Source organism: Staurois parvus, unplaced genomic scaffold, assembly GCF_062004578.1.
Source record: "Staurois parvus isolate SC_StPar_1 unplaced genomic scaffold, SC_StPar_1.0 ptg000017l, whole genome shotgun sequence".
Classification (NCBI taxonomy): domain Eukaryota; kingdom Metazoa; phylum Chordata; class Amphibia; order Anura; family Ranidae; genus Staurois; species Staurois parvus.
The window spans coordinates 10,600,718-10,744,896 of NW_028317813.1; the positions used below are offsets into that span (position 1 = coordinate 10,600,718).

The following is a 144,179-nucleotide window of genomic DNA, read 5'->3' on the forward strand; positions in this document are numbered from 1 at the left end:
AATTGTTACTGAGGGCCACAGAACTGTTACTTAGGGCCACAGAAACGTTACTCAGGGACACAGAATTGTTACTCAGGGACAGACACAGAATTGTTACTCAGGGACACAGAATCGTTGAATTAAAGAGTATGTCAGACAACATGCAGAGGAGTGGCAGAGGAGGCAATGTTTTAGGAGCGAGCAGACGTGGCAGCAGAGGAAGGGGTCGAGGCAGCACTATTCGCAGCCAGAGGCCAGTGCTCCCGGTGTCATCCAGTACAGTGAGGAAGAGCTAACAGAGGGCGGTCAGGAACGGGGGGAGACATCCGCCTCTTCAGCAGCCAGGCGAAGAAGTAGTGACGAGGAGAGTGGCTCGGTAGCCGGTCTAGAGACAGGTCTGTCTCCTGACCCACACGCAGCCGAGGGGGCTAGTAGTGAGGCGGAGACCCTAATTGATGATGATGAGGCTGATCGCACTTGGCAGCCTCGTCGTCATCAGGCTATTGCTTCCGCATCATCAGGAGAAGAGGGTGGCAGCTTGGCAGCGAGCAAAACAGTCCGTGGGTTGTCTCCATCGCCACACTCTGCCATGTGCCACTTTCAGGTCTCCTCACACACTGCTGGTGTGTTCCATTTTTTGTCATAGGGTGCTGGCAGATTACGGGCCTCCCATAGCTGCTGCCAGGCCCCTAATCTGCCATGTGCCCCTGTACCACCTCCTCATGCTGCTGCCAGGTCCACAGTGTCTCATGCCATGTGCCACTTTCAGGTCTCCTCACACTGCTGGTGTGTTCAATTTTTTGTCATAGGGTGCTGGCAGATTACAGGCCTCCCATAGCTGCTGCCAGGCCCTTAATCTGCCATGGGCCCCTATACCGCCTCCTCATGCTGCTGCGAAGTCCAGAGTCTCTCATGGGTCCCTGTACGGCCTCCCATTGCTGCTGTCTCCATCGCCACACTCTGCCATGTGCCACTTTCAGGTCTCCTTACACACTGCTGGTGTGTTCCATTTTTGACATAGGGTGCTGGCAGATTACGGGCCTCCCATAGCTGCTGCCAGGCCCCAAATCTGCCATGGGCCCCTATAGCGCCTCCTCATGCTGCTGCCAGGTCCAGAGTGTCTAATGGGTCCCTGTACGGCCTCCCATTGCTGCTGTCTCCATCGCCACACTCTGCCATGTGCCACTTTCAGGTCTCCTCACACACTGCTGGTGTGTTCAATTTTTTTGACATAGGGTGCTGGCAGATTACGGGCCTCCCATAGCTGCTGCCAGGCCCCTAATCTGCCATGGGCCCCTATACCACCTCCTCATGCTGCTGCCAGGTCCAGAGTCTCTCATGGGTCCCTGTACGGCCTCCCATTGCTGCTGTCTCCATCGCCACACTCTGCCATGTGCCACTTTCAGGTCTCCTCACACTGCTGGTGTGTTACATTTTTTGTCATAGGGTGCTGGCAGATTACAGGCCTCCCATAGCTGCTGCCAGGCCCCTAATCTGCCATGGGCCCCTGTACCGCCTCCTCATGCTGCTGCCAGGTCCACAGTGTCTCATGCCATGTGCCACTTTCAGGTCTCCTCACACTGCTGGTGTGTTCCATTTTTTGTCATAGGGTGCTGGCAGATTACGGGCCTCCCATTGCTGCTGCCAGGCCCCTAATCTGCCATGGGCCCCTGTACCGCCTCCTCATGCTGCTGCCAGGTCCACAGTGTCTCATGCCATGTGCCACTTTCAGGTCTCCTCACACTGCTGGTGTGTTCCATTTTTTGTCATAGGGTGCTGGCAGATTACGGGCCTCCCATTGCTGCTGCCAGGCCCGTAATCTGCCATGGGCCCCTGTACCGCCTCCTCATGCTGCTGCCAGGTCCAGAGTCTCTCATGGGTCGCTGTACAGCCTCCCATTGCTGCTGTCTCCATCGCCACACTCTGCCATGTGCCACTTTCATGTCTCCTCACACTGCTGGTGTGTTCCATTTTTTGTCATAGGGTGCTGGCAGATTACGGGCCTCCCATTGCTGCTGCCAGGCCCGTAATCTGCCATGGGCCCCTGTACCGCCTCTTCATGCTGCTGCCAGGTCCAGAGTGTGTCATGGGTCCCTGTACGGCCTCCCATTGCTGCTGCCAGGAGGCAGCAGGGTCGCAGCAGTGTCAGTGGAGGCAAACGGCCACGGAGTAGAGCACCAGCTCCACTGCAGCCTACCACCACGGTCAGTAGTGGTGCCGGTGTGCACGGAGGAAGAAGCAGTCAGCCAGTGAGGAGTAGCGGGGGCAAAGTTTCCTACTCGGCGGTGTGGCAATTTTTCGTCAAGCCGCCCGAGGAAGTAAACGTAGCAGTATGTCGACTATGTGGCCAGAAAGTCAAGCGTGGCCAGGGGGCCCATGTTGGGACTACAGCGTTGCGTCAGCATATGCAGCGTCGCCATTCGGTGGCCTGGGAAAACCGTGATAAAGATACGGCGGTTCTGCCTGCCCCAGCCCAGGGTTCCATTTTGTCATAGGGTGCTGGCAGATTACGGGCCTCCCATTGCTGCTGCCAGGCCTTAATCTGCCATGGGCCCCTGTACCGCCTCCTCATGCTGCTGCCAGGTCCACAGTGTCTCATGGGTCCCTGAACCGCCTCCCATTGCTGCTGTCTCCATCGCTACACTCTGCCATGTGCCACTTTCAGGTCTCCTCACACAATGCTGGTGTGTTCCATTTTTTGTCATAGGGTGCTGGCAGATTACGGGCCTTTCATTGCTGCTGCCAGGCCCGTAATCTGCCATGGGCCCCAGTACCGCCTCCTCATGCTGCTGCCAGGTCCACAGTCTCTCATGGGTCCCTGTACGGCCTCCCATTGCTGCTGTCTCCATCGCCACACTCTGCCATGTGCCACTTTCAGGTCTCCTCACACTGCTGGTGTGTTCCATTTTTTGTCATAGGGTGCTGGCAGATTACGGGCCTCCCATAGCTGCTGCCAGGCCCCTAATCTGCCATGGGCCCCTGTACCGCCTCCTCATGCTGCTGCCAGGTCCACAGTGTCTCATGGGTCCCTGTACGGCCTCCCATTGCTGCTGTCTCCATCGCCACACTCTGCCATGTGCCACTTTCAGGTCTCCTCACACACTGCTGGTGTGTTCCATTTATTGTCATAGGGTGCTGGCAGATTACGGGCCTCCCATAGCTGCTGCCAGGCCCCTAATCTGCCATGGGCCCCCGTACCGACTCCTCATGCTGCTGCCAGGCCCCTAATCTGTCATGGGCCCCTGTACCGCCTCCTCATGCTGCTGCCAGGTCCAGAGTGTGTCATGGGTCCCTGTACGGCCTCCCATTGCTGCTGTCTCCATCGCCACACTCTGCCATGTGCCACTTTCAGGTCTCCTCACACTGCTGGTGGTTTCCATTTTTGTCATAGGGTGCTGTATGGCTTCCCATTGCTGCTGCCTCCACCGCCACACTGTGGCTCCACACTCTGGTTTTGGCCCCGTGACTGCCCAAATGAGTGAAGTGTGCGGTGATTCTAAGATCGACGGCACTCATCTGCATGTCATACTGACTGTCAGTATTATTTCTCTTCCCCAGCAGACTCCAAGGGCATTTAAATTAAAGGTACAGTGTTCTGCACTAATATAAAGGCTCTCTGAAGCCTAGAAACACCCTTTTATAAGTTAAATTCGCAGCGAATATATTCGACTCGAATCGAAATTTTTCCACGAATTCGCCGAATCAGTCGAATCGAATTTTTGAATACTTCGCTCATCTCTACTAATAATTACAGAACCTGATCTAAGCGTATTACTTATTATCTTAAAGCATTACATGATTTTTTTCCCCCCAGCCTTTATAAAAATGAATAAAAATAAACAATTGATTTATTAACATAATGACCCTAAACACAAAAGCAGCAGAATAGAATAATTATTTCATAAAATAAGCTTTATGTACACATGCTGCCGTATTTTGATGCTAAAACATTTAAAGAGACTGTAAAGGAACTGGGTCCAATAAACTATGTATGCCTTTGTTACTACAATTGTTTCTCTAGACTGTGTTAGGGTTGTCTATTTACAGGTTTTTTTATTTTAAATACCTTGAAAATCCCAATAAATTCTTTGTGAAACAATTATATTGCGCACCAGTTGCAACATTCATGAGACTTGTCGCAAATAGAGATTTTTCAAATTATATCACAGATGTTGCATTCCACAAGAACATGGATAGGGAACTTGTTTATTTGTTGCAGTTGAATAGTTGATAGTTTATTGGACCCAGTTCCTTCACAATCTCTTCTGCACTGAAATGTATTGTAATTGTACTGTCTCCCTTATATTGTAAAGCGCTGCGCAAACTGTTGGCGCTATATAAATCCTGTATAATAATAATTACAGAACCTGATCTAAGCATACTACTTATTATCTTATAGTATTACATGATTTTTTTTCCAGCTTTTATAAAAATGAATAAAAATAAACAATTGATTTATTAACATAATGACCCTAAAAACAAAAGCAGCAGAATAGAATCATTAATTTCATAAAATAAGCTTTATGCACACATCCTGCCGTATTTTGATGCTAAAACATTCACTTGGCAGCACATATATCCATATTTACATGTGTAGTGACATGGACGCATATTTACAGCATTAAGGGCCCCTGGGTAGAATGGAGCGCTCTCCAGGCTGTGTCATCTTCAGTGCATCCTCTGTGCTGTCTGACTCACGCACTGTATCCTCCAGCCACAGTGTGTGCAAACAATATCAATTAAAGCGCTGATCATAATTGGTGATAATCTCTGTGTAACCATACTGGATCATGCTCTAATTACACAAGACATTTCTGCGCTTTCCTGCCAGCCCACAAATGAGGGCAGCTCCCCACTAAAGTAAATGCTGTTATTTTTAGGGAGGTTCCTATTTATTAGAGCTGTCCCTGGGAGCACAGCGGTCTCTGAGCTGTCAGTATGAAGAACTTTACATTCTTATCACGCCACTTAAATTGGGCTCAGCAGAAAGCAATTTAAAGAGTGTCAGGGCAGGGGCTGAGTCCCCCCGCTAAGGGCATCTGAACCGCTACCTGATAAACGAGCCCCAGCCCGCCAAAGCCAGGTCGATAACAAACACAAGAGGCCAGCTAGGCTACTTAACCTTTTCAGCACCAAACACAGGGCTATAATGTATGCTGTAATGTACTGTACAGTAGGCTGGCAACAACTGCCAACTGGCTAGCTATGTGCAAAAGGCTCTCATGCTTCTTTTATAAACTTGCCCCTGGCCCTCCTAGATATCTACATGGTTTGTAATTCTGTACCCCTCAATGATATCCCCTGGTAGTATTTTGCAGTATATAGTCTCTATCTGTACAGAAAACATTTTTTTTTTACAGATTATTCCTTGCATATGATACGTTGTCAAAGAATCATATCAAAGAATGTTCATGGCAGAAAGCATTTAGAGTTAGGCTGGCCATCATTATACAATTTTCTTGAGAATTTTGCTTTAGATTTGCCAAAAAAACATATAATATAATATAAGGTCAAAACTAAACAACACTTTCAATTGTATCCAATTAGGCTGGCCCTTGTGCTACATTGTTGAAGGTAAATCTAAAGGAAATCGGGCAGAAATTGAACAGAAAATTGTATAGTGTATGGCCAGCCTAAGAGGACAGATCTATGTTTATCCCAGATAAACATGGATTCTAGGTTTGCTTTATTCCAAGCATCTTTTACTTTTAAATAAAGTAACACCTTCTAATAATATTGAAGATAGTTAGTAACTATTAGTTACGCCTAAATAACCAACTGTGATCAATCAGTGCAATCACACTCCCCACCTAAATCCAAAATACTATTAAATACCACTTTGTGGCTTGCTGAACACAAAAACAGTGGATCCCACCTTACTATCTAAATATATTCACAAATTAATTAGGTTTGCGCTGCAGTAGTAATTTGTGAAGTTACTCCTAAATTATTTGGACAGTGCATCCTAGCCAGGGGCGGACTGACCATTCAAGCACTCGGGCACTGCCTGAGGGCCCGGGGCCAGTAGGGGGCCCCATGAAATGCCCCTGGTACTTTTTGTATAGGCTTTTTTGAGTGTGGGCAAGGACACAGGGGCCCCATGATAACCTACTGCCCGGGGGCCCTATAAGTTGTCAGTCCACCCCTGATCCTAGCTACATCTAACTATATATGGGACTATATAAAAAATGTAATAGGCTATAGTCATACACTGTTCTTCTCATACTGTAAGATACATGTGTGCCACAGGTTGTTTGAGCCACAGTTGGATGTTTGGACTGCAGACCTGAATCACAAGACTCTCAGTAGCTCCTCCTTCCACATTTCTTTAACAGTCCTATAGAGTCCAATGAAACCTCTGCATATAAAAGAATACTGACTGTAGAATGCTTATAACTTCTTATATACAAAGTCTTCTGCTTGTATCATTACAAAGCATGTGTACAGTAGATAAGCAGGTTAACCCTTACAAGAAGGAGGGTATAAAACTCATGTGTCTAGTCATGTGTCAGCATGACCTCTTATATGTATCTCAGGAGTTCACACTAACTGGCCATTTCTGTTTTATTGGGTTATGCCCAGTGAATTCTATTAATAAGTAAATAACGAGAGGAGTTAAAGTGTATCTAACACCAAAAGTTTTTTTAGATGGATTGGGGAAGGGTTACAATCCCTTTCAAATTTTTATTGCTGTCCTGGTGACCCATTCTTACCAAGATGGAAAATTATGGGAAATTCAACATTTTACAGTTTTTACAATAATGTTCGTCAAGGGTAATTCTGGCCTTAGGCTGACCATACGTGTCATACTCTGACTATACCATTTCTGAAAAATAATCTGTAGATCTACCAAAATTATCAAATACAAGGACCTATCTATATCAAGGCTGCTGTTATATCCTATACAGATTACCCCCCCCCCCCCCCAAAACAAATATTGCAATTATATTTTCATTAAAAATACACTAAAACATAGAACATAAAACTGTATTTAGCTAATAATTAAAGCTCTGTGTGTGGAGGAGGTCTTGATGCTCATTCACATGGGTGATGCATGCGGCCTCTACATAAATGAGGTTTTGATGCTTATTCACATGGATTCTGTGGCATGAATCAGTGTTTTTCTTATGTGGCTGGAGCTGTGTGGAAGCAGCCTATGTTACTCTATAGGGATGCAGTGGCTCTAGGATCACAGCTGCAGGTCCTAATTTGCCAGGCCAAAGACAGTGTGTATTCAGGGCCACTCACCCATACCTGCACACCAGTCAAATTAGAATCTACAGCTATGTTCAAAGAGCCCTGACATCCCTATAAAGTTTCAGGGGGCTCCAGTTGCATAAAAAAACTGCTCATCAGGGGCGTACTGACTATTTCGAAACTCAGGCACTGCCCGAGGGCCCGGAGTCTGTAGGGGTCCCCATGAGATGCCCCTGGTACCTTTTTCATAGGCTTTTTTGAGTTTTGGGCAAGGACACAGGGGCCCCATCATCCCCTATTGCCCGGGGGCCCCATGAGTTGTCAGTCCGCCCCTACTGCTCATTCACACTGTATGAGAACTTGTGTGAAAGAGCCCTTAATTTTATTTAAATTATTTTATTTCAATTTCATATTTTGTTCATCTTTTTACTTTTACAATTTTTTAAATTATTCTTTTATGCTTGTTTTCACAATGCTGTTGGGGGGAGGAGGCTTTGATGAAATATCAGGGGTCTAAATAGACCCCTGATGTCTCACTTTTGAGATAGAGAAAGGGACTGGGGACACAGAGCCCAATCCTTTCTATTCAGCCTCAGCTGTACTGCAAGATGAATAACCAGAAAATGCTCTGTACAGAGGCTCCTGTTCATTTCCAAACTGAAGCATAGTAAACACAGTTTACTATACTTCGGTTTTGAAAGAACACAGAAACAGTGAGTGATACCATACAATACGATTCATTCACAAAAGGAATGGGCCAGTAAATATGACATTTACTGGCCCTTCCCCCACTCTCCATTCTGAAAACATCCCCCACCCTGTGTGCCCAAAGCAGCTGGCAGGCAAGGAGGGAAGCTGACATTGCTGAGGGGGGCACACAAGGGGGCTTGGGCAGTAGGTGGAAGGGGAGAGTGAACAGGGAGGGTGAGCGGTGTGGTGGTGGGGGGTAATTCCCCTGTATGTCTCTTCCTGCAGCAGCTGGAAGCTGGCAGGAGGGAGATAAGGAGAAGCTGGCTGGAAGAAACAGACTGTTGATATACCTTAAATCTCTTAGACAAAGGGTTTTTGTGGAGAGATGTTCATTAACATTGGGTTTCAACACTGTGCTCATGTTTTAGCATTATTCTAATCTCATACAGCAAAGTTGTGGTAGAATTTAGTTGTAAAAAGGCCAGCTAGGGCCATTCAAGATAGGATGATTTCCATGGCCCAGTAACCATGTCCTAATTGACTAAGTTTGCTACGTATAAGAAATAATTCTGTAGTTAAAACCTAAGATAATTCACAAGGTTCTCTTCTGATGGTACCTTAAATGTGCTCAAATTTCAACATTTCAACCCCCATAGTCACCCCTTTGTTTGTGGGTTTGTTAGCTGCCTGTACCCTGACTCAAATATGGTGTCCCTAGACCTGTGCACAACACCGCTGGATCAAAACCTATATTCTTAGCAACTTGGTTCTCCAATGTAACCTATGCAAGGACCTTGTTAATGCATCTCTCCATAAACCAATATTAGATGTCCACCTTTTAGAATTAATAAACCCATCACCTTTATTCCTTTGCAACTAAGCAAACGATTGCCAAGGCCTGAAAACCCCCATCCTTGAACTTAATAGAAGCAAGGACAAAATTAATATTACCTTGATAAATTAGAAACTTACTGCTACAGCGGAGGACACAGCCTGGTGGACCATCTAGAAATGTACCTAAACAATATCTAAATTTACGCTTTGGAATTAATCCCGAAAAATAGCAGTAAGCTTCCTGGTCTGTAAATAAACTAGCCACCCATTTTCCTACAACATTATAGCAGTGTATCTGCAGTGTGAAATCTAAGACACTACTGCCTCTGCTAGTTCAGGAGACTGGAAGTGAGATCTGGGGATGTAACTATTGTGCTGCTCATTATTCTCCCTGCTGCAGGCTCTGACATTAGAAAGCAAAGTCCCTTCCTCCACCAAAATGATCACCTTCATACAGAAAGTGCACAACTTGGAATGGTAAGTCAGTAATGAGGAAACATTTACACAGAGACCACATACTGTACATACTGTGCAATGAGTAGCCCTTTGCCCTCTGCCTGCCTTTTTTGGGGCACAGCATTTCCTCTTTAAGCTGAACTCAAGGAAGGCTTCTTAGGCTAGGTTCACACTTTAGCGACTCTGTGAGTTGCATTTTGTGTGGGAATGGAAGCCCATTTTTTTAAATAAGCTGGCGTGCCTCCTAAAGACTCCAGAAAAAGGTCCCTGCTCCACTTTTGAAATGACAGTCCGTGTGTAAACTGTAAGTTCAGTGCAGTTCCCAGTGCGGGGCAGTGGCTGCTGTAATTTCCAGTGCATACGAGTGCTATTAGAATTAATGGCACCTACAGAAATCTCCTGAGTAGCAGTGCGTTTTTCTGTGCAGGTGGTTGCGATTGCAGAAAATAGTGCGGGTCACACAGCGGCAATCAACCACACAGGTGTGAATCTAGCCCTAAGTATACAGTAACTGAAAGCCATTTTTTAAAAAATATTTGCATAGCATAGAGAAGGATTAGAGCACCTGTCATTGTTTTAATGTTGTCTGTGTTTTTAGGAAGGAATTTTTTTCCCTGCAGGAGCAAATTGGATCATGCTTTACTGTTTTTTTTTTCCTTCCTCTGGATCAACTGTGGGTATAGGATTATAACTTTTTTTTTTTTAATGGTTGAACTGGATGGACTTGTCTTTTTTCAGCCAGACTAACTATGTAACTATGTGTCCCTGTTAGGGACAATCAGCCTTTCTATTTGTCTTGGCGAAAGTGAAAGAAAACCCCAACCTTTGAATGGTCACTAGAACAAGAATAAAAGGAAAATCCTCCAATTGGGACACTATTTCTGGTGACATTTTGCTCACTTTGAAAGGATTTCCTCTCCCTTCCTGCTGTGTCTATGGTACAGGATATGAAGAAAAATCTCCCCAATGCGACACCACAGATGTTACCCCCAAAAAATACAAAAAACGGTTTTGCCTTCAGTTCTACTTTAACAGACAGTTGAAATAAATATATTTGGGAACTTTTACCTGCCAAAGGATATAAAACTTTCATTCGGATTCCCCCTACCTATGGCAGTAACATCACGACTTAAGCCGGCCATACATGAATAGAATTACAAAAGAATTTTCTTTTGGAAATCTTTTCTAAGAATTTTCATTCCAATTTCGCACCATTAGTGCGCTACAGCAACTGCCAATTTTCGAGTGATCATCAAATCTCAGTGATCGGGCATTTTGGAATTTTTTGGAAAAACAAACAAATTTTTAATCAATTATGGGAAAATTGTGCAAGAAATTAAAATTGAAAAAGATGTGAGCATGAGCTGTGACCTGAAAAGAAAAGAGAAAGGAAGGGATATAACACACAAAGTGCCAACATCCCTAACGAATACAAGGGGGGAAAAGTCCTCTGTTTTGGTGGGATTTTAAGAGCACAATTTGCTTATATGATAAATTGCAATAATTGAAAAAAGATTTTTTTTTATAAAAACAATATGAAATATACCAGGTCTATCCAACGAGGCATGCTTGATGGCTGTGGCTCACTCCTTCTTGAGCACTTCTGAGGAAGAGATTTTTGTTGATCTCGAAACGCGTCAAGTACGAACTTTGCATGATCCATGATTAGATTTGCAATACCATCTTTGACATATGTATTGTTGCTTTATGTTTATTTTTGAAGATAAAATAAAAAGTAAAAATAAAATTTCATACTGTTTTTATAAAAAAAAAATCTTTTTTGAATTGTTGAAATTTATCATATAAGTAAATTGTGCCATTACAGTCGCACCAAAAAAGATGACTCCCCCCCCCCCCCTTGAAAAGAAAATTATTTTCTTTAGCTACACAAGGTGAAATTAAAGGCTTGGTTGGTTGAATTTTGAAATCAATTGTGACACCATCGGATTACAAAACACACAAAATTTCTTGTTTTCTAAGGAAAATTAGTTCAGAATTCGACCCATGTATGGCCTGCATTACTCATTGGGCAATGATGGGTCAGGTGCACACTGATGAGGTCATCCCCCTGCTCACTCTGGGTTCTTCCTTCAGTATGCTTAGTGTGGGTACATTTGTACTATAGCAGAGGCTGGCTGAATATTGCTTTTGTTCCTCCTTCTCTCAGAATACATTGCAAATTCAGATATTTGCACCATTAATATTTAAAATAAATGTTGTGAATAGCTGCATTAATTGGAGCTTTTTTTTATATATCTGCAGGGTGTGCAGCTTTCATTTTTGCTCTTAGTTATTTACACATCTTGCAATAACAGTTAATTCCCTGTGTACATTCCTCTACAGTGGAAAGGAGTTCCCAAAGCTAGGCATGTCCCAGGAAAGGGGGGAGGGTGGTGAGACACTTCATCTGACAGGTGCCTCTGCTGGTTTTCATTTCCTGTTGCTGTAATTTCACTTGTCACTCAGCATGGGGACTGGCACTTCTTATTGAGACGATACAAAATGAGCTGTTTATTTCCTTCGGTCCAGGGAGATTTGCTGCTCTGCTCTGCTGTCTCTCTCGCCATCCCTCTCTCCTGACAATCCAGGGATGAAATAGAGGGGTGCTGACAGCCAACGATGCCACTCTATCAAGTGATTGCCTGACTTTCTAAACAGACGACAGTTTAACCATTATGACACCAACGTGTTATGACTGACCACACGGTGAAGTGAGTGTAATCGATCTCCAAACCCATTTCAGATGTGCAATATAATAACTTGCTTCTGTCTATCACAGCATAGACTGTGCACTGATCAATAAGTTCTTCACATTCCCTATGTTATAATACCTCTGCGTTTGCTTTATGTTTTTGCTGTATGTATTAGGGCAAGTGAAGTCTTGTCTGATAGAACATACAAGATATGTATTAGTTAGAAATGTGTAAGAAGAAATAGACTGTCTGCATAGGAAGATGATCTAGTATGGGGGGGTCTCCAAACTTTCTAAGCAAAGGGCCAGTTTACTGTCCTTCAGGCTTTAGGGAGGCCAGACTGTAGCCAGTGGGAGTAGAAATTGCCCCAGCATCAGTACCCAATTATTGGTTTTAATGGGAGGAATAGTGCTCCATTGTTGATATCCATGAGAAGAAGAATGCCTCATTGATGGTGTCAGTAGGGGGAAAGGAGGAATAGTGCCCCATTGTTGATATCAATGAGAGGAAGAGTGCCCCATTGATGGTGTCGGTAGGGGGAATGGAGGAATAGTGCCCCTATCAATGAGAAGAAGAGTGCCCCATTGATGGTGTAGGTAGGGGGAATGGAGGAATAGTGTCCCTATCAATGAGAAGAAGAGTGCCCCATTGATGGTGTAGGTATGGGGAATGGAGGAATAGTGCCCCTATCAATGAGAAGAAGAGTACCCCATTGATGGTGTTGGTAGGGGGAATGGAGGAATAGTGCCCCTATCAATGTTAAGAAGAGTACCCCATTGATGGTGTTGGTAGGGGGAATGGAGAAATAGTGCCCCTATCAATGAGAAGAAGAGTGTCTCATTGATGGTGTCAGTAGGGGGAATGGAGGAATAGTGCCCCATTGTTGATATCAATGAGAAGAAGAGTACCCCATTGATGGTGTTGGTAAGGGGAATAGAGGAATAGTGCCCTTATTGGTGATATCAATGAGAAGAAGAGTGCCCTATTGATGGTGTCGGTAGGGGGAATGGAGGAATAGTGCCCTATTGTTGATATCAATGAGAAGAAGAGTACCCCATTGATGGTGTTGGTAAGGGGAATAGAGGAATAGTGCCCCATTGGTGATATCAATGAGAAGAAGAGTGCCCTATTGATGGTGTCGGTAGGGGGAATGGAGGAATAGTGCCCTATTGTTGATATCAATGAGAAGAAGAGTACCCCATTGATGGTGTTGGTAAGGGGAATAGAGGAATAGTGCCCCATTGGTGATATCAATGAGAAGAAGAGTGCCCTATTGATTGTGTCGGTAGGGGGAATTGTGCTCCATCATTGGTGTCGGTTGGTGGAACAGTGCCCAAGGGCCAGATAAAGGCAAGCAAAGGGCCACATCCAGCCCCTGGGCCGCAGTTTGGATACCGCTGATCTAGTACAAACCAAACCAATTAAAATTTTATACATTGGTTCTGACCCCTTTGTGTAGAGCACATAGATGACCCTCTCCTTTTCCGCCCAGAAGTTGTCATTTCTGCAACACCAATAGTAGTTGAAAACTGATATTGCACCCCAAAGCTGGCCATACACTGTTAGATTTCTGTCCCAACATTCTTATGGAAATGTTGAAAAATTGTTCGTCAGAACATTCTTTCTTGCCATCATTTAGTCAACTAACCTGAAAGTCCTTAAAATTTCATCCAGACCGTCTATTGGAATTGAATCCCAGATGTATTAAATAGGTTCCATTATAATATGAATAATTTTTACTAAATGAACACCACATTCAAACTAAGGGAGTGTTAGGGGCTGGAAGTTGACCTCCTTAACTTAGATTGTTACTTAACCCACAACAGTAAAATCAATCTGTATATGCAGTAAAGCATGCTTGTTGTACTATATAAGAACAATTACAAGTCAGTGCTAGTTCTGAAACTCACTGTACAACCTATATACTGCATGTTAAAATATATATTTTTAAATATATTGTTCAGATTTTTTAACATATAAAAAAGTCATTTTAACATATATTTTTACATATATTTGTAAATGCATTACAAAAATGTAGATTTGTATTTTTAAAGACATGCAGTATATTTTAAATGTATGTTAAAAAATATTTTTCATATATTTTGTAATAAAAACGCATTTCAACATCCAGTATATATATATATTTATTGAAATATATTGAATATGGCCAAAATTGTAGCGTTTCAACTATATGTCAATATGTTTGGGAAGAATATTTTTAAAATATATTACAATTATATTTTTCTTCCATGTGGTTAAATTCATACAACTATCATTTACTCTCCAAACTGTAGCACTCTTCTACAGTAAATGCTATGTTTTTATGTTCAGTGCATATGTCTGCACACATCCTATGTCTCACAATACTCCTTCCATCAAATACCACACTATCCTAATGCAAAAGGCTGTCTCATGGTAGCAGTGAGAAGGAGGTGCACGAAGACACAACAGTCAGTAGAGGAAAAGACAGTGAGACAAACAACCAGTAGCCAGCAGAAAAAAAAAAAGATGACTTAATAGAAAGGATAACACTACAAGCACGATACATAAAGAAAGATAGAATCCAGCTCTGTATCAGTAAGAAGTAATTGAGTAGGGTGGGGTATGGTGTTTCGCCAAAAATCACTCATGGTATAACCAGGGAATCATCCTATGAGTATATATTAACTGTTGAACACCTCAGATATGGGACTTTAAGTTATACTACTGGTTACCAGAAATCAAAGAGACCAATATATAAAACAATCAGATTTTATTACAAATGTACTAAAAAACACATAAATGGTCCACACATATTAATAGATAAGAGAATAAAAAAGAGAGCAAGATACATATATGTCTTTGAAGTAAGTCAACGTTTTTTTCCCACTTTTTCAGAACCGACAAGGAGATTATAACGTATAATGGGTTGTTCAGAATAGTAGAATGACCTCTAAAAAAGAAAGTAAAACATTAACATAGTTTTATTATCCATAAAAATATACCATAGTTATACCATATATGTGTGGTGCAAAAATCTATGATCAAATGCAAACTAATGTATCAGCATAGATGCATGTGAAATATATGCATTTATGTAGATCTAGCATTGTGAATACATAGGTATCACTTAAAAGTTTGTATCTTACCCCTCTTAAAGAATATGTTCAGGGGTGTAAGACAATAAACGTATCAGCATAAATAGATGTGAAATATATGCATTTATGTAGATCTAGCATTGTGAATACACAAGTATCACTTAAAGGTTTGTATCTTACCCCTCTTAAAGAATATGTTCAGGGGTGTAAGACAATAAATTTATCAGCATAATTAGATGTAAAATGCTTGCATTTATGTAAATCTAGCATTGTGAATGCATAAGTATTACTTAAAAGTTTGCATATTACCCCTATAAGAGAATATGTTCAGCGGTGTAATTTATCCAAAAACGTCAAAATCATCATTTGTAGTGTGCCCCCAGGAAAAGCATGATGCAGATATAAAAGCGGGAAAAACCTGTGAAACGTGTTGACCTATTCCAAGGACATACTGTATATGTATTTTGCTCTCTTTTTAAATCTCTTATCTATTAATATGTGTAGACAAGGGGCGGACTGACCATTTGGAAACTTGGGCACTGCTCGAGGGCCCGGGGTCAGTAGGGGGCCCATGAGATGACCCTGGTACCTTTTTCATAGGCTTTTTTGGGTTTGGGCAAGGACACAGGGGCCCCATGATCCCCTATTGCCCGGGGGCCCCATGAGTTGTCAGTCCGCCCCTGGTGTAGACAAATAATTTTGTTTTGTAAATATGTAATAAAATCAGATTGTTTTATATTTATTGGTCTCTTTATGATTTGTTGTAACCAGTAGTATGATATAAAGTCCCACATCAGAAGTGTTCAGTAGTTGCTGTATAATTAAGGAATCTTCGCAAATGACTAAAAGCAGAAATAAATCCAGCTTGGTTTTCCTCCTGACTTCATTAAGCTGGTGAGAAAATGTAGTGTAATCATAAGTGGTCAGTATTTACAATGCATACTCTTAGTTATGAGCAGTTGGATCCACATACAATTAGTCATTGAGTTTTTCTACCTGTTGAAAAATTCAGTGAGATGGTCCCTTACCCCTGCCTCCTATCTGCCATGTTGTATGTTACATAATCGGTACTCTATATGTTGTTTTGTATGTTGCACTCTATAAGCTGTGTAGTACATTATACACTCCTTTACCAAAGTGTGCATTGCCTCAACAGTTGCTGATGGCTAAATAATTGAAAAAAGTTTCATTTAGGGTAATTGTACTGAAGCGGGCAATCATGTTCAAGGAGTCCCTAAAGGGCGGTAAGGGCGTGCCCGACATCGCCACCCAACTGAGGGTGTTCTTTGACTGCAACTGCATCCACAGGACTTTGCTGAACCGGACTAAGGTGGAAACTCCATATCACGTTTTTTCCCTTTGCCCCTCTGGAGGTTCCTTTGGATGGGACAAATGGAACAGTTCTATCCCCTACAACTGGGACACTCCTTGGTATTTCTTGGACACTGAATTGTTTTTGTTCACTTAGTAATGTTCTGCATGCTATGGTTTTTTTTGGCGGTATCATGTAGGATGTGTAGAACAGAGGTCCAACTCAGGCACTGCACATCTGACATTGCGCCGTTAAGTACTCTGGTGGAACCTTATGGGGCCATAAACGGTCTCTGGGTAAACGGCGTCATGCATGCCGTGATGGTACGGGGAACTTTTTTCCCCACACACCAAATTAGGCATCATACCGCTGAGTGAATGTATTTATTGTATGATTGGAACTGTATTGTTATGTGGTGTATTCATGCGCTGCGTCGCAGTACAGGGTGGAATGTACTTAGATCAAGTATCTTTTTTTTTATATACTCGTGTTAAAAATAAAGTATCTTTTTCAACAAAAAAAGTACTGTATATGTCTATATTCTTTATGCATTGAAAGAATTTTATTTATTTATTTTAACAGGGGAATTTTATTTAATTTTTTTTTTTTGGTCTGAAGTTTATGTACAGTATGTCTGTGAGGTGCTTGTTTATGACTCAGCAATTAAAGCCCAACTCTAGCTTGGGCAGAAAAAGCATATATATATACATACGGTATATATTTAAAAAGGTGGGGAGTGCTTTGCTATAAATGCTTTAAATGATGGGAGTTTGCATCCAATACATTAGGGCAGGTACCAACACAATTAATCTATGCAGCACAGTGACTAAATGGTTAGCAGTTCTGCCTGGCAGCACTAGGGTCATCGGTTTGAAACCCAACTACGGCACCACTTACCTGGAGTTTGCATGCTCTGCCTGTGTGGGTTTCCTCTGGATTCTCTAGTTTCCTCCCACACTCCAAAGACATGCTGGTAGGTTAATTGGATCCTGTCTAAATTGGCCCTAGTATGTGTATGTATGAATGTGAGTTAAGGACTTTAGATTGTACGCCCCTTGAGAATTAGGGACTGATGTGAATGTACAATATCTATATGTGAAGAGCTGCATCAAATGATGGTGCTATAAAAGTACCTGTAATAATATATACAGTTGTGTTCAAAATAATAGCAGTCTGACATCACTAACCTGATCAATCACTGTTTTTGGTAGAAATGATATTTCTACATGGCAAATAATTTACTAGCAGGTGTAGTAGAGTAATAGAAATCCAACAGACACAACAGTCATGACATGCATGCTGCTGATTCTGTGTAATTGAATCACTAATTGAAAGGGGCATGTTCAAAATAATAGCAGTGTGGAGTTCTATTAGTGAGCTCATTTATTCTTTAAAAAACAGGTGGCAATTATTGCCCTTATTTAAAGAAGGAAGGCAGCAAATGTTGTACATGTTGGTTACAGTGCATTTCTCTCTGAAATTCTGAGGAAAATGGGTCTTTCCAGACATTGTTCAGAAGAACAGCGTACCTTGATTAAAAAGTTGATTGGAGAGGGGAAAACATATAAAGAAGTGCAGAAAATGATAGGCTGCTCAGCTGAAATGATCGCAAATGTTTTAAAATTAAAACAAAAACCTGAAAGACGTGGAAGAAAGCGAAAAACTACCATTCGAATGGATAGAAGAATAGCCAAAATGGCAAGGACTCAGCCAACAATCAGCTCCAGCAAGATCAAAGAAGGTCTAAAGTTACCTGTGAGTACTGTTACAATTAGAAGACACCTATGTGAAGCCAAGCTATCTGCAAGAAGCCCCCGCAAAGTCCCACTGTTGAAAAAAAGACATGTGCTGAAGAGGTTACAATTTGCCAAAGAGCACATTGACTGGCCTACAGAGAAATGGCGCAACATTTTGAGGACTGATGAAAGTAAGATTGTTCTTTTTGGGTCTAGTGGCCAGAGACAGTTTGTCAGACGACCCCCAAACACTGAATTCAAGCCACAGTACACTGTGAAGACAGTGAAGCATGGTTGCGCAAGCTTCATGATATGGGGATGTTTCTCATACTACGGTGTTGGGCCTATTTATTGCATACCAGGGATCATGGATCAGTTTGAATACATCAGAATACTTGAAGAGGTCATGCTGCCTTATGCTGAAGAGGAAATGCCCTTGAAATAGGTGTTCCAACAAAACAACGTCCCCGAACACACCAGTAAACGTGCAACATCTTGGTTCAAGACCAACAAGAACAATTGACGTTATGGAGTAGCCAGCTCAATCCCCAGATCTTAATCCAATAGAAAACTTGTGGGGTGACATCAAAAATGCAGTTTCTGATGCAAAACCAAGAAATAGAGAACTGTGGAATGTAGTCCAATCATCCTGGGCTGAAATACCTGTTCACAGGTGCCAGAAGTTGGTTGACTCCATGCAACACAGATGTACAGCAGTTCTCAGAAACAGTGCTTATACAACTAAATATTAATTAAGTGATTCAAAGGAAAGCAAAATCTTCAAACATTTTTCAGTTTATATAGTGAATGTTTGAGTTTGTAAAGAAGAATACAAACACTGCTATTTTTTTGAACAGTCTAATATTCACTTTTCTTCAATTTTTTTAGAGGAACAACACAAATTTGATATATTTTTCTTCATGTTTTGATTTTGAATAGAATGTGTAGTGTTCCCAATGCATTTGTGTGTATGGAAATAAAAGCTATTCGAAGGATTTTGAGCTTTATTCACTTTTTTCAACACACTGCTATTATTTTGAACACAACTGTATAATAAAGGAAATTTGCAAACAAGGAAACAACCATCTACTTGTCTCCAGAAATAAGCTTTAGTACAAGAAAATTGCTAATTAGAAAATTAATACACATACAGCCACGCTCATCCCTAAAAAACTGACAGCGTTGCCAAGAAAATCCACATTGATGGGCATGGGGGGGAGGGTTCTGCAGTCCAGCAGGGTAGACTGCCTACACTGCCTGAGTATTTAGTGTTGTAGGAGTAGCCTCTTCTGGTTGAATAGAACATTTTTTTCTGTACTTGTAGTATTTTGAGGTTTTGAGGAGACAAAGCATGGACAAAATGTGAATTTATTATAAAAATGTACTGAGTATGATTTTTTTTTACACTTTGAGCACCTGCTAAAACAAAAACATCCATATGCAATATAAAAAGTGGCTTAGAGACTTTGTTGGGGACCAGTGTTTCTTAGTATAATTAAAACTTTGTAAAGGTATTAAACTAAAATGTAACATTGAATGTTATTTACCATAAGAAATAGGTTACATTTGAGGTTATGGAAAATGCTAAGTCATTCATCATTATCACATTGAACACCTTCACATTCCCAGCAACAATCCATCTTTATTTAGTGTTTCATATAGATATGCGTCATGGAGTGAGATGCGGAATGTGAACTGAAATTCTGTCCCTCCGGAGTGTAAACAAGACAACAATCAAGAAAATTAAATGACCCTGAAATGCTATTTTTTCTTATACCCTCAATTTGTAAAATCATACTCACACAATGTAAACTATGTTTGCATGTTCCACAAAACATCCGTGGCAATATACACTGCATGGCATTTTTGAATGCTGTTAGTTGATTAAGTGAAAAAATGTTTCTGGGTTCAGCTATGGATATCAGATAAACTAAGAAACCACATACAAGGTTTATCATTCTTTATGCAAACTGCACAATGTGTTTGGCGATTGAACCATGATGTCGGTATAACTGCAAATGTGCATCAACTGAAAGCTAAAATGAAACTTAAAGCTTATCTAAACTGAAAAATAAAAATGTAATTTATTGTAGCTTACCAGTCCTAAGATCTGCTGGCTGCATTAGTTTTCTTCTATTTTGTTTGTTTCTTTTTTCTATTACATTTTTTTACTTTGTGATCCTGACATTAGCATAGGCTGTCACTGAAAGCCGTAGGGGGTGTAAACATGACAGCTCCCTGAGATGTAATCCAATATATAAAGGAAGAAATGGGGATAGTAGTAACATCAATAACCAAATATGTCCAGTGACCATTTTTGGTCAGTGACTATATTTAGGTAGTGATGTCACTGTTGTTCCTGCCCCTTTCCTTACATACTGTAGCTGTGGATTCCCAGTGACATCAGAAGTTGCTAGGGATGCAGCGGGTGTTTGTTTAGGAAAGTGGTAGAAACAGCACTTCTATATTTGATTCCCTGCCAAAAAAGAGCCATACAGGCAAGAGTTCAAGCATTCACCTTCATCTGAATGCCCAAAGAGCCAAAGTTCGATCTGATGAAATAGTAATAAGAAGCGCCAGCAATTCAAAAATATAATAAAGCTGCAATCCTAACCAAAAAAAAGGGTACGTATTATAGATAATAAAGGAGTGCGCTAACTAATACCACAAATCAAATTAAATTAATGAATAAACACAAAATGTCCATAATAATAATAAAGTCCAAACACCATCCAAAGTGATAATCAAATCTGCAATCTTGTATAAATCAGAAAAACACCGTGCACAAATCCACCACCAGATGAAATTAATGAACTCACCAGAGCTATATGCTGATCAAATTATAAATCAGCATAATAGCAATTGCTCTGGGAGCGATGGTCTGCAGAGATATCCGGAATATGGGAGCAACAAACTGCAATCAGCCAATCAGCACATATGGAACAGCCTTAGAGCAAGTGGTCATCATATTCTCCATATATATCGGTAGTGCTCGGGGAATCAGAAGAAATATAATAGTGCAGTACATTTAAAACCATAAATACTTTAATACCACATCAAGTATACACTCACAAAAATGGTGTCTATGCCGACACCAGCAGTAAACAGCCTCTGAGATATCCACTATGAAAGGCAGGGATGAACCTCGCACACCGCGATCTCACAGCCGACAGTCCCGAGAAACGTCCTGACGTCACATCAACTAGGCCACTCCCTACGCGTTTCGTCACTCGATGTCTTCAAGGGGCGGATCTGAACCTAGGTTTGGATTGAACTGTGGGAACATCCCTAGTAGTTATAAACTGGACAGACCTATAAAAAATACATTGTCCAAAGGCTTGAAGTGGGGAAGGAAGGATAAAGATGATGGCCCAAGAACATGTGCCTTCAAAAAAGAAGTCAGCAGTGGCAATAGCCATTTTTCATTTTTAACAGGTTTCTTTTTAGATTATTGCTTTAAAGGAGAATTTCTAGATGTTTTTATTTAAATTGATGTAGGAGGAATTATCATAGGATAGAGTCAAAACTTATGCCTTAAAAATTTTGATAGCTCTGCATCTAGTAGTGGATATCTTAGAGGGGAATACAACTTGCACATTATGCTTACCTTATACAACACTTTAAAATGAAAGCTTACTGGTGTTCATTTTTAACTAGTAACGTATTTAAATTGGGGGTAAAAAATTATTTATACAGGTCAACCATAATTAAAAGTGACAAATGAGCAGCAAGACATCTTCCCTTATTTTGTGATTTTATTTCCAACTGCTAACCCTTTTCCTTCCTTCTTTTCTTCCCTTTCAGTTCTACAGGCTAGCAAAACAGGGGGATCTGAAAAATAAAATCTATGAAATGTGAAATCTTCCTCTTTACCAATGAAAGTGCACAGTATGGCACTTTCCCAGGCTCAAACTACTTCATTATTGGCAGCTACCACTGTAACTTGCACAAGTAGGTATTGTTGGAATATGTACAACCCACAAAATATGGTATGAGCTTATCCCAGGAGAAATACAACAGTAACAGGACATTTCAGAAAGATTGACTTTAACTCAGTTGTATTATTAAAGAAAAATATGAAGCTGTCATTAGGTCTGAGGAGTTTAAAGTTCAGGAGTTTAAGTTTCAATGGCACTGAGAACTATATCCCTTGAGAAACCCATCCTACATTTCTACCTTTATCTGACACCTGATGGCAAGATGATATTACCAAACACAAAGGAGAAGATGCTGACAGCTCCTTTTTGTTCTGAAAAAAAGGAACAGCAACTCTTACTAGTGTTAACGGAATAAATCAGTAGTCATTGGATGACATAGTAAAGTGTACGATGGACAGAAAGATGCACATAAAAAAACATTAGATTGACTGAAAAAGGGAATACTGGGCAACCACAAATAAACAAATACAAAAATCAACTACTGTATAGAGACATTCCAAACTTACAGTACATAGTCCACAGATAAAAGGAGAGAGATTTTTTTTCTGATTGAGAATGATTCATACTGAAAACACTATACAACTGTGTTGTAGACAGGTTCACACTGGACAATCACCCTGAATCCTGTACTTATGTACTGCATTCTATCAGGGTAGATCAAGCCCATTGCCATCATCTTCACAGTCGTCTTCAATCCAACACTAAATATGTTGTTTATGTCAACCTATGTATGAAAAAGACCTTGGACACTATTATTTAAAGATCACGAAATATGGTTTCATTCTTTGTTTTCACAGTGTTCTAATGTACACGATAAACCACATCTGGTATTGCCGTACATCAATAACCTCATCAGGGACAAATACATATTTCATCCATCCTCAATAAGTGTACATGTGACAGCAATGGGCATCAATCAAGCTAACCTGCAGTGTGCTGGAGGAATGCAACTCCCGAGCAGACATGACACACATACATACAATACTGGAGTTCCCTCCTAAAGTCATCATAACTAGAGATGAGCGAAGAAATGAAAAATTCGATTCGACTGATTCGGCGAATTCGTGGACAATATTCGATTCGAGTCGAATAAATTCGCTGTGAATTTAACTTAAAAAAGGGTGTTTCTAGGCTTCAGAGAGACTTAATATTAGTGCAGAACACTGTACCTTTAATTTAAATGCCCTTGGAGTCTGCTGGGGAAGAGAAATAATACTGTCAGTCAGTATGACATGCAGATGAGTGCCGTCGATCTTAGAATCACCGCACACTTCACTCATTTGGGCAGTCACGGGGCCAAAACCAGAGTGTGGAGCCACAGTGTGGCGGTGGAGGCAGCAGCAATGGGAGGCCATACAGCACCCTATGACAAAAATGGAAACCACCAGCAGTGTGAGGAGACCTGAAAGTGGCACATGGCAGAGTGTGGCGATAGAGACAGCAGCAATGGGAGGCCGTACAGGGACCCATGACACACTCTGGACCTGGCAGCAGCATGAGGAGGCGGTACAGGGGCCCATGACAGATTACGGGCCTGGCAGCAGCATGAGGAGTCGGTACAGGGGCCCATGGCAGATTACGGGCCTGGCAGCAGCAATGGGAGGCCGTACAGGGACCCATGACACACTCTGGACCTGGCAGCAGCATGGGGAGGCGGTACAGGGGCCCATGACAGATTACGGGCCTGGCAGCAGCATGAGGAGTCGGTACGGGGGCCCATGACACACTCTGGACCTGGCAGCAGCATGAGGAGGCGGTACAGGGGCGCATGACAGATTACGAGCCTGGCAGCAGCAACTTGGACAGGAGGACGTTCAGCTTCTGCACCGTCGGGTGCGTGCTCGCAAACTGTTGTCTCTTGGAAACGGATTCCAAGAAAGACTGCTGACGGAATCCGTGAAGAGGAGTAGCAGGAGAAGGAGCATCTGAACGAGCGGAATATGCCAACAAGCGACAACAGTGGCCCATGACAGATTACGGGCCTGGCAGCAGCATGAGGAGTCGGTACGGGGGCCCATGGCAGATTACGGGCCTGGCAGCAGCTATGGGAGGCCCGTAATCTGCCAGCACCCTATGACAAAAAATGGAACCCACCAGCAGTGTGAGGAGACCTGAAAGTGGCACATGGCAGAGTGTGGCGATGGAGACAGCAGCAATGGGAGGCCGTACAGGGACCCATGAGAGACTCTGGACCTGGCAGCAGCATGAGGAGGCGGTATAGGGGCCCATGGCAGATTAGGGGCCTGGCAGCAGCTATGGGAGGCCCGTAATCTGCCAGCACCCTATGACAAAAAATGGAACACACCAGCAGTGTGAGGAGACCTGAAAGTGGCACATGGCAGAGTGTGGCGATGGAGGCAGCAGCAATGGGAGGCCGTACAGGGACCCATGAGAGACTCTGGACTTGGCAGCAGCATGAGGAGGCGGTATAGGGGCCCATGGCAGATTAGGGGCCTGGCAGCAGCTATGGGAGGCCCGTAATCTGCCAGCACCCTATGACAAAAAATGGAACACACCAGCAGTGTGAGGAGACCTGAAAGTGGCACATGTTTGGGGCATGATTCATGGCGGATTTAGTCAGTTGTGTCAGGAACTGGTGGTTTGAAATCCAGACTAATCCACGCCTGATTCATTTTCACAAACGTGAGTCTCTCCACACTTTGGGTGGACAGTCGTGTCCTCCGCGGAGTTGCAATACCTCCTGCCGCACTAAACACGCGCTCCGATGCCACGCTACTGGCCGGGCATGACAGCCTTTCAAGGGCAAATTCAGCTAGTTGGGGCCAAAGGTCAAGTTTCGTTGCCCAGTAGTCAAGGGGATTGTCTACCTCGGTTGGCAGGGTGCTGTCCAAGTAGGCCTAAGCCTGTTGTTTGAGGTCCTGCTCCAGGTCCACCTGATGCTGCTGCTGCTGCTGCGGCTGGTTAGTAGTTTCCTCACTGCGCTGGTGAAGAAAGCTACTCATCATCGACTGCAGACTGAGGCAGCCGCTGCTGGTGGAGCTGCCACTGCTCCTACCACCCCACCCCTCCCCTGCTGCCATGGCAGCGGAACACGAGCGCACAGGGCCCACAGTGTCTGAGGATGGACGTTGGCGCAGACAGGCAGAGACCAGCTGACTACATAGGTGTTTTTTATAGTACGTTATTTTGGCCTCCCTCTCAGCAGGTGTGAAAAAGGCCACCATTTTTGAACGGTAGCGAGGGTCCAACAAGGTGGACAGCCAAAAGTCATCCCTCTGTCTGATGGTTATTATTCGGCTGTCGCTACGCAAGCAAGCGAGCATGCTATGGGCCATTTGTGCCAAGGAATGCGAGGGACTCCCTGCCTCCATCTCCACAGCATACTGCCACGGTGCGTCTGGGTCCTCTGTCTCCTCTTCCTCCTCCTCTACCAGATGCTCCTGCTCCTCCACTCCTGTCCGCTGAGTGGAAAAACCACCCATTTCACTCAATAATTCCTGAGCACCAATGTCCTCCTCTACCTCCTCCTCTTCTTCCAGTCCTGCCCCCACAGGGGCCATGTGGCGTTGAGATCTGTGCGCCACGTCTACCGCACCCTGACCAGCCATTGTTAACAGCATTTGTTCCAGGACGTGCAACAGAGGAATGACGTCGTTCATCCCATAGTCCTGCCGACTCACGAATAGCGTGGCCTCCTCAAAGGGCCTGAGCAAGCGCAGGTGTCACGCATGAGCTGCCAATGGCTGACATCTAAGTTACACAGGGAGTACCTTTATCTGCTTTTAACATCAGGAAATCTGTGATGGCCTTTTGCTGTTCGTAAAGGCGGTCTAACATATGTAGGGTTGAATTCCACGTTGTTGCAACGTCACAGCATGAGGAGTCGGTATAGGGGCCCATGGCAGATTAGGGGCCTGGCAGCAGTTATGGGAGGCCCATAATCTGCCAGCACCCTATGACAAAAAATGGAACACACCAGCAGTGTGAGGAGACCTGAAAGTGGCACATGGCAGAGTGTGGCGATGGAGACAGCAGCAATGGGAGGCCGTACAGGGACCCATGAGAGACTCTGGACCTGGCAGCAGCATGAGGAGGCGGTATATAGGGGCCTACGGCAGATTAGGGGCCTGGCAGCAGCTATAGGAGGCCCGTAATCTGCCAGCACCCTATGTCAAAAAATTCAACACACCAGCAGTGTGTGAGGAGACCTGAAAGTGGCACATGGCAGAGTGTGGCGATGGAGACAGCAGCAATGGGAGGCCGTACAGGGACCCATGACAGACTCTGGACTTGGCAGCAGCATGAGGAGGCGGTATATAGGGGCTTATGGCAGATTAGGGGCCTGGCAGCAGCTATAGGAGGCCCGTAATCTGCCAGCACCCTATGTCAAAAAATTCAACACACCAGCAGTGTGAGGAGACCTGAAAGTGGCACATGGCAGAGTGTGGCGATGGAGACAGCAGCAATGGGAGGCCGTACAGGGACCCATGACAGACTCTGAACTTGGCAGCAGCATGAGGAGGCGGTATATAGGGGCCCATGGCAGATTAGGGGCCTGGCAGCAGCTATAGGAGGCCCGTAATCTGCCAGCACCCTATGTCAAAAAATTTAACACACCAGCAGTGTGAAGAGACCTGAAAGTGGCACATGGCAGCAGAGTGTGGCGATGGAGACAGCAGCAATGGGAGGCCGTACAGGGACCCATGAGAGACTCTAGACTTGGCAGCAGCATGAGGAGGCGGTATATAGGGGCCCATGGCAGATTAGGGGCCTGGCAGCAGCTATGTGAGGCCCGTAATCTGCCTGCACCCTATGTCAAAAAATTAAACACACCAGCAGTGTGAAGAGACCTGAAAGTGGCACATGGCATGAGAGACTCTGGACCTGGCAGCAGCAGGAGGAGGCGGTATAGGGGCCCATGGCTGATTAGGGGCCTGGCAGCAGCTATGTGAGGCCCGTTATCTTGCAGCACCCTATGTCAAAAAATTTAACACACCAGCAGTGTGAAGAGACCTGAAAGTGGCACATGGCAGCAGAGTGTGGCGATGGAGACAGCAGCAATGGGAGGCCGTACAGGGACCCATGAGAGACTCTAGACTTGGCAGCAGCATGAGGAGGCGGTATATAGGGGCCCATGGCAGATTAGGGGCCTGGCAGCAGCTATGTGAGGCCCGTAATCTGCCTGCACCCTATGTCAAAAAATTTAACACACCAGCAGTGTGAAGAGACCTGAAAGTGGCACATGGCAGCAGAGTGTGGCGATGGAGACAGCAGCAATGGGAGGCCGTACAGGGACCCATGAGAGACTCTAGACTTGGCAGCAGCATGAGGAGGCGGTATATAGGGGCCCATGGCAGATTAGGGGCCTGGCAGCAGCTATGTGAGGCCCGTAATCTGCCTGCACCCTATGTCAAAAAATTTAACACACCAGCAGTGTGAAGAGACCTGAAAGTGGCACATGGCAGCAGAGTGTGGCGATGGAGACAGCAGCAATGGGAGGCCGTACAGGGACCCATGAGAGACTCTAGACTTGGCAGCAGCATGAGGAGGCGGTATATAGGGGCCCATGGCAGATTAGGGGCCTGGCAGCAGCTATGTGAGGCCCGTAATCTGCCTGCACCCTATGTCAAAAAATTTAACACACCAGCAGTGTGAAGAGACCTGAAAGTGGCACATGGCAGCAGAGTGTGGCGATGGAGACAGCAGCAATGGGAGGCCGTACAGGGACCATGACAGACTCTGGACTTGGCAGCAGCATGAGGAGGCGGTATATAGGGGCCCATGGCAGATTAGGGGCCTGGCAGCAGCTATGTGAGGCCCGTAATCTGCCTGCACCCTATGTCAAAAAATTTAACACACCAGCAGTGTGAAGAGACCTGAAAGTGGCACATGGCAGCAGAGTGTGGCGATGGAGACAGCAGCAATGGGAGGCCGTACAGGGACCATGACAGACTCTGGACTTGGCAGCAGCATGAGGAGGCGGTATATAGGGGCCCATGGCAGATTAGGGGCCTGGCAGCAGCTATGTGAGGCCCGTAATCTGCCTGCACCCTATGTCAAAAAATTTAACACACCAGCAGTGTGAAGAGACCTGAAAGTGGCACATGGCAGCAGAGTGTGGCGATGGAGACAGCAGCAATGGGAGGCCGTACAGGGACCCATGAGAGACTCTAGACTTGGCAGCAGCATGAGGAGGCGGTATATAGGGGCCCATGGCAGATTAGGGGCCTGGCAGCAGCTATGTGAGGCCCGTAATCTGCCTGCACCCTATGTCAAAAAATTTAACACACCAGCAGTGTGAAGAGACCTGAAAGTGGCACATGGCAGCAGAGTGTGGCGATGGAGACAGCAGCAATGGGAGGCCGTACAGGGACCCATGAGAGACTCTAGACTTGGCAGCAGCATGAGGAGGCGGTATATAGGGGCCCATGGCAGATTAGGGGCCTGGCAGCAGCTATGTGAGGCCCGTAATCTGCCTGCACCCTATGTCAAAAAATTTAACACACCAGCAGTGTGAAGAGACCTGAAAGTGGCACATGGCAGCAGAGTGTGGCGATGGAGACAGCAGCAATGGGAGGCCGTACAGGGACCATGACAGACTCTGGACTTGGCAGCAGCATGAGGAGGCGGTATATAGGGGCCCATGGCAGATTAGGGGCCTGGCAGCAGCTATGTGAGGCCCGTAATCTGCCTGCACCCTATGTCAAAAAATTCAACACACCAGCAGTGTGAGGAGACCTGAAAGTGGCACATGGCAGAGTGTGGCGATGGAGACAGCAGCAATGGGAGGCCGTACAGGGACCCATGACAGACTCTGAACTTGGCAGCAGCATGAGGAGGCGGTATATAGGGGCCCATGGCAGATTAGGGGCCTGGCAGCAGCTATAGGAGGCCCGTAATCTGCCAGCACCCTATGTCAAAAAATTTAACACACCAGCAGTGTGAAGAGACCTGAAAGTGGCACATGGCAGCAGAGTGTGGCGATGGAGACAGCAGCAATGGGAGGCCGTACAGGGACCCATGAGAGACTCTAGACTTGGCAGCAGCATGAGGAGGCGGTATATAGGGGCCCATGGCAGATTAGGGGCCTGGCAGCAGCTATGTGAGGCCCGTAATCTGCCTGCACCCTATGTCAAAAAATTTAACACACCAGCAGTGTGAAGAGACCTGAAAGTGGCACATGGCATGAGAGACTCTGGACCTGGCAGCAGCAGGAGGAGGCGGTATAGGGGCCCATGGCTGATTAGGGGCCTGGCAGCAGCTATGTGAGGCCCGTTATCTTGCAGCACCCTATGTCAAAAAATTTAACACACCAGCAGTGTGAAGAGACCTGAAAGTGGCACATGGCAGCAGAGTGTGGCGATGGAGACAGCAGCAATGGGAGGCCGTACAGGGACCCATGAGAGACTCTAGACTTGGCAGCAGCATGAGGAGGCGGTATATAGGGGCCCATGGCAGATTAGGGGCCTGGCAGCAGCTATGTGAGGCCCGTAATCTGCCTGCACCCTATGTCAAAAAATTTAACACACCAGCAGTGTGAAGAGACCTGAAAGTGGCACATGGCAGCAGAGTGTGGCGATGGAGACAGCAGCAATGGGAGGCCGTACAGGGACCATGACAGACTCTGGACTTGGCAGCAGCATGAGGAGGCGGTATATAGGGGCCCATGGCAGATTAGGGGCCTGGCAGCAGCTATGTGAGGCCCGTAATCTGCCTGCACCCTATGTCAAAAAATTTAACACACCAGCAGTGTGAAGAGACCTGAAAGTGGCACATGGCAGCAGAGTGTGGCGATGGAGACAGCAGCAATGGGAGGCCGTACAGGGACCATGACAGACTCTGGACTTGGCAGCAGCATGAGGAGGCGGTATATAGGGGCCCATGGCAGATTAGGGGCCTGGCAGCAGCTATGTGAGGCCCGTAATCTGCCTGCACCCTATGTCAAAAAATTCAACACACCAGCAGTGTGAGGAGACCTGAAAGTGGCACATGGCAGAGTGTGGCGATGGAGACAGCAGCAATGGGAGGCCGTACAGGGACCCATGACAGACTCTGAACTTGGCAGCAGCATGAGGAGGCGGTATATAGGGGCCCATGGCAGATTAGGGGCCTGGCAGCAGCTATAGGAGGCCCGTAATCTGCCAGCACCCTATGTCAAAAAATTTAACACACCAGCAGTGTGAAGAGACCTGAAAGTGGCACATGGCAGCAGAGTGTGGCGATGGAGACAGCAGCAATGGGAGGCCGTACAGGGACCCATGAGAGACTCTAGACTTGGCAGCAGCATGAGGAGGCGGTATATAGGGGCCCATGGCAGATTAGGGGCCTGGCAGCAGCTATGTGAGGCCCGTAATCTGCCTGCACCCTATGTCAAAAAATTAAACACACCAGCAGTGTGAAGAGACCTGAAAGTGGCACATGGCATGAGAGACTCTGGACCTGGCAGCAGCAGGAGGAGGCGGTATAGGGGCCCATGGCTGATTAGGGGCCTGGCAGCAGCTATGTGAGGCCCGTTATCTTGCAGCACCCTATGTCAAAAAATTTAACACACCAGCAGTGTGAAGAGACCTGAAAGTGGCACATGGCAGCAGAGTGTGGCGATGGAGACAGCAGCAATGGGAGGCCGTACAGGGACCCATGAGAGACTCTAGACTTGGCAGCAGCATGAGGAGGCGGTATATAGGGGCCCATGGCAGATTAGGGGCCTGGCAGCAGCTATGTGAGGCCCGTAATCTGCCTGCACCCTATGTCAAAAAATTTAACACACCAGCAGTGTGAAGAGACCTGAAAGTGGCACATGGCAGCAGAGTGTGGCGATGGAGACAGCAGCAATGGGAGGCCGTACAGGGACCATGACAGACTCTGGACTTGGCAGCAGCATGAGGAGGCGGTATATAGGGGCCCATGGCAGATTAGGGGCCTGGCAGCAGCTATGTGAGGCCCGTAATCTGCCTGCACCCTATGTCAAAAAATTTAACACACCAGCAGTGTGAAGAGACCTGAAAGTGGCACATGGCAGCAGAGTGTGGCGATGGAGACAGCAGCAATGGGAGGCCGTACAGGGACCCATGAGAGACTCTAGACTTGGCAGCAGCATGAGGAGGCGGTATATAGGGGCCCATGGCAGATTAGGGGCCTGGCAGCAGCTATGTGAGGCCCGTAATCTGCCTGCACCCTATGTCAAAAAATTTAACACACCAGCAGTGTGAAGAGACCTGAAAGTGGCACATGGCAGCAGAGTGTGGCGATGGAGACAGCAGCAATGGGAGGCCGTACAGGGACCCATGAGAGACTCTAGACTTGGCAGCAGCATGAGGAGGCGGTATATAGGGGCCCATGGCAGATTAGGGGCCTGGCAGCAGCTATGTGAGGCCCGTAATCTGCCTGCACCCTATGTCAAAAAATTTAACACACCAGCAGTGTGAAGAGACCTGAAAGTGGCACATGGCAGCAGAGTGTGGCGATGGAGACAGCAGCAATGGGAGGCCGTACAGGGACCATGACAGACTCTGGACTTGGCAGCAGCATGAGGAGGCGGTATATAGGGGCCCATGGCAGATTAGGGGCCTGGCAGCAGCTATGTGAGGCCCGTAATCTGCCTGCACCCTATGTCAAAAAATTTAACACACCAGCAGTGTGAAGAGACCTGAAAGTGGCACATGGCAGCAGAGTGTGGCGATGGAGACAGCAGCAATGGGAGGCCGTACAGGGACCCATGAGAGACTCTAGACTTGGCAGCAGCATGAGGAGGCGGTATATAGGGGCCCATGGCAGATTAGGGGCCTGGCAGCAGCTATGTGAGGCCCGTAATCTGCCTGCACCCTATGTCAAAAAATTTAACACACCAGCAGTGTGAAGAGACCTGAAAGTGGCACATGGCAGCAGAGTGTGGCGATGGAGACAGCAGCAATGGGAGGCCGTACAGGGACCCATGAGAGACTCTAGACTTGGCAGCAGCATGAGGAGGCGGTATATAGGGGCCCATGGCAGATTAGGGGCCTGGCAGCAGCTATGTGAGGCCCGTAATCTGCCTGCACCCTATGTCAAAAAATTTAACACACCAGCAGTGTGAAGAGACCTGAAAGTGGCACATGGCAGCAGAGTGTGGCGATGGAGACAGCAGCAATGGGAGGCCGTACAGGGACCATGACAGACTCTGGACTTGGCAGCAGCATGAGGAGGCGGTATATAGGGGCCCATGGCAGATTAGGGGCCTGGCAGCAGCTATGTGAGGCCCGTAATCTGCCTGCACCCTATGTCAAAAAATTTAACACACCAGCAGTGTGAAGAGACCTGAAAGTGGCACATGGCAGCAGAGTGTGGCGATGGAGACAGCAGCAATGGGAGGCCGTACAGGGACCATGACAGACTCTGGACTTGGCAGCAGCATGAGGAGGCGGTATATAGGGGCCCATGGCAGATTAGGGGCCTGGCAGCAGCTATGTGAGGCCCGTAATCTGCCTGCACCCTATGTCAAAAAATTTAACACACCAGCAGTGTGAAGAGACCTGAAAGTGGCACATGGCAGCAGAGTGTGGCGATGGAGACAGCAGCAATGGGAGGCCGTACAGGGACCCATGAGAGACTCTAGACTTGGCAGCAGCATGAGGAGGCGGTATATAGGGGCCCATGGCAGATTAGGGGCCTGGCAGCAGCTATGTGAGGCCCGTAATCTGCCTGCACCCTATGTCAAAAAATTTAACACACCAGCAGTGTGAAGAGACCTGAAAGTGGCACATGGCAGCAGAGTGTGGCGATGGAGACAGCAGCAATGGGAGGCCGTACAGGGACCATGACAGACTCTGGACTTGGCAGCAGCATGAGGAGGCGGTATATAGGGGCCCATGGCAGATTAGGGGCCTGGCAGCAGCTATGTGAGGCCCGTAATCTGCCTGCACCCTATGTCAAAAAATTTAACACACCAGCAGTGTGAAGAGACCTGAAAGTGGCACATGGCAGCAGAGTGTGGCGATGGAGACAGCAGCAATGGGAGGCCGTACAGGGACCCATGAGAGACTCTGGACCTGGCAGCAGCAGGAGGAGGTGGTATATAGGGGCCCATGGCAGATTAGGGGCCTGGCAGCAGCTATGTGAGGCCCGTAATCTGCCTGCACCCTATGTCAAAAAATTTAACACACCAGCAGTGTGAAGAGACCTGAAAGTGGCACATGGCAGCAGAGTGTGGCGATGGAGACAGCAGCAATGGGAGGCCGTACAGGGACCCATGAGAGACTCTGGACTTGGCAGCAGCATGAGGAGGCGGTATATAGGGGCCCATGGCAGATTAGGGGCCTGGCAGCAGCTATGTGAGGCCCGTTATCTTGCAGCACCCTATGTCAAAAAATTAAACACACCAGCAGTGTGAAGAGACCTGAAAGTGGCACATGGCAGCAGAGTGTGGCGATGGAGACAGCAGCAATGGGAGGCCGTACAGGGACCCATGAGAGACTCTAGACTTGGCAGCAGCATGAGGAGGCGGTATATAGGGGCCCATGGCAGATTAGGGGCCTGGCAGCAGCTATGTGAGGCCCGTAATCTGCCTGCACCCTATGTCAAAAAATTTAACACACCAGCAGTGTGAAGAGACCTGAAAGTGGCACATGGCAGCAGAGTGTGGCGATGGAGACAGCAGCAATGGGAGGCCGTACAGGGACCATGACAGACTCTGGACTTGGCAGCAGCATGAGGAGGCGGTATATAGGGGCCCATGGCAGATTAGGGGCCTGGCAGCAGCTATGTGAGGCCCGTAATCTGCCTGCACCCTATGTCAAAAAATTTAACACACCAGCAGTGTGAAGAGACCTGAAAGTGGCACATGGCAGCAGAGTGTGGCGATGGAGACAGCAGCAATGGGAGGCCGTACAGGGACCATGACAGACTCTGGACTTGGCAGCAGCATGAGGAGGCGGTATATAGGGGCCCATGGCAGATTAGGGGCCTGGCAGCAGCTATGTGAGGCCCGTAATCTGCCTGCACCCTATGTCAAAAAATTTAACACACCAGCAGTGTGAAGAGACCTGAAAGTGGCACATGGCAGCAGAGTGTGGCGATGGAGACAGCAGCAATGGGAGGCCGTACAGGGACCCATGAGAGACTCTAGACTTGGCAGCAGCATGAGGAGGCGGTATATAGGGGCCCATGGCAGATTAGGGGCCTGGCAGCAGCTATGTGAGGCCCGTAATCTGCCTGCACCCTATGTCAAAAAATTTAACACACCAGCAGTGTGAAGAGACCTGAAAGTGGCACATGGCAGCAGAGTGTGGCGATGGAGACAGCAGCAATGGGAGGCCGTACAGGGACCATGACAGACTCTGGACTTGGCAGCAGCATGAGGAGGCGGTATATAGGGGCCCATGGCAGATTAGGGGCCTGGCAGCAGCTATGTGAGGCCCGTAATCTGCCTGCACCCTATGTCAAAAAATTTAACACACCAGCAGTGTGAAGAGACCTGAAAGTGGCACATGGCAGCAGAGTGTGGCGATGGAGACAGCAGCAATGGGAGGCCGTACAGGGACCCATGAGAGACTCTGGACCTGGCAGCAGCAGGAGGAGGTGGTATATAGGGGCCCATGGCAGATTAGGGGCCTGGCAGCAGCTATGTGAGGCCCGTAATCTGCCTGCACCCTATGTCAAAAAATTTAACACACCAGCAGTGTGAAGAGACCTGAAAGTGGCACATGGCAGCAGAGTGTGGCGATGGAGACAGCAGCAATGGGAGGCCGTACAGGGACCCATGAGAGACTCTGGACTTGGCAGCAGCATGAGGAGGCGGTATATAGGGGCCCATGGCAGATTAGGGGCCTGGCAGCAGCTATGTGAGGCCCGTTATCTTGCAGCACCCTATGTCAAAAAATTAAACACACCAGCAGTGTGAAGAGACCTGAAAGTGGCACATGGCAGCAGAGTGTGGCGATGGAGACAGCAGCAATGGGAGGCCGTACAGGGACCCATGAGAGACTCTGGACTTGGCAGCAGCATGAGGAGGCGGTATATAGGGGCCCATGGCAGATTAGGGGCCTGGCAGCAGCTATGTGAGGCCCGTTATCTGGCAGCACCCTATGTCAAAAAATTAAACACACCAGCAGTGTGAAGAGACCTGAAAGTGGCACATGGCAGCAGAGTGTGGTGATGGAGACAGCAGCAATGGGAGGCCGTACAGGGACCCATGAGAGACTCTGGACCTGGCAGCAGCAGGAGGAGGTGGTATATAGGGGCCCATGGCAGATTAGGGGCCTGGCAGCAGCTATGTGAGGCCCGTAATCTGCCTGCACCCTATGTCAAAAAATTTAACACACCAGCAGTGTGAAGAGACCTGAAAGTGGCACATGGCAGCAGAGTGTGGCGATGGAGACAGCAGCAATGGGAGGCCGTACAGGGACCCATGAGAGACTCTGGACTTGGCAGCAGCATGAGGAGGCGGTATATAGGGGCCCATGGCAGATTAGGGGCCTGGCAGCAGCTATGTGAGGCCCGTTATCTTGCAGCACCCTATGTCAAAAAATTTAACACACCAGCAGTGTGAAGAGACCTGAAAGTGGCACATGGCAGCAGAGTGTGGCGATGGAGACAGCAGCAATGGGAGGCCGTACAGGGACCCATGAGAGACTCTGGACCTGGCAGCAGCAGGAGGAGGTGGTATATAGGGGCCTATGGCAGATTAGGGGCCTGGCAGCAGCTATAGGAGGCCCGTAATCTGCCAGCACCCTATGTCAAAAAATTCAACACACCAGCAGTGTGTGAGGAGACCTGAAAGTGGCACATGTTTGAGGCATGATTCATGGCGGATTTAGTCAGTTGTGTCAGGAACTGGTGGTTTGAAATCCAGACTAATCCACGCCTGATTCATTTTCACAAACGTGAGTCTCTCCACACTTTGGGTGGACAGTCGTGTCCTCCGCGGAGTTACAATACCTCCTGCCGCACTAAACACGCGCTCCGATGCCACGCTACTGGCCGGGCATGACAGCCTTTCAAGGGCAAATTCAGCTAGTTGGGGCCAAAGGTCAAGTTTCGTTGCCCAGTAGTCAAGGGGATTGTCTACCTCGGTTGGCAGGGTGCTGTCCAAGTAGGCCCAAGCCTGTTGTTTGAGCTCCTGCTCCAGGTCCACCTGATGCTGCTGCTGCTGCTGCGGCTGGTTAGTAGTTTCCTCACTGCGCTGGTGAAGAAAGCTACTCATCATCGACTGCAGACTGAGGCAGCCGCTGCTGGTGGAGCTGCCACTGCTCCTACCACCCCACCCCTCCCCTGCTGCCATGCCAGCGGAACGCGAGCGCACAGGGCCCACAGTGTCTGAGGATGGACGATGGCGCACAAAGGCAGAGACCAACTGACTACATAGGTGGTTTTTATAGTACGTAATTTTGGCCTCCCTCTCAGCAGGTGTGAAAAAGGCCACCATTTTGGACCGGTAGCGAGGGTCCAACAAGGTGGACAGCCAAAAGTCATCCCTCTGTCTGATGGTTATTATTCGGCTGTCGCTACGCAAGCAACCGAGCATGCTATGGGCCATTTGTGCCAAGGAATGCGAGGGACTCCCTGCCTCCATCTCCACAGCATACTGCCACGGTGCGTCTGGGTCCTCTGTCTCCTCCTCCTCCTCCTCTACCAGATGCTCCTGCTCCTCCACTCCTGTCCGCTGAGTGGAAAAACCACCCATTTCACTCAATAATTCCTGAGCACAAATGTCCTCCTCTACCTCCTCCTCTTCTTCCTGTCCTGCCCCCACAGGGGTCATGTGGCGTTGAGATCTGTGCGCCACGTCTACCGCACCCTGACCAGCCATTGTTAACAGCATTTGTTCCAGGACGTGCAACAGAGGAATGACGTCGTTCATCCCATAGTCCTGCCGACTCACGAATAGCGTGGCCTCCTCAAAGGGCCTGAGCAAGCGGCAGGTGTCACGCATGAGCTGCCAATGGCTGACATCTAAGTTACACAGGGGAGTACCTTTATCCGCTTGTAACATCAGGAAATCGGTGATGGCCTTTCGCTGCTCGTAAAGGCGGTCTAACATGTGTAGGGTTGAATTCCACCTTGTTGCAACGTCGCAGATCAGGCGATGCTGTGGAATTCCGTTCTGCCGCTGCAGCTCAATGAGGGTGTTCTTTGCGGTGTAGGAATGGCTGAAATGCATGCACAGTTTACGTGACATTTTAAGGATGTCTTGCAGTGGGATGGTGGATTTTAGGAACCGCTTGACAACCAGATTGAACACGTGAGCCATGCATGGCGCATGGCACAACCTTCCTTGACGCAGAGCAGACACCATGTTCTTTCCGTTGTCAGTCAACATGGTTCCGATTTTTAGTTTGCGCGGAGACAGCCATCTGTCGATTTCTCTGTTCATTACACTCAGCAGTTCCTCCCCTGTGTGACTACGTTCGCCAAGGCATACCAGGTGCAGCACAGCGTGACACCGTTGCGCCCTGCACATGTGATATGCCGGTCGGGTAATGGGACTTGGCACGGGGGTGGCGGCTGAGGACACGGCGGAAAAAGAGGTGGTAGAGGCGGACATGCTTGCTGGACCAAGGACGTGCAAACGTGGAGGCAAAAGCGTCGTGACCTGTCCAAGTTGCTGGTGCGGCTGTGCCGGCACCACGTTCACCCAGTGGGCCGTAAATGACATGTACTGTCCCTGACCGTAGTTACAGCTCCACACGTCGGCGCTGCCGTGCACTTTGGCAGAGACCGACATGCTCAAAGACTGGCCCACCATCTCTTCTACATGTGAATGCAGGGCTGGCACTGCCTTTTGGGCAAAGAAATGACGGCTTGGCACTCTCCACCGCGGCGCGGCACAAGCCATCATTTCTCGGAAAGGTGCTGAGTCCACCAGTTGGAAAGGGAGGGACTGCAGCACCAGCAACTTGGACAGGAGGACGTTCAGCTTTTGCACCGTCGGGTGCGTGCTCGCAAACTGTTGTCTCTTGGATACGGATTCCAAGAAAGACTGTTGACGGAATCCGAGAAGAGGAGTAGCAGGAGAAGGAGCATCTGAACGAGCGGAAGATGCCAATGAGCGACAACTCCCCTCAGCAGAGGTGTTGGAGCCTTGACTGGCTGATAGAGGGCGATTGACGACGTCGGGTGACGGAGCAAGTAACGGAGCGGGTGATGGAGCGGGGGCTGGGGCAGGCAGAACCGCCGTATGTTTATCACGGTTTTCCCAGGCTACCGAATGGTGACGCTGCATATGCTGACGCAACGCTGTAGTCCCAACATGGGCCCCCTGGCCACGCTTGCATTTCTGGCCACATAGTCGACATACGGCTACGTTTACTTCCTCGGGCGGCTTGAGGAAAAATTGCCACACCACCGAGTAGGAAACTTTGCCCCCGCTACTCTTCACTGGCTGACTGCTACTTCCTCCGTGCGCACCGGCACCACTACTGGCCGTGGTGGTAGGCTGCAGTGGAGCTGGTGCTCTACTCCGTGGACGTTTGGCTCCACTGACACTGATGCGACCCTGCTGCTGTCTCCTGGGCAACCCACCGACTGTTTTGCTCGCTGCCAAGCTGCCACCCTCTTCTCCTGATGATGCGGAAGAAATTGCCTGATGACGACGAGGCTGCCAAGTGCGATCAACCTCCTCATCATCAAGTAGGGTCTCCGCCTCACTACTAGCCCCCTCGGCTGCGTCTGGGTCAGGAGACAGACCTGTCTCTAGACCGGCTACCGAGCCACTCTCCTCGCCAGTACTTGTTCGCTTGGCTGCTGAAAAGGCCGATGTCTCCCCCCGTTCCTGACCGCCCTCTGTTAGCTCTTCCTCACTGTACAGTGGGGCTGAGCCCACAGCATGCGATACTTCGCTTGGTGAGGGAACAGCAAAGGACAGGGGCAGGTAGAGGACACGTGATTTCAGTGGGCTTGGTCCCGGGCCATGCCAACTAACGGTTGTGTCTGACGTACCCACCGACCGTTGGCTGTAGGTGTCAGAGGTGACCTGGGAAGAGGAAGACGACCGAGCCAACCAATCAATGACGGCAGGGTTGTCGGTGGAGACACGACCGCTGGATGACACCGGGAGCACTGGCCTCTGGCTGCGAATACTGCTGCCTCGACCCCTTCCTCTGCTGCCACGTCTGCTCGCTCCTAAAACATTGCCTCCTCTGCCACTCCTCTGCATGTTGTCTGACATACTATTTAATTCAACGATTAGGTGTCCCTGAGTAACAATTCTCTGGCACTCAGTAACAATTCTGTCTGTCCCTGAGTATGAATTCTGTGGCCCTGAGTAACAATTGTGTGTCTGTGCAAGTAACAATTCTGTGTCTGTGCAAGTAACAATTTTGTGTCTGTGAGAGTAACAATTCTCTGGCACTCAGTAACAATTCTGTCTGTCCCTGAGTAACAATTCTCTGGCACTCAGTAACAATTCTGTCTGTCCCTGAGTATGAATTCTGTGGCCCTGAGTAACAATTCTGTCTCTGTGCGAGTAACAATTCTGTGTCTGTGCAAGTAACAATTTTGTGTCTGTGAGAGTAACAATTCTCTGGCACTCAGTAACAATTCTGTCTGTCCCTGAGTAACAATTCTCTGGCACTCAGTAACAATTCTGTCTGTCCCTGAGTAACAATTCTCTGGCACTCAGTAACAATTCTGTCTGTCCCTGAGTAACAATTCTCTGGCACTCAGTAACAATTGTGTGTCTGTGCAAGTAACAATTCTGTGTCTGTGCAAGTAACAATTTTGTGTCTGTGAGAGTAACAATTCTCTGGCACTCAGTAACAATTCTGTCTGTCCCTGAGTAACAATTCTCTGGCACTCAGTAACAATTCTGTCTGTCCCTGAGTATGAATTCTGTGGCCCTGAGTAACAATTCTGTCTCTGTGCGAGTAACAATTCTGTGTCTGTGCAAGTAACAATTTTGTGTCTGTGAGAGTAACAATTCTCTGGCACTCAGTAACAATTCTGTCTGTCCCTGAGTAACAATTCTATGGCACTCAGTAACAATTCTGTCTTCCCTGAGTAACAATTCTCTGGCACTCAGTAACAATTCTGTCTGTCCCTGAGTATGAATTCTGTGGCCCTGAGTAACAATTCTGTCTCTGTGCGAGTAACAATTCTGTGTCTGTGCAAGTAACAATTTTGTGTCTGTGAGAGTAACAATTCTCTGGCACTCAGTAACAATTCTGTCTGTCCCTGAGTAACAATTCTCTGGCACTCAGTAACAATTCTGTCTGTCCCTGAGTATGAATTCTGTGGCCCTGAGTAACAATTGTGTGTCTGTGCAAGTAACAATTCTGTGTCTGTGCAAGTAACAATTTTGTGTCTGTGAGAGTAACAATTCTCTGGCACTCAGTAACAATTCTGTCTGTCCCTGAGTAACAATTCTATGGCACTCAGTAACAATTCTGTCTTCCCTGAGTAACAATTCTCTGGCACTCAGTAACAATTCTGTCTGTCCCTGAGTATGAATTCTGTGGCCCTGAGTAACAATTCTGTCTCTGTGCGAGTAACAATTCTGTGTCTGTGCAAGTAACAATTTTGTGTCTGTGAGAGTAACAATTCTCTGGCACTCAGTAACAATTCTGTCTGTCCCTGAGTAACAATTCTCTGGCACTCAGTAACAATTCTGTCTGTCCCTGAGTATGAATTCTGTGGCCCTGAGTAACAATTGTGTGTCTGTGCAAGTAACAATTCTGTGTCTGTGCAAGTAACAATTTTGTGTCTGTGAGAGTAACAATTCTCTGGCACTCAGTAACAATTCTGTCTGTCCCTGAGTAACAATTCTCTGGCACTCAGTAACAATTCTGTCTGTCCCTGAGTATGAATTCTGTGGCCCTGAGTAACAATTCTGTCTCTGTGCGAGTAACAATTCTGTGTCTGTGCAAGTAACAATTTTGTGTCTGTGAGAGTAACAATTCTCTGGCACTCAGTAACAATTCTGTCTGTCCCTGAGTAACAATTCTCTGGCACTCAGTAACAATTCTGTCTGTCCCTGAGTAACAATTCTCTGGCACTCAGTAACAATTCTGTCTGTCCCTGAGTAACAATTCTCTGGCACTCAGTAACAATTGTGTGTCTGTGCAAGTAACAATTCTGTGTCTGTGCAAGTAACAATTTTGTGTCTGTGAGAGTAACAATTCTCTGGCACTCAGTAACAATTCTGTCTGTCCCTGAGTAACAATTCTCTGGCACTCAGTAACAATTCTGTCTGTCCCTGAGTATGAATTCTGTGGCCCTGAGTAACAATTCTGTCTCTGTGCGAGTAACAATTCTGTGTCTGTGCAAGTAACAATTTTGTGTCTGTGAGAGTAACAATTCTCTGGCACTCAGTAACAATTCTGTCTGTCCCTGAGTAACAATTCTCTGGCACTCAGTAACAATTCTGTCTGTCCCTGAGTAACAATTCTCTGGCACTCAGTAACAATTCTGTCTGTCCCTGAGTAACAATTCTCTGGCACTCAGTAACAATTGTGTGTCTGTGCAAGTAACAATTCTGTGTCTGTGCAAGTAACAATTTTGTGTCTGTGAGAGTAACAATTCTCTGGCACTCAGTAACAATTCTGTCTGTCCCTGAGTAACAATTCTCTGGCACTCAGTAACAATTCTGTCTGTCCCTGAGTATGAATTCTGTGGCCCTGAGTAACAATTCTGTCTCTGTGCGAGTAACAATTCTGTGTCTGTGCAAGTAACAATTTTGTGTCTGTGAGAGTAACAATTCTCTGGCACTCAGTAACAATTCTGTCTGTCCCTGAGTAACAATTCTATGGCACTCAGTAACAATTCTGTCTTCCCTGAGTAACAATTCTCTGGCACTCAGTAACAATTCTGTCTGTCCCTGAGTATGAATTCTGTGGCCCTGAGTAACAATTCTGTCTCTGTGCGAGTAACAATTCTGTGTCTGTGCAAGTAACAATTTTGTGTCTGTGAGAGTAACAATTCTCTGGCACTCAGTAACAATTCTGTCTGTCCCTGAGTAACAATTCTCTGGCACTCAGTAACAATTCTGTCTGTCCCTGAGTATGAATTCTGTGGCCCTGAGTAACAATTGTGTGTCTGTGCAAGTAACAATTCTGTGTCTGTGCAAGTAACAATTTTGTGTCTGTGAGAGTAACAATTCTCTGGCACTCAGTAACAATTCTGTCTGTCCCTGAGTAACAATTCTCTGGCACTCAGTAACAATTCTGTCTGTCCCTGAGTAACAATTCTGTCTGTCCCTGAGTATGAATTCTGTGGCCCTGAGTAAGAATTCTCTGGCACTCAGTAACAATTCTGTCTGTCCCTGAGTATGAATTCTGTGGCCCTGAGTAACAATTGTGTGTCTGTGCAAGTAACAATTCTGTGTCTGTGCAAGTAACAATTTTGTGTCTGTGAGAGTAACAATTCTCTGGCACTCAGTAACAATTCTGTCTGTCCCTGAGTAACAATTCTCTGGCACTCAGTAACAATTCTGTCTGTCCCTGAGTATGAATTCTGTGGCCCTGAGTAAGAATTCTCTGGCACTCAGTAACAATTCTGTCTGTCCCTGAGTATGAATTCTGTGGCCCTGAGTAACAATTGTGTGTCTGTGCAAGTAACAATTCTGTGTCTGTGCAAGTAACAATTTTGTGTCTGTGAGAGTAACAATTCTCTGGCACTCAGTAACAATTCTGTCTGTCCCTGAGTAACAATTCTCTGGCACTCAGTAACAATTCTGTCTGTCCCTGAGTAACAATTCTCTGGCACTCAGTAACAATTCTGTCTGTCCCTGAGTAACAATTCTCTGGCACTCAGTAACAATTCTGTCTGTCCCTGAGTAACAATTCTGTCTGTCCCTGAGAATGAATTCTGTGGCCCTGAGTAAGAATTCTCTGGCACTCAGTAACAATTCTGTCTGTCCCTGAGTAACAATTCTCTGGCACTCAGTAACAATTCTGTCTGTCCCTGAGTAAAAATTCTGTGGCCCTAATAACGTTTCTGTGGCCCTAAGTAACAATTCTCTGGCACTGAGTAACAATTCTGTCTGTCCCTGAGTATGAATTCTGTGGCCCTAACTAGCGTTTCTTTGTCCCTAAATAACGATTCTGTGGCCCTCATTAACAAGTCTGTGTCCCTGAGTAATGGTTCTCTGTCCCTAAGTAACTTCTCTCTGTCCCCAATTCTCGTTTCTGTGGCCCTAACTCTGTCCCTGTCCCTAGTACAGAGCGGTCTGCCTCTGTTCAATGACTGCAGGCAAATGAAGATTTCCAAAATGGCCGCTATATATACCTCGACCATTACACAGTGCTGGCTGGCTGGCTGCTGATTGGCTGATGCGATCACATGTCGTTGAGGAATGCATTATGGGGCAGCGCGCCTTGTCTGCGCGCCTTCCCCGACATCCCCGCTCCGTCGCCGCACATGTCAGCCGCCATTTTCGGAAAAATTTCGATTCGCGCGTCCGAATTAGGCTGTTTTTCGGATTCGGCACGAATCGAAATTTTTCCGAAATTCGACTCGAATTCCACTTCGGATACTTCGATTCGCTCATCTCTAATCATAACCCCCGGAGGAGGCTCAGTGACATTCAACGGTGCCACAGCATCGAACAATTTAGAATCTTCTAGTTATTCACTGTCTTCAAGTCAAAACTATCCATGTGTAACCCTTTAATCCCCATCAATGTAAGTATACTGACCTACAAATAGAAATGCATAAGTCTTTAGTGAAAATAATTGTTTATTCACATTGTGTTATATTTACTAAAGGTAAGATGACCTTGTTATTTATGGATTCACTCTGAGGGTTGGACATGGTCAAGAGGAATGTTTGGCTTAATACGAGTCCTTGCTCAGTCCAAATTCAGACAGTCCTCTATCTGCGTTCTTGGTGCTGATTTCCACTGGTATGCTTCCAAGTTCTCTCCCTGAGTCTTATTGCTCTTGGCTACTTCTGCTTTGTTCTCCTGAATTCTAGATTCCCCTCTTTTGACTACTCACTGTATGTGTACAGCCAGGGGCGGACTGACAACTCATGGGGCCCCCGGGCAATAGGGGATCAGGGGGGCCCTGTGTCCTTGCCCAAACTCAAAAAGCCTATGAAAAAGGTACCAGGGGCATCTCATGGGGCCCCCTACTGACCCCGGGCCCTCGGGCAGTGCCTGAGTTTCCAAATGGTCAGTCCGCCCCTGTGTACAGCATTCCCTGTATGCCTTCATGTGTGTTGTCTACCTGTAGAGGCCTGTTGTCTTTTCACTTTCATTGTACAATTCTTTGTTCAAATAGCTCCCAGACCGCCCTTATTGCTAAACTTTCTTATTCTTAACTTGCCCTGACATTTAATTATTGACTACGTGTTTGGAGTCAGACTCCAAACCTGAGCTCTGGTTACCACTGAATAATGCCTTTGGCTTTATATTCATGTGTCATCCTTGTATCTCAGTGTCATTATTTGCCACCATGTATGCCTAGCTGGTTATGACACCTGATAGCTTACCAACTACTGCCAATCATCTCGATCCGTACTACTGTCCCATACACTCTTTGTATTATTGTACAACTCACTAGCCATAGCTTTCCCCTGTGGAGGTATGGTTATACTGCCCAGGCTCTACAATCTATGATAGAAGCTTCTGGGGGCAGCCAAGCACCATTGCACACACATAAATCATCCTCACCATTGTACAGTACACACATAAATCATCCTCAAAAGATAGCTGCTTAAAGTGTATTTCCACTTTCATAGTCAAATTTGAATAAAGGCCAATATATGCTTGTTATGAGTTTACATTCACACTGCATACAAAAAACAAGTATACAAAAATGGTATACCTTTTTCGATGTTTCTCAGGAGAAGGCGTCATAACCGCCATAAAGGATGGTGACAATTTTTAATGTCAGAGTGCGTCTATCCTAATGACAGGCTGATTCTCCTACCATTAACATACAGTGCAAGAAACCAAGCTACTATGCCTTTAACCTGAGCCAGGAAAGACAGTGTTCATATCTATTTTACAACTGATAATTATTGCCTCCACAATGCAAACATAGCTGCCCAGCACCCAAATAAAGAGAGCTAAGTAGGATTTTACAGTACTGGGATTTCCAGAACAGAAAATCTAAAAAGGTAAGCTGCAATTTTTACATTTTTTTTAAGTCATGTTAAAGTGTTACAAACCCACAACAGTAAAATCAGTCTGTATATGCAGTAAAGCATGCTTTTTATGCTCACTGTGGAACCTAAGGGGTTCATTCTCTGCATTGTGTAAAAACACTGTTTGATCCTGACTTCTCTGATCCTCCCCTTCTTTCAGTGCCCCCCTCTTATCTCCTGATAAGACATATCCTGTTGAGTCACTCTGCACATGCTCAGTTTGGTGTGTATTGCTAGAGAGTTTTTTTTTTCTTAGGAGAGTGCATGTGATCAGCACAGGGCCAATCAGCACTGTCCAGACAGAGGTCAGGGGTTGTAAATCCTCCTAGAGCAGAAGGAAAACTCCTCCTACAAGCTTTAACCAGTGCTCTGCTGGAAACTGATAGAAGTCACAAAACTGCTCTAACTGCTGATGAGAAAAGGTATTTAGCAGTTTATTTTTACTAAAATTATTGCATTTCCATGGTGTATGTACTGTGAAAGACCAGATACAGTGAATGCAGGGTCCTGGGTTTAGTAACTCTTCAAGTGAATGTGGACATGTAACAAATGTAAAGTAGGTGTTATCCCAATTTGGCTGTAAACATGGTAATTCACTTTAAGGTAAGGAGAGCTACAGAAATGATTATTGAGTTGGTACGTATCTTTGCCTTAGAGCAGTCCTGTAGACGGTCCTTCCAAGTCACTGGAAGAAGCTCTTTGTAGTTTGTAAACTTCCTGAACATTTCCACACATGCTTTCTTCCTTAGACTGGCCATACACTATACAATTTTCTGTTCAATTTCTGCCAAATTTCCTTTAGATTTACCTTCAACTATGTAGTGTAAGAGCCTGCCTGATTGGATACAATTGAAAGTGTTTTTAGGTTTGACCTCCTATTATATGGTTTTTGGTAAATCTAAACCAAAAATCTCAAGAAAATTGTATAATGTGTGGCCAGCCTTATTATTTTCTCCCTCACCTAAATTATTATACCTGAAAGGAGCTATTTTTCTTAACATGTAAGCCCCCAATAAGGAATAGATCAACTATCACTTCTGAGCAGGAATGTAATACAGAGTTATGAGATATCAAAATTCTTTTTCATCAACATCATGACCTTCTAAACTTTATCCTGATGCCTTATTTTACAGTAGGAAAGTTAGTTGTCTTACACTAGCCTCTTTGAGATACCAAAACCGTGTGCTAAATCATAGCTGTCACCCACCCCTATTTTGCAGTCTAAATATTAACTCTTAAAGTGAAATTAAAGAGGAACTTTACCCATAACAACTTGATTTCAAAAAAGGTTCTTTAGTAAGGATCATACATTATTATTATACAGGATTTATATAGCGCCAACAGTTTGCTCAGCGCTTTACAATATAACGGGAGACAATACAGCAACAATACAGTTCAATACAAGAGGGATAGGAGGGCCCTGCTCCTTGGAGCTTACAATCTAGGAACATTACACATTAATAATTATGCTGCCAAAATGAGTGTATGCTGTAAATTACCTCCACAATTGCTCCTGTTTCTTTTTGCTGGAGGCTGCCATTTTGCTGAAACCCAAAGCCCCTGAACAGCAGTAAGTATTTAGGCTGTCAGCAGATAAAAGAGAGCAACTGAGCACATACAGAGTAGGGTGAGATAGTATAATACTGGATTTAAAATGGTATAGGCACTTATTTTTAATGTTTTACAGAGCTATACCTGCAAAAGGGGTCAGCCTGAAGTAATCTTGCAGGACTTGACTTTCTGACTAAAGTTCCACTTTAACCACTTGCCCTCCAAAGGATTTACCCCCCTTCATGACCAGGCCATTTTTTGAGATACGGCGCTTAACTGACAATTGCACAGTCATGCAACGCTGCACCTAAATTAAATGTATGTCCCTTTTTTCCCACAAATAGATCTTTCTTTTGTTGGTATTTGATCAACTCTGCATTTTTTTTTGTGTTATAAACAAAGAAAGACCGACAATTTTGAAAGAAAAAACAATATTTTTGACATTTTGCTATAAAACATATCCAGTAAAAAAATTTAAAAAATCAAATTTCATCATAAATTTAGGCCAAAATGTTTTCTGCTACATGTCTTTGCTAAAACAAATTCCAGTACATGTAAATTAATTGGTTTACGTGTAAGTTATAGCGTCTACAAATGGCAGCATATATACTGGTATTTTTATTTATTTTCATTTATTTCATACTAGTAATGGCTGCGATCAGGGACTTATAGCGGGACTGCAGCAGGCATTCTGACACTGGGTGGGAACTGTCTAACTGCCACTGACATCCCAATGACACTAAGGCTGGCCATACATGATACAATTTTCTTGTGAATTTTGCTTTAGATTTACCAAAAACCATATAATATATAAAATGTTTAGGTCAAACCTAAACACTTTCAGTTGTATCCAATTAGGCAGGCTCTTGTACTACATAGTTGAAGGTAAATCTAAAGGAAATTGGGCAGAAATTGGTCAGAAAATTGTATAGTGTATGATGAGCCTATACCAGCCTAATAAAAAGCACTGACACTGTACTAATGACACTGGGCAGGAAGGGGTTAACATCTGGTGTGCTGTTTTACTGTGTGTGTTTTACAAGGGAAAAATGCTGCTGTGTATTTCTCTGCTGCGCAGAGAATACACAGCAGCATGTTATTGCTGGCAGTGTTATTCAGCGATCACAGGGTGCCGGCGGAGAATTGACATCTGTAGCCTCCAATGGCTGCGCGGGTAGGGTGCCGTGCACGCCCCCTACCTGGAGATGCAAAGTATATATATATATACATACACACACATGATTTTGCACAGCCCTACCGCCCTGTATCAGTACTTCTGCTGTAGGTATAGGATTGTAACTTTTTTTTTTTCTATGGTTGAACTGGATGGAGTCTTGTCTTTTTTCAGCCAGACTAACTATGTAACTATGTAGGGCAGAAGGGGAAGCGGTTAAAGTCTGTTTTTTCATAAAACAGATAACAACATGAGTTTACTTCTGAAACTGTCCTCTGGCCACACTGGCACACTCCCCATTCAGTTTGTGCTGCTGGGACTTATGGTGTCCCATAGGACTCTGCTTTCCATCTGCTTTGTACTACAACTGTTTTGCAGTGTTCCTAGCGCCGTGCACACAGTCAGTGCCAGAGGGATATACAGGGCAAAAGAAACGCCTCTCTTCCTCCACAACAGCGATGATTGACCGCAGCTCTGCTTGTAAGTATGGCACTCAGAATATTGCAAATACAGTTGTAGTACAAAACAGAAGCGCACAGGTCGAAGAGGCTCCTACAGGATTCCACAGGTCCTGGAGGCACAGGGGGCACAAATATAACAGGAGTGTGTCCGTGTGGCCAGGGGACACTTTCCATGTCTCCATGGTATGTTATTATTATCTGTTTTATAAAAAAAAATAGACTTTGATGTCACTTTAACGTAGAAGGAAAGGCATCACAATAACTCACCAGTTAATTGTTGCTCCCCCTTGGCTCTGATTCACCCTGTATACATTTTGTTATAAACATGTCACAGTATGGTGTATAATGATTAATGTCCCTTTAAGGGTAGTGTTCCTCATAGAGTCTCATGTCTGCATATATTTATTTTTTAAGTATCAGCAGAGGTCTGTGGCAGTATATGTGTGCACTGATATAATTAGCCCTGTTCATTATAGCCAAACACTGTGTGAGTACCACCATTTGGGTGCATTGCTTGCATTGTTCAGGGGGTGCATTTACTACGTGAACTCAGAATCCCACTATTCGAAAGCTCAAAACCTTTAAATTTAGTTTATGGTTTATTTTAATTTTCAAGTCAGGGCCTGGACTGAGCGAAGTATAAGGGAGGGCCAGCATGACTGGGGCGTGCAGACGAGGCAGAGAGTGTAATTTGGGTGGAGTATAGGCAAGGAAATGGGGATGGGGGGTGGTTACTTACTTGATTGGTGTAGGCAGCATTGTGGGTGGTCTTGCAGGTTTTGAATTGGGGGGTTGTGTCTTGTCGGAGTCAGTCGGAGCTTGTGCCATCACGGAGGTGGTTTCTTCTTTTGCTGGTACCTGCGGCGGGAAAAAATACTAGGCCATGAGTGACTTGGACGGGATGCTATCCCAATTGCGGGCGGCAGCTGAAGCCAATGGCTCTGGGTGGTTACGGGAGAGGCTGTCTGACATGCTGCAAGGCCCCAGGCCCGCGTCACCAGGCCCTTCTACTGGGCGCACACGTGCTCGGCGGTCTGTGCCTCCGGTGCGCTTTAGCCCAGAGGTGACAGCTAGGGTTCTGCGCCGTTCTGGGAGCCCCTTAGGGGACCCTCCAGCTCCGCCGGTGAAGCGTCGGCCTGCTTCTCCGGGGAGGGCTGGGAGGAATCCTCGTCGCTGGCGGACCCCTGGCAGGAGCACATCTACCACCACCCGCTCCCCAGCCAACTCACCTCTTATTCTGGACCATGCGGCTGGCCCTGCAGGCTCCGGGCCTACAGCGGTGGCAGCCCGGCGTGGGAGGAGTGGCGGGCGGCCTTCGGCGGGGACTGGGTCAGCGTCCCCTAGGAGCAGTGGATCGGGCTCTCCGGTTTCGCGGCGGGCCCAGGAGGGTGCCGCCTCGTCACAGGCCGGGACCACGAGGTCGGAGCCATCTTTACGTGCGGATCGAGCACGTAGTGGGCGGGGCTTAGCGGCTCGGAGCTCTGGGCCGACAGCCGGTGATGACATGGCCCCTGTTTGCGGCCCGGGCTTTGGAGCCGGGGATCCACGTCTCCCTCACCGGCCTGCGGCTGCTGGGCTCCCCTCTGCCGCCCAGCGGGCCTCCCTGAAGTCAGCGGTGCGGAGCGAAAGGTGGGCGGGGCCTGTTGACGTCACTCCCGGGCGCCATCTGGGCTCGGGAGCTGGGAGGAGACCTTCTGCCAGAAATCAGCCTGCGGCTGCTGGGCGTGTCTCGGTGACCCAGCGAGCCTCTCGAAGGGGGGCGGGGGGTGCTGAGGTCACCCCTCTGCGCCGCAATGCTTCAGGAGCAGGAGAAGGCACCCTGTCGGTTGGGGCTTCGGCTGCTTCCCAGCGAGCCCAGCGTGGGAGGAATGATCCGGCGGCTCTGGGCTCTGGTGCGGTGGATGCTGCCAGCCGTTCAGTGTGCCGACCGGACCCAGGAGCCGGTGAAGAGCCCGGAGCGAGGCCTGGTGCGGCCTGGGATCCGGTGGATGCGGAGAGAAGATCCGAAGGGGAGCTCAGCGGTTCTGAGGAAGGTGCGGTCCATTCATCTCTGCCTGGATCTGGATTGGCGGCTGTGGGTCCCGGCGAACGACTGCAGCCTGGTGAGTTAAATTCAGGGGCTGTTTCTTTGTCTTCTTTAGTCTCTCTGTTTGAGGGGTTTCGGGACCAGGGGAGTGGCGTTTCTGTTTTGGCAGAGAGGGGGTTTGGGGCTGCAGGGCTTAACGTGGGGTCTTTGGGGGGTTCCCCGGGGGCTGATGGTGTTGTCGGTTTGATGTTGTCCGGTTTCAGGGAAGTGTTGGCTCGTTGTGAGGCGGGGTTGGTCGCTAGGACTTTGGCGCCACCTTTGGCTGCTTGGTCGGGAATGCAAGGTGCGGCATCAGGGAGCGGTGTCGGCCCAGGGGGTGTTAGATACGAAGCTGCTGGGGTCCCCCCGCAGGTGTTTACGGTGGCTGGGCCGCAGGTCTCTGGAGTCGCGGCCGCAGTGCGATCGGCGGTGGTGGGTTCTGTTAGCTCTGGTTCTGAGGCTCTGAGGGGGGAAGCGGCGGCGGATCACGCTGGGGTTGACGGCGGAGATAAAGGGGTTACGGGGTGTGATGGTGTGCGTTTGGCAGACGCTGCAAAATGCGAGGTTTATGTGTGCTTCGAGGGGCCCTTGGGGGCTCATCTGAAGCTGGAGGTGAAGGAGCGCATTTGGGGGGGCGAGTATGTGGAAATATTTTCTTTATTACCGTTGGAGAAATTCAACTTAGATAAAGTTCGGCCAGATGAGAGTAAGAGGGAGGAGGAAGAAAAGCGGCGATATCGTTTGATTCCCCGCTCGTTCTCTAATTGGCTTCAGGCATTTGCCATTTTGGCAAGCGTTATTGGTGAGAGGACGCCGGAGCATTGTTCCTCACTTTTTTGTTACTTGGATGCCATAGGGGAAGCTCAGAGGGTTTATGGGGGCATCGCGTGGTTACGTTATGACGAGCAGTTTCGTCAGCGTATGGTGGTTAGGCCATCTTTGCGGTGGGACCATAAAGATATCGGGCTGTGGATGAAACTCATGACTCCCGTGAGGACCACGGCTCATCCCTTTCAGGGGGGGGCCGGAAGTGCAGCTACGGTTGCGCAGCCGGCCGTGCTTAGAAAGGGCTATTGCTGGCAGTTTAATGAGGGATCGTGCAGGTTTGGATCCGGCTGCCGATTCCGTCATGAGTGCTCGGGTTGTGGGGGGGCCCATACATTGTCCCGGTGTTTCAAGCAAGGGCGGGGGAGAGGTGGTGAAACTGGAAAAAGGGAAGTCGCCGGTGAGGGTAGGAAGGATGTTGCCGTTTTTAAAGCGGTACCCTGATCAGGCGGCGGCGACCCTGTTGCGGCGGGGTTTTTCGGAAGGTTTTTTGATCCCCTGTCTATTGGCGGTAGTTCCTCCTGCGGCGGATAATTTGAAGTCGGCGCGGTTGCATCCGGAGGTTATCAGGGCAAAAATTGACAAGGAAGTGTCCTTGGGCCGCATGGCTGGCCCGTTTGTGGACCCCCCTATGCCTAATTTGGTAATTTCGCCGCTGGGTGTTGTTCCCAAAAAAGAGCCTAATAAATATAGACTCATTCATCACCTGTCTCATCCGCGGGGGGGTTCGGTCAATGATGCTATTGACCCAGGTTTGTGTTCTGTTTCCTACACTTCTTTTGACGCGGCGATTTCCTGGGTGAGGCGGTTTGGTCGGGGTGCCCTGTTGGCAAAAACTGATATTGAGGCGGCGTTTCGCCTTTTGCCGGTGCATCCTAGTTGTCTCCGATTGCTGGGTTGCAAATGGGAAGGGTGCATTTTTGTTGATCGTTGCTTGCCTATGGGCTGCGCCATTTCTTGTTCTCTATTTGAGACTTTTAGTTCTTTTCTTGAATGGGCGGTTAGGGATGTTTCTGGGCTCGCATCTGTCATCCATTATTTGGATGATTTTTTGTGTATTGGCCCTCCGGGTAGTTCCATTTGTGCGTCACTACTGAGTACGGTGGAACATGTGTTTGAGCATTTTGGCGTTCCTTTGGCTTCGGATAAGACGGTGGGTCCGACAACGGAATTGTGTTTTTTGGGAATTATTGTTGATACTGAGGCCATGGAATGTCGTTTGCCGCAGGATAAACTGGAGGAGCTCCGGGGGTTGGTGAGTTCGGTGGGTCAGTGCAGGAAGATTCGGCTTCGGGAATTGCAGTCGTTACTAGGCAAGTTAAATTTCGCTTGTCGCATCATGCCCATGGGGCGTATATTTTCCAGGCGTTTGGCGGCGGCCACGGCTGGTGTGGCGGCCCCGCATCACAGGGTTCGGCTGCGAGGTGAGCTACGGGATGATTTGGGGGTATGGAGGTCGTTTCTCGATTCCTATAATGGAAGATCACTTTGGTTGGATGGGGTCGTGTCCAATTTTGATTTGGAACTCTTTACGGATGCGGCGGGCTCGGCCGGTTTTGGGGCCTATTTTCAGGGTCAGTGGTGTGCGGGTTCGTGGCCTTTGCAATGGCGGGAGGAGGGTCTGTTGCGTAATCTGACTTTACTGGAGCTTTTCCCCATCGTTTTAGCTGTTTCTTTGTGGGGTGCTGTTTTCCGGAATAAACGGATTCGTTTTCATTGTGATAATTTGAGCGTGGTTCATGCCATTAATCGTGTTTCGGCCACGTCTCGGCCGGTGGTTCGTATGTTGCAGCGGTTGGTTTTGGACTGTTTGGGTCTCAATTGTTTTATTTCGGCTGTACATGTTCCGGGCGTGGATAACTCCGTTGCTGATGCTCTATCTCGTTTTCAGTGGGACAGATTCCGTCGGTTGGCACCAGAAGCGGAGCAACGCGGTATCGATTGTCCGGATCACTTGTGGAGCATTGCCTTGCCTCTTCAGCGGCCTTGATTCAGACGTCAGTTTGCGCGTCCACTTGGGTTTTCTATGAGAAGGTGTGGCGGGAATGGCTGGAGCTGGTGAGTGAGGTGGGGGGTGGTTTCGGGGTGGATGATGCCCTATGCCTCCTGCTTTATTTCATCGGCAGGAATTTTGAAAGGGGTGTTTCCGCAACTTTGATGTCTCGTAAGCTGGCGGGGTTGGCTTTTCATTTAAAACTGGCGGGGGGTCGTGACGTGACAAAGGATTTCCTTGTTCGGCAGGCTATGCGGGGGTACAGAAAAGGCCGTTCCATCCCTGATTCTAGACGGCCGGTGTCTTTTGAGGTTCTTCAAGTGGTGGTTGGCCAGTTGGATTGTATTTGTTCCTCGTTGTATGAGGCGATTTTGTTCCGTGCGGCTTTTGTGCTGGCATTTTTTGGGGCCTTTCGGGTTGGGGAGCTGGTGAGTCGGACTAAGTGGGGGGAGGGTGGTTTGGCCGTAGATGAGGTGGTCTTGTTGGGTAGTGGGGTGCGAATTTTTCTGCGCAAGTCAAAAACGGACCGTTTGGGTCGGGGTACCTGGGTGGAATTGGCTGAGATTCCGAGTTCTCGGATTTGTCCGGTACGGGCGGTTAGGGATTTTCTCGAGGTGAGACCTGACCTTCCTGGGGTTTTCTTTTTGCATACGAATGGGATGGCTCTGTCTCGATTCCAATTTGGGGCAGTGTTTAAACGGTGTTTGCAGTCTGCCGGGTTGGGTGTGGAACATTACTCGTCTCATTCGTTTCGCATTGGGGCAGCTACGGAGGCCGCCCGCTGGGGGTTAGGTGATCAAGTGGTTCGTCGGATTGGGCGTTGGGATTCGGATAGGTTCAAGCTGTATGTGCGTCCTCAGTTCTTGTGAGTTAAAAAAAAAAAAAAAAAAAATAAGAGTTTTTGGTGTTGTTGTGTTGGTCTCTGTGGTACTTGTATTTTGTTACCTTTGTGTTTTTGTTTGTTTTGTGGGGGCCTTTGTGGTGAAGGTTCTACCTCCTCCCTTCTTTTGTGTGTTTCTTTGCAGGTTCCGAAGGCTGCTTGGTATGGATCTTGGGCCATTCTTATGTTTTTTTGGGGGGCTAAGAGGGCGGATGTTCGTCCAGAGGGTCGGCAACTGGGATTTGAGAGGGGGGAGGCGAGGCTTCGTTGGCTTGGAGTGCCGGGAATGTTGTGGTCCAGGGTGGTCCCGGAAATTCATCACTATTCCCGTTTGGACCGGCCTCCAGATGTTTTGGTATTACATGTGGGGGGTAATGATCTCGGGTTGCGCTCCATGCGGGAGGTTATCCGGGACATTAAGTTTGATTTTTTGCGGATTCGGTCTTTTTTCCCGGACACAGTGCTGGTATGGTCGGACATAGTGGCCCGTGCTTATTGGCGTATGGCCCGCTCCGTGGAAAAAATTAATAGGGCTCGAGTTAAGGTGAATAAGGAGGTGGCGCGTTTTGTGGTGAGGAATGGTGGCCTAGCAGTCCGTCATAGGGAGTTGGAGGAGGAGTCCTGGCGGTATTTGCGCTCGGATGGGGTGCATCTTAATGCAGTTGGGATTGATCTGTGGTCCTTGGGCCTGCAGGATGGTATCCAACGTGGATTACGTGTGTGGCGGGCTACACGAGTGTAAGGGTTCACACTCGTGTGCTGTGGCAGGGGTCGATGGGTCTTTGAAGGCGGTGGTGGAGTGACAAGTTGAGGAATTATGGGTTGGGCCCATCGTAGGTATGGGTGTCCCTTCCCAATAAAAGGTCATATTGGTAATGTGGGAGTTCATTTGGCTGTATCTGGGTTAAGTAACAGTAGTATTGTCCCCGAGGCGGTGTAGTAGCGGCTGGGGGCCTTTCATGGAGTAATAGATACAGCCGAGTTGGTGATGGGAGTAATGGTGCCTTCAGAGACCTCAGACCCGGGTGGTAATGTACTAAAATATTATGTTGAGTTATGTTAAATAAATGGCTGCTATGGCCGGTTTACACCAAAAGTGAGTTGCGTGTTTATTTGGGGGGAGGGAAGGTTTTGAAGGGGGGTGGTGTTTTAAAGGGGGTAGGTAAGTATTAGCCTCGGGATTCTGCAAGTCCAACAGTCAAGTCAGGGCCTGGACTGAGCGAAGTATAAGGGAGGGCCAGCATGACTGGGGCGTGCAGACGAGGCAGAGAGTGTAATTTGGGTGGAGTATAGGCAAGGAAATGGGGATGGGGGGTGGTTACTTACTTGATTGGTGTAGGCAGCATTGTGGGTGGTCTTGCAGGTTTTGAATTGGGGGGTTGTGTCTTGTCGGAGTCAGTCGGAGCTTGTGCCATCACGGAGGTGGTTTCTCCCGCCCTCCCGCCCTGAAGTTGGTTTGTATTCTGTTTGTTGTGTTGGTTATAGTTCTGTCATTGTGTTTGTTCTGGTGTTGTTTTTTGTTGTTTGGTGGTTGTTCGTGGTGTTTGTTTTATGTGGGTTCATGGCGTTTGTTCAAGGTTCAGGATGACTGTTGTGTCCTGAAGTGTTTGTTCGTTTGTCATGGCAGCTGGCAGGGGTCGATGGGTCTTTGAAGGCGGTGGTGGAGTGACAAGTTGAGGAATTATGGGTTGGGCCCATCGTAGGTATGGGTGTCCCTTCCCAATAAAAGGTCATATTGGTAATGTGGGAGTTCATTTGGCTGTATCTGGGTTAAGTAACAGTAGTATTGTCCCCGAGGCGGTGTAGTAGCGGCTGGGGGCCTTTCATGGAGTAATAGATACAGCCGAGTTGGTGATGGGAGTAATGGTGCCTTCAGAGACCTCAGACCCGGGTGGTAATGTACTAAAATATTATGTTGAGTTATGTTAAATAAATGGCTGCTATGGCCGGTTTACACCAAAAGTGAGTTGCGTGTTTATTTGGGGGGAGGGAAGGTTTTGAAGGGGGGTGGTGTTTTAAAGGGGGTAGGTAAGTATTAGCCTCGGGATTCTGCAAGTCCAACAGTCATGTTCCAATATCAGATTTACCTTTTGCAATACTGAGTATGTGAGTTAAAGGTTTGTAATAGTAATAGGTTTGGGCAGTAAATGAATGGCTGAAGGTCCTCTGTTGACTTTACCTATCCACACACCATGTATGCGCCACATCCGGGGGTCACACCTTGCTTGCTTTCTTTCAGGTACGGATATCCTTTCAAATATGGCAAGATAAACTTCTAGACCCTCACTCCAACACATTACCACCCAATTGTGGCCAACATATTGCATCATAAGAGACCCTCAGGCTAATCTATGAGAACAGATTTCCCTCCCTCCTAAATTGTAAGCTCTAATGAGCAAGCCCTCTGATTCCTACTGTATTAACCACTTGCCTACCGGGCACTTTTGCCCCCTTTGTGCCCAGGCCAGTTTTCAGCTTTCAGCGCTCTCACACTTTGCATAACAATTACACAGTCATGCAACATTTTACCCATATTAAATTTTTATAATTTTTTTCACAAAAATAGAGCTTTCTTTTTGGTGGTGTTTAATTGCCACTGGGGTTTTTAGTTTTTGCACTATAAACAAAAAAAACAAAAAATTGGAAAAAAAAGTTTTCTTTATTTCTATCATAAAATTTTGCAAACAGGTAATTTTTCTCCTTCATTGATGCGCGTTGATGAGGCTGCACTGATACGAAGCACTGATGTGCACTAATAGTCAGCACTGATGGACACTGATGATGTGGCACAGATAGGCAGTACTGATAGGCTGCACTGATGAGGCGGCACTTGTGGGTATTGATGAGGAGGCACTGATGATGCTGCACCGATCTGCAGCAAAGATGGGCACTGATAGGTGGCACTGATGGTCAGCACTGACTGACAGCACTTACTGGTGGCCCTGACTGATGGCACTGACTGGCAGCACTGTTGGGCACTGTTGGGTGGCACTGCTGGGCAGCACTGATGCGTGGCACTGATGGGAGGCACTGCTGGGTACAAGTGGGTGGCACTATTGGGCATTGATCATTAGGATACTGATCATCAGTACCCTAATGATCATTAGGGTATTGATCATCAGTGCTCTGATGATCAGTGCCTATCTACTTTGTGACAACTGCTGGTTATCGGCAGCACTTTCCTCACACTGTGACAGTGTGAGGAAAGTGCTGCCGATAACCAACAACTGTATTTACTTGGTGATCTGCTATGTCATTGGACACAGCTGATCACATGGTAAAAGGCTGCTGTGATTGGCCTTTTACCTCATCACGTGATCAGCTTTGTCTGTAGGATACAGCAATCAGGGAGACCACCAGGTACGCGCCGCTTGGGGCGCATTCTGGGAGGACATCATATGACGCCCTCCCAGAACTGGACAACTATGCTGTAGCCGACATTCAGCTCCAGCGCAGTTGGCAAGTGGTTAAATTGCATTGTAATTATACTGTCTGCCCTTATGTTGTAAAGCTCTGCGTAAACAGTTGGCACTATACAAATCCTGTATAATAATATAATACATCCCATTAGTCTTTTACTGTATATCTATAAGGATGGCCTATTAACTTATTACCTTTACTGGCGGTGGCTTGTTCAATTCTGATACATGGATTATCAGTACATGTCATTTCATGTTTTGGTCAGTTATATTAAATGACTTGTTTCTCTTTATAATTAATGAATCCACCTCTATCAATAGTCAATCAAGTGTCCAATTAAAGTCCAAAAATTCAAAAATTCAAGTCCAAAAATTCACTAAGTCAAAAATATATCCAAAATAAATCCAGTAGAAAGGATTCCAATCCTAAAATAATCCTCGTGATACCTCGAAAAAAACTATATAGTATTTCTTTTTTTCGAGGTATCACGAGGTTTGTTTCTCTTTATGTCATTGCTACCGTAGCAGCCAAATCAGCATAATAGGAGTTGAGTAATGCAACACAAATGATATGACAGATATCACAAAATGACTGAATTATGTATTTGTGGTATAAAACATCCAATGATTCAACAAAGCTAAAAAAGCATTGAAGCTGAACGGTGTATCTTGTTTTATGTGATGTGAAAGGAAATAGTTTGTTAACAATATTGCCAGGTATAGACAAGCAGATAACAATGCATCACAAGCAATATACTATAAAAGCAACCAAATAAACTTTAATTAACAAGATTGACAAAAAACACCACCAGGCTTCTTAATATTGCAAAAATACTACAACTATCCAAGAATAAAAAAAATTGTGAGGAGTTATATGAAGATCCTTGCGCTGCACTGGGACCCACAAGCTAAGATGATACTATAAAATGAATACGGAGAAAAAAGAAAAGTTCTGACCTCTATCTATTATATCAGGATTTATACTAGTGCTTTTAAACCTTTACATATACCCAGTGAAATGTCTGGTCTCAGGTGATATAGAGATATCCAAATAGTCCTACATATGTTGTACCTGTTTATCTGTAGCATTCTCTATATCTGTTTAAAGTGTTGAATTTTTTTGAGAGTGTAGAAAAAAAGGGGGCGGAGAGCTGAAGTTGGGCTCAGTGAGGAGAGCTCTGAAAGCTGATTGGAGGGAAGGGATACACCCCCTTCGCAGCTCACAGGAAAAGAGCTGAGGCTGTCAATCAGCTGGAGCTCCCTCCCCTGTCACCATTTTCCTTTTGGTGTCAGGAAACCTTGTCAAAAGTGATGCTGATAGCAGAGGACCAAAGCAGAAGACACTATACAGCAGTACACACTATACAGGGATATGCTTTCTTCATATTTAATATCTGAGGTTTACAGCCACTTTAAGAATTTTGAGATAAAATATCAGTATTTTAATTTTTAAAAGTTCAATTTATCAGTTGGTCCCGGGATTTTCTATACATGTGGAAGGTGTATTTATTGAAATGAAAAGCAATATCAAGCAACACAAGCTCTGCTCTCAAGAAGCTTAAATTAAACTCTTTGAGCTATGCGGGACATTTAGAAACACATATTAATAATATAAATGTTTCCTCTTTGCTAAAATTTACAATTTATACATGTTCACTTCAAACATCATAAAATAATTTTCAGTATAAAAATATGTTATGTTATTAGGTTTTTATTATTTAAAAAAATTAAAAACAACAAACTACATATGCAGGGAAATATGAAATATGTAGGGAAATGCATTTATTCATATATCGTAATTTATTTATAATTTTTTTTCTTTATTCATGCATGCATTGATTGTTATGTCAGCTTAGGTTTATTTATAAAAGACAGTCATTAATGTCCTCAGTTTACCTACTCATTCTAATGAATGGACTTCAAGTCCATTCATAAAGAAGTCCCATTGTACTACATGAATTAACTTTTTGTGCACATAACAGAGAGACTTAGCTTGTGGAAGCCAACTCAGGAACCTGGACAGAGAAAACATTGCCCCTTGCACAAAGCACTCTATACAGCACACAGTGGTTGGCTGATAAGCAGTGATCATGTATCTTTTCTAAATGTTTCCACTTATCACAAGTAACTTTAAATAGCGCAGTTTAAAAAAAAATTACTTCTGTCTTGCAAAAAAAGAACTAATGTACATTTTCTGATAATTTCATAAAAAAATAAATTTTGCAACAAAATCAAGTTTGCCAAAATTTTCGGCTTACAGTATCTCTAGTGATAAAGCAGGATAACAGATGCTCTTTATGTATAATGAAAAATGTTTGAATTTTCCATACTCAACTTTGACAAATATAACTTTTAAACCCAACCCAACTGCACTGGTGCCCAACATGTGGTCTGCCTTTACTCTGCAGGTGGCTAGTGGCATCTTTGGCTGTGCGGCCCACTTGAAGCACAGCAAGAGTGTCATCTTGATCATAAAAAGAGAGAAAGAAAAACAAACCACAGAGACTGTGGTTTGTTTTTCTGTTCAGGAGGACCAGGCATTTCCTCTTCCTGCACAGCCCATGTCATATCCAGAAGGAATGGCACCACAAAGCACTATCACCACACTACCAGTTGTTCATTACTGTACATTATAGTAATGCACATTACCACAATGTATATTTGCAAATCTGGCCTTAGACTACTTTCTGTTTTAGGTACTATTCAGAGTACTGTGTTCATTTCCATAATGTTTATGTCAGCACCTATGGTAGTGAGCCCTTGTAGATAGTCAACTTGGGGTTCCACAGGGCGCAGAGTCTAAGCCCCAGCCTGTTTCTTCATCAGAGCCCCTGATGGTGGGGATGGACTTGTAGGAAGCTGGGACCAGGTCGCAGCCCCCGGGTACGCCCATCTGAGGATGAGGAGACCTCTCGCAGGAGCAGAGTAGACTGGGAGGAGACAAACGGAAATCCAATAGACTAGCGGAGGTCAGGACGGGCGGAAAATAAGCACAGTCAGATAACGAAGCCAGTACACGAGTAGTCAATGCAGGATACAGGAGCTAGCAACACACAGGTGCTCAGACAACTAGGAAGTTGCTCAGGCAAAGTGGCCTAGACTGAGCATGTCTTATATAGACAGGCAAACAAGGAGGTGGGCCAGGAAGTGATGGAAGGGAAGGAAATAAAACCCAGAGAACAGCAGATGACACCCATAGGTGAGCACAGACAAACACACATGTGAAAGGGATCAGGAACAGCACTGCAGCAAGGAGGTAAGAATGCACAAACAAGAAACTGCAGGCTAACTTGTGACAGTTTAGAACTACTGTAAGTGCAGCGCATTGCAGTGCCATTAATTTCCATTAGCACCAAAATGTGCATAACAGCCCAGGACATCACACCTGCATCTTTTATGTGCACCACGGTGGACATATGTGAGCCATTTGTATGTTTTGGTGCACTGAGTTAAAAAAATGGTGCTGGTCTGTTTTTTTTTCATGCACCGAGGTGCTATCTATCAAAGTAGAGATGTCATTGGACATGTCGGAGGCCACACTTAAGGCCTTCTATTTTTATGAAGTTGGCAACCTTTGACCTAATTGGATTCTCTTCTTTGGTGAAAAGCTGAGTTAAAATGTAAAACATCACCTGTGTATGAAAAAAGTTAGATAAAATACTTATGTTTCTCCTTGCTTTCACAGTGGCACCTAGGCAAGGTGACATGATCCTCCTTCCAGAGAGAGTCCCAAAGGCACTCCCAGTACTGTGCTACATCATATTTTTATGAGACAATTCCCTGGGATCTCTTCGCTCAAAGGATAATGTCACCCCTGCAATACGGAAGCCAAAGGAAAGGTGAAGATAATAAACTTATTTCTACTTACAGGTGATTTTCTTTAAGCTTTTATGCAAAACTACATAAAAAGGGAGAGAGACATATTTAAAAAAATATTATGGTCTTAAAACTACAGTATATCAAATCCAGGCTTTTGTCTGTTCTATAAGATCCTATACAAAACTGGCAAGCTGGGGCTTACAGAGGTGTGGACATTTTTGAAAAAACTACTTGTCCAGGGACTTGTCCTGATAAAATGTTTTTTTTCTTTAACCAAAACCATATTTAAATCTGCTTTAAGTAATTTCTGGGGCGTTTAAAAACAAAAAGGGGCTTTATGGCGACTTAAATTTTTAATATTTTTAACATTGCCCTGTATACCTCCTCTCTCCCTGCCTGTCTCCAGCATTGCACCCGGGGACTAGCAGGGAGGGGAGAGACCTTGCAGTATTATGAGCACTGATTGGGTGCTCCTGAGGAAAGGGGAGTGTCGGGCTTATCCTTTATCCCTTTCACTGCCAGAGCTGTGTTTGCGTTTTTTGCACACACTTAAAAAATCGTTCAAGGCCTGAAGATTACACAAAACTCCAAAACATGCTTGATTTTCTGAAATCAGAGACCATAGAGAATTAAATAGCGGTAGTTCCAATTTTTTATGTCACACGATATTATCACAAAGGTCTAGGAAACGCAAAATTTCAGTACAAAATGCACTTAAGTAAATTTTAGGGCAAAAAAATCAATATATTATCCAATTTTTTTGTAAAGTATAAAAGATGAAGTTGCATCGAGTATATAGATTTTCAACATGTCAAACTTTAAATTTGCACGCGCTTGTGAAAAAATAAAACAAACTTCAGTACCCTATATTTTCTATAGGTGACGCTTTTAAAGCCCCTTATAGGTCATCAGTATAGCATTGTGGAGGAGGTCTGGTGCTAGAATTATTGCTCTGATTCGGGTGTGCGCTGTGATATGTAACATGTGTATCACAATCATCGTTTTTATGCGCATGCTTTTACATTTTTACGTGTGTACATATATGGGGATGGGGGGCCTTGAAAAATTTGTGGGGTTATATGCTTGGGTGTAACTTTCATTTTTAAAAAATAAAAAAAAAATATTTTTTTTTACCTTTTTTTTCCATTACATAGGGGACAAAAAGTCCCCTATGTGATAATTTTTGGTGACAGGTTCTCTTTTTTGAGACATCCAGGGTCTAAAAGACCCTGCATGTCTCCCCTGTGCTCCATTGAATGTAATGCAGTTCACATCACATTGAATTACATTCTTTTATGGCCTCGGTGGCCGGGAATCTTTCAACGGGGACCCGAAAGTCACGTCACATCCAGGGGCGGACTGACAACTCATGGGGCCCCCAGGCAATAGGGGATCATGGGGCCCCTGTGTCCTTGCCCACACCCAAAAAAGCCTATGAAAAAGGTACCAGAAGCATCTCATGGGGCCCCCTACTGACCCTGGGCCCTCGGGCAGTGCCCGAGTGCTCGAATGGTCAGTCCGCCCCTGGTCACATCACATCATCTGGGTCAGGACAAGAAGGGGAGGGGAGCAGATGTATCCGCTCTCCTCCCACCCTATACACGCAGGCACTCGCTGGCTGGTCCTGGGCCCGCAGATAGGCAAACTGAGCCCGAGAGACAAAGCGGGCGGGGAAGTTTCACGAGGGGGTGGGAGGCTGGCAACATAGTGGGCTGTGTGGAAGCAATCGGACGACAGCACTGCCAGCCATATTCTTACACCTAGCAGGGCTAAAGGTTAAAAAAACTACCTGCCTGGCCCTCGGAACTACATGTCAATATGTACTATATGTGCAGCTTGTGAACTTTGAGTGAAAAGACCTTCATTAATATTGTGGCATATTATTTAAAGATGAAGGCTGGCAAAATAAATAGGTTGTTTAGTGGCCCTGATTTAATAGAAGGCACAAAACTAAACAGGTGCAGATAGACATCATGCCATCAAACCGTAAGAAACTCTTCTAATTGAGCCTACAAAAATAAAACTAAAAGGAAAGATTTACATATAAACAATATCTATAGCCATTCCTCCAGAAAATTTCCATGTATGCTCATTCTGTGCAAGTTGGAGAAAAAGGGAATGTTCTTTAGGCTGTTTTCTCTTATGAACAAATGTTCTGTTATTATGGGCAATAATAAAATCCTGCATTATGACCACTAGATGGAGTTCAGGACTATAAACATTACATATCTCTTTGTAACAAAAGACCCAGTATAACATTTATACTAGTATAAAATATACTGGAATATACTATATACTGGATATATTATATACTGCTGCCAGACTCATCCACTTTACTAACCGTTCCATATCTGCCAATCCCTCCACTGGCTTCCCATTGCCCAACGAATAAAATTTAAAACATTAACAATAACATATAAAGCCATTTATAACTCTGCCCCAAATTACATCACCAATCTTGTCTCCAAATATTACCCAAACCGTACTCTCCGCTCCTCACACGACCTCCTACTCTCTCGCTCCTCCTCCCATGCTTGTCTCCAGGACTTCTCCAGAGCCTCCTTCATCCTCTGGAACTCTCTACCCCAATTTATCAGACTATCACCTACTCTGCTCACTTTTAGGCGATCTCTGAAAACCTATCTGTTCAGGGAAGCCTATCCTGCCCTCAGCTAATAATGGAATCTTCTACTCCTTCTACCAGTCCATCCCCAGCAGTTACTACCTTTTGTACCACTAGCCCCTCCCTCCCAGATTGTAAGCTCCAAGGAGCAGGGCCCTTTTATCCCTCTTGTATTGTATTGTTGCTGTATTGTCTCCCTTTATATTGTAAAGCGCTGAGCAAACTATTGGCGCTATATAAATCCTGTATAGTAATAATAATAATAATAATAATATTTTTATCTGTTCAAAACTCTTTATGAAGTGCACTTTAAAGGCATAAATACTGTACAGGGACATTATTAAAAATGAATTAGTAAGTGCACTGAAAACCAATTAATCTGTTCCAGAAGTCAGAAAAAGTAAAAAAAAGTCTTATCTGTTCAGATCTCTTTATAAAGTGCACTTTAAAGGCATAGTTCATGATTAAAAAAAAATTTGTAAATGCATTGAAAACCAGATAATCCGTTCATATTGCGAAAAAATGTGTAAACCGAGACATTATTTTCAATGGATTTTCATTCGTAAACCGAAAATTAAGTTAACCGAGACATTCGTAAACCGAGGTATGCCTGTATATATACGTGATTTTGTATTTCCGGGTAGGGGATTCAATCACCAAGTCACAGACGGTAATTCCCCGCCATCACTTGGTGCTCACAAAGTATCACTAATGGGTGAGAGGTCTGTATGTAAACAATACAGATCTCTCCCCTGTCAGCTCCATCACGCTGCTTTGTATTGCTTTGCATAGCAGAGCAATACAAAGCAGAGTGCTTACACAGTAAAGCACAACACACAATAAATCCTTTGATCACCCCAGATGTTAACCCCTTCCTGCCCAGTGTCATTAGTACAGTGTCAGTGCTATTTATTAGCACTGATCACTGTATTAGTGTCACTGGGGATGTCAGTGACAGTTAATTAGTTCCCCTCCAGTGTCAGAGTGCCAGCCGCAGTCCCGTAGTCTCGCTATAAGTCACTGATCACAGCTATTAGTAGTATAAATAAATAAATAAATACATAAAAATCCCAGTATATATACCACCATTTGTAGACACTATAACTTTCACGTAAACCAATTAATTTACATGTACTGGTATTTTTTTTTTAGCAAAGACATGTAACAGAATACATTTTGGACAAAATTCATTACAAAATTAGATTTTTACATTTTTTTACTGGACAAGTTTTATAGCAAAAGGTCAAAAATATTGTTTTTTATTTCAACATTGTTTGTCTTTCTTTGTTTATAGTGCAAAAAATAAAAACCGCACAGGTGATCAAATACCAGCAAAAGAAAGCTCCATTTGTGGAAAAAAAAAGGACATACATTTATTTAATTTGGGTGCAGCGTTGCATGACTGCGCAATTGTCAGTTAAAGTAACACAGCGCAGTATTGCAAAAAATGGCCTGGTCAGGATGGGGGGTAAATCCTCTGGAGGGTAAGTGGTTAAAAAACGCTCAGAAAGCGTGGTAAAAACGCAGCAAAATCTCATATGTGTTTTTTCTGTGTTTTGCGGCGGATCAGTGTGAAAGTAGCCTACAGCTGAAGAGTGAAAATCAGGATCCCTTCTGCATAGAAACCAATAAACATCCAGGTTTTATTGCCAAAGCTTAAGTGAACAAGCTGAGGTTAGAAGCTGATTGGTTTCTATGCAGAAGTGAGCCTGATTTTGCACTCTCCAGCTTTAGTAAATACACCCCATAATGTATGTAGGGTAACATACACATTTAATCTGTCTATTCATTTAACATTTGTCAGTTAGGTTTGTACTATCATTTACACGTTTATGTTCAACCAAACACCAGTCTGGAAACTCAGCTCATAGCATAACAGCAATGCTTAATCCTCCCCAGCAGTGATTTGGTTCATTATCATACTGACATGTATGAATTGAAACTCCCTTCTATATATCTCTCATTGAACTAACAAGACATCTATCTTGAAGCCCCCTTCACCTGCAACCATCCATCCTCTGGACAGGCAGCATTTATTACACATTCTGAGAGGAGGAGGGATCCGCTTTCTCTTCCAAAGGCAATTAGAGAGGCAGCTGGGTGTTGGGGGTAGTGATAAGGAAAGATCAGAGAGGCAAGTAGATACAACCAATTGCTTCCCTTTCATTTAAAAAAAAATACATCAAATTCTTGTACTATAGTCTTTATATTAGTCAGTGTGCTTAAGAAAGCTAGGTATTACCAACCATTCTAATGATGTTATCCAGTGTGAACACATTCCTAGTCACTGCAGCTGGTGCTATGTACTGCTAGAAGTAATTGCATCTACACCTTAAAGATCCCGCAAAACTGTACTTTGTAGGCAATGTTCCCTATTTTAAAGCCATAAATAATGTCTATGTGATAAATTTGTAATATGTATACACGGAGGTATAGATATTACAGACCCCCATGTAAAATCTGAACAGTACCCTGTTGCTTTTTCATGCAAATACGTTTGACATGAACAATTGAAAATATTAGCACATTAGGGGATAAACAGAGAATTTAAGCACTGGCCAAATTAGTTCAAGGTGCTTTAGACATTTGTTTTTTGGGGCTGCAGCACTTTAGTACTTAAATAGTAGGACTGTCCTTGAATCAAACATTTTTGGAGGAGGGTATACTAGTTAGTTTATATTGTTCTAGGCTCTAGTATTCCAACAATACCTTTTGAGGTTTTACTGAATCTTAAAGGATAAGTTTAACATTTGCCCAAAAATAATAAATGCACATTTTTTTTCAAGTAAAAAAAAATGTCCATTTATTATTTTTGGCTGCAGAAGCCTGTAAAGCATTGCTTGGCTGGTACCATGCAGGTCTCCTGCAGACCTGTCAGTATATCTGCTTGCTCAAACCAACCATTGCAGACAGGGGGAGGACATACAGTGGGGATTGGGGACTAGGTCATGGCTGTGTGATTATCACATGCAAGCGCTTCATCCATTTCAATACAGTCCCAATCTGTCTACAGGTAATTTTCCTGAGGCAAAGCATGGCAGGGAAAGTACACACCAGACAGTGGCTCATACTCAAGTTTTCTCCTTGTGTACAGATGTCTGTGGAGAAGGACTCTGTGAAAAATCCTGTACCAAAATACATGTATTTCATGTATACCCAAGGGTCAACCTTAAAAAGCTGTAAGACCTTCTACTAGTCTGGATGACCAGCAATATCAAAGATTTTTGAACTGCTAAACATAACAGGAAAAGACTTACAATACACCCTGGGTACCTGTACTGGCATTACAGAGTTTTCAGACACGAAATCCACTGGTCTTGTAGTAACTGTACTGTATGGCAGTGCAGAAATACCATTGCCCATTGTCATTGAGTACAACCAGATTCAAACCAGCAGTGAGGAAATCCCCACTCCTGCATCTGCCTCTCACCACTCTCACTTGAGGGGCATAGCTGACCACATACCAGCTCTTGACAGAAATGTCAATATTCTTCTGCTGCTTGGCAAAGACATCCCAAGGATACCCAAGGCTCACCAACAAATCAATGGACCACATGACACATCATATTCCCAACTTCTTGACCTAGACTGGGTCATCATAAGCAACGCCTTTCTGGGTAATATTAGGGGAGGTCTTCCAGTTTCTTTCTTCAAGACATGTGTCCTGCCAAATGGTTGCATTACCCATTTCAAACTGTGCCCACATTACTACCATGTCAAAGAAAGACTTTGTAGTAAAAGCATAGAGTTCTTCACACAAGGTGATAAAAAGGCCCTACATTTCTGGGAAGATAATGTTGGCACCACAGTGTTTAATGTGACAAATAAAGATGATTAGGTGGCAGCCACCATTCAAGACAAAATTCCAACAGCTGGGTGGCACCACTACCAAATAATGTTCAGCATGCAGGAGCATAATTCACTTCTTTCATAGCACCATGAACAGGAAACCTGAGATGAAAAAATACTTTGTTGACTTTATGTAGAAAGGGTTAGTGAGAGATCATGCTGTACGTGCAGGTGGTGCAGCACCTCTTAAAGAAGGAGAGGAATGTTGGTACCTTCATTGCTTAGATGTGTACCATCCTCACAAGCCAGATCAGATCAGAGTGGCCTTTGACTCAAATGCTTGATATTAAAGTGTTTCCCTCAATAATGTCCTTCCTACCAGGCCTAATCAGAACAATGGTCATCCCCACCTGACTTCTTGAATTATGACCCCATTACAATTCACACTGATTATACTTTGAATGGGTACTTCTTTTGCCTAAAGAAGAGTATTCATCTTGTAAACCAACAACTTGATCGGAGGGAGGTAAGAAGGACTGGTGCAAGTTGCAGCCTCTGAAGGTACACTGACAAACTATCTTCTGTGCCATCTTACAGACACCAGCTGTGACTTTTAAGTTTTACAGTATCTTAATGTTTGCATTATTATTTTGGTGCAATCTTCCTTTCTTTTTTCAGGTGTTCCTGAAATAGAGTCTTCAGTTGCAATATTTGGACTTGAATCTTAATTGTTTGCTTGCCTTTAAAGACTGTTGGTACACTTGTATCTACAGGTAAGCTTAAAATAAAGCTTACCTGTAGGTACAAAGAATATCTCCCAAACATGCACCGTTTAGGAGATATTCTTTGTATGTGCAGCAGGCGATGTCACCAGCACATGCGCTGTGAAGGGATGGCATACTCTTGCTGCAGCTATGACTCCCGCACACATACGTGGCAGTTTCATCATTGTGGCTCAGCCGTTCAAACAGCCGCAGCCTGTGAACCTGGAAAGAGGAGCAGGTGAAGGTGGAAACCCTGTTACCGGTGACAGCTCGCTGTTGGAGGACTTTGCTCTAAGGTAAGTATTTCATAATGTGCTAGTTTGCATATACTAGCATATTATGAGATTACCTTGCAGGACAATTTTTATTTATTTTTTTGTGAAAATTTACTACCATTTAAATATTTTGTTATTTTATCAGTCTGTAGCTATTGGATGCTGTATGTAGTTAGTACCACTCTACTTCTTTATACTTAGCCTCTATTCACCACATGTACTTTATTCTTCTGGAGCTAAACACACTAATATTTTTTACCTATCTGATCTTCATCTGTTATGATCTGCATTAGTTTTTGGATTAAAGCTTTATACGATCTGCAGGATGTCATTCGGATTGAGTCACTGTCTGCTAAGCTACTAGACTGTACGTTATGCTATCTCACCACAAATGGATCAGTTATAGAGTTCACACTTTCAGTGCTTAGATTGATGAAACAGAACAACCATTTTTTAAGAGCATTACTATGAGGTTGGCATGATTACCTCGATTAAATTCCTTGACAAAGTCGATGAAACATATCAAAATAAATTTTCTGTTGATTTTTTAATCCAATTTGCTAACAGGGTTTTCAGTGTAGTGTGGTGCCAACTTTTGTTTGAAAGGCTTAGTGCAATGGACGATTTTGTCTTGAAGGTTTGAAATTATGTAGTGTTAGATTACTTTTGATAAAACCTTCATTGTGTGTGGTATCATGTCTAATGTCCCTTGTTCTTCATATTTTGTGATTTTATTTTTCTTCAGGATTTCTACAAAAATAGGCTGCATTTTTATATTTAGCAGTGCATGGTCATTGAAAGGAAAACAGCAGAGACCAAGAAACAGACTCTGACAATGCAGAAGACATATTGTGGCTACAACTACAGCCAGCAGCAGAGAGTGTCAATATAGTAAAGCAACAGGTAACTAATGATGCAAAACAGCTTTCTGTAAACTTCTTGTTGGATGAGAGACCTATTATTCCTCAGACGGATTGTAGAGAAAACTGCAATGTGATTCCTTTCACATTGCTTAATAAATAATGATTCAATCTAACAACCAGCTACTCATGATGTACCTACTGTTTGTTCAGTGGAAATAGTAACACGGTATATTACACACTACCATGTGCATAAGATATCTGAATGTTGAGACCCTGCTCTACATGTTGTGTCTTAAATAAAATTTAGTGGGGGGTGTTTTATGAAAATGGTAGCAAACAGAATCTGGAGAAGCTGTTCATGGCAAGAAATCAGCTTCTATCAAACTGTTCAATTAACGTAATTGTAAAGGTTCCAGTTTTTTTAGAACAATAATTATGTTATACATGCTCTGTGCAATGATTTTGTACAGAGCAGCCCCAAATTTCCTCTTTTGGGGTCCACTATCAGCGCTCCTGGCCCCTCTTCCCTTCTGAGTGCCTTTATAGGAAGCCGCTTGATGGAAACACTCCTGTTGTTGTCTAGAACAGCCAGTGAGGATGGAGCTGGGGGGTAAGACTGAGCTCCATTCTGTGTGTCCCATAGACACACATAGATGGCTTGGGAGTGAGCAAGCACGAGTGCCCCCAGAGCAAGCAGCTTGCTATGGTGGAATTCTGCAAGGTGGAGGGACCAGAAGTGCCAGTGGGGGACCTGAGAAGAGGAGGATCGGGGCTGCTCTGTGCAAAGCCATTGCACAGATCAGGTAAGTATGATGTGTTTATTATTTTAAAGAAAAAAAACAAGCCTTTGGAACCACTTTAGGCTATCTGCTGGAGTGGATATCTGGAAGTAGTTGGGCGTGAAAAAGGGTCTTCTAGTGAAGTGGGTCAAATAGTAGCTGGGTAGAAGTGACCCTCTGGACATTGTAAGAAGGATTCATTGCTCACAGATCAAGATATCATTGAGAGTCAAAATTGTGACTGCTTTTTATGGGGTCATAGATTTGTCTGACTGCTCTCATAATGCTAGTAAATACCTAGAGAATGGTATTAAAGGGCCTTATTACTACTACTACTACTTCAGAATAACTGTCTTATTTTGTGTTCTTTCTGGGTATCCTACACCCCTATACCCCTCTGCTTGAATTGAGTTCAGCAATAAAAAAAGTACTAAAGTGACTGGAGGCCAGCTTATTTTTCTTCCCACAATTCACCAAAAACCAGATCCGGAAATTTAAATGTGAATAAACACTACTTACAAGAGGAGTGCTATATTAAACAATAATCAACTATCAAAATTGATCAGGTAGGTTGTTGCGTGGCATAGCGTATATCTAGAACATAAAGCATAAAGTGTAATGCGTATCTACTGCACTACATATAACATATTACTTAAAATTAAAATGTAAAACTGCTATACTTAAAGGTTGTAATAGCATTTTCTTCTGCCCTGAGTCTGAACACTGACTTTGTTTATCCTGTTTCATCCTCTATTGTCTGTAAAGAGTATCTTACACTTTTACTGGCTGGCATGCCACATACTCCCTTGGTATGTTTTTGGAATTCCAAATACTGTACCCTCACCCTGGCTTCAGCATCTAATTGTTTTTGTGATTGTAACCACCCAATCTGTAGTGTCATTTGTTTTTGAACCCATATTTTGCTTAACTACTATTTTTTAACTATTTTCTGCATACGTTTTGGTCATCTGACCATATACCATATGGGTGGAAAGCTGATGTGTTTCGGAGTACATGCCCCCTTCCTCGGAACTGTCAGCTCTGTCCTCCGAAACATGTCAGGCTTTCATCCATGGGGTATATAGTCAGACAACATTGCTTTACAGGTAGAGTTTTTATCTATTATGGCAGAATTTTTTTTAACCATTTGTGAGTATGTATTTGTGTTTGGGATTTAATAAACATCTAAGGTGGTAATGAGCTAGGCACTGTAGTACTGTATATCTCTGCTTACCGAGTCCTTAGACAAAAGCAAGCATTTAACCCATGCAGTGTAGGCAGAGCCCCACTGTATGGGAAAATAACATTTTTGCCCAGAGTTCTTCTATAAGGATGCAGCTGCCCCACTCCTTAACCACTTCGGCTCTCACACCTGTTCACCCCTTATGGACCAAAGCAATTTCTACATTTCTGCTATGGACCTGTTTATTCGGTGATAACTTTGTCATTACTTAGGATAACAATGTATTACATATATTTTTTTAAGGACAAACAAGGCTTTCTTTCCATGAATATTGTCTTGCAACAAAGATATTTTTTTACAATACTTAGACAATTAAATGTAACAACACTAAAAAAAAACCCACACTTTATATTTTTTGAGCAGTGCTAGTTTAAAAATAAATAGTGTTACTGCACATAAAAAGCATACATTTTATTCTGTAATTTGTCCTGTTTAAAATGACACTAAAATTATGATTCTGATACAAAGAATTGAAAATGTATTTACAAATGAAATACATTTATTTTTTCCAATCTTGCGCTTTTTTCAATGAGAAACATGTAAATATATTTTAAAAGTGTAAAAATATTAGCGAACAAAGCCACCAAAAACAAACAAAAAAGTTTTAATTACCAACAGTTTATAAAATAGAAATGAACAAAATATCAGCAGGAAAATATTAATTTAATAGAGAAGGAGAATGGGGAGTTAATTAGGGCTGATTAGAGTAAATTAAGGGTTAATAAGGGATTAAACACAGGAACATTTAATTAAAAAAACAAAAAGCTTTTTTAACTTGACAGGTTGCTTTTAACTAACTTCATCTGCACTTTGATTTGTAGATGAATAAAGAGAAAGATACAAAATGAAAGAATGTTTCTTTTTTATCTTTCTGATTTAGCAGTTCCAATTGCCACTACTTGTTTACACTTCAGCTGTCAGCAGGGGAACCCTGCTAACAGCTGAGTGAGTCATTGGTTGTTAAGGACACACAGCTGACAGCTGAAAGAACCAAGACTGAAGGTATCGGTTTCAGGTATTGCAGCATTTGCACAAGTGCAATAAACATGCAAATGCTTAGCATCCGCACTGATACCAGTATCAGCACAGCAATAATAATTATAATAATAATACCATTTATTCACCCAAGACAGTCATATATTATATGGCATGAACAGAATATTAACTAGTATAAAGAATTGTTGTGTTTACTCTTGTGGCCTCTGCTGTGCCCATGGCCCTAGCGAGGAATTGGGAAAATGGAGCAGTGTTGTGGCAGTGTCCAATGAGACAAATTATGACCTGAACAAGGTTGTACTTCTACATAGCCAATACAGGCCACCCACACATCATAGGACATAGAATTACAGTCATAATTGACAGGCTGCAATATATTCTCATGTTATATAAAAGGTTCCAGAGTGCTACCCTGCTTACCAATGCAATCCAACTGGCTTTCATGGCTGTTGTGGTTGTATATTCTGTGTGTTTTTGTCAGTGGAATGTTTTGTAAGTGAACTTACTGTTAATGCACTCTGAGCTCTAGAACTGAACTGCTAATAAGAATAGGATGGTAGTTTGTCCATTTCATCCTGATGTCAATTCTAAATGTACTACCTTAGAGTGGGCAATCTGTCTCATTCACCATATGATGTAGGGCTACTTGGATGCAACACGGATGTAACTTTGATAAGGTCTGTATATTCTATAGGGCCAAAATGGCACTGGAATCATACCAAAATAGTACAGGAACCATTTCCAAAATTGCTCTGTGCTGATTCACATTGATGTGAATAGACACAATTGAATACAATGTGATTTCCCTTGACATACGATTCTGTACAGCTCAAGTTGCATACTGTATGTGTGAACTAAGCCTTATAGAGAATGTTTTTTGTTTGAGATTGTGCCAGTGATTGTTAGAATGAAACATGCAAAATGCAGCAATGTTGGGACATATATCTCTTTGCTCATTGGTTTATCAGAGGAAATCCCTTATCAATACTTTATTATATTTTAATTTTTTGTAAAGTACTAAAGCAATTTGCCTGGACAAGTACACTTTATGCGATACTGATCAGATCACAAAACTAATGATGGGAGATGCAAGAAGCACGCTTGCACTCTGGTTCCACCACTTCCCTCTCTCAGCTTTATTAACTATTTCCTGTCCGGCCCATGTATATAAACGGCCAGACGGGAGCAGTGCAGGGGCGGGTGGCCATTTATAAACATCCTCCCCGCTCCCTGCTTGTGCGCGCATCCTCCCCGCTCCCAGGGAGCGCGCATCACCGTGATCTGGTGTCCGCTGTGTCCTGAGGACACAGCGGAACACCAATCATTGTACAGGACCTCTGTATGAGGTCCCGATCATGTGCTCACTGATTGGCCAATCAGTGATCACATGAAGAGTAGTAAGCAAGATGTCACTTCTGACATCATTGCTTTCTACGTGTGAAATCTGTGAATGATCACAGAGGTCACATGGTACAAGGCTATTCACAACAGCCTTGTACCATGTGACAAGCTGCAACCAATCACAGCTCACACAGTATTTCTCAATGGCTTCAAGAATGCAGCCAGAGAGAATGAGAAATGATTGCTTTTACAGCCTTTATGGGTGTAAAAGCAATCAGTGTAGAAAAAAAAAAATAAAAATCTTCATCACCCCCCACAAGTAGTACAGTGTCACTATGGTGACGCTGTACTGCTAGGGTGACGGTATGTAAAAAAAAAAAACCATAAATAATCATATAAAAAAATTAAATAAAAATGTAAAAGAAAATTTTGAAAAATTATAAGTTTTGGTTATAAACTAATTTAAGTTATTTTTTTTTTACTAAAAAGATAATTGAATACATTTTGGCCAATATTTATGAAGAAAGATTATTTATTTGCAAAATGTTATAAGAAAAACACTTTTTTCATATATATAGCAAAAAAAATAAAAATCCCAGTGGTGAATAAATACCACCAAAATAAAGTTTTATCTGTCTCAAAAAAATGCTAAAAAATTCATATGGGTACAGTGCTGCATGACCGCGCAATTGTCATTCAAAATGTCATAGCGCTGAAAGCTGAAAATTGGCCTGGACAGGAAGGGGGTAAAAGTGTCCGGACTTGTGGTTAAGGAAAAGGCAGTAAACAGTGTTATAATGTAGTGTTATACGGAAAGGGGGTGCAGGTTCCCGGGCAAATCTGTAAACTCTATAATAAATCCCTGCTCCCAAGTGTGGCACTAAGTACCACCTGCCCCTCTACCCCCCACTCCCTTAACACCTATTCTGACTAGCTATTTTAAGCTCAATCTGGTCCAGTCCCATGATCTCCTCTGTGTCAGCAATGGCCGGCCACAGGGGAAAGGAGAGATCACTCAACAATGGCTGGTATTGCCAGGATGTCATCCATAAACTCCTATGGCCCATCTGTTGTTGGCGCCCTCTCCTTTCTCCTGCAGCATCTGCTGGCTGACATGGGGGGGAGGATCATGTGACTGGACTGAGCAGGAAGCGTGTTTAAAAGATGTTAGGTTGTGCCTGGAATTCTACTTTAACATTTGTCCACCTATTTGACTAGGCATATGGTGGCAGTACAGCTATGCCTATCAAATTTTATAGAATAAATATGCTTTATTTTAAAATTTTCCACTTTAGAATCCAACAAATCAGGAATTTGGTTGGAACTCCTGAAACTTTCCATTGTGTGACTATAAGTATCAGCATCTATTACCCTCCTTCCACTCCCTTGGGTATAAAGATAAATGTTTTCACGCTCTCCTTCCCCTCCTCTATTTCCTAGCATTTCTTGGGGAAGCTAAATTGTTATGTGCTTCTGTCTCCAGTCACCTGGGCAACCCCTGACAAATAGACATTTAAATCAGACAATTAGAGATCTGATTGTCTGACATTTTTAACGTATTAATGTGCATCAGCTGCTAATACATATAAAATTCCCATAATAACACTCCCCGGTTCAGCACGACGTGCTGGCCTGGCACTGATATATGATTCCAGAGAGGCTGCGACTCTGCGTTTGCATTAATTACCAGAAAACTGACAAGCCGACCTGACATTAAATATTACACAGCAGCGTTCTAACCACAAGCTTCACCTCCCTCCAACTGCTCAGACTGTGTTTGCTCTGCGCACGCGCTTGCATATGGACGTGTGCATGCATATGTTGTATGTCCATATGTTGTATATGGTGGCACACGTGTATGGAATGTACATGTGCTTCTCACAGCTGCTCTGCATCCAAAGTAACCTTTTGTATTTCATAATATACCTTTTGTATTTACTGCTTCTTTTGAGATGCAAACACTATTTTCATCTTAAAATATTATTTATGTGCAGATTTATTTAGTTTATTAACTAGACTGTAATCAGTTTGGGAATACTTTGCTAAAAATGAGTTCCAAATAAATCTTCTCAAAGAGAACATGATCTGTGGAAACTGTGCCCAAAAAGACAAGCAGAGGACAAAGGACTTCTTAGCAGTATTGCCTATAGACTTCATGTGCTTGATCTTTCCCTATTACTCATGTATCGTCCTTTGTTCCGAACTAAGTCTCTGTGTGGCGGTGGCCATCTTGGTAGAGTAGTATGACTTTGCTTCCTCATTTCAGAGTTTAACCCTCTCCCATCACCCTCATTTATAGGTGGTTTAATAATTAGGATGCAAGAAGTGCAGAAAGCACACATCGACAGGTCAACTTTTTTTTAGAAGTTCTCTATGACATAATGAACCATCATTTTTGAATTTATTCATTTTTTGAAATCTGTTTTAATGTCCTAGTGGCTGCTAAGTTAGTGTCCACTGCTCACTTATCAAACAATATAAAGATACTCAGATTTAAGCTCAAACAACAAGTCTCCATCAAACCCAATAACTGTAGTGGCAACCAATAATTGCACTTTCTCTCAATCTATCATTTATTGATGAACTGCGATTAGGGCTGACCATCAGTTTGACCTGAACCTAAGCTGTTTGCAGTTTACCATATAGTTAAACTAAATGGTCAGATTTGGCCAGTTCGCCCTCTTGCCTGAATCTCTAGCTCACAGGTGTCAAACTGGTGGCCCTCCAGTTGTTGCCAAAGTACAAGTCCCATGAGGCATTGCAAGATTGACAGTTAAAAGCATGACTCCTAAAGGCAGAGACATGATGGGACTTGTAGTTTCGCAACAGCTGGAGGGCCGCCAGTTTGACACCCCTGTGCAGCCAGAAGTAATTTATTTAGTGGCAGCATTACTACTGCCTGCTGTCTTGGTTCAAGCTGTAAACAAGCCAAAGGACATCGTAAGTGGCTTCACAGGGCTGTCGAAAAATTTTCTTTCTGGAGGGGAGCTGTGTTGTTATCAACCCCCAACCACTCCCTCTAAAGCTGCAAAGGCAACAGATGGGGGTACCCACATTCAGCAGGCAGTAGGTCCTACCAAACACAATCCATTCTCCAAGTGGTTGCAGTGCAGTGATGCAGATTTTTAGGTGTTAAAATATTAATGTCTCCCCACCATCTGTCAAATGGACTCTGCAGAGTGACTCTGCAGAGCACCACAGATCATTTAATAAAATTATTTATGACACAATTTTTAAAAGGTTAAAAGAATGCTGTGAGCGTAACAAAATGGTTCCATTTGCACCTGCTTAGGTTGCACACTAAGGGTCCTTTTACATGGCACACTCTGCTCTGTTCAGCAGGGTGTCTGTGAGAAGATCCCAGCTGCAGGAATCAGTTAATTCTTACAGCTGGGATTCACAGATTGGTTAAAAGCTCATGCAAATGCAGCCCAAGACTCAATAATAGCCAAACTCACTCTACAATTTGACAGATGCAAAGGACACCATATTGTGGCAGACAGTGCACTCACAACTTGTTTTTTTATGACACATTCAGAGTTAAAAGACTTAAAAATATTAGTGAGGGGTACCCTTTACACCATAAATAGCCAAACTCAATGGGCAGATACAAAAGGCATCATCTTGTGACAGGCATTGCACTTACTGATTTTTTCTAAGCCTGTGCAGATTTAAAAAAACTGCAAATGAACTGCTTACCACAATATGGTTTCCTTTCCACCTGGTCTGGTGGCTAGGGTTGCCACCTCATCCCTTTAAAACTGGACACATTAATTACACAGATTCTATGGCTGACTAAGGTGGTACTTAAACTCACTTAGTGCCGTATCTACATTAAATTAGCCCCAGAACCTGTGTAATTAATATGTATTCGGTTTTAAAGGGATGAGGTGGCAACCCTACTGGTGGCACAGTAAAACTTGTTAATAGCCAGGAAAACTTTACTGTGCAACCTTACCTAAGCATTGCAAAAAAAAACACCATATTGTGGTAGGCAGTGCACTCACAGCTTTTTATAACATATTTTCATTGAAAGATTGAAAAAAATAGTGTACTTCTTGCCACAATATGGTGCTTTTTGCACCTACTTACTGAACAGGTGCAAAGAGCAGCATGATACTGTGGCAGTGTACTGGCTTTTCAATCTTTCATTCAGAATATGTGTTATAAAAAGCCGTGGGTGCTCAATGTACTGCCTACCATATATTGGTGCCTGCACTTGGGATGAGGCTGTATTGGGCCAGGGCACAACATGACATGTGGTGTCAATTCAGAGGGCTGGAGGGCACTAGTAAAAAAGGAAAAGCCAGCTACTGTAACTTACCTATGTATAACTGTGGCAGCGGTGACTGGTCGGTAAATAGTTTTTGACAGATGACTCTGAGGCTGAGGGAATGGCAGGTTGCAGGCAGACTACTGTGCCCTCCAGTCCAGGGTCCTCTCACTACAGAAGGCACCGCCAAGTAGTGGGTGAAAAACACTAGAGTGTGGTGGGCAAGACTGCAGGCACCACACACCACATCAGGAATATTGGCAGAGTGATCTGCACTGTGTTTTACTTAGTGATCCACTGGGCCGAGCAACAGGCAGAATGATCTGTCAGCCAGACCTCCCCCCTTACACTGGGGTCCCCAGATTCACCCCTTCTTAGATCAGGGTCCCCAGATTCTCCTTTTGTTATACCAGGGTCCCCAGAGTAACCTCCTTACATTAGAGTCCCCCAAGTTTCCCCCTTACATCAGGGTCCCCATTTTCATTAGAGTCCCCAATGTTCCCCCCCTTGCATCAGAGTTTACCCCTTTCATTAGGGTTCCCAAAGTTCCCCCGCTTACATCAGGGTCCCTATAGTCATCTTCCCTTATGTCAGGATCCCCAGAGTCCACCGTCCTTAAATCAGGGACCCCAGAGTTCCCCCTTACATCAGAGTCCCCCTTTCATTAGGATCCCCAAAGTAACTCCCTTACATCAGGGTCCCCATAGCCCCTCTTACATCAGGGTCCCCAGAGCTTCCCCTCTTACATCAGGGTCCCCAGAGCCCCTCTTACATCAGGATCCCAGATCCCCCCTTACATCAGGGTCGCCAGAGTCTGCTTTACATTAGGGTTCCAAGAGCCCTCTTACATCAGGGTCCCTAAAGCCCCCCCTTGCATCAGAGTCTCCAGAGCCCCCTTACATCAGGGTCCCCAGAGCCTCCCTTACATTAGGGTCCCCAGAGCCCGCTCTACATTAGGGTTCCAAGAGCCCCCTTACATCAGTGTCCCTAGAGCTCCCCCCTTGCATTAGAGTCCCCAGAGCTCTCTTACATCAGGGTCCCTTTTACATTAGGGTCCCCAGAGCTCCCTACTTACATCAGGGTCCCTAAAACACCCTTACGTCATGGTCCCCAGAGCCCACCTTACATAAGGGTCCCCAGACCCCCTCTTACATCAGGGTCCCTAGAGGCCATTCCCTTTCAATAGGGTCCCAAAAGTTAGAAGGGAAAGGAAGAGTGGGGTAAGGAGAATGGAGATTTCTAAAAGTATGGTTGGGGAAGTGGAAGGGGAGTAGGGAGTATCATGAAGACCTCAGCTTACATCAGGAGCTCCACAGCCCCCCCCTTCCTTACAACAGAGTCCATTCCTTTTCATTGCAGCAGTCGGCTACAGGACAAGTAGAAGCTGGAAGGCTGGTCACTGGCACTGGGTAGGTTTGCCGGAGGAAGTTCAGTCCTCCTCTCCTCCTCTTCCTCTGAATGCAGGGTCTGGGGAAGGGGCAAGCATGTGATTGGTTGCAAGGACTTGGGCGGTCCTAGTGACCAAACTCGGGCACTGACAATAGTGAGCAGCGGCAGTGGATACTGTCAGCCACGGCCGCCATATACTAAGGGACAGCTCTTGTTGCACAACCTGCACTGTTGCTGCCACTGAGCAGTGCAGCTGTGGCAGCAGAGACACTGACTGGGCATTTGGGTAGGATGCTCTGGGGGGGTTTTGAACCCCCCCTGACCCTCCTTTTCTATGCCCCTGGGCTTCATTGTTGACTTCAGCCAACATCCTAGGCCAGCTAGTTAATGTTCTGCATCCATCCACTGAATTTCTCTGTCGGGATTAGCAACTGAAGAGAACCGTCATGGCACAGGTGGACGGGTTTGTGCTGGTGAGTTGGGGATTTGTCAGTGTGGGTGTTGTTATTTCTGATTTACTTTTTTTTAGAGAATGAGCAACAAAGGATGCTATTTGCCCAGTGCGCATTCCTGTAGAGGGAAGGGCCAGATATCTGGTGCCCCCCCTATTTTAAAGCAGACTTTTAGATTATTTTTGGTCAACCCCACAAACCTCCACATCCACTGAGCCAGGGATATGGGGATGAGACACTTGTTCTCATTAACATGGGGACAAGGTGCCTTACCAAGGGGGTTCCCTATGTGAATGAATAAGGGGTACACAGTATTATTCATTCACAAAAAGAACTGAAAAAGTAAAGAAACACAGACATCATTGAATAGTTTTTTTTTAAATAATAAATAAATAACTTACCCCAACATAAATCTATTGTCAATGAGGCTGTCCAGCTATCTAGATCCATCATGAATTACAACGAGCCACGCCAAGCTGACCCACCGACTGATGACCTGTGCCACGATGGTGCTCTCCTATTGCAAATCACAGCTGCTGAACCAGCTACTGAATGTCGACACAAGGATCTGTGTCTGCAAATGGGCCTTAAAAAGGGTAAGAAAAAATTACAAGATTACACTTGTTTGGAGATTTGGCGAACGTCAAGCAAGCTAAACATTTCCTGGTTCTTTCAGCACTAGCTCCCTTTCAATATTAAAGGATAACCACACTATCTAAGCTGGTTATGTATGACTATTGGAGGTTTCTGATCAGATATTCAGGGGAATTTGGATGTTAAGAAAGGAGGAATTATTTCAAAACCATTCTAATTTGCTGTGATGTCTCCAGGTCTAGTCACCCAAAAACAGGAAACAAAGGAGAGAGAGATTTAACTAGCAGGATGGAAAACAAAGCCACGCTTGAAAAGGAAGGCATACAGTAAACATGATAAGTGCTAAGACCAAATGTTCAACATTTTTCACATAAAAGAGTTGTTTAATAACCAGGGGCGGACTGACAACTCATGGGGCCCCTGGGCAATAGGGGATCATGGGGCCCCTGTGTCCTTGCCCAAACTCAAAAAAGCCTATGAAAAAGGTACCAGGGGCATCTCATGGGGCCCCCTACTGACCCCGGGCCCTCGGGCAGTGCCCCATTTCCAAATGGTCAGCCCGCCCCTGTTAATAACACATTACTGCCTTTTTTGTCTTAAAGGGAAAATCTAAGTATGGGTGTCTAGACACATTGTATATGGATGTAATACAAACTATAATGGCTAACTTGCTCTAAATGCACTCATATGCTCAATTAATGATCTATCTGCCTGTGTGTGTTTATAACAAGTTAAAGTATACCTAAAGGCAAAACCTTTTTTTCATTTTATATAGAGAGGAGAGGTATTAGAAAAGTTGTCAGGTTTTTATTGCTACCTGTGCCGCCATTAGGTAGATTGATCCTTTCTATTTGTCCAGTTTACTGTCAACACCCACTGTGAAAGTGAAAGAAAAGTTGGATTGTCACCAGAACAGGAATAGGGGGGAAATCTTTCAATTGGGATATTAGTTCTTGGGACGATTTCCTAACTTTGGAGGGATTTTCTCTCACTTCCTGTTTTGGATATGGGACAAGAAATGAAGGGAAATTTACTCAATGGGAGATAGATGGCAAAAAAAATGACAGGGGTTATAACCTTCCCTTACTCTATCCAAAATGAAAAAACCTTTTGTCTTTAGTTCTACTTTAAGTGGCATTATTTTTTCATCTGCTAAGTAATTGCTAAGAACAACAATTAGCTTCCACTAATAATTACTGCAGTCCAGGACTAAAAATGTTTTGAGCAACAGGGAATGCTAGCCAGCAGGTGGGCCTCCAGTTTTCTTTTCACATGCTTAGCAAAGTATTTCCCAGTCGTGCTTAAAGAAGCCCATTGTTTACAGAACTAAATGACTTATTAAAGTAGTGATTAATCCCTAATCAAATGGCTCTGTCCAAAGTATATATAGACAAACAGAGCCTCAAAATGAGCAGTATCTGATGCACTGTCTATTTAGCTACCCCTTGATACTCAGGGAATTCTTTGTCATGTATTATATTTCTGTACTGGTAAAACAAAGATTTTATACCTTGAGAGAGAAACACTGTAGCATAAATGTAGTTTTTACATTTCTCCCAGGTTTCTGCTCATTCATCTAGACTGGGGGCACTCTAATACAGGAGTTGTGTTACTGGCCAGATCACCAGTTGAAAACAGGGGGAAAAGACCAAAAAGGTGAAAACTAATTCAGCCACCACATAGAATAATTGGTAAGCTGCAATATATTACAGTTCTGGTCTTGGGTTTAATACTGCTTTAAGAATCTGAAGACTCTGATAATGAGGTTTATGACATTGCTGCATTTCTTTCTAGTTGATCTGCTTTTTGTCAATATGTCTTAAGCTGGTTTGTTTTCTTTTGTTCAGTGTGTAACCTCCCATGAATGTTAAGAACAGACATTAAACACAGATTTACTGTAAATCTAAGAATTTCTGTTACTGACTTGCACATTTTGGAGACACAGAGGGTGGCACTGCAATCAATATGACCTTCCCATTCTCTCCACACCGTTTGGTATTGTCAGACCTGACAATTGTCACACACGGCAATTCAGAGTCAGATTCAGACAGCCCTCTGCAAAAATCTCTTCTCAGCATCTCACTCCTTGAAGACTTTAGGCACTCTCCCATCAAATATCCCTGTGGTGAAGTGGGCCCATTGTCTTCTGAGACCTTTCAAGAAGTGACTCTTAGCCCAGTGGGATTGAGTCTTTCTCTATCAGCCCATCAGAGTGTCCTCTGCTATGTAGAAGATTCTCCTGGTCATGGACAATCCCCTAGAACTTCTATTTCTTTCACCTTTTTGGTCCCTTATGGTGGACCATTCTTACAATTAACTACAGCGCCCAGGGATGGGGTGTATATCTGCAAGACAATATGGACAAGTGAGGTAGCATTACAATGTAGCCAGGATAATCTCCAATATCCTGGAATTGAAAGCATCTTGGGAAGTCCTGAGGACTTTTACCCTGAATCTTTGGTGGAAGGCGGTCCATCCTCAGATTAACAATCTGGCAGCAGTGTCTTATGCCATATCAGGATGGAACATCCAATTTAAGAGCAGATTATTTGAGTTTTCGCTTCATTCACAATGAGTGGTGCTTCAGCACAGAAAATTACAACCATATCTTTTTCAGCTGGGATCAAACTTAAATTGGGCTCTTCACATCTCCTCACAACAACAAGGTTTCCCAATTCATTTCCAGGTACAAAAGCCAAGCACTTGCAGTAACGGATGTCCTTATCCAGCCTTGGTTGCTCAGCCTGGGTTATGCATTTTATCCACTGTCCCTAATAAAGAATTTCTTAGTACGTATACTGTCCGACAAGTGGAAATCTTGGTCATTCTTCCATACTAGCCACGCAGACCATGGTTCTACCTCTTATCACAAGGTTTTGGAGAAATGGTTTGCCTTTGTGGCAGTTACTCACTCCATCCACAGACCTTTCAGCTGCAGGTTTTTCTCTAAATAGGCCTGAATTTGGGTCAAAACCAGTGTAGATCTCTGTCATGGTGAACTCTAAATAAGCAGAGGATCCTCTAGTCAAGTGGTTTGTTTTTTCAGCTGTAATGAGGTAGAAACCCCCCAAAAGAACCGATTCAAACAGTGCTGTCTATATCTGCTTCTAAATCCCATGAAAACCCATTTTTTTCTCCAGTGGAATTTTGCTATATTCTGGATATGAACTTGTAGACTTTTTTCTGAAAGCTATTACTTTTCATTCTCCTTATGGGTGTAAATAATTAAGTGTTCTTGCATGGCAAGACCACTTACTGTTATCTCACATATATATTCTTATTATTATAGCCAAATTTACCACCCTAACTCCTCCCACAGTTTTTACACTACATAGACAGTAATATACCGAAACGTGCAGATTGTTCCCGATTGGTGTGCTATTACTTTGTGGAACGTTTCGTCGAATGGTTCACGAAATATCAGCGTTTTTGTGGTGAAATTGGTCCCATAGGAATGAATGGCGGAATGTTCAAAACTAGAGTGGGAGCTGACAAAAGCTAGAGTGTGAGCTGAAAAATTAGGACATGATTTCTAAACTGCCATCACTCCCTAATTTTCAAGCCCACCTACACAAATCTTATATCAAAACGTTCAGCGATCCCTGTTGCCACTAAAAATGTCCGCGGCTAAGCCATAGTCCTGATAGTTTTCACAATATGACCATTTGTTTGCAACTCACGCCGCCCATTGACCTTTTCACAGTTACTCCAGCCACTCCAACCACACAACAGTTACTCAAGCCACTCCACCCAGTTACTCCGCCCACTCCAGTTGTAGACTACTGGTGGAGGCAAGAACACTTCACACAATTTCCCCAGAAATTGTAGCTTTTCTAGTTATTGTTCTTATCATGAAGGAACAGACAAAATAGAAGAAAAAAAACCCAGGGCTAATAAGTGAGGTTCCTGTAGCAGGAATTTGATTGGCTGTGTTTTAGCCCTATCCTCCAAGAAAGAGGAGAGCCGGAGCTACAGTACTGTGATGAGTAAGGGTGGGGGGGGGCTGTTTTTCTGTATTGTGAGGCAGAGGGTCACTTACTACTGGACTTCTGATCTTTTTGTCACTACTGCCCTCGATATCATTTACTCCTGACTCAATTTACTCTGCATCACTTATCTTTTACCACTGAACTTTGAACTAAGTGATGCAGTGTTCAAAGGTCATTAGTGATTCAGAGGTCAGGTCAGTAGTAAGTGACACAGAGTTCAGAGGTCAGTAGTGATGCAGAGGTCTGTAGTAAATGATGCAAAGTTCAGATGTCAGTACTAGCCCAGAGCTTAGTAGTAAGTGACCCGAAGTTTAAAGGTCAGTAATGACACAGTGTTCAAAAGCCAGTAGTAAATGAAGCAAAGTTCAGAGGTCAATGTTAAGTGACGCAGAGTTCAAAGGTCAGTAGGGATGCAGAGATCAGTAGTAAATGATGCAGAGTTCAGAGGTCAGTAGTAAGTTATGCAGAGTTTAAAGGTCAGTAGTGACTTTCTGAGAGAAACTCATAGAAACAGGAGCTCGGGAAGAAACAGATCTACTGTATACCATACCACAAAGGGAAAAGGCCAGGGATTTCCCCCCCCAAAAAAAAAAAAATTCCTGAGAGAGTAGGAGGAAAGAGCCAAAGAGGATGCAGGGGTGGGCAGAACAAAAAGAGGGTTCTAGGAGAAGGGATTTTTAATCTAAGTGATTCATTAGGAAACTTAAAGTGGTATTAAACCTCAAATCAAAAATGTAATATATTGCAGCTTACCAATCTTTAGATGAGGTGGATGCATTAGTTTTCTTTTTTAGGCTTTTTCCCTTCTGTTTTCACCTGGTGATCTGGCCAGTAACTCACTTTGTGTATTAGAGTATGCTCGCTCTGAATGAAGGAGCACAGAGACACTTTGGACAGCAGCATTGTCAGTCTGAGGGAAGGGGAAAGTTAGATAGATTAGCAGATTTTGATACGCTAACAAATTGAAGCTAAACTCCAGCTAACACTTTATCAACAGTTACAACAAACAGTTTTTTCTTTTTGGGGTAAAGGTTTTACATAAATAGAAGCTGATAATTGTAAGCACCCTTGCCAGTAGTAAATGGTTTGTCTTATCCCTGTAACTGGTACATCTGAAGAACAGCTTGTGATAAACAACAAACTTACTGTCCGAATTACCAGGTTAAAATAAAACAAACCACAGCTAAAAATTGCTAAACTGCAATATAATAAATATTTGCTTTTGAGTTTAATACCACTTTAAAGTTTCATTAAACCCACATAATTAAAAACTATCAATAAATTCTGTATTACATGCTGTTCATACTCATACTGATGGTATTCATCCCAGAGTTTTAAGAGAACTTCGAGATATAGTTGTTGGACCATTAATGGATCTTTTTAATCAATCTCTTCCAACAGGAGAAGTTCCCCATTAGCGGTGGACATCTAATATTGTACCTATCCAGAAGAAAGGTAGCAAGGTAGAAGCTGGCAATTGCAGGCCAATGGGTTTAACATCTTTTGTAGTCAAGTTAATGGAATCACTCATAAAAAGAAGGATCACTGATCACTTAAAAACACATAACATGTTGGACCCACAGCAGCATGGCTTTACTTATGGCAGATTATGTCACACTGATCTAACTGAATTTTTTTTTACTGTATTACCAATGTTTTGGACTAGGGTGGTGCTTTGGACATAGCATTATCTTCATTTCAGCAAGGCATTTGATACAGTTCCACATAATGATATAATACAAAAGCCGTACAAGCTAGGACTTAGACCTTGGGTGGTTCACTGTATATGCAGTTGGCTAAAGGATAGATATTAGAGGGTGGTTGCAAATGGGGTTCATTCAGAACAGAGACCAGTCCACAAGTGGTGTACAACAAGGCTCTGTACTAGGTCCCATTCTATTTAATCTATAGATACCAGATTGTAGTTGTAAATGGGGTTCATTAAGAACAGCGATCAGTCCATAAGTGGTGTACCACAAGGCTCTGTACTAGGTTCCATTCCATTTAACCTATATGTAAGTGATATAAAAGGTGTGTTGGGTAAGGTATGTCTTTTTGCTGATGATTCAAAGGTGTGTAATAGGGTTGATATCCCTGGAGGTGTCTGTAACATGCAATATGATTTGGCATTTCTGGAAGATTGGTCAAAGCAGAGGAAACTGCAGTTCAATGTTTCTTAATGTAAAATAATGCACCTAGGGAAAAAGAATCCCGTGAGAGAGTAAAACATTGGGTGGACATTTCAGATGATTGCAAAATGAGCAAATAGTCAGGCCATGCAGTGGGAAAAGTAAATACAATTCTAAGATACATTACTAGAGGGGTCAACAGCAGGAGGAGGGAGGTCCTGATTCCCTTATATAGATCTTTAGTTATCACTATGGGATCACTAGTAGCAGGAAGGAGGTCCTGATTCCCCTATATAGATCTTTAGTTAGACCTCATTTAGAATACTGAATCCAGTTCTGGAGGTCTCACTTACAAAAAAAAGATATTGATAAGACAGAAAAGGATTTACTTACTAAAGTTAGAGAGTGCAAAATTAGGCTCACTTCTGCATAAAAATCAAGCAGCTTTCAGGTTTTATTGCCAAAGCTTAATTGAAAAAACTAAAGTTAGAAGCTGATTGATTTCTGTGGAGTGAGCCTGATTTTGCACTCGCCAGTTTTAGAAAATAAACTCCGAAGAGTCCAGAGATAGCTGACAAAAATGGTGAAAGGTTTGGGATATAAAACATTAAGAGTGACTTCGGGAACTTAATATGTACAGTTTGGATGAAAGAAGGGAAAGGAGAGAAATGATTGAAACCTTTAAATACATCAAGAGGGTGAATAAGGTTCAAGAGGGAAATATTTTCAATATGAAACCAAAATCAAGAACACAGGGATGTGACCTTAAATTAACTGGAGGAAAGTTCCAAAATAATCTTAAACAGTATTATTTTACTGAAAGAGTAGTTGATGCTTGGAATAGACTTCCAGCAGAGATAGTTACTCAGTCAACAGTAAATGGTTCCAAACATGCTTGGGACTAACATAAATCTATATTTTCTATATTTTTATGATTTCTAAGTCATTATGAGATTCCTTTTCTGTATTCTGCAAAAAACAAAAGCTGGCAGATTTTGCTGTTCTCTATCTCCACTTTCTGGCCATGTCCCCATGCAGTTGGGGATTCTGCAGAGCAGTGGTGTGAGCTAGTGCACATGATCAGTTTTCAGTATATTTTCTACACTGAGCATTTCTTCCCAATCACATCTGAGCAGTCTATAGACTCACACATGTGGGAGTATACACAGTGGTAAATTACAGCCTGCTCCCTCCTCTTTCATGCCTACTAACCAGCTAAACACAATGGCGGTGGGATATTACTTCTTAATTGATGGAGCCTACACCTCCCTGTTATTCCAAGACACAGGCTGGAGGGGCATGACACAGCCTTTGACTTGCAAGAAATCCACCCATATCATGGTATTGCCAAAAATAATAAAGATTTAATTTCAAATATATATTTGTATGACAATTTAAAACGGTTTATTGATATTATTTATTTTTACTCTGTATCCCAAAGGCTTTTTTTATTTTGAACATGTGACCAGCAGCAGAAGACTAGAAGCTCCTCCTGCCACTGTTTCCCTGCAGAAAGCCTGGGAAAGAGCAAGGTCAATTGACAGCTGTATATCGTTTAGGAAAAAAAGGTACTTATCACAAACAATAAGATAATTTATAAAAGCGCCAAACCTTCAAACAAACATAAAAAATATAGCAGCAAATCCAAACCCAAAAAATGCCATGAAAATTAAATATAGGAATGCGCTAATAATTTAAATAAAAACAACCAGATAAAGTGTCCATAAATTATTGTGTGAAAGTCCAAACACCATATGCATATCAAAAAGTCATCATGTAAAAATCATAACACCGTGATAAATTCACCACCAGATAAATTGGATAAACTCACCAGAGCTATATGCTGATCAAATTATAAACCAGCATAAGTGCTATTGCTCTAGGAGCGATGAATGTAGCAAATATCCAGACTCTAGATGCAATACTCTGCAGTGGTAGGCAACTTACAGACTCTAAGGCACAATACTCTGCAGTGGTAGGCAGTATCCAGACTTTAAAGAGCAATACTCTGCAGCCAATCATTCATAGATGAGCATTTTCATATATCATTGTTTCTCCATATACATTGGGACCGCACTCAGGAACAAAGAAAGAGCATGAGGGTGCAGCGAGTTTAAAACAATTTCCGTTTAATAAACCATATTAACACTCACAAGTAAGGTGTCCAGCATATATTCAGCATGGGTAAAGGATGAGCCCCACTCACCGCGGATCACAGCCGACAGTCACAGGGAGCGTCCTGCCGTCAACATCCAATAAGCCCCACCCTGCGTGTTTCGTCACCACGACGTCCTCATGGAGACGTAGTGGTGATCTTATCACAAACAAACCAAACATTTCCCAGCACACTTACCAGCCAGCCTGCACAACAACCAAATTGGCCCTGTCTACAGTTCACTTTAAAACAAAGGGTTTTGTTTGCACACATTTGTAAACATATGTGTAGGCCACAGTATCCACATCAAGGCTCTCCTCTATAAATTTAGGTTCTGTTTGCATACATATATATATATGCGTAAACCCTCAGTGCCCAAGTCAAGGCTCCTGTGTATACTGCTCCCCTAACTCTATAAATTTCAGAATCTCCCAAGTTGGAGAACATATAGCAGCAGATAGATTATGTCAGTTGTGCCTGGAGGGAGCCCACCCTTCCTTAAGGGCACAGGGACGCATGTGACGTCCAGCAAAATCACAATGGCAGCTGGAGGCAACCAGTGCATCCCCACACCCAAATCAACCAACTGTATAAAAAAATAGGGTGCACATGGAAAGGCAATGCAATCACAAATAAAACATTTCCAGCACACTTACCAGCCAGCCTGCACAACAATCAAATTGACCCTGTCTAACAATTCACTTTAAAACAGAGGGTTTTGTTTGCACACATTTGTAAATATATGTGAAGGCCGCAGTGCCCACGTCAAGGCTCATCCTCTATAAATTTCAGAGTCTCCCAAGTTGGAGCACATATAATGGTGGATAGATTATGGTAGGTGTGCCTGGAGGGAGCCCACCCCTCCTTAAAGGTACAGGGAGGCACGTGATGCCCAGCAAAAGCACAATGGCAGCTGAAGGCATCCAGTGCGTCCCTATACCCAATTCAACCAACTTTTATCCACGGCACCTCTCTTCATATGATGACATCTGAGTATCTATAGGGAGACAGTGACTGATGAGGTTTACTGTGAATCCGGGAATACCAATAGGAGTAACAAGAGTACATTTTGACATTCTTATATATGTAGGAGGTCAATATCTGGTGAGTGCAGGTGGAATTGGGGTTACCTTGGAATCACATTTTTGGTCATGGGTGTGTGGGGTGGCAAAATATTTACAAGTTAGAAGCAAACTTCAGAGGATAACTGTTTGGAGTTTTTCACATTGCACTAGAGCACCATTGGATTTTGATTCATAGCACTATATACAGTATGCTCGGTAATACACAGTGTTTAAATAATATCTTTATATATATACAGTATGTTACTGCACAGTGTATTGATTGACACTAGCACTAAGTACTGATCATATTTGAGATTCCTTGGGGATTTTGATATTTTGATAATTTTTACCGTTAGCACTGCAATTTCACTTTACTGTTAGCACTAGTTGCTTAGTGGCAAGCACTTCACTGCAGCAGCTTTACTAGGGATATATGGTTAGGGAGCACAGGGATTACAATATTTTGAATTTAGTTTGAAAAACGCCAATGTTCTGCTGTAGAGCAATGCACGTCCTTTTTTTTTTGTTTGCAGGCCAGGGGGCCCATCTTGTAATCATGCACACAGGCCCTTGGATACGAATATCCATTGTTGTTTTTGTCTATGTTGCTATTGGAAACTAGTAAAATCATTGTCAACAGGAAGTGAGCATAAATCTCTCTAACAGAGTCCTGGATAGAAAATAAAAACCCAACAGGGGTTCAAACCCTTCACCAGTCTTGGTAAGGTAAAAAAAAAAAAATGAAGCCAGTTATTAAGTACAAAGGACCCATGATTGGAGTTCAAGTGTTATTTTAATAGCATAAGAGGGACAATTAGGATGTAATATATATATATATATATATATATATATATATATATATATATATATCAAATGATCTTTATTAAAAAAAACCTCTTATGTTACAAAATTAAGAATTGAAGTACACAATCCATGTTTGCTGTCTGCTATGGGGACAAAACAGGTGCAGAACAGCAGCTTTGAGCCGAATCAAAGAAAGCCGAGAAGTACACATTGCTTCCAAGCCACTGGTTGGGGACCACTGTGCTAAAACACAGACATCATTTATTTATGTGACTACCTGAGAGTTACATTTGTCTTTTGTTAACAGCATCAATATTTGCTTTATTATGAAAGTCTAAAATGTATGTAAAGGCAAAACTTTTTTTAAGTGTGTAAGGGTCAGAGTCTATGTGATAGTAAGGGTAATTCTTCCAAAAGGTGAAACGTACAACAGTGACAACTGTGTAAGAGGAGCATTACCCTCACTGTAAGCAGGTGTCATCACTCTTACTGTTGTGTTTCTGGGACAGGTCAATCTCCCCAAAAGGACAGAGAACTACAAATAACCAGACAGTGAATGTATACCTTTCTTACTCTATCCAACTAAAATGCCTACATTTACACATTAATCTTCAAGCATTCATTCTAGAACAATGTCCAGTTATGTATCACTACTAGAGCAGTGAAGAATAAACATGAAATGGTGTGCTACTGTCAGACATGATGATCTTGTGTCATTCATATGTTTCTTTCATAGTTTTTTATATTATCAATACTATGGGTAGTAATTTACTAAAACTGCATGCTGCTAAGTCTGGTGCAGCTCTACATAGAAACCCATCAGCTTCCAGGTTTTATTGTCAAAGCTTAATCCCCGGTTCACATCTATGCGGCAGTGCAGACCACATTTTGCACGGGCATGAGAGCCCATTCATTTGAATGGACTCCCGTGCCTGTGACAAGCAGGAAAGAAGTCCCTGCACTTCTTGGGCAAACGCAGCCCGCATGGGAACCACGGTTCCCAGTACGAATGCGTTTTCCAGTGCGGGCGGCGTGCCATTAGAACTAATGGCACCAGCCCGCGGGTCCTCAATTCTCTGTGCAGGTGGTGCGGCTGCATGGATTTTTTTGCGGATCCACAGCGGCACCACCTGCACAGAAGATGTGAACCTAAGGCAATTGAACAAGCTGAGGTTAGAAGCTAATTGACTACAATGCACAGCTGCATCAGATTTTGAGTGCACCAGTTTTACTAAATCTACCCCTATATTTACAGACCACTTCTTCCAAAGGCTAATGGAACACTCAGGCTTTATTAATAAGGCATTTTAACTCTAGCTGTGGCAAGTATCCAGCAGATTGCAGATATTTGCAGCCACTCATCCTGTACAAAGCAATGCCAGGCTGACAGCTGCCACATTTGTTTGCGACTGTTCACATATAGTCATATATCAAGTGATTACCTGTGGTGAGGGACAAATGACCACCCCTGGGCCCAAGTTGTCCCTATGATCCATGCCTGTAAAGGTGACCATGTGTCCCGGTTTGTAAGTCTTAGGCAAAGTTGTCTTTCCCTTTTCTTTCCATAGTTCAAAAACATTATACAGGCTAAAAGAGTTAGTTTTAATAATACTTACTAGAGTAAACCTGCAACTGATGTACATGATTCATGTTTATAATTTTCCAAAATTAGGTACTCAATGATCTGAGCAAATAACCATTAGCTGGATATGTTTGTTTATTTTTTACAGGTGTTTATTTTATTGAATTTTTAAAATTTGTTATTTAACATACACAATGACAGCAGCATGAATAGCCACACACTAAGGATCATAATGGATGTAACATTATGTCTTGGGTGAGTAAGTGGAGAGATAATGCCATGGCTATGCCAAGGGTATTGGTGCTTGGAGGGGGTGGAGTCAGTTTCACGGAATGTGAAAGAGCTATTGGACATTGCTATTAGGTTATGGTTCATATAATCTAAAGGATTATGTAAATATTGTGTAGACAGATAAGCATATCCCCCTGGGGCTGGAAAATGCTGGGTAGGTTGAATTAAGCAATTAATTAATTATTTTTCCTGAGAAACAAAACAGAGAGGATAGAGAAGGAAAGGAGGAAGAGAAAAAAGATGAGAAAGGGAAAGAGTACGGGGTTGATTTACTAAAACTGAAGCGTTCAAAATCTGGTGCAGCTCTGCATAGAAACCAGCTTCCAGGTTTTTTTGTCAAAGCTTAAGGCTACTTTTACACTGATCTGCCACAAAAACAAAGCAAAAACGCATAAGCATTTGAACCGTGTTTTTACCATGCTTTTTCCGTGCTTTCTGGGCATTTTTTAAAGGACACGTGACTTAAAAACTGCTCCAAAATAATTCTTAGAGGTGTTCTTGAGGAGTTTTTCAGGCGTTTTCCATTGATTTCAATGGGAAGAAGCATTTTTGGGGTGTTTTTTTTAACTCACCAAACATGCCCCAAAGATGCAAGCAGGAGTTTTTACATCGCAAGCACAATGCCTCAGTGTGAAAACATACATAGATATACATTCACATACACAGGGAAGCAGTTTTTTTTAGCTTTTCAGGCTTTTTTTTAACACAAAAATGCTTTAAAAACTCATAAGTGTGAAAGCAACCTAAATGAGCAAGCTGAAGTTAGAAGCTGATTGGCTACCGTGCACAGCTGCACCAGATTTTGCACTCTCCAGTTTTAGTAAATCAACCCCAATGTACCCAAACAGGGACAGGGGAGAAGGTAAGAAACATGGGGAAAGCCATCTCTATAATGAAGTGAGAATTTGTTGTCAGGTTTTATTGTATTTTTTAAGAGTGTTAAGAATTTTAGTTGATAGTAGCTACACAGTTCCAATTTTTTTGATATGGTTGAGAAGTTTTAGTTTGGTCGATAAGTTTGCTTCCATTTGAGCTTGATGAGCAACTGTGCAGCAGTTAGGGCATGTGAAATGAGTTTGTTAATTGAGGCAGGGAGTTATCAGAGAGGTAAACTGAATACATAGTGGGAGGGGTCAAGAGGTCAACATAGAGCCATGATTTGTGAAGACTATGTCTCTGACCATGGACCAAAAAGTCATTATACTAGAGTATGTCCAGCATATGTTAAATAAGAAGCCTACTGCTCAGTGACATCTCCAGCATATGAGTTGGGGGTGGAAGGGCAGGCATATTATATAGTACCAGTAATACCTTTCTTTATAAATGTTTTCTTTCATATAACTTGCAAATCAAGCTTTCGCTCGAGTGGCTCCAGACAGTTGCAAGTCTGTATAGGAAAGTCCACGACTTTAATTGCTTTCACTGCAGGTTGTGCTTCCAAAAATTAAAGATAAGTAGTGTTTGTTTCTTTAACCGCTTCCCTTTCTCCCTATAGCATAAGTACTGCTGCATGGTGGCATGGGTGCACAAAATCACGTATATAAGCATGATTTTGTAGTTCTGGGTAGGGGGGCGCATGTGAGGGCATCGCGTGCCCTATCCGCGCCTCCATTTGTGGCCTCGGCTGTTAATCACCAGGTCCCCGCCAGTGATTACTCATCGGCGCCCAGTGATTGCCGAGCATCTCCGATGGGGAGGAGAACTGTTTGTAAACAATACAGTTCTCTCCCCTATCAGCTTCTGCACACTGCTTTGCATGGCTGTGCATAGTACAACCATACAAAGCAGTGTGCTTACAGTGAAGCACACACACAGCAGTTAACCCTTTGATCGCCCCACATGTTAACCCCTTCCTGCCCAGTGCCATTAGTACAGTGTCAGTGCTTTTTATTAGCACTGATCACTGTATTGGTGTCACTGGGGATGTCAGTGACACCAAGTCAGTTCCCCCCAGTGTCAGAATGCCCGCCGCTCTCCTGCAGTCCCGCTATAAGTTTCTGATCTCCACCATTACTAGTAAAAATAAAAAATTAATAAATATACCAGTGTATATACTGCCATTTGTAAACGCTATAACTTTCACATAAACCAATTCATTTACATATATTGGGATTTTTCTTAGCAAAGACATGTAGCAGAATACATTTTGGCCTAAATTTATGACGAAATTTTTTTTTTTTTTTAAATTTTTACTGGACATTTTTAATAGCATAAAAAGTCAAAAATATTGTTTTCTTCTTAAAATTGACTGTCTTTTTTTTATAGAGCAAAAAATAAAAGCGCATAGGCAATCAAATCAAATCAATTTGCGTGACCGCGCAATTGTCCGTTAAAGTAACGCAGCGCCGTAACGCAAAAAATGGCCTGGTCAGGAAGGGGCGTAAATCCTTTGGAGGGCAAGTGGTTAATAATGTCTTTTGTATGTATGCAAGTAATATTTTAATTCAAAGGTAATGAGTTTATATTTGGGTTTATATGCACAAAAAGGCTTGATTTCTTAAAGAATGTACACTTAGCAAAGTGACTATTCACATAGCTTAGTGAATAAGGTGAAGCTATCTTTACTTTGAATATCCAATTAATTGCATGAGAGATTAAAAAACAGGATTCATTCTGGCGCACGGGGCTGATGACAAACAAAGTTAAGGATGTTTGTTTTATCAAAATTTAGAATAAGGAATTTGAGAATAAATGTCACTAAAATAAATATAAACGGCACAGCATGCTCCGCCTTAGATATGTTTTTAATGCTGTTTGCAGAAAAGAAAAAAATATGAAGGGAGAAAATTAAGAAACTGCCCATAGAGAATCAAAAAGAGAAGAAAAGAGACTGGGCCAAAGTAGCCACCAAGTAATGGGCTCGGGTCATACTAAGATTCTCAATCAGTCCCACACCATACGACACACCGCTGGTCTCCAAACCTTTTGGAAAATAAAAACCCAAGTTGATGCAACTCTTTTATTGCCATGTATATATTAAATACATTTAAAGTATATCTTTTCTGTACCTCAAACTGCAATCATGGTAACTTTGTACAGTACAGAAACCTTGGTGAGCAGTTGTGTACTCATCCTGCATTGAGTAAGCTCAAAAGAAGTACTTCGTGTAGCAATCGTGCACACAGATATGGACACATTCATCCATCTTGCTCAAGACCCTCCATCTTGTATCATTCTCTCTCCATCCAATCCCCCTCCCTCAGGAATGTGGTCTGTATGTATGCTGAGATCATAAGCATCAGACACAGCGGGATAGCTTCATGGTTATAAACCCCAATTAGCCTGGGCCCAGTATGTCTGTGAGACTCTTGCTTGGAGGTGATCGTAAAGCTGTAAACCAGTCCTTCACTGAACATGAAAGACATTCCGAGATAACAATAAAACAGACATAATATTTAAAACCCACTTTTCCATATAATTTCATATCTTAAGATAGGAAATAATTACAATGAAACAAAGCATATATTCGGATAGCTCAGTTTAATGTGAGTCGCCTGATATCTTACACCCCTAGTTAAAGTCTACAGGAAAGCAGAAAGCCATATGCCGTAGTTCTAGCTGAAATAGTAAAATATGGCATATTTGATGTCGGGACGTTCAGGATATCATTCTGCATATTAATCTACATGTACCTAGGGAAGGTTATTGACCATGGTATAACTTGAGAGGGATTTGGTCATAGCCTGAGTGGGGAACAATTTTAGGCATACGTAAGATACATAAAACCCCCTTTTATGGCACATAGTATGTTCCTGGGCAGCCTAAAACACCCCTCCCCAAATGAGGTGATTGGTTCTCTGCTTTAAGGAGACACCCTGCTGAGTTACTACAAAATAGGCTGTCAGGCCTGAGAGAAGTAAGATGAAGAGATCTCCCTTTTAACATCAGGAACCAACTTTAGGAGAAAAGGCACCATTTTGCTCAGGAGCTGAAGCTGCTTAAACCAGGATTTCTGCAAGTATTCTACCTTCTTAAACGTCTTTCTTTATCTCTCTGCTGTGTTATTGCCGTCTGTATTTATATATATATATGTATATACATATATATATATATATATATATATATATTGGCTACATCTTTGTCTGTAAATATTTTTATTGCACCCTTTTGACCTTTTTAGTAATAAATCTTATTTTCTGAAAAGTGTTGAACTGTTTTTAAAGCTCTTTAATGCAAACTAAGAATCCCTGTCTCTGAAGAGCGCTACTGTGTGTTTTTAAACCTCTATTTACATCTGCCTGCCATGACAGTGTGTATACATATGCTTATTCAAACATCATAATGTTATTGCTAATATTGGCCAGTTTCCTCCTTCTCTGTACAAAAAAGCGGTAGTAGCAGTGTGAAGGGTTAATTACGTAATTAACCTGACCCAGTAACAATCACTTTCAGGCTGCAGGTACATAGATTGTGGTCCATTAGCTGGAAAATCTTTGTGCAGGGTGCAGCTGAGCATGGCATTGTTACGCACGTGACAGCGCGGTTTTAGATTGGCTAGTCCTTCGGTCAGTTGGTGACAAGGGCTGGGGGTCTGACACTTAGTTCTAATAATTTTTGGGTTTAAGAGTTCCTGGTGAGAGACCAGATAATCTCTGCCACTGTCTCTTCCTAAAGCACATAAGGGAGGCCTCAGGGGAATATTAATACTGCCAATATCTCCTAAAGCCCACCAGTGACCACCTGAGGGGCTGCACATATCAATAGAATGATGATGATGTAATAGATGTTTGTTCCTCCCGAACAGTAATTAGACTGTATGATAGTAGCCTATGTAAGCCTACATAAGCTGTTAAGTAAGGAGAATACTTGCCACCACCTAATAAAAACAGAGTAAAAAGAAAAGTTAATTCACATGTAACACAAACAGTTTATGCGCAAACACAACAAGGGTTTACAAGCATACGTAAGATACATAAAACCCCCTTTTATGGCACATAGTATGTTCCTGGGCACACCAGAGGGTTTTTAGCAGAAATTCAGAAGCATAATTTAAGCATAAAGCTCATATCTAGACACAACTTTTTTTCTTTTTAATAATGTGAATGTGAATAATAATGTGAATAATAATACAGAAAGCTCAGAATTTCTGTAATTTTTATTAACCTCCCTAGTGGTCTGATTATGTCAGTATTTCTGTGCTCAAAGCGGTACATTTTTTTGCAAGGAAATATGTATGTTTTTTATTGTAGGTCTGTAATTTTTAGGAATAACTCACTGAAATCTGTCCAAACAAGAGTCTAGTAAACATCCCGGGTATGTTAAAATTTGAAACACAAAATCATAAATTATAATTTAATAAATAATCATAAAAAATAATAATATAATAATAATAAATTTCATTCAATAATATAATCAAACCAAAAACACTGAAATTTGAAATATAGTGCCAAGTTCGAACATCACTCAGCAAAGTTGCAAAATTGTTTTCAGTGTCTGATGATGAAATTCCCCACGAATCATTATCACTCAATTCTGCAAGTGGTTCTGATTTACTATCGCTGTTCTCTAGCTGGTCTAAAACCGCTTTTGAGCTAAAGGGACGCTTTTTGGACACCATGGACATTTCTCAGTTTACAGGCAGAAAGAACAGTAAAAATGCAGGCAGGGCACAGGACAAAGCACTAGGGACAAAATATATGTGAAATGGTTTGATACAGTAATGTTTTACTATGTGATTTTAGTGTATTTAGTGAATGTCACTTTTTCACATTTTTAAATTTCCCGCCGGTTCCGTCCCCGTACGTCCTGACATCGCAGGGAATGGAATCCAGAAGACAGATGTCGGCATTGGCCGGAGGACATTGCCGGGGACACTGCAGGAGGGACATCGCGGGAGCAAAGGACAAGGTAAGTAAAGAAGAGATCCCGGAGCAAGGCTGCATGGTATTCCTGAGTGTAGCTCGGGGTTACCGCTTGTGGTGCTGAAACTTTACCCCGAGCTACACTCGGGAATACCTCCAGGGAGGTTAAAATCTGAGGATATGTTTTTTTTTTTTCAAATCAAAGAAAGTTTTATTGAGTAACTGACATAACAAGTATACAGCAATTCCAGAAATTCCTCTTACATATACTGTACAACAGATATCAGCAGGTACAGGAAGCAAACCAAGTAGACGTCCAGGATTTTGTATTACTGTACAGATGTCAAGCTATAGCATGAACACAACAGACTAGATACAATGTAAGTAATACAACAGCAGCTGAGAGTGGATGGACCGAGCCATGGCAGATAGACATCTCATTGAGATACACCATCAACTGATAAATAGCCTGTCTAGGACCAAATTAAACAGACTCGGCCCAGAGTACTCAGCCAGGGGCCCCATAGATCACCAAATTTACGGAAGCAGCCTCTATGCTGGTATATGTATTTCTCAAGCCGGAGAGTAGAGATGAGCGAATCGAAGTAGGTGAAGTGGAATTCGAGTCGAATATTGGAAAATTTTCGATTCGCGCCGAATCCGAAAAATAGCCTACTTCGGACGCGCGAATCGAAATTTTTCCTAAAATGGCGGCGGACATGTGCGGCGACGGAGCGGGGATGTCTGGGAAGGCGCGCAGACAAGGCGCGCTGACCCATAATGCATTCCTTAATGACATGTGATCGCATTAGCCAATCAGCAGCCAGCCAGCCAGCACTGTGTAATGGTCGAGCTATAAATAGCGGCCATTTTAGAATTCTTCATTTGCCTCCAGTCATTCAAGAGAGGCAGACCGCTCTGTATTAGGGACAGAGTTAGGGACACAGAAACGTTACTTGGGGACAGAGAAACGTTACTTAGGGACAGAGAAGCATTACTCAGGGACACAGAATTGTTAATGAGGGCCACAGAATCGTTACTTAGGGCCAAAGAAACGCTAGTTAGGGCCACAGAATTGTTACTCAGGGACAGACAGAATTGTTACTGAGTGCCAGAGAATTGTTACTTAGGGCCACAGAAACGTTAGTTAGGGCCACAGAATTATTACTCAGGGACAGACACAGAATTGTTACTGAGGGCCACAGAACTGTTACTTAGGGCTACAGAAACGTTAGTTAGGGCCACAGAATTGTTACTCAGGGACAGACACAGAATTGTTACTGAGGGCCACAGAATTGTTACTTAGGGCCACAGAAACGTTACTCAGGGACACAGAATTGTTACTGAGGGCCACAGAACTGTTACTTAGGGCCACAGAAACGTTAGTTAGGGCCACAGAATTGTTACTCAGGGACAGACACAGAATTGTTACTGAGGGCCACAGAATTGTTACTTAGGGCCACAGAAACGTTACTCAGGGACACAGAATTGTTACTGAGGGCCACAGAACCGTTACTTAGGGCCACAGAATTGTTACTCAGGGACAGACACAGAATTGTTACTCAGGGACACAGAATTGTTACTGAGGGCCACAGAACCGTTACTTAGGGCCACAGAAACGTTACTCAGGGACACAGAATTGTTACTGAGGGCCATATAACCGTTACTTAGGGCCACATAATTGTTACTCAGGGACAGACACAGAATTGTTACTGAGGGACACAGAATTGTTACTGAGGGCCACAACCGTTACTTAGGGCCACAGAATTGTTACTCAGGGACACAGAATTGTTACTGAGGGCCACAGAACCGTTACTTAGGGCCACAGAATTGTTACTCAGGGACACAGAATTGTTACTGAGGGCCACAGAACTGTTACTTAGGGCCACAGAATTGTTACTCAGGGACAGACACAGAATTGTTACTGAGGGACACAGAATTGTTACTGAGGGCCACAGAACCGTTACTTAGGGCCACAGAAACGTTAATCAGGGACACAGAATTGTTACTGAGGGCCACAGAACCGTTACTTAGGGCCACATAAAAGTTAATCAGGGACACAGAATTGTTACTGAGGGCCACAGAACCGTTACTTAGGGCCACAGAATTGTTACTCAGGGACAGACACAGAATTGTTTCTTGAGGGACACAGAATTGTTACTGAGGGCCACAGAACCGTTACTTAGGGCCACAGAAACGTTAATCAGGGACACAGAATTGTTACTGAGGGCCACAGAACCGTTACTTAGGGCCACGTAAACGTTAATCAGGGACAGACACAGAATTGTTACTGAGGGACACAGAATTGTTACTGAGGGCCACAGAACCGTTACTTAGGGCCACAGAATTGTTACTCAGGGACACAGAATTGTTACTGAGGGCCACAGAACCGTTACTTAGGGCCACAGAATTGTTACTCAGGGACACAAAAATGTTAGTGAGGGCCACAGAACTGTTACTTAGGGCCACAGAATTGTTACTTGGACAGACACAGAATTGTTACTCAGGGACACAGAATTGTTACTGAGGGCTACAGAACCGTTACTTAGGGCCACATAAACGTTAATCAGGGACACAGAATTGTTACTGAGGGCCACAGAACCGTTACTTAGGGCCACAGAATTGTTACTCACGGACAGACACAGAATTGTTTCTTGAGGGACACAGAATTGTTACTGAGGGCCACAGAACCATTACTTAGGGCCACAGAAATGTTAATCAGGGACACAGAATTGTTACTGAGGGCCACAGAACCGTTACTTAGGGCCACGTAAATGTTAATCAGGGACAGACACAGAATTGTTACTGAGGGACACAGAATTGTTACTGAGGGACACAGAATTGTTACTGAGGGCCACAGAACCGTTACTTAGGGCCACAGAATTGTTACTCACGGACAGACACAGAATTGTTACTGAGGGACACAGAATTGTTACTGATGGCCACAGAACCGTTACTTAGGGCCACAGAGTTGTTACTCAGGGACACAGAATTGTTACTGAGGGCCACAGAACTGTTACTGAGGGCCACAGAATTGTTACTCGGACAGACACAGAATTGTTACTCAGGGACACAGAATTGTTACTGAGGGCCACAGAACCGTTACTTAGGGCCACAGAATTGTTACTCAGGGACACAGAATTGTTACTGAGGGCCACAGAACTGTTACTTAGGGCCACAGAATTGTTACTCAGGGACACAGAATTGTTACTGAGGGCCACAGAACTGTTACTTAGGGCCACAGAATTGTTACTCAGGGACACAGAATTGTTACTGAGGGCCACAGAACCGTTACTTAGGGCCACATAAACGTTAATCAGGGACACAGAATTGTTACTGAGGGCCACAGAACCGTTACTTAGGGCCACAGAATTGTTACTCACGGACAGACACAGAATTGTTTCTTGAGGGACACAGAATTGTTACTGAGGGCCACAGAACCATTACTTAGGGCCACAGAAACGTTAATCAGGGACACAGAATTGTTACTGAGGGCCACAGAACCGTTACTTAGGGCCACGTAAACGTTAATCAGGGACAGACACAGAATTGTTACTGAGGGACACAGAATTGTTACTGAGGGACACAGAATTGTTACTGAGGGCCACAGAACCGTTACTTAGGGCCACAGAATTGTTACTCACGGACAGACACAGAATTGTTACTGAGGGACACAGAATTGTTACTGATGGCCACAGAACCATTACTTAGGGCCACAGAGTTGTTACTCAGGGACACAGAATTGTTACTGAGGGCCACAGAACTGTTACTGAGGGCCACAGAATTGTTACTCGGACAGACACAGAATTGTTACTCAGGGACACAGAATTGTTACTGAGGGCCACAGAACCGTTACTTAGGGCCACAGAATTGTTACTCAGGGACACAGAATTGTTACTGAGGGCCACAGAACTGTTACTTAGGGCCACAGAATTGTTACTCAGGGACACAGAATTGTTACTGAGGGCCACAGAACTGTTACTTAGGGCCACAGAATTGTTACTCGGACAGACACAGAATTGTTACTCAGGGACACAGAATTGTTACTGAGGGCCACAGAACCATTACTTAGGGCCACATAAACGTTAATCAGGGAAACAGAATTGTTACTGAGGGCCACAGAACCGTTACTTAGGGCCACAGAATTGTTACTCAGGGACAGACACAGAATTGTTACTCAGGGACACAGAATTGTTACTCAGGGACACAGAATCGTTGAATTAAAGAGTATGTCAGACAACATGCAGAGGAGTGGCAGAGGAGGCAATGTTTTAGGAGCGAGCAGAAGGGGTCGAGGCAGCAGTATTCGCAGCCAGAGGCCAGTGCTCCCGGTGTCATCCAGCGGTCGTGTCTCCACCGACAACCCTGCCGTCATCGATTGGTTGGCTCGGTCGTCTTCCTCTTCCCAGGTCACCTCTGACACCTACAGCCAACGGTCGGTGGGTACGTCAGACACAACCGTTAGTTGGCATGGCCCGGGACCAAGCCCACTGAAATCACGTGTCCTCTACCTGCCCCTGTCCTTTGGTGTTCCCTCACCAAGCGAAGTATCGCATGCTGTGGGCTCAGCCCCACTGTACAGTGAGGAAGAGCTAACAGAGGGCGGTCAGGAACGGGGGGAGACATCCGCCTTTTCAGCAGCCAGGCGAAGAAGTAGTGGCGAGGAGAGTGGCTCGGTAGCCGGTCTAGAGACAGGTCTGTCTCCTGACCCAGACGCAGCCGAGGGGGCTAGTAGTGAGGTGGAGACCCTACTTGATGATGAGGAGGTTGATCGCACTTGGCAGCCTCGTCGTCATCAGGCAATTTCTTCCGCATCATCAGGAGAAGAGGGTGGCAGCTTGGCAGCGAGCGAAACAGTCGGTGGGTTGCCCAGGAGGCAGCAGGGTCGCAGCAGTGTCAGTGGAGCCAAACGGCCACGGAGTAGAGCACCAGCTCCACTGCAGCCTACCACCACGGCCAGTAGTGGTGCCGGTGTGCACAGAGGAAGCAGCAGTCAGCCAGTGAGGAGTATCGGGGGCAAAGTTTCCTACTCGGCGGTGTGGCAATTTTTCGTCAAGCCGCCCGAGGAAGTAAACGTAGCCGTATGTCGACTATGTGGCCAGAAAGTCAAGCGTGGCCAGGGGGCCCATGTTGGGACTACAGCGTTGCGGCAGCATATGCAGCGTCGCCATTTGGTGGCCTGGGAAAACCGTGATAAAGATACGGCGGTTCTGCCCGCCCCAGCCCCCGCTCCATCACCCGCTCCGTTACTTGCTCCGTCACCCGACGTCAATCGCCCTCCATCAGCCAGTCAAGGCTCCAACACCTCTGCTGAGGGGAGTTGTCGCTCGTTGGCATCTTCCGCTCGTTCAGATGCTCCTTCTCCTGCTACTCCTCTTCACGGATTCCGTCAGCAGTCTTTCTTGGAATCCGTTTCCAAGAGACAACAGTTTGCGAGCACGCACCCGACGGTGCAAAAGCTGAACGTCCTCCTGTCCAAGTTGCTGGTGCTGCAGTCCCTCCCTTTCCAAGTGGTGGACTCAGCACCTTTCAGAGAAATGATGGCTTGTGCCGCGCCGCGGTGGAGAGTGCCAAGCCGTCATTTCTTCGCCAAAAAGGCAGTGCCAGCCCTGCATTCACATGTAGAAGAGATGGTGGGCCAGTCTTTGAGCATGTCGGTCTCTGCCAAAGTGCACGGCAGCGCCGACGTGTGGAGCTGTAACTACGGTCAGGGACAGTACATGTCATTTACGGCCCACCGTGGTGCCGTCACAGCCGCACCAGCAACTTGTACAGGTCACGCTGCTTTTGCCTCCATGTTTGCACGTCCTTGGTCCGGCAAAGATGTCCGCCTCTACCACCTCTTCTTCCGCCGTGTCCTCAGCCGCCACCCCCGTGCCAAGTCCCATTACCCGACCGGCATATCACATGTGCAGGGCGCAACGGTGTCACACTGTGCTGCACTTGGTATGCCTTGGCGAACGTAGTCACACAGGGGAGGAACTTCTCAGTGTAATGAACAGAGAAATCGACAGATGGCTGTCTCCGCGCAAACTCAAAATCGGAACCATGTTGACCGACAACGGAAAGAACATGGTGTCTGCTCTGCGTCAAGGAAGGTTGTGCCATGCGCCATGCATGGCTCACGTGTTCAATCTGGTTGTCAAGCGGTTCCTAAAATCCACCATCCCACTGCAAAACATCCTTAAAATGTCACGTAAACTTTGCATGCATTTCAGCCATTCCTACACCGCAAAGCACACCCTCCTTGAGCTGCAGCGGCAGAACGGAATTGCACAGCATCGCCTGATCTGCGACGTTGCAACAAGGTGGAATTCAACCCTACACATGTTAGACCGCCTTTACGAACAGCGAAAGGCCATCACCGATTTCCTGATGTTACAAGCGGATAAAGGTACTCCCCTGTGTAACTTTGATGTCAGCCATTGGCAGCTCATGCGTGACACCTGCCGCTTGCTCAGGCCCTTTGAGGAGGCCACGCTATTCGTGAGTCGGCAGGACTATGGGATGAACGACGTCATTCCTCTGTTGCACATCCTGGAACAAATGCTGTTAACAATGGCTGGTCAGGGTGCGGTAGACGTGGCGCACAGATCTCAACGCCACATGACCCCTGTGGGGGCAGGACAGGAAGAAGAGGAGGAGGTAGAGGAGGACATTTGTGCTCAGGAATTATTGAGTGAAATGGGTGGTTTTTCCACTCAGCGGACAGGAGTGGAGGAGCAGGAGCATCTGGTAGAGGAGGAGGAGGAGGAGACAGAGGACCCAGACGCACCGTGGCAGTATGCTGTGGAGATGGAGGCAGGGAGTCCCTCGCATTCCTTGGCACAAATGGCCCATAGCATGCTCGGTTGCTTGCGTAGCGACAGCCGAATAATAACCATCAGACAGAGGGATGACTGTTGGCTGTCCACCTTGTTGGACCCTCGCTACCGTTCAAAAATGGTGGCCTTTTTCACACCTGCTGAGAGGGAGGCCAAAATAACGTACTATAAAAACCACCTATGTAGTCAGTTGGTCTCTGCCTTTGTGCGCCAACGTCCATCCTCAGACACTGTGGGCCCTGTGCGCTCACGTTCCGCTGCCATGGCAGCAGGGGAGGGGTGGGGTGGTAGGAGCAGTGGCAGCTCCACCAGCAGCGGCTGCCTCAGTCTGCAGTCGATGATGAGTAGCTTTCTTCACCAGCGCAGTGAGGAAACTACTAACCAGCCGCAGCAGCAGCAGCAGCATCAGGTGGACCTGGAGCAGGACCTCAAACAACAGGCTTGGGCCTACTTGGACAGCACCCTGCCAACCGAGGTAGACAATCCCCTTGACTACTGGGCAACGAAACTTGACCTTTGGCCCCAACTAGCTGAATTTGCCCTTGAAAGGCTGTCATGCCCGGCCAGTAGCGTGGCATCGGAGCGCGTGTTTAGTGCAGCAGGAGGTATTGTAACTCCGCGGAGGACACGACTGTCCACCCAAAGTGTGGAGAGACTCACGTTTGTGAAAATGAATCAGGCGTGGATTAGTCTGGATTTCAAACCACCAGTTCCTGACACAACTGACTAAATCCGCCATGAATCATGCCTCAAACATGTGCCACTTTCAGGTCTCCTCACACACTGATCCTGTGTTCCATTTTTTGTCATAGGGTGCTGGCAGATTACGGGCCTCCCATAGCTGCTGCCAGGCCCCTAATCTGCCATGGGCCCCTATACCGCCTCCTCATGCTGCTGCCAGGTCCACAGTCTCTTATGCCATGTGCCACTTTCAGGTCTCCTCACACTGCTGGTGTGTTAAATTTTTTGACATAGGGTGCTGGCAGATTACGGGCCTCCTATAGCTGCTGCCAGGCCCCTAATCTGCCATAGGCCCCTATATACCGCCTCCTCATGCTGCTGCCAGGTCCAGAGTCTCTCATGGGTCCCTGTACGGCCTCCCATTGCTGCTGTCTCCATCGCCACACTCTGCCATGTGCCACATTCAGGTCTCTTCACACTGCTGGTGTGTTGAATTTTTTGACATAGGGTGCTGGCAGATTACGGGCCTCCTATAGCTGCTGCCAGGCCCCTAATCTGCCATAGGCCCCTATATACCGCCTCCTCATGCTGCTGCCAGGTCCAGAGTCTCTCATGGGTCCCTGTACGGCCTCCCATTGCTGCTGTCTCCATCGCCACACTCTGCCATGTGCCACATTCAGGTCTCTTCACACTGCTGGTGTGTTGAATTTTTTGACATAGGGTGCTGGCAGATTACGGGCCTCCCATAGCTGCTGCCAGGCCCCTAATCTGCCATGGGCCCCTGTACCACCTCCTCATGCTGCTGCCAGGTCCACAGTGTCTCATGCCATGTGCCACTTTCAGGTCTCTTCACACTGCTGGTGTGTTGAATTTTTTGACATAGGGTGCTGGCAGATTACGGGCCTCCTATAGCTGCTGCCAGGCCCCTAATCTGCCATAGGCCCCTATATACCGCCTCCTCATGCTGCTGCCAGGTCCAGAGTCTCTCATGGGTCCCTGTACGGCCTCCCATTGCTGCTGTCTCCATCGCCACACTCTGCCATGTGCCACTTTCAGGTCTCCTCACACTGCTGGTGTGTTGAATTTTTTGACATAGGGTGCTGGCAGATTACGGGCCTCCTGTAGCTGCTGCCAGGCCCCTAATCTGCCATGGGCCCCTGTACCGCCTCCTCATGCTGCTGCCAGGTCCAGAGTCTCTCATGGGTCCCTGTACGGCCTCCCATTGCTGCTGTCTCCATCGCCACACTCTGCCATGTGCCACTTTCAGGTCTCCTCACACACTGCTGGTGTGTTGAATTTTTTGACATAGGGTGCTGGCAGATTACGGGCCTCCTATAGCTGCTGCCAGGCCCCTAATCTGCCATAGGCCCCTATATACCGCCTCCTCATGCTGCTGCCAGGTCCAGAGTCTCTCATGGGTCCCTGTACGGCCTCCCATTGCTGCTGTCTCCATCGCCACACTCTGCCATGTGCCACATTCAGGTCTCTTCACACTGCTGGTGTGTTGAATTTTTTGACATAGGGTGCTGGCAGATTACGGGCCTCCTATAGCTGCTGCCAGGCCCCTAATCTGCCATAGGCCCCTATATACCGCCTCCTCATGCTGCTGCCAGGTCCAGAGTCTCTCATGGGTCCCTGTACGGCCTCCCATTGCTGCTGTCTCCATCGCCACACTCTGCCATGTGCCACATTCAGGTCTCTTCACACTGCTGGTGTGTTGAATTTTTTGACATAGGGTGCTGGCAGATTACGGGCCTCCCATAGCTGCTGCCAGGCCCCTAATCTGCCATAGGCCCCTATATACCGCCTCCTCATGCTGCTGCCAGGTCCAGAGTCTCTCATGGGTCCCTGTACGGCCTCCCATTGCTGCTGTCTCCATCGCCACACTCTGCCATGTGCCACATTCAGGTCTCTTCACACTGCTGGTGTGTTGAATTTTTTGACATAGGGTGCTGGCAGATTACGGGCCTCCCATAGCTGCTGCCAGGCCCCTAATCTGCCATGGGCCCCTGTACCGCCTCCTCATGCTGCTGCCAGGTCCACAGTGTCTCATGCCATGTGCCACTTTCAGGTCTCCTCACACTGCTGGTGTGTTGAATTTTTTGACATAGGGTCCTGGCAGATTACGGGCCTCCTATAGCTGCTGCCAGGCCCCTAATCTGCCATGGGCCCCTATACCGCCTCCTCATGCTGCTGCCAGGTCTAGAGTCTCTCATGGGTCCCTGTACGGCCTCCCATTGCTGCTGTCGCCATCGCCACACTCTGCCATGTGCCACTTTCAGGTCTCCTCACACACTGCTGGTGTGTTGAATTTTTTGACATAGGGTGCTGGCAGATTACGGGCCTCCTATAGCTGCTGCCAGGCCCCTAATCTGCCATAGGCCCCTATATACCGCCTCCTCATGCTGCTGCCAGGTCCAGAGTCTCTCATGGGTCCCTGTACGGCCTCCCATTGCTGCTGTCTCCATCGCCACACTCTGCCATGTGCCACATTCAGGTCTCTTCACACTGCTGGTGTGTTGAATTTTTTGACATAGGATGCTGGCAGATTACGGGCCTCCTATAGCTGCTGCCAGGCCCCTAATCTGCCATAGGCCCCTATATACCGCCTCCTCATGCTGCTGCCAGGTCCAGAGTCTCTCATGGGTCCCTGTACGGCCTCCCATTGCTGCTGTCTCCATCGCCACACTCTGCCATGTGCCACATTCAGGTCTCTTCACACTGCTGGTGTGTTGAATTTTTTGACATAGGGTGCTGGCAGATTACGGGCCTCCCATAGCTGCTGCCAGGCCCCTAATCTGCCATAGGCCCCTATATACCGCCTCCTCATGCTGCTGCCAGGTCCAGAGTCTCTCATGGATCCCTGTACGGCCTCCCATTGCTGCTGTCTCCATCGCCACACTCTGCCATGTGCCACATTCAGGTCTCTTCACACTGCTGGTGTGTTGAATTTTTTGACATAGTGTGCTGGCAGATTACGGGCCTCCCATAGCTGCTGCCAGGCCCCTAATCTGCCATGGGCCCCTGTACCGCCTCCTCATGCTGCTGCCAGGTCCACAGTGTCTCATGCCATGTGCCACTTTCAGGTCTCCTCACACTGCTGGTGTGTTGAATTTTTTGACATAGGGTGCTGGCAGATTACGGGCCTCCTATAGCTGCTGCCAGGCCCCTAATCTGCCATGGGCCCCTATACCGCCTCCTCATGCTGCTGCCAGATCCAGAGTCTCTCATGGGTCCCTGTACGGCCTCCCATTGCTGCTGTCTCCATCGCCACACTCTGCCATGTGCCACATTCAGGTCTCTTCACACTGCTGGTGTGTTGAATTTTTTGACATAGGGTGCTGGCAGATTACGGGCCTCCTATAGCTGCTGCCAGGCCCCTAATCTGCCATGGGCCCCTATATACCACCTCCTCATGCTGCTGCCAGGTCCAGAGTCTCTCATGGGTCCCTGTACGGCCTCCCATTGCTGCTGTCTCCATCGCCACACTCTGCCATGTGCCACATTCAGGTCTCTTCACACTGCTGGTGTGTTGAATTTTTTGACATAGGGTGCTGGCAGATTACGGGCCTCCCATAGCTGCTGCCAGGCCCCTAATCTGCCATGGGCCCCTATACCGCCTCCTCATGCTGCTGCCAGGTCCAGAGTCTCTCATGGGTCCCTGTACGGCCTCCCATTGCTGCTGTCTCCATCGCCACACTCTGCCATGTGCCACTTTCAGGTCTCCTCACACACTGCTGGTGTGTTGAATTTTTTGACATAGGGTGCTGGCAGATTACGGGCCTCCTATAGCTGCTGCCAGGCCCCTAATCTGCCATGGGCCCCTATACCGCCTCCTCATGCTGCTGCCAGGTCCAGAGTCTCTCATGGGTCCCTGTACGGCCTCCCATTGCTGCTGTCTCCATCGCCACACTCTGCCATGTGCCACTTTCAGGTCTCCTCACACACTGCTGGTGTGTTGAATTTTTTGACATAGGGTGCTGGCAGATTACGGGCCTCCCATTGCTGCTGCCAGGCCCGTAATCTGCCATGGGCCCCCGTACCGACTCCTCATGCTGTGACGTTGCAACAAGGTGGAATTCAACCCTACATATGTTAGACCGCCTTTACGAACAGCAAAAGGCCATCACAGATTTCCTGATGTTAAAAGCGGATAAAGGTACTCCCTGTGTAACTTAGATGTCAGCCATTGGCAGCTCATGCGTGACACCTGCGCTTGCTCAGGCCCTTTGAGGAGGCCACGCTATTCGTGAGTCGGCAGGACTATGGGATGAACGACGTCATTCCTCTGTTGCACGTCCTGGAACAAATGCTGTTAACAATGGCTTGTCAGGGTGCGGTAGACGTGGCGCACAGATCTCAACGCCACATGACCCCTGTGGGGGCAGGACAGGAAGAAGAGGAGGAGGTAGAGGAGGACATTGGTGCTCAGGAATTATTGAGTGAAATGGGTTTTTTTTCCACTCAGCGGACAGGAGTGGAGGAGCAGGAGCATCTGGTAGAGGAGGAGGAAGAGGAGACAGAGGACCTAGACGCACCGTGGCAGTATGCTGTGGAGATGGAGGCAGGGAGTCCCTCGCATTCCTTGGCACAAATGGCCCATAGCATGCTCGCTTGCTTGCGTACCGACAGCCGAATAATAACCATCAGACAGAGGGATGACTTTTGGCTGTCCACCTTGTTGGACCCTCGCTACCGTTCCAAAATGGTGGCCTTTTTCACACCTGCTGAGAGGGAGGCCAAAATAACGTACTATAAAAACCACCTATGTAGTCAGCTGGTCTCTGCCTGTCTGCGCCAACGTCCATCCTCAGACACTGTGGGCCCTGTGCGCTCGCGTTCCGCTGCCATGGCAGCAGGGGAGGGGTGGGGTGGTAGGAGCAGTGGCAGCTCCACCAGCAGCGGCTGCCTCAGTCTGCAGTCGATGATGAGTAGCTTTCTTCACCAGCACAGTGAGGAAACTACTAACCAGCCGCAGCAGCAGCAGCATCAGGTGGACCTGGAGCAGGACCTCAAACAACAGGCTTAGGTCTACTTGGACAGCACCCTGCCAACCGAGGTAGACAATCCCCTTGACTACTGGGCAACGAAACTTGACCTTTGGCCCCAACTAGCTGAATTTGCCCTTGAAAGGCTGTCATGCCCGGCCAGTAGCGTGGCATCGGAGCGCGTGTTTAGTGCGGCAGGAGGTATTGCAACTCCGCGGAGGACACGACTGTCCACCCAAAGTGTGGAGAGACTCACGTTTGTGAAAATGAATCAGGCGTGGATTAGTCTGGATTTCAAACCACCAGTTCCTGACACAACTGACTAAATCCGCCATGAATCATGCCCCAAACATGTGCCACTTTCAGGTCTCCTCACACTGCTGGTGTGTTGAATTTTTTGACATAGGGTGCTGGCAGATTACGGGCCTCCTATAGCTGCTGCCAGGCCCCTAATCTGCCATAGGCCCCTATATACCGCCTCCTCATGCTGCTGCCAGGTCCAGAGTCTCTCATGGGTCCCTGTACGGCCTCCCATTGCTGCTGTCTCCATCGCCACACTCTGCCATGTGCCACTTTCAGGTCTCCTCACACTGCTGGTGTGTTGAATTTTTTGACATAGGGTGCTGGCAGATTACGGGCCTCCTATAGCTGCTGCCAGGCCCCTAATCTGCCATAGGCCCCTATATACCGCCTCCTCATGCTGCTGCCAGGTCCAGAGTCTCTCATGGGTCCCTGTACGGCCTCCCATTGCTGCTGTCTCCATCGCCACACTCTGCCATGTGCCACTTTCAGGTCTCCTCACACACTGCTGGTGTGTTGAATTTTTTGACATAGGGTGCTGGCAGATTACGGGCCTCCTATAGCTGCTGCCAGGCCCCTAATCTGCCATGGGCCCCTATACCGCCTCCTCATGCTGCTGCCAGGTCCAGAGTCTCTCATGGGTCCCTGTACGGCCTCCCATTGCTGCTGTCTCCATCGCCACACTCTGCCATGTGCCACTTTCAGGTCTCCTCACACACTGCTGGTGTGTTGAATTTTTTGACATAGGGTGCTGGCAGATTACGGGCCTCCTATAGCTGCTGCCAGGCCCCTAATCTGCCATGGGCCCCTATACCGCCTCCTCATGCTGCTGCCAGGTCCAGAGTCTCTCATGGGTCCCTGTACGGCCTCCCATTGCTGCTGTCTCCATCGCCACACTCTGCCATGTGCCACTTTCAGGTCTCCTCACACACTGCTGGTGTGTTCAATTTTTTGACATAGGGTGCTGGCAGATTACGGGCCTCCCATAGCTGCTGCCAGGCCCCTAATCTGCCATGGGCCCCTATACCGCCTCCTCATGCTGCTGCCAAGTCCAGAGTCTGTCATGGGTCCCTGTACGGCCTCCCATTGCTCCCACTCTGCCATGTGCCACTTTGAGGTCTCCTCACACTCCTGCTGTTTTCCATTTTGTCATAGGTTGCTGGCAGATTACAGGCCTCCCATAGGTGCTGCCTGGCCCCAAATCTGCCATGGGCCCCCGTACCGCCTCGTCACGCTGCTGCTGGGTCCACAGTGTGACATGGGTCCCTGTACCGCCTCCCATTGCTCCCACTCTGCCATGTGCCACTTTGAGGTCTCCTCACACTCCTGCTGGTTTCCATTTTGTCATATTTTGCTGTATGGCCTCCCATTGCTGCTACCTCCACCGCCACACTGTGGCTCCAAACACTGGTTTTGGCCCCGTGACTGGCCAAATGAGTGAAGTGTGCGGTGATTCTAAGATCGACGGCACTCATCTGCATGTCATACTGACTGACAGTATTATTTCTCTTCCCCAGCAGACTCCAAGGGCATTTAAATTAAAGGTACAGTGTTCTGCACTAATATTAAGTCTCTCTGAAGCCTAAAAACACCCTTTTTTAAGTTAAATTCACAGCGAATATATTCGACTCGAATCGAATATTGTCCACGAATTCGCCGAATCAGTCGAATCGAATTTTTGAATACTTCGCTCATCTCTACCGGAGAGTTTCACCCATGCACTGTACCCACTCTTTATAAGACGGAGTTTCAGACAACTTCCAATGCCGAAAGTACAACTCTCCGAGCCTGGAAGAGAGCTCTAGCAACCGTCTCACTAGTAAGAGTTTGGAATTGAAAGTAATCTAAAATACCCAACAAACAGGGTTTGGGGTCAGGAAGGATAGAAACTTGAAACATGGTATTTATGGTGTGTATCACACCCATCCAAAAAAAGTGTAATTTAGGGCAGTGCCACAATAAGTGAATTAAATCTCCATGGTCTCTAGAGCATCTACCACAGGGGAGTCCAAAATACCCATCCAGAACAGCCGAGTCGGAGTAAAATGTGCTCTTAATACTATATACAACTGCATAAGTCATTGTGTGACATTAAGAGAGCATTGGGGCACTGCCTGTAGTGTCTTGTCCCATTGGTCTTGCACAAAAGAACCAACATCTGCTTGCCATCTGTCCTTAACTGTCAGAGTAAAAGACTGTAAAAACCTTCCCTGCAACATTGCGTAACACCCAGAGATAAAGCCTTTACTAGATGTTGTATTAGCTGTCCTATTGAAAATTGGGGTTGGGGAAGAACTCCACACCACTGAGGGGCCCTGCGTCAGAACTGCATGTTTCAGTTGGAATTAATAAAATAACATTGTTTTTGGCAGGGAGAACTTAACACTTAATTCTTCAACAGTACAAAGAGAACCATCCTTGAAGATATCCCTCAAGTGTGTACCTCCATATTTCCTCCAACAGGGAGTGTGTTGTAGCTAGGCTAGTTCAGGGTAATTGGTATTGTGCCATATGGGATTATATAGAGTAAAACTAGAGACCTGTTGTAGCTGCTTAGTCTTGTTCCAGACTTTTTGAATTAGAGTGTACATAGGCAAAAGGCTCCGGCCTCCAATCCTTTTGGCAGATCCACGACCTCTGCTGTGTGAATTAGAATAGTGGTGGAGGAATCGGGGGGGGGGACTGCTGGGTTGGGGTGAAAACCATAACCTTACGGAGGTGCTGCAACTGAGCCGCCAAGTAATACAGCCAGGCATTATGCATCTAGAAGCTGGTATCTAGAAGCATCAGCACAGACTTGTCCCAGTTAATAAGAAGTCCGGAGAATGTCCCAAATCTAGTGATGGTGGTCATGGCCACCTCCAGAGAACTAGAGGTGTTCCCCAGTAGTAACATAGGCCCAGATTTACTAGGAATTGAGTCTACCAGCAGACGCTGAACATTCAGGCAGACTCAATTCAATCAATCTAGACCTGTCAGTCATCATAAAGGCGTCTAGCAAGCTCATTGAAAAGAGTCTACTTTGTAGACTCTTTCCTGTTAGTAAATCCGGAATCACGTCAGGCACATTTCTAGATGCAATACCGGATATGTTTGCTAGGTGGTGCACAACTGCGGGCTTTGTCCCATTGGCATTTTTCTGTTTGCATATGAGAATACTTATAATTTAAAATAAAAAGCACACCTATATTGTAATTTTTTTTTTTTTGCTGTTTCTCCAAAAATGATCAGCCAGCTAATGCATTTCCTAATGAATGTCATATATTCTATTTTCAAATGTCAAACATTTTCATACTTTTATCTCAAATAATTTGAATGTCTAGTTCTAATTTCCCAATATAATTATATATCTTCCTTCTCTTTAATCATATAACTATTCTACATTCCAGCTCAAATTCTGTCTCCTACAGTTAGTGGTTAGTACTCAGGACTTACAGCACTTGGGTTATGGGTTCTAATCCCACTCAAGGCTGCACCTGTCTGGAGTTTGCATGCTTTCCCTGCATGGGTGTGTTTCTGCAAACACTCCAAAGACATGCTGTTAAGTTAATTGGGTCTAGTATATGTTTGAATTTCTGGCCTTAGATTGTAAGCTCCTTGACATTTGTGAATGCCCAAAATATGGAGATCAATTTCCAGGGTTCTGTCAGTGCCAGGAATATTGATCAATCTATGGGACTGAATTTTACCTGTGTCCTGTTCTTCTGACAAGTTTGAAACTTTCAAATTTCCTTCTGTTTATGTATATTTCATTACAACTTTGTTTATCTTCTCTTAGGCTATGTTCACACTAGCTTTGTCAGCTGGCGTGAGACAGGCGTTTGGGAAGCATTGTTAAGGCTTCTCAAATGCCTATGAAAATTCTGCACACGGCAGCACACAGTGCTGTTCACACTGAAGCGTTAGCGTTGCGTCGCAGCAAAACTGGTGCCTTATGTTGAGTCAGGAGGAGTTGAAGCCTCCCATTCAAGTCTATGGTGCGGTTGCGACGCGGCTGCAATGTGTTTGCGGAGCGTTAATACCATTTAAATTCATTGCAGGCATTTGTGGTGCAGTTTTAACGCTTGGCAAACGCCTATCAAATACCTCTAAACCGTGCATAGGGCGTTTGGGGAGCATTTGAAGAGTGTTAAAACTGCTTCCGAAACACCTGTCAAATGCTATAGGGCTGTTTGGCAAGAGTTAGAAATAAAGTCAAGTGGGAACGAGCACTTAAACCTCTCTCCTTATACAACTTGACCCCCTGCCCCACCCCCCCTGTCATCACCTGTTCTATCTGCAAATCTATGTATCACCGCCCCACTCTTTTTATTTAACTATTTATTTACTGATCAAGTTAATGTGTCTCATTTCCTATCACCTCCAGCTCAGATCTCGCATTATGATACGATTCCTGATTGTATCTCACCACTAGTCTGATTGAATTCACAATTCCTGGTCAGTCCCGTTCCCTTACCTATAATAACCTTTAGGGCCAGTTCACACTACATGTGTTTCAGTTGCTTTTTTGCATCCAAAACGCACAGAAAGAAGGGTATATGGTTGTCAATGTCATAGTTCGCATCAGCACTTGCAGTTCCAGTGTGTTGCAGGTGCTGCCAAAAAAGTAGAACAGGCTGCATTGTTTATGCATAGAACTGTACTGGAATGTGGTAAAACACCGTGGAACGCACTAAAACACACATGTCCCTGTCATGGAGTGCCCGTGCCTTCCCCACCCCCCTTTGCCTGTCTGTCTGCCTGTCCCTTCACCCCTCCCTCCTCCCTTGTGGATTCCGCCTGCCAGCCTACATCAAAGGGCTGTGCAGGATGGGAGGAAATGCCCCCTGTGGTGCTGTTAAGGGCCGCCAAGGTGTCTTCGCGCGCCCCCGGTGGGCACGGCACAGACACGAGGCTTTCCCGCGCTCTGCGCCCACCGGAGACAAAGGCCATGCTCCCTCAGCGCGGCCCGAGTGAGGGGGGCGTGCCTCATTGCCCCAGCAACCCGACGCTGGGCTGGCCATTTCTGGGGCAACCCAGAAGCGTCCCGCGCTGCTTTAAAAAAGCAGGCGCGAGATCAGGCCGGTCTGTCTCTCTCTCCCTCCTGTGCTGTCCGCCAAAGCTGTTCTGTTGGGAGGTCCGGGTGGGGACCGGGCCTCCACAGCCATCCCCGCTGAGCACTCTGCACAAGACTCCCCCAAAAGGTCAGAACCATCCCAGGCACAGAACCCGCACAGCCAAGACCCTGCCGAGCCCCTGTGTCCTTACCGGCTGATCGCTGGGTCCCTGGGAAACCGCCCCTGTCTGCTGATTGCTGGGCCCCTGGGAAGCCATCCTGTCTGCTGATCGTTGGGCCCCTGGGAAGCTGCCCTGTCTGCTGATTGCTGGGCCCCTGGGAAGCCATCCTGTCTGCTGATCGCTGGGGCACTGGGAAGCCGCCCTGTCTGCTGATCGCTGGGGCCTTGGGAAGCCCCCCGTCTGCTGATTGCTGGGTCCCTGGGAAGCCGCTCTGTCTGCTGATTGCTGGGTCCCTAGGAAGACACCCCGTCTGCTGACCACTTTATCCCTGGAAGATGCCTGCTGCTGAGTGTCTGCAAGTCGCCTACCTCCCTGGAAGCCGCCTGCTGCTGAGCGTCCGCAAGTCCCCTACCTGCCTGCTGCTGAGCATCTGCGAGACGCCTATCGTGAGTGTCCCTAGAAGCCATGAACTGCCCCTATTGTGCACCCAGGGCACCCTTGTCATGAACTGCCCCTATTGTGTGCCCAGACCCCCCTTGTCGTGAACTGCTCCTATTGTGTGCCCAGACCGCCCTTGTCATAAACTGCCCCTGTTGTGCACTCAGACCACCCCTGTCATGAACAGTCCTTATTGTGCGCTCAGACCACCCTTGTTTGAACTGCCCTATGCCCGTAGTATAGCTACCTGGACTGCCCCCGAGTGCTTGAGCCATCGCTACCCATTGAGTCCCCGTGAGGCTGCTGTTGTCCCTAGAAATCCCGTTGCGTCCCCATGTGGCTGCTGTTGTCCCTAGAAAGCTATGTGGGCTCTGTGCTGAGGCCAGGCCCCACAGCCAAAGTCCCACTGAGTTCCCGTGAGCCTGATGTTGTCCCTAGAAATCCTGTTGAGTCCCCGTGAGGCCGCTGTCGTCCCTAGTAAGCTGTGTGGAAGCTGTGTTGAGGTCAGACTCCACAGCCAAGGTCCTGTTGAGTCCCCGTGAGCCTGATGTTGTCCCTAGTAAGCTGTGTGGGAGCTGTGCCGAGGCCAAACTCCACAGCCAAGTCCCGTTGAGTCCCCGTGAGCCTGATGTTGTCCCTAGTAAGCTGTGTGGGAGCTGTGTTGAGACCAGACTCCACAGCCAAGGTCCCGCTGGGTCCCCATGAGCCTGATGCTGTCCCTAGAAAGCTGTGTGGGGGTTGTGCTGAGGTCAGACCCCATCGCCAAGGTCCCGTTGAGTCCCCGTGAGCCTGATGTTGTCCCTAGTAAGCTGTGTGGGAGCTGTGTTGAGACAAGACTCCACAGTCAAGGTCCCGCTGGGTCCCCATGAGCCTGATGCTGTCCCTAGAAAGCTGTGTGGGGGTTGAGCTGAGGTCAGACCCCATCGCCAAGGTCCCATTGAGTCCCCGTGAGCCCGCTTACCGTGGGTGTCCCTACAAGCCGCATGTCGCGGAGTGCCATGAACTGTCCTGATTGAGTGTCTTTCATAGTTCAATAAAGCTTTGTGTGTTTCCCATCTTCTTCGTGTGTTTTGTCCTGCCTACGCTTCCATAACAGTCCCTAATTAAATTGACGAAAAAGAGAGGGGAAAAAATTAACTGGAATGCATAAAAAAAATGCACTGGAACACATCAAAAATGCATCCAAAATGCACTGGAACACGTCAAAAACGCATCCAAAATGCACTGGAACACGGCAAAAACGCATCCAAAATGCACTGGAACACGTAAAAAACGCATCCAAAATGCACTGGAACACGCTAAACATACATCAAAAAAGTGCATGCAAAAATGCATCTGGAACACATCTAGACTGTGTTTCTATAGTGTGAACTGGCTCTTAGGACTTGTTCACACCATTTGTGGTGCAGAAACGCATGCAAGAGCACGCATTTTCCTGCACATCAAAGAAATGCAATGCCCTCTGCAGATGTGCGCAGGTACTATGATGAAAACTTAATTGCAGCTCCACACGTCTAGTAAACACAGACGCATTCACAGCCATCAAAACGCATAGCACCACACTACTGTGCGGTTAGGTGTAACACACTTTTAAAATAATATGCCTGCAGTATTTTTGCATGTTCCCACATGTTCGACAGCCCATTGAAATTAATGAGCTGAGGAAAAAAAAGTAAAAAATGCCACATTCGCACAGGTCCTCTGGCCTGAACAACATAAGTGAGTGGGTTGTTCATGTGGCTGGAGCCACCTGTTACACTATGGGGACACAGCAGCTGTATGAACACAGGTTTTAATCTGACAGGTGTGAAGGCGTGGGGAAGTGGCCCTGAATGCTCACTGTCTGTGTCCAGGGCTGTACACCTGCACCTATATGCTTGTCAAATTAGGACCTGCAGCATTTCCATAGTGTAACATAGGTTGCCTGCAAACGGCAACAGCCACAAAAACAAACCACTGATTCACACTCTACAGGCCACAGCACCCATGTGAATGAGCCCCAAGACCTCAATTACACACACAGCTTTATTTTTAAACTCAGTACAGTTTTATCATTTAGATTTCATAGGAATATGTTTGGGATTGTGTCCATTAATAATGTTTTTAGTCTATTTTTACCATAAATATAATTTGGATATTTTCTCTGGCGGTGGGGGGCTGTCAGGTATGCTGTATGGGGCCCCGTGATATCTAACAGTGGCCCTGGGTGTATGCTTGTGTCTGTGCCACCTGTATAGTTAGGAAGAACAATAACTTCTTCTATGGAATACCTTGAACCTCTGCTATGTACCTCAATGGATCTAGGAATTGGTCATATTTTCAACTGAAAATACAACAACAATTATTAGTAATGTTTCACCGGCAAATGAGGATCAGCTCCTTGGTGGAGAACAGCGATCTTGCCATGTCCAGATGTGGTCTGGAATTCCACAAAAGAACAATTCCCAAAGCTAAAAAAGACTTGCAAATTACCACTAAACTCTCCTAACTACACTCCCATCCACTAACACTCCCCACTACCACTTACGGGTGTGTGCAAACGTCCTTCCGCAAATGTCATGATGTATTTCCGGTGTGATAGCTGCTCTAGCGCCTCCTCCAACAGCCATCTTGGTGTTTATTTGTGCACTATAGCAATTTTCCACGCTGTTCCATTGTGTATATGACATTGGTGAATATATGTTTGCAGCTCTACTGTGTATATGACATTGGTGAATATATGTTTGCAGCTCTACTGTGTATATGACATTGGTGAATATATGTTTGCATCTCTACTGTGTATATGACATTGGTGAATATATGTTTGCAGCTTTAATGTGTATATGACATCAATGAATATATGTTTGCACCTCTACTGTGTATTTGGCATTGGTGAATATATGTTTGCAGCTCTACTGTGTATTTGGCATTGGCGAATATATGTTTGCCAGTAAAGGCCCAAAGTCAACATAAATTGGGGGCCTAATTTATTACTGTTAAGAGGATTGTAGAAAAATAGCTAGCTGCACATTGAACATGACCTATTCATTGGTACATAACATGGTCTTGTGGTGCAATATTTATTTATTTATTTCAGGTACTTTTATATAGGGGGCTTTTGGTTTGTTAGTTTGGACATACTTGCATATGTGCACTCTAACAAGTTAGATTTGGGCATATTATATAGCTCGCAAAATATAAGTGTTAGTTGTGCTAATATATTGAACTTGAAATAATACCCCCAAAAAATATACATAGTCCAAACGTTTATTGATCAAATACATATTCCACATTTATTTGGACAGCAGCAACAAGTAGGTAGTCAATTTCTTGGTGGGAAAAAAAAGCAGGATTGATGTTGCTAAAATAGAATGGTCCTGCTCATAAGAGCTTACAATCTAAAAGATTATACTTCTAATGAACTGTGCTTTCACAGGCTACAGCAGGAAACAAACGGTTAATATGAATCATGTAGTATGCTTATCTAGCCACAAAACAGGCTGCAGATCAAAATAGCAATATAAAAATACATATGTGCCAAAATAAAACACGTCCCACCTCCCCAAATCCCCCACACATACATTTCTCATCAGGTTTGTCCGAAAACTGCATTTCAGTCTAAATAAGCAAGCAAACTATAGCCAAATGCAGATTTGGAAGAGCAGAGCAATTGACATGTGTTAGGATTACAATGCAAAGATAGTAAACACACAATCATTGTACAAAAACACATAAACACACTATAGAAGGAAAAAATGCAAAACATTTACAGCCCACATCAAAACACAACGTGGGTGTGGTCTGGGGCAATTCACCACAATATCTCTTCCTCCCCAAACCACCACAGGCAAGGACTTGCTGAAAATAATCTGGCCTCTTCCAAGGTAAAATCACCCACTACTGCAACTCTTTATATAACATAGGCCACACCCACCACTGTCATTCATTTGGTCAGAGAACGTGTTTGCACCTGATTAATTCTCTTCCCACCTGAGTTAACCCTTGGTATACAGGCCCCACAAATCACAGTCAGAAAGAAAGCCACATTGAAGTGTACCTGTGCAGCATACAACAGAACATTGAACAGGGGTGTGAAGGGGAACCCTATGGCAATATTTATTGGCACTATGGGCACAATTCACTCCCGATTATCGCATGAGTTAAGGCAGTCACATGACCACATCTCGAATGCAATACTGAAAATGTCAATTCACTTTTGCTAGTATGTGAGATTTCCCATAAATCGGAAAAACACTCAGAAAATCAAACATAAAAAGGCTTTACACCCCGTCACATCAAAGCCGATTTAGAAATTGTGCAACTTACAGTGAAGATGCCGATTTCCATGTGATTTGCAAGACATCTGACACAGATATCTATGAAAATCACCACAAAAGTAGTACATGTACTACTTTAGAAATCAGTGTCGGAAACGCACCCATGTGACCGCTACGATACGATTTGCAAGTCGCCTGCCATGCAAATCACATGCCAATTCGCACTCGATGTGACCGCTATTAGAGCGTTCATATTTGTGTGGTTCAAACTTGGTTGGAGCCGCAACAATTTCTAAAGTAATGAATACACTACTTTTCATGCGATTTGCAGAGAGATCTGTGTCAGATGTCTTGCAAATCGCACTTTAAAATCAGCATGTCCCCCGACTTTGAAATCATGTGACTACACTGTAAGTCTCATGGTGTGACCGTAGTGTAAGTCACACCACTTCAAAATCCGCTTTGATGTGACCAGGGTGGCCCCCAGTCACATCGGGTGCAATTTGGCATGCAATTTGCATGCCAGGCAACTTGCAAATCGTAGGCCAAGTCGCACCCTATTGTCCACTATAGGCTCCATTCACATCCAATCTGATTCTGAATTCATGCAACTTCACTGCCCAATTTCCAAATCAGATTAGATGTGACTGTGGTGTTAGCTCCCGGTCACATCGGGTGCAATTTTGTATGCGATTTGCAAGTCACAGGACATGCAAATCGCATGCCAAGTTGCATCCAGGGTGCGTGATTTCAGGTGCGATTTTGGAATTCAAATTGTACATGATATCGGATCTAATGAATGTGAGTATCTTAACATATGCAATTTGCTGCAGCACAAATTCAAAAGTAGTTCTTGTCTAACTTTTTCTGCATTTTGTAGCGATTTCACATATAGACTACAATAGAAATCGCAATGCAAAACACAATTAAAAATGCAATAACTCATTGGTAAATCTACAGAAAAGACAGTGAAATTGCCAACAAAAAGCACAATTTTAAATCGCATCTAGTGTGAACCAAGCAGGCAATTCAACGAAGGAAATAAATCTTTGAAGGCATGTGGTACCTGCATGCTTGGATAAGGGTCTGTTATGGATTTGGAGGGGGGACTCCATGCCATTATTTTATAATTTTGTTTTTTTTAATCCTCTCTCTTGGCTTGACAAATCCTTCCCAAAAGGGGGCGGAGTGCAAATCAACATTATCAAATCAATCATTAGTCCAGGCCCTTATCTCATTCCATCATTTGACATTCACATAAGGTGCAGCTTTAAAGGTGTTTGAACAGACAAGGCCTCATTCTAATTCACATTCTAGGGATCATTTAGAAAGAAAGCAAAGATGCTGCCAGCACATCTATGTTAGGGTAGCCACCCAGGGAGATCATGCAACTTCATTGCCGTGGTTGGGATTCAAACTGACCACCCTAGCGCTGTGAGGCAGCAGTGCTAACCACTCATCCACGGAGATGTGACACTAATCCACCCTGTATTTCTGTGGTGTGAATCAACCCTAAGTCCCTGGGTAAGGACAGCTGAATTTCTGAGGTACAGTGAAGAAAATAAAAACGAGAATTACATTTAAAAACCGGCACCATAATAAATAAAAAAAGGCGTGGGATCCCCCCTCCCATCCACACCAAGCCCTTCAGGTCTGGTATGGAATTAGAGGGGAACTTCCTTGCCAAAATTAAAAAAAAATGGCGTGTGCCCCCCCCCCCCAAAATCCATACCAGACCCTTTTCCGAGCATGTAGCCTGGCAGGTCAGGAAAGGGGGGGACATACCTGAACCATCTCCTCCAGCCGATGCCGGCATCCGGCTTCTGTGTTCCAGTCCCTGTGACGTCGGGACGTACGGGCGCCGGAACCGGCGGGAAATTTGAAATTTTTTAAAAATGTCATTTTTGCTGTCATTGCTGTTTCAATGCATTTCACATATATTTTGTCCCTACTGCTTTGTCCTGTGCCCTGCCTGCATTTTGAATGTTCTTTCTGCCTGGAAACTTAGAAAAGTCCATGGCGTCCAAAAAGCGTCCCTTTACGTCAAAAGCGGTTTTAGAACAGCGATAGTAAATCAGAACCACTTGCAGAATTGAGTGATAATGATTCGTGGGGAAATTCGTCATCAGACACTGAAAACGATTTTGCGACTTTGCTTAGCGATGTGCGAATTTGCCTCTGTATTTCAAATTTCAGTGGTTTTGGTTTGATTATATTATTGAATTGAATTTATTATTATTATATTATTATTTTTTATGATTTTTTATTAAATTATAATTTATGATTTTGTGTTTCAAATTTTATCATATCCGAAATGTTTAATAGACTCTTGTTCGTACAGATTTCAGTAATTCCTAAAAATTACAGCCTACAATAAAAAACTACATATTTCCATGCAAAAAAATGGTACCGCTTTCAGCACAAAAAAATCGGAAAGAATCATACCGCCAAGGAGGTTAACAAGGAGGCCCCCAGATCCCGGCCCCCTTGCTAAAGGGGGCTTCCAGATTCTTATAAGCCCCCCGCCCGCAGACCCCCACAACCACCGGCCAGGGTTGTGGGGAAGAGGTCCTTGTCCCCGAAGCACCTCCCCCATGTTGAGGGCATGTGGCCTGGTATGGTTCAGGAGGGGGGACGCTCGCTCGTCCCCCCCCTTTCCTGACCTACCAGGCTGCATGCTCGGATAAGGGTCTGGTATGTATTGTGGGGGGACCCCATGCCATTTTTTTTAAATTTTGGCATGGAAGTTCCCCTCTAAATCCAAACCAGACCTGAAGGGTTTGGTGTGGATGGGAGAGGGGACCCTACGCCGTTTTTTAAATTATTTTTTTAATTACCGGCAATGCTTCTAAATTTAGCTGTCAGTGGGGAACTCCGCCGACAGCTGAAACATGAACGCTGCATTGGTTTTCACTACTAAAACGCCGCATGACTTAATAAAATAACTCATGCTGTATTTTAGTAGTGACAACCATGTGTTAATGTTTCAGCTGTCAACAGGGTTCCCCACAAAAAAACAAAAAGTGTAGTGTAAAAAAACACAGGACATGGTCTTTGACAAGTCCTTTAATAAAAGAAACATCTAAAAAAGAATGTCCCCTGAAGTAGATCCAATGTCAATCACGAAAAAAAGAAAAAAGGTTCAGTCCCCGACGATGGCTGCCCAGCTTTCTGCTGTGAGCTTAGTTGACAGCTCTTAAATATGTAAGGGGTGGGGCCACTAGGAGCCATCTGTCAAGGTCCTACCTTTTCCCTGAGGTTATGTTACTCCATGTGCTGGTGTCCATCTTGGATTTCTGCTGAGCATGGTGGGAATCCTTTATGCCTTCAGGTCTCTGAGGTCCATCCCCCAGAGGGGTGTGGCTGATGACATATAAGCCTGTGGTCCGCACATGCTCTTTGCACTTGTGTCTTTGTGTCGCTATTACCCTGTTCTGACTCTCATGACTCTCCTGGAATCTGACTCGGCTTGTGACTCAACTATTCTTTGCGTTCTCCTTTGATCTGACCCTCTGTTGCTGAACCCGGCTCGTGACCTGTGATTCTCGTCTGCTGTCCTGTACCGTTTTGTCCCGTTGTTGTTGACCCGGCCTGCCTGACTACTCTTTTGTATTTTCCACCAGCTACACGCCATTGGCGGCGGCCATTACCGCAACTGAGGTGTCTCGGGGGCCGCGACCTGGTTCCTGGCTGCGTCAAGTCCATCCCCACCATTAGGGGCCCTGGTGAAGGGCAGCCTGGGACTTAGACTCCGCGCCCTGAGGGACTTCGGTCTGTGGGTGGTGGTTGTCGTCAGCCAGTGCGTTACATTGTTAGGCCTGCCTGTCCGTTCCTCAGCTCCTGCCCTGACACATTATCTGAGTGACCCGCCCCATGTGACATCAATGATGTCACATGGGGTGGGGTCACATGCCGTTTTTAAAAAAAAAAAATTTAATTGCTGACCTTTATTTTTAGATTCAGCTATCAAAATATATATTATCTTCGAAATATGTAAAACCATCACAGAAATAATTATAAAGGATAAGAAACAAAAATAGAATCAATAGAACCAAGGAAATCAAATTAGAATACATAAAGATATGCCTAGCTACAAATAGTGCTGGTTGTCACACACAGTAGACACTATCGAATGCCGTCTGTCAGAGGACTCCACACAGAGATTTACTATTAAACAGCATCTAAAAAGAAAGCGCCCACGGCAGACGGCTAAAATGTGATCTGCACATGCGCATTTATATCCATCCATAGACGCTGGAAAAGCGTCTAGTTCTTGACTGTCATGAATTCCTTTAAAAAAAAATTTTTTTACACATTTAAAAATATTTTGAAATGTAAGATATTGTTTAAAGTGAAGTCCCGATATTTGTGAAAGCAAATTTTAATGTGAACATGTCTCTGCAGTGATATTTCGTCGTGCTTCTTAGCAAGTCTGCTTTCTTAGACTGATTCCTGGATTGTGCCTGGTTAGTAAATTCGATTTCGCGTCTACTTGTTGACGTTTTCTTTAGTAAATGTCTTTGCCGTCTAAAAGTAGACGATCGCTATTAAAAGTAGACGTTAGCCCACGGAAATGCGCCTAGGCACATTAGTAAATCAGGGCCATAGTGTCATCAGCATATAGCATAACTTTCTCATGTAGTGTACCATACTGAAAACCATTCTCAGGGTTATGCCTAATTGAGGCGGCTAAGGGATCAATAGATATTGCAAATAATAGCGGGGACAAGGGGCATCCCTGGCAGGTGCCCCTTCCTAGAGGGAATTTGGGAGACAATTGCCCAGCTTCCCTAATGGCCGCCACTGGTTGATTGTAAACTAAGTCAACCCAAGATGTGAAAATGGGGCAAAAGCCAAACTTGGAAAGAACAGCAGAGAGATATGGCCATTCTACGCTGTCAAAGGCTTTGGCAGTGTCTGACAAGAAAGCACTCTCCCCTATGTTGTCAGCCCTAGCCTGGATGTTGAGAAACAACCTCCGCAGGTTAACTGCTGTGGACTTCTGAGGCATGAAGCCAGATTGGTCTGGGTGTATAATCATAGAGATAACCTTATTAAGGCAGAGAGCCAGCACCTTTGCCAAAAGTTCTATGTCAGCCTGCAACAAGGAAATTGGCCTATACGATCCCGGTTCAGTAGGATCCTTGCCTGGTTTTTATTATAAGAACAATGTTAGCTTTCGTCATGGAAGAAGGGAGTCTGCCCAAGTCTGTAGCTTCATTTAGCACCTTTAATAAGAAAGGTAATATGCTCTCACCATATTGCTTGTATACCTCAATGTCCACCATCATCGCCCGGTGTCTTGCAGGTAAGGAAGGTGGCTGCTGCCAGCTGCAGTTCCTCCAGTGTCAGGGGAGAGTCCAGAATAGTGTGACTCTGCTGTGACAATGATGGTAAATGAATAAAGACCAAATAGTCAGAAATATCCTCAGGTCTGCACATCTGTTTTGACTAGTATAGAGAAGAATAGAACAGGGCCAGTTCCATGTTAATAGAATCTGGGGTGGTCACAAGCCTGCCATCCCCACCCCTACAAGGCACCAATGCTGAGCTCTGGCTATCTTGGCCAACAACCTACCCTTCTGTTCACTCTCCTCATAAAATGCCAGCTTAGAAAAGAATCATCTTTTGTCCGCTGAGGATGAGACCACTCGGTCTAGAGCCTCCTGGGCAGACAACCAAGAATCCCTTGGCATTATCAGTTGGGTTCTATAAATACAGTCTCTCCATCTGGCTTATCCATTGCTTTAGGTTCACTTTCAAGTCATCAGAAGCGTGTTTCACATTATTAATTTGAGCAATAAAGATATCCCGAAGGAATGCTTGTAACTTATCTGGGTAGTCTGCATGGGCTGCAATAAATTCCATAATAGAATAATTGATGGAGTTCTGGGAGGGGAATAGACTAAGCCACAAGACATTAAGTTTCCAGGGACCTTGAGACAGAGAGGAGGAGGGTCTGGCGTCCAACAGCACAACAAGCAGGGAGTGGTCAGAGATGCCTCTGGGTGCATATTCAATATCGGTGAGAAGAGGTAGCAAGAAGGGGGTACATAGACAAAGGTCAATGCGGAACAGGGACATGTGGGACTTCTAGAAACAGAAAAATTGCTTCTCTAAAGGATGTTAAGAATGCCAGAAATCTATCCAGCCTACCTCCTTCATAAATCGATAGAGAAGCGTACCTCTGGAATTGATATTTACGGGGGGGGGGGGGGGGAGGGGTGTTTGTCCACGGCTGAATTCAAATAGCAATTAAAGTCACCTAGTAATAAGAAAGGGATGTCAGGTTTATCAAGAAGGTATGTCAGTAGTGACTGCAAAACTTCCCTGCAAAAGGGGGATGGTACATAAACCATTGCCAAGACACATTTTACTGTAAAATGTGACAATGTAAAAAGAAGTATCTGTCCACATCATCTATTTTAGAACCAAGTTCTTTGAATGTCAAGGAGCGGTGTATCAATACACTCACCCCCCTAGAAAAGGAGGTGTGAGTGGAATGATAAGACCAGATAGCCCATGCATATTTTAGACAGGAGATTGTATCTTTGGTAAGATGAGTCTCTTGGAATCCATATATAACCGGTTGATACTTAATGATGTTATTAGCAATTATAGACCTCTTCAAAGGATCTTGGACACCCCTTACAGTCCATGACACTATATGCACTCCAGTCATAGCAGAACAAGTAATGACCCAGACATACTGGTTCCTGCGTGTTATAAAAAACATCTTAGTGTACAAGAGTAATGGGGTTGGCAGGAGGGGTCCAAGCCAGTGTCTCCGCAAGAGGCCTGATCCAGATCGAGAGGGAATATCTTGTAATCATAACCAGGTCACAACTTGCAGTACAATACAATGAGCAACTCTCTGGAAAGCTGAGACATTACCATACTGTTTACATAACCATTGGTGCATGGGTACTGTTCTGAAGCACCACAAAACCTGGGTGTTCTACAGACTGTGCAGGTAGAGAGCAAAATAGGAGACTATAGGTGCAACAAGCACATAAAAACATGTCTCCTGCTAAAATGAAATCAAAAGAAAAGTAAAAAAACACAGTGTATCCAGTCAGAATTAAGGTCGTATGGTATCATGTTGCATTCGAAAATCTTCCCTCGATAGTTGAGGAGAAAAAGCAATTCCTCCCCAGTCTCTCATATGGAGAGGTACCCCCAAGTAAGTTGAGCAAGCATCACATTGCATTCAAAGCACGCGTAAGTAATGGGGTCACTAGGAAGTAAACATAATCAGTCTGCATCCACTTCGGGTGGGTGATGACGAAGCTCCTCCTCGTGTACATCAGGCCAGTTAGAGGCCTCAGCAGCAGTATAAAAAAGTGGGCCTGCCCTCCTGATGTTATATGGAGCCTCGTCAGGTAGAGCATGGCATAGAAGGCCTGCAGGCATTGCAATCTCTTCTGGACCTCGTTGAATTGTGTTCTGTTATGCTGAACCTCAGCCAAAAAGTCCAGATAGAATGAGACCCTGATCCCATTATAATAAATGATGTTCTCGGGCCAAACGTAAAACAGTTTCCCTGTCATGGTAGTTGAGAAGGCTTATAAGCATAGGCCTAGGAGGTCGGCCTGGCAGGAGGGGTCTGGTACGGGTCAGATGGGTTCGTTCCACGGAAAAGTGAGGTGAGAAAGAATCTTTGCCAAAAGTATCAAGTAACCAGCATTCAGCAAAATCTGTGGGGTCTCGACCTTCAATGTTTTCTGGGAAACCCACTACTTGGACGTTGTTGCACCGCATACGTTTTTCCATTTCCTCCACCTGCAGGCTATTCTCCCGAGCCAGCTGTTTAGTTGTCTGAGAATAATGTAGGAATGGAGGAAGCTTGTCTTCCAAGTTGCTGATGCGACCTTCTGTCGCAGTGGTGCATTCTCTAATTTTTTGAAAGTCCTGCCGTATCAGTGCCACCTCCTCAGTTAACCCCCCCATGGTGGACTTTTAACTTGTCTACTGAGGCAGTTCATTTATTTACTACTTTCAGTATTTCCCCGAGAGTGGGTTGCTGTTGGTTAGAAGGGCTCTCCTCTGAGTCATCCTGTGACTGATCATCCTGTGCTGTCATAATGGTGTCCCCAGTAATTGGCCTCCCTCCTCCTTCTGTATGTCAGTAGGGGATTCACAGGTCGATTGTGCCGCATGAGAATGGAGCTTTTGCATTTAGTACAGCATGTCCCTAGGAGCTTCTTTAGCAGAGGGTTTGGGGGTTTTAGATCTAGCACTCACAGAGTCCTTCTTAGATTTATCCGCTCCATGTGGAGTCCGGAGAGGCAGTGTGGTAGCGGTGCCATGCTGGGAGTCAGGGGCTGCGCCGTCCTCCTTCGTGTCATTGGCCGAGTAAAAGCAAGCAAAAGTCCAGACAACTTGCACAGAGGGGTGTGTGGGGTGAAGTTCAGTGACCGGGGAAAGGATCACACACAGGATCAACCTTGGGAGTGATGAGAAGTGTGTCTGCACTCAACTCTGCCCCATAAAATATCTGAGGATATTAAATAAAAAACTCACAGAGATTTTAGCCAATTTCCACTTTATGAAAACAAAGAGTCATCCTTTGTTTTTAGGGGGGGGGGTTGTTTGTTTTTGTTCCTCAACCAGTCATGACTATAAATTTATACGCATTTTTTATTGATATGACATAATTTCTTCTGTTATATTGTATGTGCAGGATAACTAGATGAAAATATAGGAATACAAGCTTATGTGGCCTCCAAATTCAATATTTTCTCCAGTGAATAACAGGGAACCAATTGGACCTGTCCTTGGTCATGGCCTTTGAAAGGGCCATGTTGGATAACCCCCATGGCCTTAGTCTAATGCCACTTGTGTACTCTTTAATTCCAGTATCAACTCAGACCAATCCCCCTCCTTATGTGCCAAAATGGGAATCTGATCTTGCCATGGCTGTCCCACTGGAAACTTGGAACCAGATTAGGGCCACTGTGACCAAACATTTGGCTCATGTGCTAGTCATAGAAGCCAATTGCAAAATCCTCCTTTGGTGGTATCTGGCATCTTCCAGGATTTATCTTGCTGTTCTGGCTTGTTTGCAGCTTTTCTTTTCTGAGTATGTCACACCATTAGTTAATTCCAAAACATCTGGTGAGATTACTTTAAAAAAAAACAGAATTATGTGCCAAAACCCAATTTAGGCTGGTTGCACATAGTCTAACAGAAGTAAAACAGGTAATAGAAAGAGCCTGAAAGTCCTCTAATCCTAATTCCTATTAGGTTGAATCCTAAATTATAATATTCAGTTGGGTGTTGAATATCTGTTCTTTTATAACTTTATATGACCCTAATGCTGTTTCCATCTATCCTTGATCAGGATAGATTCATTGTTCCAGTCACTGGTTGCTTCTTATTATCACACCTATTTTGTGTCATCTAAATACTGTACCTACATTCGTTACAATGTACCCAAGTGTCAATAAATATTATATCTGTCTGTACTACACTATTACACTGAATAAAATATTGGGTTAGCTATCATGTGTGAAGATTTATTCTCAAATAAGTGCTAATTCTGAGAAAGCATTTTTGTTTGGTATATGTGGAGTTAATAGCAGTGTCCAATCTCATATTCTGTATGCTGGGTATAATACTCAATATCTCTTTTTATTGTGCTTGCTATGTAAGGTAAGATTTATTAGTAAACCTCCTACTACTGGAACAGCTACAAGATGAGCATTTTGATATATTAGAGTGTAAATTAATTTAAGTAAAAATATTTATTTTACCCTTAGACAAGCCAGGGAATTGTAAGGTTATCACCCACATATTTTACATTGTAAATGTTATCATAATTGTTAAAACAAATAAGCAAATAGGTAACCATGCTCATGGTAGCAAAGATTTAAAGCCCATTTTCAAGCAAAATTGGAATTCCCACCTACTGTATTTCCATTGAAAAACTCTCCTAACCTTTCAAATTATCTGAATGAACCATCAAGTGAACCATTGTGTTGGCTTTTCTAGGTGTGAAGTGATCCACCCAATGCAGTCTAAACCCACTGAAAACTGGCCACTGTGCTGCCCCTTACTGTGACATTATTTTCCCATAACTGGTGTCTCAAAGGTGTGTAAGGGTCCTGGCATAATTTTATATAAAAGTAGAGTGGTCAGGGAAACAAAGGCCAGCAATTTAATGGCAGTGATCTGCAACGGATAATTAAACCTGCAACGATTGCCAATGCCACAATGCTAAATCTGATCAATAATATTCTCGTGTTAGTAAAGAAACATAACATATTTTATTAAAGGGAAACTATAATGGCTTGGGAGCAATTTATTTTAATTATTTTAAACACTTGACATTTAAAGTGTCAAGTTAACATATAAAAAGTCATGTAACAGGATTTGCCGTTCAGCAGGATTTTTTTCTTTCAGTAGGTGTTTGCCATGATTGACTGGATGACCTGATTGTTGATGAATTTATATTGCGGAACTTTTTTTCTTTAAATAGAACTGCGTGTGTTTACTTTTCATTTTTTCTGTGAATGAGAAGGGGTACTATGATACTATGTTTTCCTTACTTATTCATACAGGGGGAAGTATCTGGTGCCCCCCTTATTGTTAAAGGGGGCTTCCAAATTCTGTTGCCAACCCACTGGCGCTCACAGCCTCCGGGACAGGGTTATTAAGACAAGATGCTTTGCCAGCGGGATCCCCTATAGAAAATGCCCCCCATTTTGAGGCCTTGTGGCCTGGAATGGATGAGGGGGGAAGACACACTCTTACCACCCCTATCTTGAGCAAACCAGCTTCATACTCGGAAAAGGGCCTGGTATGAATTTTGGGGGGGGGGGGGTTTCTTGTTTTTTTGCAAGGGGGTTCCCTCTTAAAATTCATACTAGACCCTTCACATCTGGTATGTATTTTTAGGGGGAACCGTATGCTCTTTTGTTGTGGGGTCCCCGTTAACATCTATATCAGACCCTCATCTAGCCCCCCCATGCCATGTGTTTGACAATCCTTCCCTATTAGTCTATAAAATGGTCTTACTGTTTGTCTTCCATTTATTTCAATGGAGTTCGTATTCAGCATCCGAAATTTATTAATGTTCTGTTAACTTTCTATGAACCAAACCCAGGTATGTTCTGCTCATCCCTATTGGGATATTTGTCCTGATAACCATGTCATGGTTGAATGTCATGGTGAATGAAAGTGAATGTAAATACAAAATTTTGAGTTGCCACCAGAATAGGAACACTTATGCTCATGACAAGTAAGAGCTGATTTCCCTCACACATTATCCCAGGAAAGCCTAAGGGAGGCAATACACATTGCAATCTGTTCAGTCCCCTTTACAGTTATAAAAACTATGTATTATAAGGACAAACCTAAACAATCCATTCAATTGGTATCCAATAATGCAGGCACTTGCCTTACATAGTTGTTGGTGGATCTAAAGAAGATTGTGCAATCAAATGTAGTGCTACTCCCAAAGGAGCTGCTAGTTAAAATGGGTTAAAATCTGTTCTCTGTTATGACCTGTAAGGCCTCAGCTCTTCTGACACAGCAGGTTAATAGAGAGGGAGAGCAAACAACATACAAAAACTTCCTAATTCTCAATGATAAGGTTATCTTGAATGAGGCACTAAGAGTTGAAGAAAGAACCAGTTCCTGGTAGGTAGTAAAGACAACGCATTAAATTCAAACTACTAACATTGACATACAAAGCCATTCATAATGCTGCCCCAAACTACCTCACCGACCTGATACCCAAATACCACCCAACCCGTACTCTTCGCTCCTCACAAGACCTCCTACTTTCTAGCTCCCTGGTCTCTTCCTCCCACGCCCGACTGCAGGACTTCTCCAGGACTTCCCCCATCCTCTGGAACTCACTACCCCAATCCATCAGACTGTCACCTACCCTCCTCACCTTTAGGCGCACCCTGAAAACCCATCTCTTCAGGGAAGCCTACCCCACCCTCAACTAACAGCCGATCTCCTCCACTCCTCCTACCACTCCATCCCCCACAGCCACTTCCTCCTGTACCACTATCCCCTCCCTCCTAGATTGTAAGCTCGAAAGAGCAGGACCCTCGAACCCCTCGTGTATTGTTTTGTTACTGTATTGTCTCATGTACTGTCCCCGACTATAATGTACAGCGCTGAGCAAACCTTTTGGCGCTATATAAATACTGTATTATAATAATAATAATAATAATAATAACTGCCGATAACGAGAACTAATTTGGCAATAAAGACAACTAGCAGTAAAGACAATAGGCTGTAAAGTCTTGTGGTGGAAGAGGCCCCTTCTTGCGCTGGTCCTGATGTAGTGGAATTAGACTGACAGTTCAGCTGGTCTGGCAGAGGTACTGTTTTTTCATGGCAGCAGCATTGTTAGGTGTACACTGGTGGTTCCAATCTCGTCGACATAGGCCTTCCCCCAGGCTCTCTTTCAGCTGGCCTGCTCAAAGAAGTCTGGAGGCTCTAATCCCCACTGCACAAAGGACGTGGGCTTTTCCTAGGCAAATAATACATTCCCCTTCCCAGGTATCTCCTGCTACGCACAGCCTTTCTGTAGTTTGGAAAGACAGTCATCCCATTCAATAACCACCACTTTGAACTACATCTCCCAGCATTCCAGTTGTTTCACATTAAAGTCTACAAGTTTTGAGGTGACTTGTCTATCCCCTGCTGACTGAAGGAGAATGGAGCAGCAACTTTAAAGTGTTACTAAACCCACAACAGTAAAATCAGTCTGTATATGCAGTAAAGCATGCTTGTTATACTCACTGTGGAACCAAATGAGTTAATCATCTGCATTGTGTAAAAAGGCTGTTTGATCCTGTCTTCTCTGATCCTCCCCTTCTTCCAGTGCCCCCCTGTTATCTCCTGATAAGACATATCATGTGGAGTCACTCTGCACATGTTCAGTTTGGTATGTACTGCTAGAGAGGCTTTATTTTTCTTGGTAGAGTGCATGTGATCAGCACAGGGCCAATCAAGCACTGTCCAGACAGAGGTTAGGGGTAGTGCATCTTCCTAGAGCAAAATGAAAACTCCTCTTACAAGCTTTAACATGTGCTCTGCTGGACACTGATAGAAGTCACAAGACTGCTCTAACTGCTGATGAGAAAAGGTATGTAGTGGTTTATATTTACTAAAATAATTGCATTTCCATGTTCTGTGTACTGTGGGAGACCAGATATAGTGAATGCAGGCTCCTGGGTTGAGTAACACTGTAACAAACCAGTAGAAAAATAGAGCTCTATCCAGAGCAGATTCTTTGTCTCTTACCACTGTAGACCGGTACCTGGCTTCACAGACAATCTTAAGTTTAGTCGTTTTAAACCTTATGTGCCGGTAATGAAAAAAATATCTGGCAGCCAACACTGTCTGCAAACAACCAAACACCCCCTGGGGGATCCAATATAATGTACGATATTTTCTAAACAAGTGTTTTAAGCTGTGTGCTTCAGACGCAAGATTTCGATATTTGCATATTAGTATTCCTGAACATGGCTTATTAGACACACAACTTACCACACAGGTTCACAAACTGCAGACTTGCAATTAAACAGATCCTTTCATATTCTTGAAGAAAGAGCAAACGCATCGACACATCTTAACATCTCGAGTCACAATCCTCCTCATTTACATTGCGGTTTCTCATTGCCCCTTCCCTAGACCTGTCTCTTGTCTGTCACAGCTCATCTTGCATCCCATCCTCTTTCCTATAGTTCATCTCACGCACCTCCCAGCAGTCTCAGATTGAAGCCCCCACCTGTCAGTCTTTCTGGAGCTGCCTGGAGATGTGCCCAGGAGAGAAGGGTAAGAAAGTACAGGAAATTGAGAGTAAAACTCTGCTTACTACCAGTGACCGTGACACTGCAAACTGGAATAAATGTACGTTTCCTTATTTCTTGACTGAGAACTAAAAAGAATTATTAAGTTAGAGTTAAGAAATTGCCCATAATGGGTACTGCTGATATATTAGGTTTACTTTCATGAGAAGCATGGTCTCCAACCCAGAAGGTCGCAGGTTTACGAGAACGTCATAGGGTTTATTGTCACATCCGTTTATTTATACAGTGCCACTGGGCATGTTGCACTTTTCACATTTAAAAGACAGCAGGGAGTAACAGACAATATAGAGAAATAAATACAAGCACACTGACGGACATTGAAGGCATGTAAGAAAGTCATCCATGCTTATAGTCTAATTAGGTTAATGGAAAACAAACAGAAATAGTAGTTGAAATTCAGCGCGTATATCAATTTGAACCACAAGGTCAAAGTTCAGAGCAAGAGTCATATATTTATCTGACTGCTTTGTGGAGATTGAGAAGGGTTATGTATTTATGACTGGAGGATCAATTAATAAGCAAGCTGATTTATGAAACAACTATGTAAGCTTCATTTCCTTGATTTTTTTTAGCATTTTCTGATTTGACAACATATCGTGTTTCAATTTTATCAAAACATTTTTATTTAAATATGCTTTAACATTGAGGCCAATTTATAACACATCATCGACCAATGTATTAAGCATCACACTCAGGTTCCCTATGTTGATTGCAGTGCTTTTAATGAGGAAACGTTTAGACACCTTAGACCTGTCACAGTGACAAGTGTCTGCGCCTCCAGCACGGGTCTTGCATTAATAACATCATGCCTTCAGCATATCATTCAAATCCAGAGCTAAATAGCCAATGACTATTTTAATTATGGCTGGAAAGCCTCATCCTGTCCTGGCCATTTACCTTGATTAAGGCACACAGAAAGAAAGTGGAATATGGAATATTTCTGGCTGACCCCACTCTAAGCACTCCAATTTTCTGATTTATACCTGCAGTGAGTAAATGTCCAACATACAGATACTGATGTCCATAGTATAAAAAAATTACCAGAATTTTCAGTCTTTCAGAATGGCAAGTGTCATTTTCCAGTACTGGTCCTACACCTATAACCGCATGCACCCCACATATAAACCCAACCTGGAACTAAATACCTCATTATTATTTTAACCAGTTCAAACTTTTTTACATTTCAGCTATCGACCTATTAATTTGGCCATAACTTTGCCAATACTTAACAAATAACAAATAATACTTATGGTATTTTTATTGTAAATATGTTTTTTCAGTACAAAGAAGGCTTTCTCTTAGAAATATTGTATTGAGAAAATTATTTTCTTTTCTATGTAATATATAGACAAAAGATGTAACATCCCTTTGATCTGCTGTCTATAAACCAAAGACCAGAAAAGTTACAATGAAGCAATAATAACATTGATATATCAAAACTCCTCTTGATACTGTTGAGGCTATTTTGTGAGTGTCAGTTTAGGCTAGATTCACACTATTGCGAATACTGGAAGGTGTGTGAATTACACGTGTTCCCGAACCCACAGACAACCGCAGCATAAATGTGCTGCTGTTTAGTAGAAATACAGGGATGACATTTATTCTTAATGGAACCCCCATGCATTGGAAAACGCAGTGTGTTTTCCCATGTGCAGAAATGCATGGTGCCAATGGCAGATCTGGGGAAGGTTACAGAAAAATTTCTGCAGAATTGAAGGTCCCAATGAGCACAGTAGCTTCCATCATCCATAAATGGATTGGAAACACCAGTAAGCTTCCTAGAGTGGGCCGCCTGGCCAAAATGAGTGATCGAGGGAGAAGGGCCTTAGCCAGGGAGGTAACCAAGCACCTGATGGTCACTCTGAAAGAGCTCCAGCGTTTCTCTGTGGAGAGAGGAAAACCTTCCAGAAGAACAACCATCTCTGCAGCACTCCACCCATCAGGCCTGTGTGGTAGAGTGGCCAGACGGAAGCCACTCCTCAGTATAAGGCAAATGGCAGCCCGCCTGGAGTTTGCCAAAAGGCACTTGAGGGACTCTCAGACCATAAGAAACAAAACTCTCTGATCTGATGAAACAAGGATTGAACTCTTTCAATCAAGCGTCATGTCAGGAGGAAACCAGGGACCGCTCACCACCTGGCCAATATCATCCTGCAGTGAAGCATGGTGGTGGCAGCATCATGCTGAGGTTTATCTTTCAACAGGACAACGACCCTAAGCACACAGCCCACATAACAAAGGAGTGGCTATGGGCCAATTCTGTGAATGTCCTGGAGTGGCCCAGCCACAGCCCCAACTTGAACCCGATTGAACATCTCTGGAGAGATCTGAAAATGGCTGTGCACCGATACTCCCCATCCAACCTGATGGAGCTTGAGAGGTACTGCAAAGAAGAATGGGAGAAATTGCCCAAAAATAGGTGTGCCAAGCTTGTAGCATCATACTCAAAATGACTTGAGGCTGTAATTGGTGCTAAATGGGCTTCAACAAAGTATTTATCAAAGGCTGTGAATACTTATGTACATGTGGTTTTTTGTTTTTTTTTAATAAATTGCAAAGATTTCAAAATGAACTTCTTTCACATTGTCATTATGGGGTATTGTTTGTAGAATGTTGAGGAAAAAAATAATTTAATCCATTTTGGAATAAGGCTGTAACATAACAAAATGTGGCAAAAGTTAAGCGCTGTGAATACTTTCTGGATGCACTGTAAACGAAGCTGTATGTGGAAGTATGTGGAAGGAAAGAAAATTCCTCGATTCTTCCATCAACACATCCAGTGTTGATGGGGGAATTCCTTCCGCAGCTCTGTTGTGTTCTGCCACCGGGAAGCCTTCCCCTCCAGCAGAACACAATGATCACTGCTGGTGGGTATAGTCACCGGCAGCATTCTCATGAAAAAAAAAAAAAACAGACTAGTTGTACTGAAGTCGAACAATGGATCAACTTCACTGGCTGGCTTAACTGGTGAATAATGACAAGAAAGTCACAGTCATGTTTAAGCCAGTTGCTATTATTATGGACACTAGTATTATGCGAGACAACAATGAACCAGCATTTTAGAACAAAAAAAAATCTACAGCACAACCACAAAAAGAACCATCTGTTAGAATTTCTGCAAATCCACATAACATGCAAATGAGCTTTATTAACACAACATAAATAATATACTATAGAGATTAAAGTTACATCACAAACCGCAGTATAATTTTGGAAGAACTATATACAGTATATAAAATATTCATTTGATAACTTGCATTTTCTGTTGTGAGAAGGGATGAGTTTAACATACCTGGGTTCAGTTTATGGGAGGTTCCTGAACTGTGCTGGAGGTTGAATGATGGGAAGCAAATTTTTAAAATTAAATCTGGCCATTTTTAAGGGTAATAGACAATAGATTGTCAAACAAAGGGTACATTTTACATATCACATTTTAGTCTGTACTTATCAATTTCATTATCTTTCACTCCTCAATTTACCTTAACTATATAAGCATATTTCAATTTACATTTGACATTTGAATCCTTTTTTTATTTTCATTTTGCAAAATCAGGTTGAGCTTCTTTAATATTTATTTCATTTATTTTTTTCCCAACATGAAAATCACCAACATCTGACAGAATAACCCTTTAATCTTAAATAGTACACTTTTATAAACATTGCATCTTCATTATCTAATGAAACAACCTACTTCTCATTTCTGTACACCAGTTTGCAGTTGGCGTATTCTTTAGATGCTTTCCAACTACATACAGTAAATGACGTGCATGTTGTCCCCTGTCTTAAGACCCAGTTAAAGGACAACATTAAGCAGGCTTGTCTCAAATTTTCTAATGACAAAAAAACCAATACATTTAAAAAAAAATCCTATTGAAAATAAATACATTAAAAAAACTTTTGAAACACTCAAGCCATTTAAAGCCCTTAAAAAACACCTAAAACCACATAAAATGGTTGTAAACCTTTACATATACCCAGTGAAGTGACTGGCCTCAGGTGACACACAGAGATGAAACAAATCTTCCTACATTAGTTGTACCCAGTGGTGTATTTAGATTTTGTGCTGCCCTAGGCAACACAAAAAGTGTGCCCCCCCCTCCCAATGAGAGAGCGAGAGAGTTCAATGAGTGTGTGTGTGTGTGTGTGTATATATATATATATATATATGATTCTCTCTCTCTTTTCTCTCTCTCCCTCTTTCTCTCTTTTCTCTCTCTTCCCTCTTTCTCTCTCTTCCCTCTTTCTCTCTCTTCTCTCTCTTTCTTTTCTCTGTCTTCCCTCTCTGTCTTTTCTCTCTCTTCCCTCGCTCTCTCTCTCCCCTCTCTCTTCCCTCTCTCTATCTTCCCTCCCTCTCTTCCCTCTCTCTCTTCTCTCTCTCCCTCCATCTCTCTCCCCCCCTCTCCTTTCTCTTTCCCTCTCTGTTCTCTCTCCCTCTCTTCCCTCTCTCTGTCTCTCACTCTCTCTCTTCGCTCTCTCTCTCTTCTCTCTCTCCCTCCCTCCCTCTCCTTTCTCTTTCCCTCTCTGTTCTCTCTCTCTCCCCTCTCTCTCTTTATCTCTCTTTTCCCTCTCTTCCCTCTCTCTCTCTTTTCATTCCCTCATTCTCTCTCTCCCCTATTAGCACATATTTCCCCCATTCCTTCTAGCAAATACCACCCCGTTCCGAAAATCCACATTACACTTCCTAGAAAATTGGAGAGGAAAGTGCCAGGAGGAGGTGGGCTGTGTTGTGTTCTCTGGGCTCTCCCTCCTGTTGTCCATCCAGCACATGATACCTGATCACTGATAGATCGTATAGGACTGTATACATACACACAGTATGTTTCCCCCCCCCCCACCTCCTCCAAGGGCTGTTGATTTCTGGGCAGCAGGAAATGTGGGCAGGGGGTGGTAATCATATTGTGTGTGCAGGCTGCAGGGGCGGACTGACAACTCATGGGGCCCCTGGGCAATAAGAGATAATGTAGCCTGTGTCTCTACCTACACTAAAGCCAAAGCCACACCCACACAACACCCCACCCCACCTACATATTGCAGTTCAGCTGCATAGAAAGGGCATTAAAAATAATAAAAAAAATAATAAAACAATATCGTGGGGTCCTTCGGGTCTTGGTATGGGTTTTAATGGAAACTCCACGCCTAAATTAAGAAAAAATGGCGTGGGTTCCCCCCCAAGATCCATACCAGACCCTTATCCTAGCATGCAGCCCGGCAGGTCAATAAATGGGGGGGCAAGCGAGTGCACCCCCTCCTGAACTATACCAGGCTACATGCTGTCAACATGGGGTGGTGCTTTGGGTGCTTTACATTGATGAGGACAAGGGCTTCTTCCCCACAACAGTTTTTATTTGTGAATGGGTAGCAATACCATGTACCCCATACTCATTCACATGGGGTGGGTTGGGATCCAGATTCCGATAAGCCCCCTACCCACAGTTGCGGGGATGTGGCCCATGTTGAGGGCATGTGGCCTGGTATGGTTCAGGAGGAAGGGGGGCACTCGCTTGTCCCCCCCCCCTTTTCCTGACCTGCCGGGCTGCATGCTCGGATAAGGGTCTGGTATGGATTTTGGGGGGACCCCCAGGACATTTGTTTTTACATTTTGGTGGGGGGTTCCCCCACCAAAATCCAAAGCAGACCCGAAGGGGATAGTACACACTATAGAGTGTAATGCTTTGTTCATGTTCATCAAATTTCATGTCTGAGGTTTACAACTACTTTAAACCACCATAATTCCATCTTTGCTATTGACTTCAGTGCATTTGACCAAGGTGACTAGATGGAGTAAATAAGGACTAAACCCTAAGTGGAGCATTCTGGTGAATTCTCCAGACCCACAAGTGGGCCTACAATCAACAGAAACAAGAACTGATCCTACTTGCTCCAATGTAGCAACAATAAAGTTTATGATAGTTCACTTAAAATTGTATTTTGGCAGTAGGCTTTTTGAGAACAAAATGTGCCCCAAATACTTGACTTTGCATGTTAGTATGCATTTTTGGGCAATGAATGTAATTACTTTTCCCTACTTTGAAGCATATTTTTTAAATTGGAGCCCTATTCTTTAATACTGCTGCCAAGCAATGAGTGGACTAACTGTGCTAACTGTTCACCTTTTTAGCTGGCACAGGATTGTCATATTCTTCTGTGCCCAATTTATAAATGGTAGTTCACCACTTTCTAAAAGTTTAGATACAACTGAATTTGCCCATTCAGGAGTCTGCCTTCTGAAGTATTAACAAAGTTTTTAGTGTATTTCATAGACTTTTCCATATTTCAGAAGTATAATGTAGAGTTGATGATTTTGCATCTTTGAAGTGGTAAAATTCTCACGTTCTTTACTCCACATCTACTGTTGAGATATGCCAATGAGGTATTCTAAGGTCCATAGGGACAATTTTGTTTATTATATTTTTTAATTTTAATTTTTTAATTTAATTTTATTTGCTCATTTATTTTTAATGATGTTCTAAAGCAGCTACTGTGATTTGGAGGGAAAAAGGAGAGAACAGCTTTGATAGATATGGTCACTCTTCCATTCTCATATTTTCTGTACCACTTTCTTAAAGGTCTGTAACTTCCCAGGTTATTCCCCTTTTTTTGGCTATTCAGAAATACACTTTACCTGCTAATAAATACTGTATTTTTTCAAAGTGTAAAACATCTAGAAATGAAGCTTGAAGAAAAATTTCAATGACCAAAATCAAAATTTCTATTTTACACATATTGATGCATTGTCCAAAGGCATTGAGATGGACATTGCATTAGTAAATTATTACAATTTTTATTAAACGTGTTGATAGATGTACCCAATTGTTAGAGAAGACTTGCTTACTTAATTACTGAATTACCTTGTTATAATATAAAGATTTTAAAACTGTTATCGTATGCATTTATTTACTAGCTTTTATGTACCATGTGTAGTGTACAAGCTACTTGTTTTGCTCTCTCTCTCTGTGCTCTTAGTATTCAGCTACTGAAATGATTATTAATGACTTGTGTGTGTTAATTACACACTTATACTATCATAACGCAATAAGCACTGATCTGAAATCTTAATTAGTTGTCAGCTGTCACGGAAATCTTTTGTGTAATTGTTATTTGCCGGAGGGTTAGAGGTAATCAATTCCTCTCATTAGATCAATAGGGATATGACTCCCAGTCACAGTTTACCATATTGGAGTGCACCGCTTTTACCTGAAACAAGGCCATTTCACAATTATAGCAGAGAATCAACACCTAGATAATCTCTACATGTGTAATTCTCACTGTCAACACAATCACAGCACTGAGCACACAAGTGAATGAAACTCTGAGGACCAGAGAGCAACAAGAGGACATAATCCAAATGGAAGACTGTTCATGCATACAGCAAGGGCATTTATCGAAATGCTGCAAGGGCAGCCTGTGACCCTGCAAGGAAAAATAACAGTGATATTATCTAGAATCAAGCATTTTGCTTTCATATAAAGATTCCATATTTGAAAGGTGAAATATGGAAGCACGCAAAATCATATGTATATAGTTTTTTGTTTAACCTCCTTGGCGGTATGATTCTTTCCGATTTTTTGGGCTGAAAGCGGTACCATTTTTTTGCATGGAAATATGTAGTTTTTTATTGTAGGCTGTAATTTTTAGGAATAACTCACTGAAATCTGTCTGAACAAGAGTCTAGTAAACATTCCGGATATGATAAAATTTGAAACACGAAATCATAAATTATAATTTAATAAATAATCATAAAAAATAATAATATAATAATAATAAATTTAATTCAATAATATAAGCAAACCAAAAACACTGAAATTTGAAATACAGAGGCAAATTCGCACATCGCTGAGCAAAGTCGCAAAATCGTTTTCAGTGTCTGATGACGAATTTCCCCACGAATCATCACTCAATTCTGCAAGTAGTTCTGATTTACTATCGCTGCTCTAAAACCGCTTTTGACGTAAAGGGACGCTTTTGGACGCCATGGACTTTTCTACGTTTCCAGGCAGAAAGAACATTCAAAATGCAGGCAGGGAACAGGACAAAGCAGTAGGGACCAAATATATGTGAAATGCATTGAAACAGCAATGACAGCAAAAATGACATTTTTAAAAAAATTTAAATTTCCCGCCGGTTCCGGCGCCCGTACGTCCCGACGTCACAGGGATCAGAACACAGAAGCTGGATGCCGGCATCGGCCGGAGGAGATGGCCGGGGACGCTGCAGGGGACACATCACGGGAGCGAAGGACAAGGTAAGTGCTGCAGGGACCCCCAGAGCAGCGCCGCATGGTAAGCCTGAGTGTAGCTCGGGGTTACCGCTCTTGGTATAGAAATTTTACCCCGAGCTACACTCGGGATTACCGCTAAGGAGGTTAAAGGATTTTTTTCTGTTGGTTTCTAAAGGTGTCATGGACTCATATTCCAATGGTCATAGTATGAACTATTTGGGAAACAGAAAGACATGCTAAATCAAATGGTTTTTAAGCAGTTTTTGCTTCAGCATGCAAGGTCTGCTTATTAGTTAGAAATCCAACCCCCTTCTCTCATGTAAAAAAAGTTAAAAAAATATATAGTTATGTTATAGTCCAGTTTCCACCTGTGGTGCTTATAAAACTTGTTTTATGTATGTGTGTTTTATTTTTTGATGCAGCATTTTTTTCATGGAGTACTTCATATCATTTTGACGCAAGGTCCGCTTTAAGCAATCCAGACATGATATGATAGTTACTTGATCTGGACTTTCATAAGGTGATTATTTTATTTTTATGCTGGTAGACAGATGCCAAATGGCTGACAGCTGTCAGGGATACTTTGGCTTTACACTTATGTCCCAACCTGTTTATGTCCCCAAGGGTAAGAGGCTTTAGCAGTCCCAGTTCACATATATGCAGATTGGATGCGGTTTGAAATGGATCCAATCCACATGACATGTGAAATAACATTGCTTCCTAAGGTGCCTGTTAACATATGTCCGGTGCACTGGCATTTCAGGTTTAGTGCGAATTGAAGAAGATTCATGTCTGATTTCTGAGCAGTGTGGTCTGATTCAGGTGCAGATAACAGGCTAATGACTTCAGTGAGAACTGTTTCTAAACCACACATGTCATTGTGACGGTGCGCGGCATCAGACCCCAGCCCTTCTCACCAACTCTTGACCGAAGGTCACTTGCAAAACAATGCCACTTTCAGCTGCGCCCTACACAAAGATTTTCCAGCTCACGGGATCACAATCTATGTGCCAGCAGCCTGAGAGTGATTCTTACTGGGTCAAGTTAATTACGCAATTAACCCTTCACACTGCCACCACCACCTTTTTACAGAGAAGGAGGAAAC

At 44.6% G+C, this 144,179-nt stretch overlaps 1 protein-coding gene across 1 annotated transcript; it reads left to right on the forward strand.

The window, feature by feature from the left end:
• The first annotated feature begins 51,611 nt into the window (after nt 1-51,611).
• On the forward strand, nt 51,612-52,997 carry LOC149473299 (uncharacterized). The gene has a single exon (XM_089681456.1). It carries the CDS (start codon nt 51,612-51,614, stop codon nt 52,995-52,997), a length of 1,386 nt encoding a protein of 461 aa, XP_089537582.1.
• Nucleotides 52,998-144,179: the final 91,182 nt, after the last annotated feature.

Excerpts from the sequence above, each read along its gene's own strand:
- LOC149473299 (XM_089681456.1), top strand. The coding sequence starts at position 51,612 with ATGGCTGGCCCGTTTGTGGACCCCCCTATGCCTAATTTGGTAATTTCG.